The sequence below is a fragment of the Pempheris klunzingeri genome, chromosome 5 (genome assembly GCF_042242105.1).
Source record: "Pempheris klunzingeri isolate RE-2024b chromosome 5, fPemKlu1.hap1, whole genome shotgun sequence".
Taxonomy (NCBI): domain Eukaryota; kingdom Metazoa; phylum Chordata; class Actinopteri; order Acropomatiformes; family Pempheridae; genus Pempheris; species Pempheris klunzingeri.
In genome coordinates this window covers 24750029-24879758 of record NC_092016.1, presented here as the reverse complement: position 1 = coordinate 24879758, position 129730 = coordinate 24750029, and the positions used below count along the sequence as shown (strand labels likewise).

The following is a 129730-nucleotide window of genomic DNA, read 5'->3' as shown; positions in this document are numbered from 1 at the left end:
AACTCGTACTTCAAAACGTCACCTGTCACTGACAAAGGCCTTCGTATGTGGTTTTGCCCTGTGAAACTCTGACTTGTGTCAACAGAAAGTAAAACTGTGTTTTATTTCTTTTGATGTTGAAGCGTTGCACCTCAGCCTGAAACAAAATGGGGTAATGTAAAAAAAAAAAGTAAATATCTGCTTTTACTTTTGCGGTGTGCCACATGTTTGCATGTATGCCAAGAGTAGAACCATTTGACTTTGAGCCAATATTGGAGCCACCAATATAAAGTTACTGTGCACAACTTACATCACAACTAATCCAATACTTTTCTTGTCTGTTTTTTCCATTTTAGGGTTCCTGCTGTCCGACGTTGGGTTTCAGGCCAGCCAGCTGAGTTGTCTGCAGTCTACCAGCCATTTACAGTATTATTATTAGCATTCAGTAGTTGTCCACAACTAGCTGTCCCCTCTGGGAGTTCATTATTGCCTTAGTATTAGCATTAGCTTGAGTTTAGGCTTTTACCACATCACCGTCTTGGCTTCAAACCATTTGCATTAGGGCTGAGTACGCGTTGGCTAGTGAACGTCAGCTGCCAGTATGGAGCGAGGTAGCTGGAGCGGCAGTGAGAGTGCAGGGGAGGACATGGACAGACTGAGTGACTCGGGCGGGGATAAGACCATGGACGGGGACCCCGAGGGGGTGTGGAGCCCTGACATCGAGCAGAGCTTCCAGGAGGCCTTGGCCATCTACCCACCCTGTGGAAGGAGGAAGATTATTCTGTCAGACGAAGGAAAGATGTACGGTGAGTGATGCTGGAGAAGTCTTTACCCCCACCCTACCTCCTGACCTGAGTTCTTATTTCTTTTAAACCATAGAATTATTATCAGATCTTATATAGTTATTATTCCCCCCCCCCCCCTCTTTTCGGCATCCCTTTATATCAATACATTTCTGTAGTGATGAGCCATGGTTGGTGTGGATCATTCCGATTGGACAACGCTAATTCACGCAGTGTGTTGTGGTAGAATGTGACATCCCTGCACAGTGTTATAAACACATCCAGTGATTGGCTGGCCAAGTGTTTGCGGCGGAGTGTCAGACTGTGATAATTAGTGGACAGACGGCTGTGTGGGGGCCGTCTCTCAGGGCCTCGAGTGTCAGAGACACAGGAAATAAAGATGAACTGTAAGAGAGAGAAAATAGAGGCGTCCTATAGGTGCATCATGTGTGCGTCTCCGAGAATGAGCGTGACACAGAGAGAGAGAGTCTACGTATGTGTGTGTGTGTGTGTGTGTGTGTGTGTGTGTGTGTGTGAACTAATAGAGTGATGAACAGATGGTCCTCTGGCTGCCACCAGCTGCGCCTCCCTCCCTCTCTCTTTCACTCTGTCATTTTTTCCCCCTTTTCTCTCTCTCTCTCTCTCTCTCTCTCTGTATGTAGAGTGCACTCTAGTGATTTCTTTATGATACTGCTTTAGTTTTAGGCTTCTAAGAATTAAATTAAATCCCAGATATTATTTTGATAGTATCATATTTTTCTGAGTACATTCCATACATTTGCCTTACCTCATGGTCCTGATGGATTTAAAACCACACTAGATGACCAAAAGTATGTGGAGCCAAAGACATCAACTACATGTATTTGTTGAACATCTCGCCACTGTAGCGTGAGTAGTCTGACTCGCAGTCGTGATGTGTTGGGTTAAGGTCAAGGCCCTGTCCACAACAACCTCCGAAAACCAGCTCTTTAAAGCTGCGCTGATGTTTTCACATGAACAATGAGAAGAATTGATATGTGGAATGTGAGAGGTGTTGCTTGATGTGTTGAAGTGCTTTCTAACACATAACTTCATGAGATGATAATGTGTCAGTGTTGTTTACAGCTTGTTGCCCAGTCCCAAAGTGGCTAAAAACATTCCCTTCAAAAGATAGATTAATGCAGCTTTAATAAATTGTTCTTGTGCATGGGGGCATTTTAAAAAAGTGTTGGGTGAAAGATGCATGAAATAACATTGAAATAACACTTTCCCTTCATTTAAACAAAGGGTGCCAAAACAGTCTAAGGTCAAAAGTACACAACAGTATGCATGCACACTGGTGTCCATTTACTTTTGGCCACACGTAGTAGTGTGCTCATGTTGGGAAGCACAACGCCAACTGAAATGCTGACCTACAGAAGTCACACTGATGCTAAAACTCCTATTACAGCTCCCCCGTGTTATTGATCGGGCACCAATCAATGGGGCTCACTCTGTTCTCTGCCTCGGTGGCATGTCCAGCACTGATTGTTTACCTTGTTGACTTTGTGTCCAAGTTGTTGACACGTTTATCACTGTGACCTAATTGAGTTAGACGGTGTCTGTTTTCAGAGGCAGAGCAGGAAAGCTGAAATGGCGAGAAGGGATGAGCAGCATTTGGCAAAGAATCCACGAGGTTTTAATCGTTCCTAGAACATCTGTGCAAGCCAGAATTATGAAACTCTATCTAGTTTGTTTTTATTTTTGGCTCATGATGCACATGGAAAAGGACGGGCTCTCATTTTTATTCATGCATGCAGTCTTTTGCAAGAAAAAAAAACCACAGTTATGTTTTTCTACTTAAGCAAAACCAACACAGTGTAAGCACACAGTCTTGGGTGACTTTAAATACTTTAAACTACTTTCTTTGCTATTCAAACCTCAATGTCATTAATGGTGGTTTTGTGGTTTCCTTGAGCATAACATTAAAGGTCAAATGAGTGGCAGGTGAGTATTCCTACAGAAAAGAAAGAGGTAATATTTGATGGGCAGGAGACTTATGTGGGTCTAAAAAGACCCCCCCCCACACCCCCTGTGGCTTCAGGGAAATGCACTGAAATAGAAAAGAAGGAAAATGTGCAAAAGTGCTGGGATGAACTTAGTGGGAGGGAAGACTGGAAAAATCATAAATGGATGCGTATGAAAGGGAGAGAGAATGAAAAGGTGAATAATAGTGCTATTATCCTTGGCAAGGGTACACCAGAGGTACAATGTAATGGCTTTGTCCCACACAGAAACATCATATGGATCTACTGGGCGGATATGAAAGTCATTTAATTGGTATTGAACCTTGTCTGTCTCTTAATCTGTGGATCAGGAACATGACCAAAACAGATGTGTTGGAGAAGGCTACAACATACTGTGAATGCTAGTGGGGGAAGTATAGACCTCGGCGATGTCACAGACGGCAAATATCACTCCTAAATATCTTCATTACAGTTGAATTAAAATCCAGTGTTGTTGTATTGTATAAAACATTCCTGTATTCCCCGAGTTGAATTGAAAATTGAATTTCTGCTATATGGAAGTTAAGCATCACATCCTTCATCAGGGCTGAAAGGTCTGGTCTACATGCTGACATAATCTGAAGTAGTTACTCTGCTAAATATGTGACCCCCGTTGAAAAAACGAAAATGAAGTTAGACATGCTCTGAAACGAGAATGGAGAATGAAGGTGAACCAATTTTCATATCGCAGGCTGTTTACAGGTCTTACGGAGTACTGCTGCATGTGTAGGGGAAAAAGTTGTGGCCTTTGTCTGATAAATTGCCTCATATGACGTCACTTGAGTCAGTGTCTCAGAGGGGCTGAAGACTACGAGTCTGAAAAAATGAGAAAAAGGAAAGGAATGAGCTTACTGGGCCTCTGTAACCCGCTCCCCATCCCTGCTGGAGGCTAGGGTGCATTAGCCACTACTAGCATAACACATCCCAATCTCTGACTGAAATGTCGGTGGCCAGCTTGCATTGTGGGTAATGCAGGCGGCAGGTTTTGTCAAGAAAAGAATGCATGGAGTGTGTGTGTCTCTGTGACAATGCATATTATTTTAATTAGTACTGAGCCTCAATACTTTTTAAATACTGCCTGATAAGTGGGTTAACTTCAAACATCTGGCCCGATTTTTAATGTCCTTGCCCAAGCGTGTGCAACTTTACACTTAATTTAGGCAAATAAATTGCACATTTTAGCATATTTCGGGAAATATCAGGCTCCTGTTTCTCTGTCAAAACAAAAGCAGTGTTTTGGTGCTAGAAACAGGATTGATGAGGCCAAATAAGTCTGAACCAAAACAGTAAAGACGGCATGTTAATGTTGCTGCGTGTCTGCTGGGTGGCAAAAAAATAAAAATGAATAAAACAATGAGCTGAAAGACAATAAATCACTATGTGGAGCTAAAGGAAAGTGCAGAAGTGTGTGATAGTTCTTCTCAGTACCCATCTTACATTACAATCAGTCATTAGATCCATGGTTGGTATATGAACCATTAGAATATGAATGGTCGGTGCAGCTTTAAATAAAAAGGGGTTCAAAATGAATATCTATCTATATATAAAAATATTTATAGTTCCCAAATTAGTCGTAGAAAACATTCTTCAGGCATTTATAGGCAAAACTAAGCCTCTATACAGTCCCACATTATTAACCTCACAGGCCTAAAGACAGATGGATTACACCTGGTATCCTATGGAAACATCACATGAGTATGGTAGACTGTCACATAATGAAATGACCAACATGTAGCTCCACAATGATAGAAAAATGCTGATATAATGAAAACAAATTCTATTACTGACTATTATACTGTCCCAACAGGCACAATTTTAAAAAAGCGATTATTAAAAGAGTTTAGAATCTGTTCCTTCATATCTTCATTGTAACGGTCGGCCGACTGTGCAGGTGACGTCATGTGACAGAAACATGTCCAGTGTTTGGTTCCTGTTTAAAGGACCTGACAGCTGATTGTAATAAATGAAAGATTAACCGTGTGGTCAGCAGGAGCAGTGACGTTTGTACCTGAAATGACATTGTGAGAAACTCAAATTATGACATGTGCTGAGTGCTGTATGATTGACAGGTGGTTTTCGGGAGGTGCACCACTGTACCAGATGGAAACTAAAATGAATCGGGTCAAATCTCAGGCTCGCCTCTTTAAAACACTTAAATTGTGCGGGGGATGTTGGAGCGGGCACAAACTCCCATTGGGCCTGAGTGAAGCCAGGCTCTGGGCCAGAGCTCGGCCCCTGTGGTCTCTGAGGTCTTCCCAGAGTCCACAACAATACTCACCACTCCGCTGCAGCCTTGTTAGTGAGCGCAGTCAGCGAGGTGGGGAACTTATTCTGAAAGGGTTTTGAAGCTATTCTTTAAAGCAGCTGAGGCTCTTAATCAGTCTGTTAACTGAGAGACGGTAAGTGGCTGCAGTATTGCTTTTACAGGAGGCCGGAAAAGAAAAGTTTTCCAAAGTACAGCAAAACATACAGGAAGCTGCAGATGTGGATATATTACTCATTCTCACAGGTATTTCTGTGCCCAAATCAGTCTATAGTTTGTTTCTAGTGTTTCCATGGTTGCTGCCTTGTGGAAAGTACTGAGTTTCAGTCTCTTTGTCTGAATTTTGTCATTTCCTCATTTGGATTTCATCTTCACATTTTCTGTAATTTGAGTCACTTTTACATTTGATCTCATTATTACAAGTCTGCTTCTTGTTCCTTTTGTTTTTGTGGATCTCTCATGTTCTCGAATCTTTGCTGAATGAATCCAGAATCCCAGAACTGGCATGTTTGTTCTGTGCTTTTCGAGTGTGTCATCTCCCTCAATATCTGCTCGTACACAGAGTGGCTTCAGCCTGCAGATAGAGAGGGGGGGTGGTGGTGGTGGTGGTGGTGGTGGTGGTGGGGGGTGCTTCTGTTCGTCACGGTTAATGACCATCTGACTTTGGCCTTGAAGTCTTTCACTGAGCCATGAGAGGGAGAGGGAGAGAGGGAGAGAGGGAGAGGGAAGGAGGGAGGGAGCAGAAGGAAAGCCCATTCACTACAAGAGGGACAGAGGAGGGGAAAACAGGAATAGCCAGAACAGGGGTGGATGGATGGACGAAGCGGGTGTGTGTGAGCGTGTGTGTGTGTGTGTGTGTGTGCGCGCTAGAGTTTTTTTAAAAAGAGGGAGGGCGAGAGTGAGGGATGTGTGCCGCAGGGTTAGTGAAGGATGATAATTCACCGTTAAGCCTCCTAGAAAGACCAGCTGGCCCCTCTGGAGTCAGATGTCAGCCTCCGCAGCCAGGACTCACTCTGTGTGTGTGTATGTTGGCACTCATGCATGCATATATATGTGTGTGTGTGTATGTGTGTGTGTGTGTGTGTGTGTGTTTGCGTGTGTGTGCTGTCGTCAGTCGCAGCTTTTGACCGCTAGAAGGAAAACACCTGCATGGGGAGCTGTAGATTTTATCAGTCTAAGCTCCCTATCTCGGTGAGAGTGGGATTGGTCAGAACACACACACACACACACACACACACACACACACACACACACAAACACACATGCACACACACCATCTGCTAGTTAGTTAGGGCTATTGTTGCGAGCCATTTGGGTAGTGTGTAGAGGTTTGGCTTTGTGCTGATCTTGACCATCAGTTGGCCAGCTGGCCTGACTTTGGTTTTCCTCTTGGTCGGAACAGAAAACAGGCCAGGAGACGAACAGAGAGCCACGGAGCACCAAACATGCTCGTTAACAAGTAAAATAACAGACAAATTACATTATTTCATAAAATATTTAAAACTAACCATCGTCTTTGAATTTTTGAGGACTCTAAATTAGTAACCTGCTCAGACTGTGGAGGCCACTGTTGTACAACACTGCATCTATCAACTAATCTGTGTTATACATGAGCACACACACACACACAAACACACACACAAACACACACACACACACACACACACACACACACACACACACACACACACACACACTTCTCTGTCACAGGTTTTCTGGATGTAACGTTGCGGTTTTCTGCTTCTTTTCTCTCTCGGTCTCCCTCTCCCTCACTAATCTATACTAGCCAGGTCATGCTGAGTCTGCTGTGCTCCCTATTGAATGGGTTGAATTATTCAGCATTGTAAGCGTGCGTGTGTGTGTGCGTGTGTCTGTGTGTGTGCGTGTACGTGCACACACGTAAGCATGGGTACAGCTGGCCTGCTGGTTCCTTTAATCAGGGGACGGCCGGTCTGCATGAATGCCTGTATTGTTGGGTCATGTGTATTCAGGGCCATGGCGTGTGTGATTTTGTGTGTGTGTGTGTGTGTGTGTGTGTGTGTTTGGAGGGCTCAACAGGGGTATTCGGTGATTACAGCGCTACTGTGTGAAACTGCACGTCACAGGGTCGTTGGGTCAACAGCATTAAATCAGGCACTAAGTTGTTTGCCAGGGTCACTTTATTTCTGCATGTGATTGTCTGTGAGAAAGAAAGATAGTTCATATAGGGTTTAACGTGTGTGTGTGTGTGTGTGTGTGTGTGTGTGTGTGTGTTAGAGAGAAAACAGCGTGCATTTTTCATCTTGGTGTCCTGTGTCTTTTCCCTCTAGGTCGAAATGAGCTGATAGCCAGATACATCAAACTCCGAACAGGCAAGACGCGGACAAGGAAACAGGTAATAATGGGAGTGTGCATTAAATCCAATCACACTGTCTACAGTATGTATCACAGCATATCACATTAGACAGACATGATGAGGGAAACGGTGCTAACTGCAGGGATGAAAAGAATGGTAGAAAGGCTAAAGAGATGGTCAGTGGTTAAGTTCGGACGACGGATTGAAGCGATTTAAAGCTGCATTTTGCAAGATTTTATGTGTCCATTTTCCTCATTAGGAGAAACTTGGGAAAGCTGGTCTTCGTTACCCTGAAACAATACTTAACTGATATTATTTTACAGGATCTCTGAGCAGTGTTGATGCCACAGCAAATGTCCAAGGTGGGGCACGAAGCTTATAGCGGTGGGGGGGCACCAAATTAGTGTTGAGTGGCCTGAAAGTTCCCCAGGAACCGTCCAGAAAGAAATCACAGAAATAGTGCATTCTCCTCAATTCTCCAATAATCTGACTAAAAATACACAGTGAAATCTTAAGTTTAAAATAAATACAAGGACACACATGCGAGGACACAACTTTCTTTCATAATCATTTTTCTTTTAATTCGAGCCGTTGTTTCCCTGTTAATGATCTTTTGGTTTGATGCTACATTGCGGAGCCATTTTTAAAGTCTGTTTCAATAAGATCACTGATCATCCCTCCGGCGTGTAATAACGTGATGATGCTTTGCGGCTGCGTGAGGCGAATGAATGGTATGGCCGCCGTGCGTAATGGCGGCTCTTGCTGTGCTTTTGGAGCTGTGACATTGCACTAATTCAGCTTTTCTTCTCACTGACATGTCTAGTGAGTGTGGAGCAGGCGCAGGTAAACAGATGCTTAGGAGTGTTTCCACTTAGGGCTCGTTATCGTGCGTCCCGTCCCACAATGAGAGAGATTTACAGAACAGATTAGTGATGTGTGTATTGCAGTAACATCTAGCTGCAGTTTGCTCCGCGGATCGTTTGGGGTCTGGTAAAAAGAAACATCCTGATTGATAATGGATGGGTTGTGGGTGGGGTAAAGTAACTTGTACAATGTCACAGCGTTCCAAACTTTTAAGCGAGGGGCACAGTAACTGAAGTGTGGGGTGGGTGCACTGCTCCTTGGCGCCTCCTGGTGGCGTTGTGGTGCGAGCTTTGACAAATATGATATTACCTGTTTTCATATTACCAAAAACATGTCATGTCAACGTTTCTAAAGTTGACGAGAAATGTCACTTTCCTGCTTAAAGCAGGAATTAAACTGCTTTCAAATTAAGGCTAGACGTTAGCTCCAGGCTAGCTGTAGCACCATTAGCTTCGTCTAGTCTTCGTCTCAGTAAAAAATAGTAAAAGCAGGTTCCTGGGGTGTACTCAGGCCTTTGAAAGACGAAATCTTTTTAATTAAAGGATGGTCTGCTCATACACATTAAGTAGGGGAAATACTTCGGTTTATTGTTACAATACACAACAAATATGGCAGCTTCTCTGTGCTGCTAGCACGGGTCAGGCAAAACAATGAAGGTATTAGCCCTGTTTACTAGCTTCTGTTAGCAGCTATGCTGTTGTTGCAACGTTAGCAGCAAATATAAGCAAAGAAAATGACATATAATCACATTTCTGTCCAGGTAAACACAATTTTACTGAAACTGAAGTCAGTGTTATGGCTGCTAATGGAGCTTCAGCCCAACAGCTAACAGTATAGACGATGTCAAAAAAGGTAGAGGGGTACAATTTAGCCTCTGAAATACATTTGTTTAGATTTCTGAACAGGACATGAAGTGGCACCATCTGTATGTAGTATAATCATAGTATCTTAGTTCCTGGCCTGTTTTCCCAGGTGTCGCTCTCTCAAAAGATGTGCATAGATGGGTCTATTCACTGTTGTCAGGGTAGTATTGTGTGTGTGTGTGTGTGTGTGTGTGTGTGTGTGTGTGTGTACCCTTCTAGTGTGGCAATAGTCCTTTCATAACCATGGCAACTCACTGTTTGGTCCTCCGTTCTCTCTTTTCTACCCTCCAACCCCCCTCCGTTTTACCCTCTCCTCTCCTCTCCTCTCCTCTCCTCTCCTCTCCTCTCCTCTCCTCTCCTCCAGGTATCCAGTCATATTCAGGTCTTAGCCAGAAGAAAATCCAGGGAGTTTCAATCCAAACTAAAGGTAAGGGGATGAGGATGGTGTGAACAACCCTGTGTTGCGCAGGAAGGGATGTTTCCTGTTTGTTTTGTGTAAATGCAGCTGATTAGTGAGGATTTACACTGATGGCATGGATGAGCGGTGCAAGAAAAGTGCACCCTACAGAAACTTTAACATCTTACCAGAAGGAAGAAGACGTCACAGACATTCGCCCTGCTGATATTTAGATCATCGTTGTTTAAATTATCGACTTAAACCTTGTTGAATTAAGAAAACAGAGCTGTCCTGGAGCCTGTTGAGGCAATAAGACTCATCTTACCGTCTCTGCTTCACCACATAATGTACAACAGCAGTCTGGATTCAGTGTTTGTCCCTTGCTTGTTAACCTCACACTGTGGCTACGATGGATGCCTGTCACAGTGACTCCAGTATCCTAGGTGTCTAATTAGGCCCTTTAAGGTTTTCACCCCCCTCTTCCTCCTCCTCTTCCTGTCATTCTCTTATGTCCATACATTAATTCATTTGTTTCCTCTCCTCTTCCCTCCCTCTTCTTACACTCTCTCCACCCTCCTTTCAGTCTATTAATCTCTTACCCTCTGTGTCTCCTCCTCCTCCTTTTTTCCCTCTTTCTTTTCCTTCCTCGCTGTTGGTTGTAATTAACTTCATGTAAAGCAACAAAGGCGGGCTTGTTTTCCGCGAAGAGCAGTTGGAACTCCGAGTGGAAACAAAGCGGGGACTGAATTGATGTTTGCTGTCATAAAATAAATGACGGATGGAAAATTAAAATTGATAGTAAAGGTTATTTGAATCAATGTACATCTAACATTCAGTATATTAATGGGTTACAGATGATACAGTACATGTGCATAAGCTGTCTTAAACTGAAAAACAAATTCTGTTATAAAAATGGGAATCTACATTGGCAACAGTGCAATGTGGCAGAATCAATGTACTATTGCACACTATATTTCATGAAGAATATTATTGTGTAATGTGCCAAATTCTAAACTGTATATAAAATGGGGATCAAAGTTCGTCAGGCCGCAGGTTTTAAGGATATTAAGATTTGGCCATGTTAATATTGAACTGTTCTGTAACTGAATAAGACGGTAGCTGCTAATATAAGTGATATGGGCTGTGATATTAATCACAGCCTTTTATTATGGATACATCATTATGCCTGCAGCTAATTAATATTTTCATTATCTGTTAATCTGTGGATTATTTTTATGATCAGTTTTTTTACTACAGCCTGAGATTACATCCTAAAGCTCCAGGATATTCTATTTATATATCCAATTCTATAGAATAGAGAAAAACAGCCAAATGTCACATTGGAGAGGTTTAAAGTCGGAAGGAAATATTTTGGTTGAAAGATATGAACACACTGTCCTGCTGCTGGAAACAGAGCCCCAAATATATATTAATCCGCACCTGAAAATAGTCCCCAACAAATGGAACATTGGCAACCTGTTTTTTTTTTAAAGAAACAGAAATGTATACCCTCAGTGGGACCAAAGGGTTTAAGGGAGGAGTGGGGAAGTTGGAAAGTATTAACAGACAGAATAAAACGTTTTTGCTTTTGTTTTTTTCCCGCGATTTGTTGGCAATAAGGAAACCACAGAATAACTCCGAATGTATGTCACTGTAAATTACTGGCACAATTATTAGATTATACAAAAATATAATTAATAATATCTAATAATTAATCTAATAAATGAATGGTCTCAGCTGTAATAGCACAATCAAAATGCAGTATAGTCTTTCCGGCCGTTTGAACATGATGTAAGAGCTGTCCCTGCATTACAACCAAGACACATGGGTTGGTCATTTCAAAGAAATGAGTTTGGGTCAAGGATGTTATCAAACCCATATGTTTCCTGGTATTTAATATGAAAATCCAGCTTGATTCCCCTCTCAGTGCCTACTATAATGTTATTACCTCCCTTAGGAGGAGAGATTTCTCTCAGAGCCAATTAACTTGAGTGAAGCTGCCAATTAGTGATCCTCCAGCTATTCCAGCATCTCTAATTCCATTTCATTTATCTGTTTTCTGCCCCGAGTTTCATGTTGCTTTGAGTTCAGATGTTACAAATGAGCCCACAAGCTCAGACTTACTTTAAATCGTCTGTATGTAACTTTTTGCCCTGAGGTGGCAGCCTTAGCCAGTGGTGTTTTGTCTAAGGTACATTTAGCTCCGCTGCACTCTTTGTGCTCCATTCTCTCCCACTGTTGTTGCTATGACTCCCTTCCCCCCCGGGCCACGAGCCAGATCACCACACCCAAACTGTAAACGCAAAGGGGAAGGTATATTCCCTAAGTGCTCTGCAACATCACTGAGAGGCATTTTGAGGACAAACGGGGAATAAAGACATGAACGTACGTGGTCGGATACTGATTAGTGTTGGAGTTTGCTGCTAATTAGAAAGACAAAGTGAGTTCAAACTTAGTCAGGTCAGCTGCTTCCAGCAGGAAGCTCTGGTTTCTGAAAGGAAACAGTTTGCAGGACATTACCCCTTCTCTGCCTGGGGAGCTCTGACTGTCAAAAGCACTGAAACTGGAGTAAATAGTTAACTCTCCTGCCTCATAAGGAATAAATCATATTTAGTTATAAGCTCCATATTTGAAATGTCCCCCGGCATTTTCAATCAGGGATTTATTGTCTTTAAAGCAAGTTTTAGCTCTGAAGTACTAATAAAATATACAAAGAAAGCTTCCAATTTCTAAGTGTCTCTTCCACTTTCCACGATGTTTCGTACTGTTTGCAAGTGAGCCATTTCATATTGGGCAGTTGACTCAAATTGCTCTGTGGTCATTTGTGTAATCAGACAGTGGCAGTAGATCATTTTTAATTATCCTTTTAATTTTCTTTAGTATTGATAATTCAAATCATTATTCCCTGTATATGTAATTTCATGCTTTTCATGACTGGGTGTGGTGCCCTGGTGCTTGCTTTGGGTTTGGAGTGTGTTGCGGCACAATGTGAAGCATATTCAGCGTCACGACGACAACGACGAAGATTCTAACGTGTGTGTTTGTTGCCGCGCAGGACCAGAGTGCCAAGGAGAAGGCTCTGCAGAGCATCTCCTCCATGTCCTCGGCTCAGATCGTCTCAGCCACCGCCATACACAGCAAGCTCCTGCCTGGAATAGTGCGGGCCAGCTTCCCCGGCAACGCACCGGTAACACACACACACACACACACACACACTGTATTTATCTGAAGAGAATAAATAGAGTTTGGGTTTATGCTTTGTAAATGTGTGGTTTGAAGTCCTGGTACACATGTAACAACACACAGACCTCTTAAGTGTGTTATTGTGTGTGTGTGTGTGTGTGTGTGTGTGTTGCTTTTCAGCTGTGGCAGGGGATGATTCCTGGAGGACAGTCCAGTTCCGCCACAGAAGAGTAAGTCCCTCTCACCTTATACACTCGTGTCTAACATATAATTACTGATTTCAGTGTTGAACTGTGTCACTGCTTAGACGTGGGAACCACTGACCTGCATTTGTTAATGCATGACTGGTTGTATAGGTAAACTTATTGAATTCATCTTAAGGCAGTGTTAGGGCTCTTTTTTTTTTAATATGAGTAGCACATGCAGAGGGTCGTCACATTTGGTGGACTTGGATTTTAAATCCTGCTCCCCTGCTGTATCCATATCTCACATTAGTTTCTGTTCACAAGGCAAGTGGGGACCATTGTGCACCAAGTTCAAACCCCTCAGCTGCTGTTACATGATGATGATGATAATGGTAGTAAATGGTGCTGGTATAGCTTTTACTGAAATCAGAGACACTCTTGACCTCTGTTCTCCTGCCAGTGTTCATACAAGGCACAGGACAGAATTCCTTTCTGTATAATGTAGGTACAATGTGATTGGCTCGACTGCGTCTCTTCTTCTTTCAGCCTTTTTAATGCTGTCCTGTTTGTCCGTGGCTCTGTTTCTTTCAGTATCAAGCCGTTCTCCCAGCAAGCCTACTCGGTGCAGACAGCAGGGACCACCACAATCTCAGGTGAGAAGGACCACGGTGCAATTATCTCCTTTCTGCAAAGCGAACAGGCGGTCCTCACTCCTGCCATTTAGGCCACCGGCTCTCTACAGGGTGGTTTTTCACTTCTGAGCACCTGGGTCTCCACTGTGCCCTTGTGGTTTTCTTGTGGGGGTGGGGGAGGTCACAGAAGAGAAAAGGGTGTCACTATGACACAAAAATGAACAAAAAGTAATGTCTAGTGGGAATCAGTCCTACTGTTAGCAAGCTAGGCTAAACTAGTTATCTGATTTGGGGGAACATGTACTTATGTTAGTGAAATAGCTAACAGTGTGGACGCAGCGTCCAAAGGCCCTGCAGCAACATCCGTAGGGAAAGTTGACTGCTTGCTTCTAGCATAGCGGCCACCACGGGAAGCCCTCACAAACATATCCACAGCTTTTGAATATTTTAAAAATGTGGACAACAGCTCCGGTATCTGTATATAACCGGAGATATACATATATATATATATATATATATGTGTGTGTGTGTGTGTGTGTGTGTGTGTGTGTGTGTGTGTGTGTGTATATACATATATATATGTATATATACATATACATATATATATGTATATATATGTATATCTCTGGTATATGTGGTTTATCACATGCAGATGGCCCTCGGGCTCACAAGTGGGCTTATTCGGCCAGTTGACTTACTGCAGTATGGGTCTAGGAATGTAAGAAAGCAACTTTTCATCTGACCCATCTTTTGTTGTTTATTCCACAATACATTTTCAACAATTCATTGAGGTCCTTGCACGGTTGTGAATTTGACTCAGGGTGGGTGATGGCAGCTGTCAGTTACAATAGCAGGAAACTAAATGAGAAGAGAGAGCCTTTTTTTTTTTATTTCAAATGGAGCGTATGAGCTTTGAGATTTCGGCGTCCTCTCCGTTGTTACCCCCTTTTCACCTACTTTTGTCAACTGCTTTTTAGTGCTGCAGCCTGACCTGAGCCAGGCTTTGTCCATGAGACTCCAGTAATGGCATAAATTGTACACGTTCGTAGTGGAGAATAATGCTAGCATTACTGCTAACCCTGTTAAATAGCATGATTGTACACAATGGCAGTGGTGAAGTGAGGTTAAACAAACTGTGTGTGTGTGTGTGTGTGTGTGGCGCGTAGGCTACGAGCCTCCCACTGCAGCCCAAACACACAGAGAGCCAGCGTGGCAGGGTCGCTCCATCGGCACCACTAAACTACGACTGGTGGAGTTTTCATCTTTCCTGGAGACACAGAGGGACCAGGAGCCAGTGAGTACCTCACACACACACACACACACACTCACACACACACACTCACACTCACACACACACACACACACTCACACACACACACACACACACACTCACACTCACACACTCACACACGCACACACACTCACAGCGCCAGTCTACAATGAGCACTCCCTCTTGTCCCGTAAACAGATGACAGATAACCCCACAGCAGTGAACAGCGTTGAGGCCCTTTGTGTGCATCCTAGTATGAATAACCTTTGTAAAGCTCTATCTCTCTGTCTGCTCAGTCTATCTGTCATCCTGCCACGCTGTGGACTCACTGTCATTTTTCTGCCTCAGTCCCGCAGACAGCTGGCATTCATCTTGTTGCTTTCTGTTTGGACAGTTAAAAACCTCGAACTGTTCTGTGTTGACTTTGAAATAGACTCTGTTGTCAGAAGTTGTCACATTTACTGCATAATTTCTACATTATTGTAAATGACGGCCTCCCAGGTACAAACAATTCATCACAATGAACGTTTATTATTTAGGTAACATGTTAGACAAGGACAAACGTGACTACAGTTCCATGCATTGCTAAAGGAAACAGAGAATTATCACAAGTCTATCTAAGATTAAGAAGGATGTTGTTGTGTCTTGTTAAAAAAAGTCAAATCCTAAGTAATCTGACAGTTGCTTGAAACATTGTTCAAACTTTGCTTATTGTGGCATTGTTAATCTCTTTCAAATTGCATTTCCAACACGGGAAATGATAAACCAATCATTTTTCTAAACCAACACAGCTATGTGTGTTTAGTTATGAGAACACAGGTACTCTCAAGGCTTTAAAAACATATTGAATATATTTCCCTCTGAAATAAAACATTTACTATTTGTATCGTTATACTTTAAATGTACATTGCTCACATCAATGTTTACTCGCCAGCTTCTTCCCTGCCTTTGTGGGGCCTTTCTAATTATTTTTGTTTAGTATGTGGATCAGTTGACCAAGCGTACTTGTGTGCTAGTGTGAGACACAAACGAACCAGTGATAGCTCCCCTAGTTGCTGAGAAGTTAACACAACGCCTTTAATGTCTCAAGTCTGAGGACACTGCGCAGAATGTTCCATCGACCTGTTTCTCTAAATTAGATGCATTGTAAGAGAGACACGGAACAGTCCTGTAGAGGCCGCGGTGTTCACCTGAACATCAGAATGAAAAGAAAAGAGTCTCGTCTCTGTTTTTTCTGCCTCCGCGCTCGCCTATCTCAACCGTTTCCTCCCCCTCCCCCCCCCTCCCCCTGCAGCACCTGTTTGTGAACATCAGCCAGAACAGCCCGAGTTACAGCGACCCCATGCTGGAGTGCGTGGACATCAGGCAGATCTACGACAAGTTCCCCGAGAAGAAGGGCGGCCTCAAGGAGCTGTTCAGCAAGGGCCCGCAAAATGCTTTCTACCTGATCAAGTTCTGGGTGAGCAGACGAACACTCACCCACTTCCTGTGAGAGTTTGTTTTCATTCTATATCCTCTCTATGCCTGCGTCACATCCATCTGGGATATGAAGCCGTCAGATTGTGTCTGGTTATTTTGGAAAGAGTCTTTCTCACTTAGCACAATTGTTTTCCTTCATTTTGTTTTTGAAATTTCTTTGGTCATCAGAGGGCAGGGTTAGCAGTACCCCACTTTCTTCCTGTATTTTTCCACCCAGTGCCCTGCCTTTGTTTCTACTGACAGGTGTGTGTGTGTGTGTGTGTGTGTGTGTGTGTGTGTGTCTGCTGTATGTATGTATGTGTGTGTTCTTTCTTTTCACCTGGGATATGGAGGTGGTGGGTTGATGAAAGCACAGCCGCTTTGTTTGAACACCTGCTCACCTCCTGACTCACAGGCTGCTCTGTCTCCACCTGTGTGTCTGCGTACGCTTCGCACTTTACTCTTCTTTCAGTTGCAGTACGGCGAAACACTTCGCAACAGATCGCATCGCACGCTTTTCTTCATTTCTCTGTCCATCAGAGTAATGCTGCGCGTGACATGATTTGATTAAAGTCTTCCAATTGGTCCTGGCTTAGATTTTATTCTCACTGCAACTTTTCTTCCCCAAGTTACTGTTGCTAGGCCAACACTTTTAATGTTACAAGCAGAAAGGCGTGTAGGATGAGAACTTACCGCTGTGGTTGGCAAACATAGCACTATAATAGAGTTAGATTTGTTAGCAGGACAAGGTAACAGTTGCAGCTCATATTACATCAGACAAATCTGTATAATCCGTTCCTTACACTTTTGCTCGTGCGTTTTCGGTTCGCACACCCGTGTACACACCCCCAGCGTGTTGAGAAATCCAAAGCATGACAGGACTGCTGTGCCTAGTTACGGTTGCTAAGCTATGATTGGACAATTAATGGGGAATAATGAACGGTTAATTATCGAAGCACAGGACAGGATACATGGTAATGTAGCTGTGAGGTTGTGCAGTGGGTATACAGTAGGGTAGGAGTGATGAGATGTGATTGTAGCATGAAAACAAAGAGGGGGAGAGAGCGTGTGTCTTGTCGAGCGCCTCCCCTCTGAATTTAATTAAAAAGCTCTGTGATCTACCACAGTGGAGTGTGTTTCTGTTAATCTGCTGCTTTAATACAGCACAGTTTGATGCTTGTGTGTGCGTGCGTGAGTGAATGTATAAGTGGGTGACTTAGCATATGGTGTGTGTGTGTGTGTGTGTGTGTGTGTTCTCTGCGCTGAGACACACGGTGCTCCTTGGAGAACTCATTACAAATAGTACAAACCCTTCTTCACTCCTCCAGGTGCAGCACGTTCTCACTGCTCCTATTAAACAACTTCAACGACACGAAGTTACACAAGACTCTTGTTTTAGTCTCTTCCAGGATTTTTGGGAAGTGGATTTGTTTGTCACACATATTCATCAGCGCCAACGGTTTGGGTAGAAATTCCGCTATTTTAAAGGGCCGGTTCACCCAAATTACAACAAAACATTTGCTCCGTGCCTGAGATTTCAGCATCTGCTCAAATACAATGAAGGGGGAAAATAGGTTTCTCTGAAAAATCATTTAAACCCTTTTACAAGCAGCAGTGCACCAGGGGGTCAGACAGTCGTAGCTCATGCTGTGCAGGCAAACATTGTTTATTTTAAATTTAAACATTTTTAAAGCCACCAAAAATGCCAGGCTGAATTTGGTTAATTCAACCGATGCATGAGACATCTATTACAAGTCAAGTCAGTTTTATTAATATAAGCCAAAATGACAAATTTGCCTCAATGGGTTTTACTGTTTACTGGAGCATATGAGACCCTCTGGCCCGAGACACTCGACTCAGATAAAGAAAAACCTCCCTAAAAAAAAACCTTTGCTTGGGGAAGAAAGGGAGAGCAACAGATGATAGATGTGTGTTCAATGCAGAAAGACACGACAATAGTAAAATTCCATGATGGAGAAACAGAATGAGTGGAAATTAATTCCCATAAAAAACTGTCCATTCATGTGAGAAACTGTGCGCACTAGGTTTGAGTCTCAGACAGGCCAGACTGGCGCTCCACTCTGCGCTGGAAAATAACAGACTATTAGTATCCAGAGGGAAAATTACTGATTATTTTGTCCCTTTGCCTGATGGAAATTGAGCTACTACATAATTTCTTTCACACGTGCCCGATTCCAGATGGATGTAATGTTGATGAGTGGACGACCTTGTGATATCAGTTTCAGCCGTGTAATAAGGGGGTCCAGTCAGTCCTGCAGACTGAGCAGTGTGAGGACATGTTCAGCAGCCGAGCAACCAGCAGAGGGCACTGCTGGCCAACGTTTGGGTGGCAGAAGGCGGGATAATGCCTCTTCTCATGTTTGCTCTCGTGTTCCCGGTCGTGTAGATGGATCAGTGACATCTCCACTGTCATTAACTGCGCGATGTATTTGCTCTGTGGTTGCCAGGCGGACCTGAATCACAACATGCAGGACGACCCCGCCGCCTTCTACGGTGTCACCAGCCAATACGAGAGCTCAGAAAACATGACCATCACCTGCTCCACCAAGGTGTGCTCCTTCGGCAAGCAGGTGGTCGAGAAGGTGGAGGTGAGGATGGATTCAAATTGTTCTGGTGCTCTCTGGTTAATGGCAGTAATCCAGGATCGGATGGTAATTGATTTCTCTCTCTCAGACGGAGTACGCAAGGTTTGAAAACGGGCGCTTCATCTACAGAATCAGTCGCTCCCCGATGTGTGAATACATGATCAACTTCATCCACAAGCTCAAACACCTGCCTGAGAAATACATGATGAACAGTGTGCTGGAGAATTTCACTATTCTGCTGGTGAGGACGTCAGTTAATCTGTGTGTATAATTAAGTTATTCAAAATTTCCCTGTATTAACATTCACATTTAACACCTTTTTTTATCCTTTCTTTCCTCTGTGTGTGTGTGTGTGTGTGTCTGTGTGTGTGTGTGTGTGTGTGTGTCCAGGTTGTGAGCAACAGAGACACTCAGGAGACCTTGCTGTGTATGGCGTGTGTGTTTGAGGTGTCCAACAATGAGCACGGAGCACAGCACCACATCTATCGACTCATCAAGGAATAACACACTCACTTATACACACACACACACACTCTGACACGCACACACACACACACACAGACTCAAACACACACACATATAGCCTTTGCTTGGTGATTAATGGTGACATTGGAGGTAAAATGTCCAAAAAGAGAATTCTTCAAAAGTGTCTTCAGCCAAACAGCATCGACTCATTGAGGAAGGAAATGGCTGCACTCTCACTGCTGCTCACAGAACATCACAGCAATAATTAGCTAATTTTTAATTAACATCGGATAAAACACAGTATGCTGCAGAATCGCTCCCAACAGGAGCATTCCAACACATAAATATTAACTCCAACCATTTGGATGCTCATTAGCTGTAAAAGCACAGTGGCAGTGCAGCCATAGAAACACATGAGAATCGACCTGGGTTGTTTTCCCGGCAACATCCTGACTCTGATATCACCAGGAGATGTCACGGCTCCTGCTAATTGGTTTCTTCCGCTCTTTCTCATAGTAAATCTGTATTTTGCTGATGATGGAAACCAAAGTGGTATTTCTGTCATGTGTTTACGGGAAAGTCAACGCGAGGAGAAAAAAAACAACAAAATCTCACAATTTTGCCCCCTGTGACAAAAGTGTGTGTGCTATCTACCAAGATACTGACAGACACTGAAGGTCAGACCCTGTGTATCACCAATAACCAGAACTACTGCATTATCATATAGGACAGTATAGAGGTGGTTTTCTACAGATAGCCACTGCAAATTGTGTGAGCTGCATTCTTGCACAAAAAAGAGGTTTGTCCCAAAGAAATGAAATCAAATTTTTAACCTTTTTGTATGTTTTCTTTAAAAAAAAAAAAAACAGAATAGCTTCTAAACTTTGGGAAATTGTTTATTGATAGTAGCATATAGACTATATTTTAATTCCAGGAACACTATCTAAAATTTATGTTAATAAGAAAGTATAAGTGAAATTGAAAAATTCAGGTACCTTTTTGTGCAACGAGTGACTCTTCATCAAGATTGAATAAAAAAGCATGTTAAAGATTCTTAGATTTCAGTCCTGGCTGACTCGGTGATTGCCGCCGGCGCTAACCCTGGTTACAAACACACGATGCTTCCTGTGAGTGCTTCATAATAAAAGCCACTCTGTATTGTGTAAGTTTAATATTTTCAATATGAAGCAGCAGTAGAATTACCTTGATACAGCTCTGAGAAGGCTGTAGGAGCCTCACAGTAAACAATGAGGCTGATGGCAATTAGATACAATTTTGAACAGTAATGCTGAATCACATACATGGATTGTGAGGTAATTGAATCCAGCAGGAAGATGGCGGACTCCGCCACTAACGCCACAAAAAATGCTGCATTGAGAGGTAATTACAGCATTTAAAAAGATGATACATTGAATTGACAAATTGAGACCATAAAAAGTTTAATTTCATGAAAATCTTAAGGATTATAGCTGTAAATATCAAATATATTATGGTCAGTCCGTTGGGAAGCACTGTGAATCTTTAAAACTATAGACGCTGTCATTCATGGTGGGAAGGAAAGGTCTTAAGTAGTTAAAACAAACTTGTGATTTTCTGATCAGAAATGCTGAATAATTCAATATTCTTGCACCAGCTAACTTGAGCTTTAACATGTCCATCCTCAAAAAAGTTTAAAGCCTGAAATGTTATTACAGTACGTCCACATTTAAATTGAAGATTGCCCTGACCAGAGGCGTCGACACCTGTTTTTCATTTTTCCGTGTCAGGACAGCTCATTCAGTGCTCGTTTTCTACTCCCTTTAGTCAGTCCAGGACTGGTTTCTGCCAGTTAGATGATGTTATGTCAGAATTAAAGTCATTTATGAATCAAAAACCAAAAACTGTTGATGAAGTGTACTGTAGCAGGTGATGATCGGTGGTTCGTCTGTGTCATGCTCAGCAGAGTGAAGTGCCTTTGGTTGGGAACAGCAGTAAACATTTCTAAAATGTTTCACGCAAGTCCTGATAATTTGATGCTATCGACTGTGTACTGACAGGCATTTAAGGAACTCTTAATTAGATATCACATGCTCCAGTTTTCAGCGGGAGGGCTGGTTATCCAAATTCCATATTTAATGGATGTTTCTTGTTGTAATTTGTAGACAGTCGGCACTGAACCATCCTAAAGAATCTTTTTATTTCACACTAGATGTTAATGAGACACGTTGTTGTTCACTTGGTATCTGAGGCAGCCTTTACATGTATTTGCATTTGTGTGCTACATGCATGTGTGACAGGTTCTTGTAGAAACAGCTCGCCCACTACGTATCGTCTAGTGCCCTTTTTAGATAATGCAGCTTGGACTTGTTACCACTAGGGAGCACAAATTCTAATTTACGCATCATCACGTCCGTGCTGTAAAATCTGGTTGCTGCCATGTGCCCACTGTGGGAAGACACCCCCCCCCATTGGTAATGATGTGCTCTTCATAAACCCTAAAGGAATAGTTTGACATTTTGGGACGTACACTTGGACGAGCAGATTGATACGACTCTTGTGTCTGTATGTTAAGTGTGAGGTCAGAACCATGAGACCAGAAGTGGGGAAAAAGCAGGTCTGGTTCTGTCCAAAGATAACAAACTCCACCTACCAGCACCTCTAAAATGAACTCATGTTACATGTCATGTTTTGAATCCACACAAATACACGTAAAAAAAACAACAGTTTACCAGCGAGTTACCACTCCCTGCATTTAAATGTTCCTGTTACACTTTGGTTTTTGGATGGATTAGACAAACATGATTTAGAGGAGTTGGCAGATAGATTTCTTTACCTTTGAATGAAGCCGCTTCCCCATTTTCCAGTCTTTCTGCTAAGCTAAGCTAAGCGGGTTTCCCAAAACATTAAATTATTTCTTTAAAACTGAACTGAAAATAATTTCAGACATCACTATCTAACAATTACACATGGCCAAAAAACATGTCCGAACACGTGGTTTTAATCCAACAAGTAGTTATATCAGAGAAGTCATAACAAAGTTAGCCAGATAACTCAGTTAACCTGCGTCTTGGAACAGAGCCCAGACCTCCGTAAGGATGCTTGGTATTGTTCAGACTGCTGACAGACCCAGTGTCAGTGCCGTGTACACTAACAGACCAAAATCATGGTAACAAATGGGGTCCAAAGGTTCAACACATGGTAGTAATGAAGGATACAGCATGTGGATTAACTCAGTGCCAAGACTCAGGGCTTTGTTTGCTGTGTGACCAGCTGCGATGCTACGTGGTGTCCAGAATTCCCAGTCACATGAGAAATCTTAGGGCTACTTTTACCTTTTTACCAGATCTGGAATCAGTCGGCTGTCTAATATTTAGTCTTAAAAAGTAATGTCTCATGTCTGACTCAGATCTGCCAGGTGAGGGAAGCGTCAGTGTTTTACCTTTGTGCTGAAAACCGTTTAGATGTGCCATTGTCCAAAACCACTATGTTTTGACTCTATTTGTCTGTGGGTGTCTCTCAGGGTTGCAGCTACCTGTTGAACAAAACACAACCGTTTCGACACACTGGTGAATCATTGTGTCGGGACCCCCCCACCCACCACCCCCACCCTTTCAGCTTTCCCAGAGCTTTGTCTCACTCTACACTAGCTTGTTGTTTGCAGCCAGACTACTAGACCTTCACAGCACAGTACAAACATGTAACATGTACATGTTAACCTAACATGTGGCCTCAGAGGGGAAGATTTCGCAATAATGACCCTCTGTGTGGACAATATCTACCACCTGCTTACCAAAGACAGTCATCATGTGACATGAAAGACAGAGGAAAGGCGATTTATTACAAGCTGGAGTAACTTACAAGCTTCTGCCAAAAAATAGAGTTTCAAGGAAAAGGATTATCAGCAGAGAAACATTGTAGCTCACTGAAAAACTGTACTGATGAAGTAAGTAGAAAAGAAAATACACAAAGTTATGGAACCTGTTTTAGGAAAGTGTGCACTAACATGTTTTTGTCTTTTAAGACATTTTAATTTGACCTCGTACGGACACCTCTTATCATCTTGGTTGGCAGACTGAAGAAGCCCTGTATTGAAAGGCCACTGCAAACACATTTATTTAACTGCCCTAAACGTCTGGTAGACTTTACAAGGACGCAACTGTAGGACTTTACCGTTAAATGTCCATTCATCATAACCAACCAGAGGGTGTGCTCACACTACTAAAGCCACACAGAGCAGCGTATCCACGATGCCCAAAGGTCCTTCAAAGGTTTCACAGATGGGTTGACCTGCTGAGTTTCTGAATCATCGTCATCCGTGTTAATGTTAATGTCGTCTCGTGTGTACAAGTTGGATATTTATCTTCTTTTCCGAACCACGTGTGGCACAGAAATCCTGTCTGTAATCAATTCCAAAATGGCCTTGAATCTTTTCGCTCCGGTGCATGTGCAGCACACCTGCGTGTGCACTGAGGGTTTTTGATAAGGTGCTTTGTATAAAGGTGACAATAACATTTATTACAGATGTTGTGTATATCTTTGATATTCTAATGTTTATCCTATTTTGCGAAGAAGAGAGTACATTTAGGAAAATCCAAAAGCTAGTGATGTGTGTCTGTTGGTACTGCACAGGGTCTGATCTTTGCTTTGTAACTTTTTTTCCCTTCATGGCTAAAAGTATGTTAGATATTTTCTAGCTTTGTAGAGACTTTGTACGCATATGCTATTCAGTTTAAATAAATGGTCAGTTCCAAACTGTGCTCTGGGGTTTTGTCCTTACTGATTAGTCCTCATTAACAATCATATCCAGAGAACATGTATTTTTGTCAAATTTTATTAGAATTTAATACAATCTGTCATGCTGTAACCAGATTTTTACAATTAGGTCACATGATTATAACTCAGCCATCTCCATGACAACTGAGCCATCCACCGGTGAATGCTGTGAGCTGTGGTTAAAAGCAACAGAAAAAAGCTAGCAAGTGATCCTTCGGTTACAGTTTTTGTGAAATACCGGTAAAACCTGAAAAGTGCTTGATTTGTCCTGTCAGAACAGCTGACCTGTGTGTAAAGTGGCCTGGGCATCACATTGCCCCTCTGTTCCTGTCAGCTGTCGAGGTGGGCTTCAACACCGATGGCTCGCACAGGGTCAGTAAAGGGTGCGGAGAGGTGAGATCAACAAAAACGCAGCTCTTGAGAGCCTCTGGTGTTGTCTTACTGTTTGCTTATATACTGTGTATATGGTGAATTAAGTCAAACTGAAACTGACTGTTCTCTCTTTGCTTTTCTGCTCGCACTCATTCATCGGTTTTTACCCTCGGATCACATAAAACATGATTTGGGTGCGGTCCAGCTGTGCCCTACATGTCTCTCCGTCTGTCTCCTCTGTGTCCACCCGTCCTTCTGTCCACACTCACGTCCTCTCAGCAGTGACGGTCTCATCCCCTCTGTGTGCATAAGTGTGTTTGATGTCTGAGTAGAGGAGCTGGGTTTGACCTCTGAGTTACATGTTGTGTAACAAGTTACACTATAAAGTGAAGATGAACGTGCTGCTAAGTGAGTTTGTGGCCTGATGACACTCAGATTACTGAAAATATGAGACGATTAGACTTTTGAATTCTGTATAGAAGCAACAAGATAAGAGCAGATGAATGTAAGTCCAACAGTGGTGGAGGAAGTACTCAAGAACTTTTACTGCATTAAAAGTAGGAATACTGAGAATATTAGATAAAAAAACTGTTACAAGTAAAAGTCCTGCTCTGAAAATGTTACTTAAGTAAAAGCAAAAGATTTAGCATCAACTTATATGTAAAGTACCACAAGTAAAGTACTCATTATGCAGAATAGCCCATTTCTGAATGATATATATCATATTATTGGATTATTATCATTGATGAGTTAATAATGTGCTCAGCAGTTTAATGTTGCAGCTGGTAAATTTGGAGCCATACAGATAAAGTATCATGATTTTTTAGATAATTATATTTTGTATTGATAATCTGAATCTGCAAAGTAACTAAAGCTGTAGGATAAAATGTTTGGCCCCCAAACGCAGTGGAAGCAAAGTATAAAGCAGAAGAAGATAGACAAGTAAGGTACAAGCAGGTCAAATGTGTACATAAGTACAGTAATTAAATGTACATGTACTTAGTTTCTACCACTGGAGTTTCCTTTATGAACACCAGAGGGAGCTTTGCTCAAAGAGTTAAACCCACAGCTCCACGTCTCTATCAGTGACATGATTAACCTCAAACACCACTTTCTTGCATATGAACAGCCCCAATCGTTCGTATTCATTATGAAGTCAGGAGTCAGTGATACACCTCTGCATAATGTGAAAGGTGTTTTCAATCACAGAGGGGCTTCACACTCCAGCGTAGAGCTGCACAGTTTATCTGGGTGACAGTGGGCCTGTGATTTTCAGGAAGCCAAGCCTCTTCTTTTTGACACTTCATGTTTGGGTTAGCCGGACTTGCTTTTTCTTTTGCGGTCGCATGTATGGCGGTAACAGTGGAAGTACCAAACCCTTGACAACCAATAATAATAAGCAGGTCAGACGGACGTGATGACCTCACAGGAAATGAGATCAAAGATAAGACAAACATTCTGTTATCTGACATCCCAGACGCAGCTCCTGACAATCCTCTTTATCCAAATCTGGTGTGTTTGTAATGCATGCTCTGGATGTGCGTGCACATGCTGCTGGTGTTTGATGCGTCTGGATACGTGCATACACATTCTGTGTGTGCTTGTTCACATCCCCAGATGGTTTGCTAAACTCTTATTTTACCAACAAACCTGACCCGATGCATCACTCTGAGCCACGGACGGTCTAATGGCAGCCGCCGGGGATGAACACTTGCCATTAATGTGATGCTCACATACACCAAAACACCCCTAATGCAGATAAATCCTTTCATGAGTTCCATTGGCCACATCCTGGCCTGAAATAGTTGAAAGAGCAGATTACGGGGTCAGATGCTATAAGAGAAGCCCGCAGGGTGTAATAGATGGATTTCTTTATACTCAGTCCATCTGAGCTTTATCACAGTGAAACCTTCGGCTGTGTGGGGATTATGAAGATGAAGCAGCGTAACAATGCATGCTGCAGTGTAACAGTGCTGAGTAAGAGCTTCATCAGTCTTTTAGCTTCAGTGTGTGCTTCTTCTTGGCTTGTAACCTGGACTCATTATTTCTGGTTTTCCACTTCAACCATTCAGGGGGAAACACAAATATACAACAGTGATGGCGAGTCACACTGTCCTGAAACCCATAAAAGACATTTTTCCCCCCTCTTGTGCTGACTTAGGCACTAAAATCTGTCCCTTAAAGGCCCTAAAACCTGAGCGATTGATGATGAGTCCTGCTTGAACACAGATGTTACAACAGGTTTGGTTATTTCACGTTTATTTCAGTGAACTTTGTAAAGCACTATGAGACACTCTGTTGTGATATTGGGCTATACAAATAAAATTGAATTGAAATTGAAACCAAACGTGCGATACAGGCGCGTTTCTGTTTCGTCTGCCTCGTGTTGCTCGTGCTGACTTGGTGCTATATAGTCAGGTCTGATTAATATTGGATGTTCGAGAGAAGTCGTGAAGATTTGAAACAAAGTTTTTGGAGCAATCAAGTAAGAAGTTCTGTATTCTACATTTTTAGATGCCCTCAAACGTCATTATGTGACATTATGTTTACTGGCGTTATATTGTTACATATTGTTAGTGATGGAGGAGGCACACAGATCTTGACTTTAGTAAAAGTACACAATTAAGAGTAAAGGTCTTCCCTTCATAATCTTACTTCAGTAACGGTTCTTTCAAGTCTCATTAGTGTTTACAGTCGACCGGCCAAAAGGTCAAAGTAAAAACTTTCCTCTAATGTTTGCTGTTTGTTACATAATGGATATTTTTTACTTCTTTGAGCCTTATACAGTTATTTCAATGAATCATAGCAGGGTGAAGATCAAAACATGACAAAGGAGCCAGGAGCTTTTTTTTTTGTCTTCAACAATATCATGCGTGTTTTTATGCAGAGTTTTAATCTGCTGAGAAACTCAAGAAAGAAGAGTGTGTGTGTGTGTGTGTGTGTGGAGGGAGAGAGAGAGAGAGAGAGAGAGAGAGAGAGAGAGAGAGAGAGAGAGTGGCAGGGAGGCGTGTCCCAGCCGTTACAGCAGCCTCCTGTTCAGCCCCCCCCCCAAACACACACACACACACACACACACACACACACACACAGCAGAGCAGCCTGTCCGGACACGAGGACGCTCCTCTCCTGTGCGGAGCCGCGCGCAGGGCTCAGATCAGTCTGCCGGGGAGAGAGGGTGAGGTCCCGGCAGGCAGCCCGGGAACACACCGCTGGGGGAACATGAAGGGATGCTGCTGGACTGGAGAGCTCTTCACTGACGGTCCATCACGGCGGATCGACGTGACATGTTCGGACTTCTGAGGTGGGAACTGATCAGCAGCGACAGGAGCGCAGAGAATCTGTTTTTGGGTGAATGTTTTGCTTCTTATTTAGGCCAAACTAAGTTTAAAATTCAACTTGAAATGTGGTCAGAAATCTAAAGACTGCTTCGGTCTGCTTTGTTGTCTCAGTTGCCACAAGCAGACGCTCGGAGGACACGCTGTAGAAACTTTTTTGTGCGGGAGTTGCGGTGAGATGGAGGCGGAGGAGGGGAAGATCTCTGTGTGGGTCTGCCGGGAGGAGAAGCTGGTCTCCGGGCTGACGAAGCGCACCACCTGCGCCGACGTGGTCAAAGTGCTGCTGGAGGACCAGAACCTGCAGCAGGGCGCCTCGGCGGCGATGCTGTCCGGCTCCCCGCAGTCCTACTGCGTGGTGGAGAAATGGAGAGGCTTCGAGAGGATTTTACCCAACAAGACCAAGATCCTGCGGCTGTGGAGTGCGTGGGGGGACGAGCAGGAGAATGTCCGCTTCGTCCTGGTGAAGAACGAGGCTTCGCTGCCCAACAACGGGCCCCGCAGCGCCGAGGCCCGGGTGGTCCAGAGCCGGGACAGCGGCGGTCCGGGCGGGGTGCTCAAGGGCACCGCCAGGACCTGCTGGACCGCCGCTGCCGCTGCCGCTAATCTGTCCCAGGAGAAACAGAGGCGCATAGTCAGGAAGGCTTTCAGGAAGCTGGATAAGATTAACAAAAAGAAAGAGCAGGCTGTTTCTAAAGATAAAGGCTCGGTGGAGAAGATGGAGACGCTGGTTCACTTGGTGATCTCCCAGGACCACACCATCCGCCAGCAGATCCAGAGGATCAAGGAGCTGGACCGGGAGATCGAGCGGTACGAGGCCAAGGTGCACTTCGACCGCATCAAGAGACACGGGGTGAACTATGTGCAGGACACATACATGGTGGACTCCTCCGCGGAGGCGCCCGCTCCTTCGGACTGTAAGCGCAAAGCGGAGCGGCAGGACGCGCGGTGCACAGCGGAGGCGCTCGCGCAGTTCGAGGAGTACGCGCGCCGGTGTGAGGAGGTGGTGCGGCTGCAGGAGGAGCTGACGGAGCGCGAGGCGCTCGTGGAGAGCATCACCGGGGAGATCCAGGAGGAGCTCAACCGGCGGTGGATGAAGCGGCGGCGCGAGGAGAGAGGGGCGGAGGCGGCGAAGGACACAGACGGCGTCGCGGAGGAGATGAGCCTCGCCACGTCTGGCGCGCCAGCTGTGGAACCAGATGTGGAAAGTTTGTCCGAGAACGAGCTCGGGCTGGAGGAGGAGAGGATCAAAACGCAGCTGGACACCAGTCTGTACATCGGCCTGCGGCTGAAGACAGACCTGGACGCTATCAGGGGGGACTTGGACCTGAGTCTGGCACTCTGGGAGACCAAGGAGAGTGAACTTCTGGACCTACTGGCCAAAGTTGAGACCATGGAGCTAGAGCAGGTGAACAACCAAGCGACTGATGATGGTGAGGGAGAGCTGGGCGCAGTGAGCGCTGAGGCTGAGCCGGCGTCGGCAGAGAAGAGCAGCGGCTGGGTGGAGCAGGCCAGAGGTCTGTCCAAGGCCTGCAACACAAACGACGAGGACTCGGACACGGGCCTGAGCTCCATGCACAGCCAGGACTCCGACAACCCGCCTGTGTGCGAGTCACTGGTATAGAGCCACCCCTGGACTTTTATGCAAAATTCAAAGCCACAAACTCAGGGGCAGAAAATCAGTGTTGGCAATACTGGAAGACGGTCTTCCCTACCCAAAATGCACCTCAGTAGGGACACTGTAATTCTATAGCAATAATTCCTTTATGTAGTTGCACAATAAGCTAGGAGGGACAGCACGCTTGCAGAGGTTTGTTGGGCCATGCTGCTCCATAGCTGACCTTTGACCTCCACTAGGAGAGTCAACCAAGTACCACTTCTAAGAGAAATAGCCTAGAGGAGTATTATGATAAGCCACTTATAACCTGTAGTCTGCAATGAGGAACTAACTTTGAGGCGTAGTCGACCACAGGTTAACAAACAGTTAATAACAGCTTGCTTTAGCCAGGACAGTCGCAGAGGCGACTGGAACGTAAGGCGGAGTGTTTCAAAGTAGTTGTACGTAGGCCCAGTGGCCATAAACACACAGGTTTCCTTTAAAAGGTCATCATCTCGTGTACCTTAACGCATAGTAAAGTACAGTTAGGTCAGCTACAAACATACTGTGGAAGCTCGCTCAGTCACGCAAATGCACAATGGGATCTGAAATGAAAAGTTTGTGAATTGGAGTTGAAACACTGATCCGCATCCTATCTGCTGAGCAGAGTAGATCACGTCATATAGTCCCATCACTGTCTGTCTGGAAAGCACAAAAAGTCCTATTTATTTAACAGCGTGTTGGGCTGCTACCCTGTCCTGTCCTGATCAGCTTTCAAAGGTTGGATTTAAACATGAAGCTCTTTTGTGGCCATTTAACTGTCCACAGTTTAAAACAGTCGATCTTTGGCTTGTGACACGCAGTCAGCTTTCAGTTCTTCATCAGATGGTCTATATTTCAATGAGCTGTGAGCTTTTCACACAAGCAAAAATGGATTTTGCCTGCTCAGATTATTTCATTTGAATAATTACGGAGGCCTGAAGAGGTCAAAAAAGAAAGTCTGTCCTAAAAAAATAAAGGGCTTTAGTGTTTCCATTAATGTTGAAATGTGGAAAAACTGAAATATCCTGACTTTTTATTCTTAATATAGACCAAGCTCCAAAAAACACAGGATCCTACATTTCCTTTAACCCTATATTCCCACAATGCAATTTGATAGGGCCTTTAATTGGCCTGATGACATCACCAGGGTTACATTTTCAAATCTCCGTCCGGAGCAACAGAAAGCATGACTGTTCCTAGTGCTCAAACTGAATTTCATGTGTAAATGAATAAAGTGGAAATGAGTCGCCCTTTAAATGTGTGCAGAGGTTATTGTTCTGGCATTCGTTTGGCTGCTCTGACGGTGAAAAGAATTTCACTCAAGCGTGATCAACATAAGCAGAAAAAAAGCCTTGTGTTTATATCAAAGTCCAAGTAAAGGAATGATGTCCTCTATCAGAACGGCAGCTTTATCAGATAGTACAAGTTACTGTGTAACAAAAAACGGTCGCACCAGGAATACAAGCATGCACCTGGACAGTAAATATCTACAGTGTAGTAGACTGTGGCTCAGATTCAATGTTTTTTTTGTCTAAATAACACATTTGTACTAATAATGCGATAGAAAACCAGCTACATTACAAGTTATCTGAAGTTCCATTCAGATGTCATGAATTTTGGTCTCTTCGGCTTTCCATACATGATCCACGTAATGATGCAGTTATTCTCATTTCCACAGACGTAAATGTTCCACTTATTTAGGGCCTTTTATCGAGGTCTTTGCAGCGTTGTCAAGCCTGTGCTTTTGAGTCCATCTGTGACTTTAAACACCTGTACGATCGGATTTTAAGATGCTTTTGGAAGAAATGACCCCATTTGGCAATCCCAGAGCCCCTGCATCTCTGAACGCTGTGACATTAAGAAGAACTATTTTAAGCCTCAGTTCACTTTTTACATCCTGGAAATAGTTGCTGTAAAGCAGGTTTAGCTGCTCTCCTCCAGGAACTGCATAGACAGTCAGCAACAGAAAATACAGAACCAAGCAGAGCACATTATTTTGAAATAATCCATCACCTGAATCCCTCTGTATGTTTGTCAGGCTGTTGTGATGTCACATCTGTCATGGTTGACTTTGTGTAACTGTAAAATGGTGAGAACGAACAACCTTGTAACACCTAAAGAGACTGATGATACTGTTTCTGTGGAGTTAGCTGTTATCTGTATCCAAACACCAAAATGACCTGTGTGTCGCTACTTTCTGTCGCTTTGATCAGGGACGGTTTGGGCTTCTCGGTCCACAGCATTCAGCCCGCTTTGTCTACATAGATGGCTCTAGATCAACAACTCTGAGGCTACGGCTAAAGTACTCAGATGCACTGTGGCTGCATCGTAACGCCAGTCAGCACATTATTACACATGACTGTTAGTGTTGAAATAAACAGCAAAACCTATTTTGGCTCTTAGTGTGGTTTTCTTCCGTGTGACTGACAGCATTTCTACGTGTGAGCAGCTCAGACCGCTTCCCTCCTCGGCTACACGTCTTCCTCACACACAGGTTTGGGCTTTATTCATGGTTTTTGGGTGGTAAGATAGTTTGCACACCTCTAGGCCGCAGTGCTTGACAGAGAAAGGTGTGTGTGTGTGTGTGTGTGTGTGTGTGTGTTTATCTATAGTGTGTATCCTGTTATGCTGTCATACTCGTCATGCATAGTTATGTTTAATCGCTGCTTGCTGCTTGCTCTTGCGTGAACTCCTGCATTAATTATGACGGGATGAAACAGAGACCGGAGTGCACGGAGTAAAGCAGTCGAGCTAAAGTTACCATTCAGTAACACACACCTTCACATGTTCCTCAGGTGGTGTCTTAAAGGGTCGGTTCACCACACAAAACACATTTTCTCACTTCCGCCTACTGGAGTCTGACTTCATTGGTTGTATTTCTCATAGTTTTGTATTTCTTTAACCGTCCACATGACTCAGAGCTCACTGTGGACAGTTTTCAGGGGCCTTACAGCAACGTCTGTGGATTAGCAAGAGCAATGGTTCTGCTCCATTAACCTCCATTGTATTAGGGTTAAGAAGGGTTTGCATCCTACTATTAGAAACTTCCATATGTCAGTGTAATTATTTTACTGGCTGATTCCAGGCTGGATATACATTAGATTTGCTTTTAAGGGCCAAACTAGGCGCTAGAGAATTTCTCTAACTGTCTACATCACTGACAAGTCAAACCTACTTCAGTCATTGCGGCAAAGGCTATCATTTTTCCTTGTTGCTTCTCTCTGATGATTATGCACATGCTGAGCTACGTTCGGCAAGTGCAGCATTATCTACAGAGCCCGTGTCTACAGAATAAGCCTTGTATCTACATCCACAGGGGAAATGCTCTTATGGGAAGGGAGAATGAGGCTCCAACGCAGCGAGTGTTTACCCAACAGGCCATGAGGCATTATGAGCGCCGGTGGGGGAAATTCCTAAGAAATGTGTGCATGTCAGAAGAAACATACAAACAGGAGGATGAGTATTCTACTGAAAGACGCAGTCAGAAGCAGAGAAGTGTGTGTGTGTGTGTGCTCACTGCAGAAAATTTGCAGTTGAAACATTTGAAATAACCAAAACCCCCAAAATGAGCTGAGGTTAAGTTGAATGAGCCTAAAAGAAGCTGCTGAAATTCAGTCATTCAGCTGAAGCACTGAAAGGAGCTGAAGTAAAAAGTGAATGAAGATGGAAGTGGAAGTGGGGGGTTCTCAGGAGAGCTGAAGAAGCTTTTCTTTTTCTTGAAGGTGAAGATCTGCCACTCGAAAAGGGTTTGAAGTACCAGCTGACAAGTGTGAACGCTGAAAGGAGTTGAGGTGTCCGTTGAAGTGTTGTCCCTGAAAGCAGGTGAGCGCTCAGCTAAAGAAATGTTAGCTGAAGAGTAAGAGGTTAAAGCAGGGGAAGTGTTTACCCGACAGGACTTGAGCATTAAAGGCATCAGTGGGGGAATTCCAGCGAAGTGTGTGTAAGTAGAAAAATACAAATAGGAGGAGAAGCGTGTTCCCGAAAGAAGGCCGAACCCCTTCAGGATGAAGGATGACCTGCACCAGCCTATCAGGGTTCGCTTCGCAATAATGACGATTCACTGTATATTATCCCTTACATAACACACATTCTGCTTCTGTTTATGTAACATCGGAGACACATTTGTAGAATTCGAATCCAAAAATGATGCAAACTCAAACTCAAAAGATGAAATGAAGTAGGTGGATTTCACTGAAGTTATTTTAATAAACTTTGGGGAAAAGAGGGAGGAGTCACGGAGGGGAGGGGTATGAACAGAGTGAACGAAGGCTAATGTAGAAGGAAAGAGAGAGAGGGGGGGCACAGATCAGAGAGACAGAGGAGGAGATAGAAGTGTGGATCATTCTTCTGCAACATTTCACCTCATTCTCATGTAACATGACATTTATGCTTTGTACGATACTTTTGCTCTCCGAACATCTTAAAATGCATCAGGGAAAGCACAGTACCCCCCAACCCCCCGCCCCTGAGCACTTGAGTACCTGAGAGTCTACATCCAGCCAAGACTGACTCAGTACTTTACACTGCCATGTCGAGGTAAGACGTTTTCCCCGAGGGTCCGTCTCAGCTCAGGCGACCGTCAGCCTGCTGATCTGTGTCTCATGTAAATGTGTCACTCAGTAGGCCGACTGTCACCTGATACTATCCCTCTCATTCCTGCACTGGCTGCTTTTTAAGGTTCTCGTTCACTGGTTGTTGCATTCATCAGTGGCAGCGTCTGCTTCATTCATTTTGGCCCCATGTAAATGGATGAATGTTTGAGTGATCCACGCCGGCAGTTGACACCCACTTTCTCCTGTGTCTTCAGTGGCAGACTGCGGTTCAGTTACACCGTCGGGTTCATTTGATATCAACAGGCTCCTCAGTCTCCTCTCTGCTTTCCTTCTGCCTGCTGTCCTCTGTTCCTCTGATCAGCCTGCACATGCAACAGGATTTCAGGCCTGTAATGTCAAAAATCACCTTTAGTTACATAGTTTTTCTCTCTTTTCAAGAATTAGATGAGAGGATCCACACTAATCTTGTATAGTCTTGTTTAAATTATGGAGCTGGAGCCAGGATTTGGTTAGCTTAGATAATCTTAGCATTAAGACTGGAAGCAGGGAGAGACAGACAGTCCCACTGTTCCCAAAGAAGTTCAAAAATACACCCTCCAACTGTTTTTATACACTGCATCTAATGACACAATGGCACAGCCACTGTGTGCTGCCTGGAGTCTTGTTGTCACGATGATGTTGCCAGATTTGGTGCCATGGAGACCAAAACAAAAACTGCTGCCCAGTGACCACATCTGAAGACTTATACCACAGCCGGCGATGCTGCAGAAAGGTGCAGGAGGCAGGTGGGTAAGTTGTTGTTTGACGAGAAACTGTTCACACGTGTAAGTCGTCCTAAAACCACGAGGTGTTATTCCTGCAATTCTGTTTCTGCTCGGTTTGAATAAATGAGATACGTTGAGCAACTTTAGAGCTTCTGGTGGGTGCGTTTTCCCCTTTGGACCAAGCCAGGCTTGCTGTTTCCTCCCAGCTTCTCCTGCTTACGCTTAGCTAGGCTACATCCACAACTCTGTATGTAACACAGACCAAATAGGCAGATCTCCCAAACTGATGAAGGATGTGCTTTGTTTTTCTTTGCTCGGCTCTCACTACCACGCTGTATTTGAATTACTGCTGCTAAGGTTAGACTTTAGGGAAAACACCCTATAGGCCTGAATGGTGGATGTTAGGCGTTTGTAGTTTGATTGAGGGCTGTTGGCAGGTTAGAGTCACGTCACTTACAGTGGGTACCAACAGGGTTCAGTTTTCACTGAGGAAAAACACCCACAGAAACTGTTTAAACCACCATTACAGCATAACAGTGAAAACAGAATGACAAACCAAACAGACCACTGTACAAGCAGGTAAACTAAATGATTGAATGTAGAGGGCTCACTCTTCTTATATGGCCACTAGTCACGTGTGTGTGTGTGTGTGTGTGTGTGTGTGTGTGTGTGTGTGTGTGTTTGACCTCTTGCTGCTGTGCTTGGCATAGACAGTGTGCGACCATTCATTTTACACAAAACACCGTCATTTATATAACATCAAATTTAGGCTGCAGGGGATACTTTCAACAGTGTGTGTGTGTGACAAGATAAATAGAGATAAAGAGACAGGAAGAGAGAGCGATACGGTCATGTTATGCAACCCTGTTAGAGTATTGTGTGTGTGTGTGTGTGTGTGTGTGTGTGTGTGTGTGTGTTGGCCCCTCTGGTGTTATGTTTGGGAGAAACAGTGTGAGGTGGTATGAGGGCCAGTTAGCAGCAGATGCTCACATCTTTCTACCAAAAACAATGCAGTTTACATAACCAGACCTGGAAACACATGCTGCAGGGGAATCACGGCGGATGTGAGTGTGTGTGTGTGTGTGTGTGTGTGTCTGTGTGTGTGTTTGAACATCGGTTGAGTGGTAACATGTCTTAGCCAGCAGCTTATGTGAATGCATTTACTATATACAGTATATATGAGTGCATTCATGTGTGCTGTGTGCACTTCACACTGCGTACGTGCGTTAATCCTAAATGGTAATGATTCATTTGCAGCTTGTCTTCATGAGCTGCTAATGAGTCCAACACAGATTTGTCCAAGTCAGTGTGATTGTCAGGCTGATTCCTTCAGTTCAGAACCTGATCAGCTCTAACAGGTAACATGTGGTGATGACACGAATGATACAGAGGAAGTTATGTTTTCTAGACATTTTTACTAAAATGTTGCATGTGGGGGGTCAGCATTTTAAAGGAACCGTTCAACATTTTGATACCACTAATTATGAAACTACAGTAAGTGGTTAGCTTAAGTTTAGCAATAAAACTGGAAATGGGGAAAACAGCTAGTGCAGCTGCAGGAAGTCAGCGCTGTGAGCCAAGCAGTCTGGCATCTAATCCTCTTTGATCAATCTGTGTATGTAATCTTTAATATAATCTATAAATTATTTGTATTAATTGTCACGTCCATAAAATGTGAGAATAACAGTTTTTAAGTGACATCTTCAAATAAGTTGTTTTGCCTGAGCAACTCTATTTAAAATGAAAAGAGAGGAATGCAGCAAATCTGTCCATTTGAAAAACTGGAACCAGCATTTGTTTAAAACTTTGCTTGACAAATGAGTTGACTGATGACTAAAATATTGTGATTATAGTGTAATTATTTGAAGACTGATAATAATGTTGCTGGTAAATGGTCTGTATTTGTAAAGCGCCTTTCTGGTCATTTCGACCACTCACAGCGCTTTTACATCACATCCTCATGGAGGAGATTCTTTCACACACATTCACACACTGAGGCTATGCTATGGGGTTCAGTGTCTTGCCCAAGGACACTTGGACGCGCTGAGTTAGAGGAGCGGGGGGATCGAACCTCCGAGCCCCAGCTGCAACAGGAAACCGACTCTGACCTCTTAAAGGCAGATGACAAATCAAGTTAGGTGGATTTCAGTGCTCTTTTTGAACATCTGCACATCATCTACACCTGTGTGTGTGTGTGTGTGTGTGTGTGTGTGTGAGCGCACGTGCAGTTGTGTGTTGAGTTAATCCCTGACGAGAGCAGACAGACCACTATTTATGTATGTGTGCCTTTATGTGTCTGGATGATTGCAGAGGCAAGGAAGCGAAAGAATGATGCAACACTGTTACGTAAAATGAACTGAAAACTTCATTATGAAAAACTACAAAAAGAAGGACAACACAACACAAACACAACAAAGGCTTACACAGCCAACTAAATAAATGAGTTTCCCTGAGTGCTCCAGGCTGAGGAGATGACTGCACAAACAGCTGTCCAGCTCGGATAAAAGAGGATAGTGTGTGACTGTGTGTATGTGTGTATATGTGTGTGTGTGTGTGTGTGTGCACGTGCAGTTGTGTGTTGAGTTAATCCCTGACGAGAACTCGCAGACAGACCGGACTGTGTGTGTGTGTGTGTGTGTGTCCTCCAAATCACACACACAGCTGACGTCACTGGTGTTACTTATACAACAATATAACAATATAAGCATTTCATCATGGGGATGAATTGAAAAGTCAACATTCTGGAGGCTCGGCCTCCAGGTAAAGCTAGAACGATACAGCAGTGCCCCCATTTGCCCTTTTAAGCTGTAAGTGTGTGTGTGTGTGTGTGTGTGCATGTGTGTGCTACCAACAGTCAGGGACACCCGTCGGTCACACAGCCGGTGACAGATGTAGCTTAATTTTTGTTGTTGAATATTCAAAACACCTCATAAGGAGTTCATCCACAGTTGAAATGAAACCCAAAACGAAGGCTTTTACCAGGATGTATAATGATGACATCAGAGGAAGAGGAGATATATTCCAATTGTTTTCTCTTGCCTGGCTGACATTACGTGTTGTGTGTTTCAGCAGCTTTTGCCCAGCAGTGATCAGCCACTGTGATAAGAGTGAAACCCACACCTCACCTTCCTGCTCTGTCCTTAAATGGCTTCTCTCATCTTAAAGAAATACACCCCGGATGTAGGAGGTCGTCCTACCAAGTACACATCTGATCCAGCTACGGAAGTCCAGGACTGACAATATATTAACCTGAAATATAAAAATAAATATTACTAAGCTGAATTAAACTTAAAATAAATAACTTTTGTTTGAATTGAATTAAAATAAAAACTCAACTTTAAAAAGTTAGAACCCTAAGATATGAATGGTGCCAGTTTGACAAAGTGTGAAAAAATATTTTCTAGGCAAAGAAAGCATAGAAAAAGAATAAATACTACACACTCTACACATTTTAGATTTTTTTTTTTTATCATGAACACCACTTTTTTCAGTCCAGTGTGGGGATTTACATGGGTCATATAGTAAATAAGTTTCACACCCATTATTAAAGTAACTATGCACTTACTGACACTTACTGAGGCCTTAGATTATGGTAACATTTTATACCAGCGTGCTTTGGATGCTGTTTATGACTCTGCACTAAGATTTATTAGTAGTGATGATCATAAAACTCACCATTGGTAGCTGCTAAGGCTGGGTGGTCCTCTCTGTCTGTAAGGAACGTTAGACATTGGGTTTTATGTATTTATAAGAGCCTTTCTGGTTGCTGAAAAGACTGCATCGTTTTGTGATGCTTTTTTTCCGGAACTTGGAAACTCCAGCGTTTCTCATTTTGCATCTGCAACCTGGAATAATATGCAAAGCTTACCTCTTACCTCATTTTTATCCTTGGGGCAATTCAAATTAAAATTTTCTATTCTATTACTTCACATCCAGCTGTTCTTGTTCTTGTTGATTCATCTGCTTTACATTTTAATTGTTTTTTTTTCCCTTATATTTGATCAGTTTACTAATTTGCCGTTACTATTCTTATTTTATATAGCCATTTTTTTTAAGCTTCCTGTTGTGTTTCTTGGTGTCTACGATCTTTACACTTGGCTATATTGTAAATGTCTCTACCTCAATGTATTTGAGTTCAAATAAAGATTAAGAAAGGTCGATATTATCTGCACTGCCGATTTCCCACATGGAGAACTACAGTTAATAACATTTGCCAGTGTTTTTGTGGGTCATTTGGCATCTAACAAGCAATGGAAACACTAGTGTTACAAGAGTAGCATAGCCCCTGTATGAGAAGAGGGCAGTGTGGAGGGTTGTGGTTTATATTGGTTTACATTATATGGCTTGTACAAAGGACCAAAACAGAAATGTTTGTGAAAGTGTAAATCACTGCAGATGCCTGACAAGTTATCCCAGTAATTTACCAGGGCCTCTGTGTGAAAGAGGCTTATGGCTGACATGGCTAAAACAAATCCAGACAAAAGCTTCTGCAGGACCCCCATCACATGCTTCTGCAGCACTGTGCAGTGACCGTGGTATAAGAGACCCCCCCCTCCATCATTAACCTTTTATCATAGCTTATGTAGAGCGTTGACCCCTGAGTAACAGTTCACTTAGCTCATGATTTATAGAGCTTGTCAGTGATATTATTTATTTAGATGGGTTTTTACCCCAAGGCAGAATGTGTCTAAATCCACATCCTCTATAAAATCCACCAACACTGAAAACTGAGTAAGAGACTCAGAACATAAATAATGAAGTAGAGACAGCTTGTAGGGCCAGAGCTGCTGTTCTGCCATGTCAACCTGCATTAAGCCAGGGTCTGATGAGGCTAGCAAAGCTGGAATATAATCATACATTTTACAATGTGGTGACAACAGTTACAAGCACGTCAAAATGCATTAGCAGGCATGACCAGCAGAAAATAAGAAAGAAGGAGAGCTTTTAAGAATTTCTTAACAGCATGTGCCATTTGAGCAGTGTGTATGAATATCTTCACAGGTCCAAAATGAAGGACCAGAACCTTAAAGTACCAGGGAATTTGCTCCAAGATCTGACTGGACCTTAATTTTTAAATATATATATATAAACGCACCAGTTCTTTCCTGAGACATTACAGACCAGACCTGGTGGATGTCTGAGGGGACTATTTTGTATGATTTTCTCGTGATCAGCACTGATCATGGTTCTTCCCAGATCCACTCAGGTATTACACATAATGAGAGATGAGATGAGAAGGCATCTAGTGCAAATTTCAAAATAAGGACGTGGTTTCAAACCTCGTAAATTGCAAGTTTCCCTCCTGCTGAAGTGTCTCCGAGGAAGACACTGAATCCTCTGCAGCTCCAGGGCTGCTGTTGTGCAATCATCATGTAACAAATCCGACAGTGCTGCCGTGCTAGGACGTCTACTTAAAGAAATATTCTCTCAAGCAGCGTCTTCTATGATGAACACACCATGTCTGTTCTAAATCAGAACAGGTTTTGGTTATTTCACACGAGAGGTTTATGTTTTTGTCTTGTTTTCTCACTGGGCTGGCAGACAGGAATCCCTTTAAAAATCACTCAGGTTGGCTTTAAATCACAATGTTTTCTATTTCTACACATTTTGAATATTTAAAGGCACCTTTGATCTAGCAACAAGTCAACTAACTAATTTGGCTGTTGAGGAATTAGCAAAGTAATATAACTGATTACATATTTCATTGAATCAGTTTCTTCTCCAAAAGTAAGACAATCCCACTAATATTTTTAACTTCACTAACAAATAAAAATCCAGTATGTTGGCCTCAAATGTTTAGATAAGGATGGTAAACACCAAGCAGGTACAAAGATTTAAAGGACAACAAAGATCTCATTCCCCCTTACAGTCTGTCGCTACTTATTCATCAATGGCCAATCACACGGCTCGATTTAACTTTCCATTCCACTACATTCACCATTAACAACATTCAACAATTGGTACAATAAACTATCTCTGGGATAACAATTTACACACTGGAGTCAGCAAGAAATCTTGTAAATAGATACACCATGTGATAGCATAGCATAGGATAGCATAGCATAGCATAGCATAGCATAGCATAGCATAGCATAGCATAGCATAGCATAGCATAGACTCCAATCTGTAGCTATGAGCACCAAAACTGTCAGTAAAGTGGAGCTGCTGTCATCAACGCCAAGACTCTGAGTGTTTGCTCACATTGAGAAGGACATAATGTTTTTAAAAAATCCCAGAGAACAGGCGTGTACTGTCACTATTGCCAACTTAATTCTCAAATGCTCGGGGCAAATGGATGCCGGGGGCAATTCCATTACCTTTTTCTGATCAAAACAAGTGGCAACACTGAGTTTGATTAATGCAGGTGAAGAGAGCACGAAGTTAACAGGAACAAGCTTTTCCAGTTGTAAGAAAGTAAGCCGACATTTATGGGAAGACATTAAAGTGTGTTCCTTCAGCTCTGTAATGCTGGAGTCAACACATGTTGAGTGTCAGAAACAGAAACGCGTGATGGATTGAGGTAACTCTTGCCAACACAAAATCTGCCATGTCAGATTGTTGTTTTACATTTGTGATCCTGGTGTGACGGTGTTGCCTGCTGTCTGGAGACCAAAATAAATCAAGACTCCATTGTTTGGTCTGACTTTTAAATCTTTGATAAAGTCTCTGACTGTAACCCCCCCATTTCTTTCAAATGATGCATTAAAAAGAGCTTAAATACAATGAGAATAGTAATGAATATATTTGTATGATTACAGGTGGAGGAGGTTGGGAGATTAGGCATTGACCTCATTCATGATCCTAGTGGCCTGAGGGTAGGAGCTTGGGACGGGTGGTTTGGATCCTGGTGTAAATATCCTTTAGGCCATGCAGAGCACCGCCTACAATACGTTTAGCTCAACTAACCACTCTGACCACTAACTCACTCTCATAAAGACAGCAAATAAGAATATTTCACAAAATGTTCAACTGTGCGTCGTCACCTCCTGATTGAACAGCAAACCTCACTTGGGTAAAGAGTGGGGATGTGTCATGTGACTGTGGAACTTACTGCAGGTCAACGCTGTAATTCAGGCCGGTAAAATCTTTGCATAACCAATCTGCCCAGTGCGGCTTTAAAATACGCACACCCATCCAAATGATACAATTCAACACAATTGTGGATTGTCCCAGATTGTTGCCATGAAAATGCCCCGTCAGATTTAGTCTCTCATTACCCAGAAGGCTGAGATGGATGGAGTGAGATCAAAACAAGGGAGAAAGCCCAACCTGCAGAGAGAGAGCGAGGAGTGTGAGAGCAGATGATAAATAAGAGCAATGAGACACTGTGATTTACAGAGGAAGGGGGAGGGAGTGAGGCCTTGACGTTTATGAACTTGATGAGCCGGTTCTGTTCTTTCCTCCTCTCTGTTTTACTCTGTCACTTCAATCTCATCTCTCCGACTCTGTTCCTGCACTCGTCTGCCAGTCAATTAAGGCAAACGCCAGCAGGGAGGGTGGAGAGATGATCAATATTTCACGAAAGCAGCTCAGCCAGACAGACAGAGTGGTGATGATGACGTCAGAGACAGGAAAAACAAACAGGCACAAACTAAAAAGCTCCAGAGCTAAACAAAAAGTATCTTTTCCACTTCTGAGTTCTATTAGTCTGTGTGGATGCAAATGAGAGCATTTGAAAATCCATAGTTAGATTAGATTTAGTAGACTGCAGCTGCTGGTTCCTTGATGTCATTTATAATCTGAAGAGTTGTAATAAAGTTGTTGAGTCAGTAGTCATGACATGAATGTTGCTGTTTTACAGTCAGAGTAGAGCTGCCTCTGTAATTTTACTTAGCGTTAAAGAGTTCCTCCTGCTTCACAAGCTTTGATGTTTAATGTCGATTAAAAAGAAAAGTCAAATCTGGAATTTACATTATACAACCAAAGAGGAAGGAAATCTAATCACACTTATGACGTGACACATCTCTAAACTGTGGTTGATAATGACTCATTAATATATGATGAATGAATATATGGTTTTAGATTCAGGTCACAGCACAAAAGCAGTAGCAGTATCTGTACTTAATAACATTATTGGTGTTAGCACAGGTGTACCGCAAGGGTCCATTCTCGGTCCTCCTCACCATATTTATAAATAATATCATCTATGCCACTCCAAATATATGTAATATACATCTTTATGCAGATGACAATATTTTATATGCCACTGGCTCCTCCCTTGATCAGGCCATTGCAAATCCATGGTCCGCTTTTGATATATTTCAACTCTCTCTTATCAATATAAGCTTATTTTAAATCCTGGCATGGCAGCCATGCAGACCCAGTACTTTCATTAAAGACTCAGTACTCTCATAAAACTGTAGTTTTTAGCAAACACTGGAGTGCTGTAAACAGTTTTCAGCCATGGATTAATGTTATCTTTGTTCACTTGTGAGTATTCATGGCAGCAGGTCGATATTCATTACAGATGATTTGTAAGGCTAAGGCTTTGGCTACAAAGGCAACATTTGTTAGTACATTATAGGGTTGGGTAACGAATTCTGTAATTTTAAAAGTACTGACCGAATTATATCAGCACTACCAACCACTTAGAGTAAAAAAAAAATTGATTTGCACCTCATCTTCTCATCGGCACAGCTAAGCTCTTTAACAGCTGTCATAAATGTGTATTCTTTTGTCTGAGTACCACACAAAAACAGAGACAGAAAAATGGAAGTGTAGTTTGGACAACTGAGGACTCACTGATTTGGAACGGTCGGTCACATGTGTTGACCGAGGGACGGTCAGAGCTGGGGGGGGACACATTTGGATGAAACATTGTGCATCATCTGTTGGAAAAACAAGAGATGAAAGACAAAGAAGCGTATTGGAAAACTGGCATCAACCATCAGAACAGTTTATCTGGCGTTGCCCTTACATCACTACCATTACAGAGGAAGTGCACTCATCTATTTCTGTCATTAGTGTTTCCAGATGGGCAGGACCGGGTCAGACAGAGTGGAACAGTAGGCATCAGCATCAGGCTAATAGAAAGGAGCACATTTGTGATGCAAAAAAATCTAATCCTATAGAATGAATTAGACATATTTGGTTATCTCTGCATTTATCACTCTTTTAGCCGTTCGATCCAAAACATACTGATATCTGCTTTAAATTCTTCAGTCCATTTCCAGCCATGTTTACTATTTGCTAAGGTGATCCTGTGCTGGTGAGAGTTGTGTTGGCAAGTATGGGGGCCGAACTCCACCCAGTTCAGTAATGTAAACTCTGGATTAAACATCAACAAGGAGTCAACACACGCCGTCTGAAGCTGCCTTGACCTCACGTTCCTCACTCCTGCCGACGGCAAACAGACCCGCCAGTGTCAGGATTTTATAAACAGTGAAGGATGTGACATTTACCAGATCTGTGAGTGTCATAACATCCTTTTCTCACCAGACTTAAAATACGCCCAGACAGAGAAGTGCCGACGGGTCGCAGCATTGTGTGAGTGTGTGAGCACAAAAAAAAGAGTTCCCACAGGTGGGTGGTATCAGAGCTGAGTGCCAACAACTTATCAATCATCTTCCACAGGAATTAGAGACAGGTAATGATGCCTTACACTTACACACACTTACACACTCTTCTGTCTGGGAATGTTTTACGTCTGGAGAGAAAAAGATGTTATGGCCCTCACAGAGGAGCTGTTCACACTCGAGAGAAGAAAAACTGCTCTGGTGATTTTAAAATGTCATTTTACTGATATATTTCGAGAGGAGCTACCTTTACTTTGTATATTTCGGTGTGCAGATGTAATAAAACAGACCGCTCTAAACAACAAAACGAGCCCACCCATTTTACTGTCGCACTGACAGGGTGGGTCGGCATTATGCAGAGGGGTCAGGGTTGGGTGGTGTTACAACATAAACTGTAGCCTCAGACCATTTATTATTGAGAGGGACGAGGGACAAGCTGCTGTGGCGGTTTTACAACCACATTAGTGACACAAGCTCCGACTGTTACACACAGGCTTGTTCACATTTCAGAGAATACTTTCTAAAAACAATTCATATGAGCTGAACACAGTAAAAAACCAAAACTAGCAATGTCAGTCCATCTAGTTCATACAGTCTTTGCCTCTCAGCCCCAAACTGCCTACTGAAGACATTCACCTTTAAAAAGGGCTCACAAATATATAGTTTCATTTCTTTAAATGCTCAGTTACTTACTAACAAATCGGGGCACTGCAGTTTCTAGCAAACGTCACTAAAGCAACAGCAAAACGGTGCATTTCTGGGGACTGTTTTTCACTGCGGATTAATACACGTCAGTTTGGCTCACTGATTAGTTTTGAATAGGTTTTTGCACAACAATGGAGCTCTATGACCGGAGGAGGACTTTGGTTTTCTCAGGTTCACAGAAAGAACAACCGATTTAAGATAATAGTTTTTTTTTTTATCACTCTCATGTCTGTACAGTAAATACAGTAAAATAACCTCCAGCTAGCAGTTATTTATGTTAGCTTAGCACGTTAACTTTAAATTCTTACTTTTCGGTTTGTGTACAAATTAAATAAACAAGATATAACACGTCAATTGTGCGCTTTAGAAGAGCTGGAGGACAGATTATTTTACCTTTGGACATGACCAGAGTAGCTGTTTCCTGTATTTATGCTAAGCTAAGCTAACTGCCTACTCACAGTAGCTTCATGGTTAGCATACAGACATGACTGTGGTTGACTTTTCTTCTTAAAACCCACTGGATACTGTATAAATGAAGTTTATTATTATTTCTGACACAGTTTTGTACATTCTCCAATGTTTTTTTGTTCGGGATTTGCTTTTTCGTAGGAACAGAATGTACGTACACTCAAGAGCACAGCGGCCCCCGATGAGCTGGTCCAGCTCTGTAGCTCTGGGCGAGCCCGTCCCCGTCCAGTGGCCTCAGCTTTGAGATCAAACCAGTTTATTTAAACTTCATCGGTTGCAGGCCCTTATCTAGATACAGCAGTCACTGAACCCTGGAGCTCTGGATTTAACTTCAAGGTGCCAGAAGCCTTTATTCATACTGATTATTAGATACCTGTAGTCATCACACAGTAGCTGGAACAGTACGTGGGCTTCAGAACTGGCTCTTTTACGCATGGTGGCGCAGCAGAGGTAACTTCATGAATTATTTGCACCGTAATTGTTAATGATCTTGTCAGGACAGCAGGGTCATCAGGATCTAACGGTAAATGACATTCTGTTCTTTTGTACACATCAGACAGATACGCTAAGTTACTCACATTTCAAGTTTATCCAGCCAGATCTTTTGGAATAAAGCAGCAGAGTCCGGGCCTCCACTATTTTATTTTCCTGTGAGTAAAAACTTCCATACAGAGCCAACCTGTTCCACCAACCAGTGAATAAAACGTGATGACTGTGGTTGATAGTTTGACCCTCTTCTGGCCCACTTGCTGTTCACCTCCTCCGCAATATCTCCACATCAGGACTAATTTTATCTTACGTTTGGAGCGCGGTGCTTTACCGTCTTTAGGTTCTCATTTAGTCTGTTGATTTTTCTTTTTAATTACTGTATGTGATCTTTGTGTGCGACTTCTGTGTGCGCACATGGCTCTGCAGTCTCATGCCCTTATACGCCAACTGGCTGGGTGTTTACCTATGCTAATCAGAACATTTGGGATGTACATTTAACTTATTAGGACACAGGCGCAACACTTCTGTGGTTTAAGAACACGTAATGAATCTGAGTTTGAGAAAAAAAAAACAAAAAGATAAAGCCTAATCTGAATAACTAACTCTCTGCAAGAACACAAATAGGTGCAGAGTAGAAATGTGCAACTATTCATTTAACCTTTGAGCTCTGATTCGCGACAAAGAAAACCAACTGGTGCGTATGTGGCTCAAATACAGTGTTTTCAGTCACATGCTTGTTCCCACTGAACCGAACAGACATCCAGTTTCACTACATGGTGGTTTTCTCTGGAAAAATGTCACTCGGCACCACTGAGCGATTTAACGGATGATGCTAATTGGAGCAACAGCGAGGCAGCACATCTGGAGAGGAGCGATGTGTGTGCATGAGAGGGGGACCGGGCGATAGGGCGAGAGGCGTGCAGGATGTGCAGGATGACTCCGACCTCATCATCGTCACCAGCTGATGAATAGAGGGAAGCAGATGCTGTCCTTCGCTTTCCTGGCTGCCACTTCCTCTTACCCCTGCAGTTTGTATAAGACGTGTGTGAGTGTTTTCACTTTCCTCCTCTGCTCTGAGCAGAGAGGGAAAAAAAGAGTCATGATTTTTTTTTTCTTTTAATACATCGCCTGATTCAAAGCATCCATTTCTACCTTGCAGAACACTGGAGTTGTTAGCTACTGGATCACTGGACCAAAATTATGTAAACATAGGACCCAGGTTTAGAAATACAACAGTTATCCTTTAATAAATTGCTCCACATTCTTCGGGGAGCAACATTAGCATTCATTTAGAGTTTGTTTGTTCATTTAGAGTTGTGTTTCTGGCCATGTGGTGAGTTTAAGTAATAGTCACTCTCTCTTAGCTCTGTTTTGGTCTCCACCAATTCCTGAGGGGATATACCTGGCCCTTTAGCTACTAATTGGCTCTCTACGTTCACCAGCTGGCCTCCAACTATGTCTACATGCCATTTTCACATTGTCACATTGTTTTCATCTAGTTATTAATCGCATTGTTATGATAAAATATTGACTGTAGCTGTTGTAATTCTTAACGGTGAAACCCAAATTAGTAACCAACTAGGTTGAAACTACCAAGTGTAACTAAAAACTAGGACTTTACACAAAAACTTAATGAAGGAGGCACAAATACTAACTAGTGACCCATTCCAGAACAGAGAGTAGAAACAGCACTTACATTGAATCAATAATTTGGTCCAACATGGCCTGTTTCATATAGATAAAGCATCTTAACAGTGCACATGACTCGGTTATTGTGAGCCAGTTGATGATGTTTACATGCTTCGAATCTGAACAAAGTGACAATTATCCATACACACAACCTCATTTCTGTGGTGTCATGCCACCACTTGAACTAATTATCCATACATATTTGAAGTCATTATACAGCTGCAGTTCTTGCCTGGACTAAAACTCCCAGGTTAGACCACAATAGCGTTCATCCGTCATGGTGCAGGGATATCAGCTTCAGAGGAACCCTCCTCCTCTTTCCCCTTGAATGAAAGAATGTGATTGTAGATTAGCTCAACAGGGAGGATGTTGGGAAACAGGAGGCAATCATTAACCTCCGCTTCATACCCAGCTATGGATTTCAAACGCTCGTTGAATTCCCGTCACATAAATTTTCCTTAACTCTCATTTGAAACAGTTGTTCACTTTCTCCCATTTGCACGTTCCTACGTTGCCGTCTCTCTTTTTCTCTGATGCAGCACATATGGCATATTCTGCATGTACAGATTAACAGTGGTAGCTCATGATGCTGTAAATAATCATGTGAACAGTGCAGAGGGGCTGGAAGTTCATGTTAGGATGTTGTGTGAATATAATGTCCACAGTGCAAACTAGAAAACACACATGTGGAAGCAGAAAAAGGCTGTAAATATTTTCTAAACAGCTAATAATGAAACTTAACGCCGTACTGATCAAATTTTAACACAACCATCTTTCTTGGTCTGAACATAACCTGTCAGGACACAGGATTTTAGTGTTTGAATGCCACCATTGACATTAACTTGACTGTTTTGATCCAAAGATTTTGCACTTCAGTGAACTTAAAATACTTACTGGGAAATTTGATAAATTCAATTAGAAATTTAGCAAAAATCTTTCCGTTATAAATGTAACTATTAAGGAGATTTTATTATAGTATTATTTTACTATTGTATTTAGCCGTGATTTCATTTAACAATTAGGTGCTCAGCTGCTTCTATCACTCAAATACGTTTTTGTCTCCATGCACTCCACAAACCACCACGTTCACCAGTCCTCTCCTCACAAAGTGTCTAATTTAATGTTTCTCTTTTACATTTTTAATCCAGATTGGCTCATTGTACACATAGTAACGGGCAATAGCCGTATTTGGAGAACACCTACAGTAAATCACGGCAATGTGAGGGCCTGGAACGTTTCTATGAGGATTAATGATGCAAAATAAGACCAGACTCTGGTCCACTAACACGACCGCTCCTTAAATTTAACGATGGGTTCATGTGTCATTGAACATTAGTGGAACTTCATAATGAGATTAGGAATTATAACAATTCATAACAAGTAAGCGTGTCTATAGGCACATGGCAAGTGGTTGTAAGGAAAGAATCAAAATAATGGAATATCAGAAAACAAATCTCCTCCCCTCAAATATGTTCTGCGTCACATACTGTAAAGATTAGATGAAGATGAGTATTTTGGTAACTTTTCCACAAACATTCACTGAAATCCATTAAATACCTTTTTAGACCTCGAGACAAACATAGAAACAACTGGACATGAACAGGAACAAAAGCTAAACCTCCACGTTAGAGGTAATAATATGCTACATGCTTTATATCCCTCCGCTCCCACAACGTCCCAAATAGTAATTTCCTGGATTCCTCTGGTGAAACATTAAGAGGGCAAAACATTTCTCATGACGACAAGTTCTCCTGGAAAATAAACATCATGTACGACACTGGAAATATCTTTTTGTTAATCATTCAGAGTCTGGTGTGCTTGTGTAGTGTTAAGACCTGCTAAAATAAATACAAATCCTCAGAGCAGAATAACATTACTTTTTGGGACTTCTACATGTTAATGTTTGACTGGTTTGTTTCACAGTGAACGTCACATCCAAACACATTTGATTTCCTGTAAAGGTAATTACAAAGGCTGCACTTAGCAGGGCAGTAAAACACCACAATCTGTAAGCAAGCCGGTTGAGGCTTAATGTTTCTCGTACACGAGTGCTGATTTCACAATGTGACGTGCTGAAACTGTGCAGGCCAAGTGAACAGAGGTATGTGACCCCTCTGTCCACCCCCGCCTTTCTGGGCAGGTTGTGCAGGTTGTCTTTGATCCTGAACTACCGGGTCAAACCATTACAAGGTCAGAGGGTCCGCTCTGTGTACATTCCACAGCTTTTAATAGGTCACTACCAGAATACCTCACAGTGGAAAAGGAGAGACAGGAGAGGAATAGTATATATTGTTAATTACAGGAAGAAGAAACCTGTGGGAAGAGGGAGAAAGAGACCAAAACGTTCCCCATAATCTGTTCACTGCCTTTTTCTATCATCACCCTTTAGCAGCACAGGGCCAAGTATCAGCGGGTGCTTGTTTCAGCCCACATCCTTCATCCATCCACTGCCAATCCAGTGGACTCTGCGTCGTCTCTTGGTATGACAGATTAACAGTGGCACTGAGACGAGCTCTGCTGTCATGACACTGCACGGTGATAATGAACAGGGAGACACTTGGACGTCCTGGCAACCTCACGGTGACAAGACTCCAGTAAGTCACTGCACCTGGCCAAGCAATATATAACCCACACATTGTCCTGGAGCTTTTGATCGTCGTATGATCTTCCTCAGCCGATGACGTTGGATGTTCAAATCACAATGTTTGGATTGGAACTTTTAATACCAAACCAGTCTCAGAAAGTGGTGACCGGCGATGGACTTGACAATATGGACTCCTTTAGATCAGGGCAGGAATGTTGTGGACCACAGTGTCCATCAGAGTCACAGACTGGAAACTCAACTCTCCACTTAACAGTGATACATCATCATCCAGGTACTCCTGTCCTTGCCTCCTGTAGAGGACATGCAGTATGGACATGTTCGGAAGAGCACGCTTGTCCTTGACCGTCAGCATTGGAACCAAAGACGTAGAGAAGACAAACACACAAGTGATATTTGAATTTTAATTGCAAAAACATTTTCATTTCATTTTCCTCAATTAAAACGTAATAAACAAAATCCAAGAGACTGTGTGAACCGACAACTTCCTCACTGTGACAGATCTGTTATTAAATTCCAATCCTCAACTCAAGATTGATTGTGGTTTTTGAAGCCTGATGAAAAAACTGACTCATGAGCAGAGTCACGCACAGACAGACAGACTGACAGACACACACACACACACACACACACACACACACACACACACACACACACACACACACACACACACACACACACACACACACACACACACACACACACACACACACACACACACACACACACACACACACACACACACACACACACACACACTCCCAGCAGCCCTGCAGCCCAGGACAGACATCCTCTTAAATAAATAACAAGTCACAATTAAAAAGAATATCAATATTTTATTAGTGCCAACAATGTAAGACAATAAAAACAGTCATTTTAAGCATTCATGGGTCAACTGGGAAAAATAAAGAGCTCCAGTGCAGTGTAAAGTAGTATCAAAATAGATCTGAGCTACATGCATGCATGCACACACTCATAAGAGATATTCCCAACATAAGTATGAGGACACTGTTCACTGGGCTAAGACTCAGGTAGAAATCTGGTTTCACAGCTCTAGACAACAGACGTTCAGACGATCTGCAGTCATGCTGGTATGGACCCTGCTCAGAGGTCCTGTGCACTGTCAGTGTGACTGAGTTAGTTACATGAACACTTGAATTAACTAGTGTGGTTTCATGTAAATATTTAGTGAATTTCATCAGTTGTCGCATCATGTCGCTCTCCTTTTCTCCGGTGTCAGATGAGCTTGGACTCTCTGGCGTTCCTGAACGGGACGCTGGTCTGATGTCTGGAAGACAACTCTCTGGAAGAGACAGACAGGGCGAGCGCAAACAGATCAACAACTACAGGGAAGAAACAGGGAAATACGCTCTAGTTTAGATTTGATCTATTGTGACTCTTCAGCTTCAAGGTTCGTTTTCAACAAACAGAACATTTAAACAAAAAAAAGTCCAACTTATTCAGGTTCTTAGTTTGTTAAGAATCTGGATTCACTATCTGAGTAAAGGGGCAGATATCTTGTGATTAAACGGTCAAATAAAGAAGGTGCTGATATTACCTGACTGTGGAACGTTATCACTACATCTCTACACATCACACACTGCGTTCTTACAAACCAGGAAGGAATGCTGCTTTGTGCAAAGTCATTTTAAAACCACTGTAAATGTCCCTGGGTTCACCGCGTTAGTGGTTCTGGCTTCCTGTATGTGTGTCAGATTATTTCCTCGCTCTGGACCAAGACTCACATTCTCAGGAGCTCCAGTGACATTTTGCCAAAACCAACTAACTTGGTAAAATGCTTGGAAGTCGCAAAAAACCACAAACATTTGTGAACACACCCTGTTGTTTAGCCGAAACAGCGATGTGGAATCACAGACAAACATCCTGAAAGAAGGCGCGCACACACACACACACACACACACACACACACACACACACACACACACACACACACACACACACACACACACACACACACACACACACACACACACACACACACACACACACACACACAGAGTTTGGGCTAAAACAGGTGAAAGCTCTGAAATATTTCAGACGCCACCTGCTCTTCTCTTCCTCTTGCCTCCATGTGTCTGTTTCTCTTCCAATGGGACTTTAAATTTTTCACACAAACACACTGAACTGCCCATGTGCTTCTAGGGCGGAAAGCCCTGAACTATTACGTAAAAGCTCTATTCATGAAGCCAGTGAGCATGTGCTTGCAGACCTAAGAATCGGGTAATTTCACCACGTGACGGCTTCTTTTTTGGCATGTGACCTTATCTTTATTGTCAGAGGTGCTTTACTCTGCTCCGTCAGCCACTTATGGCCCAGCCTGCCTTGACGCCACTTCTGTTGCTTGGATTAAAATGTCTGACTGTGGTGTGAGGGTGTGTGAGGGAGCACATGTGCCTCAAAGACAGATACGAGTGTGTTCCATCTTGCGTGTGTGCTTGACTGAGTCAGTGTTGTTTGGCCTGATTTCCATTGTGTGCTTGAGTCGCTGCGAGCGTGCGGCGATTACCCTGAGCAGGTTAGCTACGGTGGCTTTAGCTGCATGTGGTTGGAGACAGACCCGACATGACGGTAAACAGCCATTCTCTGTGGCCAGCCCTCAGTCTGGCCCTCCTCCTATACGAGTCTATGGAGGTAATTCAACGGAAGAACTGACACTATGGTAATGGTGCTCCTTGACATTGTCAGTGAGCAGTGCAAGCCTATGGAGCGACCAGTGAGGTGGGTCCCACACGATTCAGTCCAAAGCTTTAAAAAGAACTTCAATAATCACATTTACACCCAAAGAAAGTCTGTGAGGAAACTAAGGTAACATAATGGTCATTATCTGAGGATTCGGAATGGCACTTAAGCATGACAACATATGGTTCAAACTAAAGGCCGACACAGAGCAGCTGGAGAATAATACACCTCCTGCCACGCACACACAGGCACTGCTAAATAAGAGCAAACAAAAGACACCTTTGTCACCGCCACACCGAGATGCTCTCACTCAATCACAGGAGCAGGACTTGCATGGGTAATGATCTGTTCAGTGTTTGTACTCAGATGCGAGCACATGTTGGCGTGATGCCGGTGCAGTTTCCTCCAGTTGAGGTGGGAAACCTAGACTTGTGAGAGCTATAACCATTCCTCCTCGCAGCCCCTCCATTCCTGCTATCTCATCCGCCGCGCTCACGTTACGTCCTACTAATGCATGAAAAGGGCACTTAACTGAAAAACAAAACTGGTTGTAATCTGACAGTGTTGCACGCATGAGAAGATTGACACCACTCTCATGCTCGTATGCTAAGCACGGAGCTGAGCGACAGTTAGCTTAGCTTAGCATAAAGAATGGAAGCGGAGAGAAACAGTCAGTCTGTTCAAAGTTCAAAAATCTGCCTACCAGCATCCTCTAAAGCTCACCAATAGTTTGTGTTTTTAGTCTGTATACAAAACTGTAAAACAAAAAAGTGACGATTTGTGATTTTAGAGGGAGTTGAGCGCTGCTACTATCCATCCTATCTATGTGCTTGCTGTTTTTAGCCACGCTAACTGCTCTAGAGATGGTTTATTTGGTCAGTCAGCGGGTAGGTCGGTCTGTCCACCACTTTGGTCTGAGATGAGTATCTATTGTACATCTTTACAACTACTGGATGGGTCTGGGCTAGAGGATGAATCCTACTATCCTAGGGTACAGATGGTGGCCAGAGAGGATGAACCCTGGTGACTTTTCCTGTAGCACCATGAGCAGGTCAAGCTTTTCACTTAAATGATCTCAATATCTACTAGATGGATTTGTTAAATATATGTACAGACGTTCATATACCACAGAGGATGAAGCCTACCGACTTTGGTGATCTCCTGGCTTTTTCTAGTGACAATAACAGGTTCACATGTGGTTTTGAGTGAAAAGGGTATCGTACTTGCTTTGGGCAGCTGATGTCCTGGGTTCAGATCGTGGATGAGGCCCCTGTTTGTCATGAACTTACCCAGAATCAGTGACAAAAGGGAACCACCGACGAAAAAGTTGCAAACAACTTAGATTTGCTGTAAACTTAAGCTGAGATAAAATACAGTGTTATTCAGGAGAGTAATGTATGTGTGTTAAGTATGATGAGTGACGCATGCCAACAGAACACAAACCCAACACCAAAACTGGCTGCTGGAGGAAGAGAAGAGAGACGACGTGCAAAAGATTAAGAGAAGCACTTGTTCACAGAAGATATTGTTCACTGATTAGTCTCTGGGCTGCGACAACATCTGATAACAATCCTACACCAGAGATATGGTTCAGCTTTAAAACTGCTGAGGTCAGAGTCACAGGTCGTGTCTGCTGTGCATCTGTTAAAAACATCCCACAAACCTGAGACCTTAAGAAAACAATGAGGATATCATTCATGTCTATCTGGGGATGGTGAACTAAAAGCAGCCATGATGAGCTCTCTTGACATGTTGAGGCCTGACAGACTGAGTCTTATGAGCCCAACTGGCCCGACGTTCGTCACTGATGTATAGCTCATTAAAGTTTGCTCCCTTTTCAAAGAAAATTACTGAGTTAATATAGTTTCCAGCCTTAAGGAACCACAGAACTGCTAAACAATTTACACAGAGTGTGAAGTTGGGGCCACGCTGCAGTGGACAAAGATGGAGTAACATAGTCAGGTGAACAGAGTTCTGTGTCATGCACGTGCACGCAGACGCACAGACGCACAGACACACAGACACACAGACACAGACACAGACACAGATGCACAGACGCACAGACACACAGACACACAGACACAGACACAGATGCACAGACGCACAGACGCACAGACACACAGACACACACACACGTAAAGTCTATTGTGTGCCTCGTACAGTAATGGGAAAGTGTTAGCCAGGTAACATCAGTCAGCTGAACTGAACTTAGGTTGCTTTGGTTTCTTAGACACTTTGTGAGACACACAAACACACAAACACACAGGCATATAAACGTAAACCGTTACACACACAAAGAATACTGTATATGCATATGAGCGTATAGTTAGGTGTGGCCAGTGCACACACACACACACACACACACACACACACACACACACACACACACACACACACACACCTGAACAAAGACACTGATTATTACCTCGCTGCTCCGCAGGCACACAGCATGCATAATTTAAATTCAATTACACTGTAAGGAGAAGAAGGAAACCGGAGAGAGACACGCAGGCAGCCATAATGTGCCGCACCAGTAAAACCATTTCCTTTGTGGTGACTCAGCAAGTCACACCAACTGGGCTCAGTTACTCAGCTCTTTCGGCCCTAACTGAGTTCTTAGCACAGAGATGCATCAGTGACACCTGAAACTGGTGGCCAGTTCACCTCGGAGAAGCACTGTGTGGCTGCAACACGGTGCTTTCCACTGTAAGCCTGTACGTGCCACACTGGTAAGACTGCAACTAATGATTATTTTAAGTATTGATTAATCAGCTGATTTTTCTTTCTAGGTTGTGCTACTAGAGTAATTGTTAAGTCTCTAAAATTGCCAAAAATAGTGACAACTAACCATAACAAGTCAAAAAGTGCATGTTCTGTCTGAACAATCCAAAACAATAAGATATTCACACTTGGCTAAAAGTAACATAGTGCTGTTTAGCAGGCTATGTTCACAATCTTAGTGTAGCGTGTTAGCCTGCTAACATCTGCTAAACTACATACAAAGCTGAGGCGGATGCATGTGGACATAAACCAAAATGTGGGACAAATTAAAATTTTGAACTGATGACTAAAACTGACCGTAGAGTCACACTGCTTGTGTTTCACATTTGTCTCAGTTGGTGCCACATGTTCGGCAGTTTTAAACAATAAATCAATTATCAAAATTGCTCCCGATTAATTTTCTGTCAATCAGCTAATCAATAAACCATGAAAATCATTTCAGCACCATTTGTTATATTTTCAGAGGAAATCTAATGGAGCCAACATGCTGTCCTAATACTTCACTACAAATGGCAATGCACACATTTTACTTGTGAAATGAAACTTCACAATGAATCTTATTTTTAATATACTGCACAAGCCATACTGTATATGTGAATGTACCATGAATTTACTGTAGATGGCTGCAGAAAATGTGAATATGAAAGCAGAGGCTAACTTCACCTCAGCTACTGCGAGAAGTGTCACAACAAACGACTGAAGAGAAAACGAGCCGAGGTGAGGGCTGAACCCAAACATCCTCTGTGAGGGGGGGGTTACTCGATAGGCAAACAGGTCCCAGTGACGCTGCATCTTTTTGATGTTCTCCAAGTGCTCTCCTACCTGGCCTGTCTCTTTTTATTTACCCTGGATATGTTCTCTTGACAACTCAGTGATGAGCTCTGCCCTTCACAAATAGAGACAACAGACTTGATGATTCACCACCAACCTTTACAGCCCCAGCCCCGTCCCCCCCATCCTGTCCCCAGTAGGTGATCACAGTGAGACACTGCAGATATCAGATACAATCTTAAATACGGGCTGTATGAAGTGCTAGGAGTTTCCTAAAGACTTTCAGCATGACAGTTCATTCATAGCAAGTGAAATATAAATCAGGGTGACCACATAGTAGATGTATATAGACTGGATGCATATGTAGGAGCTGTTCCCTTAACAGGATCCACGTGATGGTACGTCAGTTCTACCTTTACTACACTTCCAACATTACACCTTTATGCCTGTAGACCAAACCTTATTCATCATGTTTGTAAAAAGATACAGACATTACGAGTAAGTTCTTTTCCATCTTTCCCACTGCTGCCACAGTTGGAGCCTCGGGGCAGTCTAATGTCAGAGTCTTACATAAACATAAGGAGATGGGGGCATTACAAGCATTCACTTCGGTCTTTTCCCTCTTCCTTGACTGCATAAACTCCAGGTCTGAGGGGCAGACCTGCATCCCTGAAATGACATCTGAAAAACATCTCCTACATGGGGTTCACGTGTGACCGGTCGCAATGATCAGTATTCATGAACCAAGTACCATTTCAAGGAAGATGGCGGTACAGCTGTGCTGTGAATGAAAGCAGGAGCATTGTAGGGACAGGCACTTAAAGGATTACGTCCGTCTGATGAAAGATGCTTTCACGTGGCGCAAGCGAACCAATCACAAGACTTCACTGATGATGTATTTGAATCCACAACTCGTTTACAGCTGCCTTGCCAGGGCTTTCGCAAGTCATCTATACATAGATCTAATACATCATAAGAACACTGGTAAAGACAAAGACAGCTCCTCGCCCAACCTTTTCCTGAAAATTACAAGAGACGTCTTTCAGCGCGTAAAAGTACACCCTGCCATCTTCTTCTTCTGTTAAGTTTTATGTTCCTGAATCTTGCTGCCATGCTGCTAACTAAATATTAACAAGCCATGCTAACATGCTCACAATGACAGTTCTAAAACAGTGCCTTGTCATGGGTATATTAACCATGTTAAACAGCTGCAGCTGATAGGACTGTCTTTAGTTTTCTAGGTATTTGATCATAAAACAAAATGTTGGACAAATCAAAAATTTGATCTGATGATGGAGCTAGATGGGAAGTGCTCACAAGAATATCTGCTAGGTTCACTTATTAGTTTCTTCTAGAGCTTTTGACTGTATCCCATGGCCCACGGCCAACAAACAGAACTTGGTCAGGACCTAAGTTCCATAACATATCATATGATGACAGTTTAACAAGTTTGTTAAGTGTCAGTCTTTCTGGTCAGTTTGTTAAGTGACCAGAAAGGAAAAGGAGAAGCTGTCAAGCATCCATGTGAACAACAGGCACTGTAAACACAGTCTGTCTGCAAGTAGGAGATCATATGATGCAAAATAACAACCCTATCAGTTTTTTGGGCAAAGATCTTCGAGGTCACAATGTTGCTTTAGTAAAAATTCAAAAACATGCAAATTTCCTTTGCTTGTGTTTATTGTCCAGCAGCTGTACCTGACTGGGGTCCATGGATATGCACGGATATCCATATTTTTTTCTGTGAGTCGTCAAGCAAGTTTTATAATATCCAATCACAAAGTCAAGAACAAATCTGATGATGTCATGCCGTACAGCCTGCCTCCCCTGGGTGGCCGTGCTGCTGCTTACGATTCAGGACTAGCTGTCAGAGATGTGAAGGAAAACAAGGCGTCCTACAGGCTAAGACATGTAATCAAAGATGCTAGGTGGACTCTATTGTAATCATTATAACCACTGCATGCTGACCTTTCAGCAAGTTCTCTAGAGTACTTTCAATTCACTGCACATACTGAGAAATATGAGTATGTGACAAATCAATTCTTGAATCCTGAATGAATATCTACACACAAAGCATCTTAATTCCCTTCTCAAAGAGGAGTTGGATCACATTTTATCCAGGCTCTGTTCTCTTTATTCTTTTAACCTTGAATGCCTTTTCCCCCCAACACTCATTAACTTTGACCTTTTCCATTCACTGCAATGACTTGCATTCAAAACATGCTTTTCATTAAGATTGTAAATAGGCAACAATTTATGTTATGTAGCTTGGGGAGATCTCAAAATCGAAACTTTTTCCATTTTTCTATTAGGAGTGACAGTTTCCTTTGTTACACTGGAAGGAAAACAATGAGCGTACCTTGCAGAGCAATTTATTCTCAATCTATTCAATTTATCACTTCCCTTCACTGCAGACACGGGGGGAACCCTTTCCCATTCAGCGCTTAGAAAAACAGCGAGGTGCGGTCCATTCATGGTTCACTTGCTTTTACATTTATACCTGTTAGCTTTTGTTCACCTTTCTAGATAAACAGTAAGGCGTGGGCCAAAGCTGCCATTCACTTAAGCTGTACCTCTGCCTTGGGGCTGACCCCCTCGCTGTGCAAAACTTAACCCATTAAACACGGTTTACACACATACACGTTTTACTATAATTATGTGAAAAGCATAATGAGGGTTTCTCCCAAGTGGTCGTGTTTGAATTACAGTAAAAATACTAAGGTTTAAACTGTAACTGTAAACTACAAACTGCATTAGATAAGTTTTAACAGTTGATTCAACGGTGCTGTTGTATTTCTCTTGTGGCTAAGGGTCGATGTGTCTCAAACAAGTAGACTGTGTGTTTCTGTGAGGCTTCAGGCTGAGTCTTTGATCAGACAATCACCCCGGTGTGGGATATCAGTGGGAGTCTTGCTTTTTTCACTCGTGTGTGACCAAAAGAATGTTATCATTCACAAGGGCTCACAAGTCAGCTTAAACACACACACACACACACACACACCCAATAACAGCCAGGCATCGCTGGGAAAATCTGGTGTGATGTCATGAATGATTAAGATTAGAGAGGTGTAATGTGTCAACAGGTTCTCAACACAAAGTGGAGAACACACATGTATATTAACTGAAATCTGGAAAAAATAAACCAAACACCAAAATAGGGAAGTCATCAATTAAACCAGCAGCATTTCACAACAGCTGAGCAAGACATGATTAGTGCTTGTCTCAGGAATAACAAGCATGTTGAGACCAGACATTAGCTCGTTTTCTGAAGGTACATCGGCTGTGCCTGTCACATTACGTAATACATTTTAAAAAAGGGTGTACCATGTATCAGTGTTTTAGTATAATTAAATTGCCAGTGAGGTGGAAGCAATTATACCTTGCTTTCAAGAAGATATAAATACATGCTACGAAGAAAGTAGTAGCACCTGTTTCTGGACAAAAACAACCTTTCCACTCAGACCAAATCAACTTTATTCATTTTTTTATATTATGCTCTCATAATAAAGAGCCACGTGATCATTTCAGCTGAAAGGCAAGCTCAAACTACATATAAATGAAACAATAAGTAATCAATGTTTTTGAGTTCTGCCGGGGAATAGATTGTTTGCTGGTTGGCTAACCAAACCAAATAGGTTTGCCAGCTAGTTTCCTTGGAAGTAGAAATTTTACATAAATCATTTTAAATGCACAGTAATCTAATCTAGGAAGCTTTAGGAGGCTCTGCTTGCCCTGATAGACGTTGTTCAACTGGAGTTGTGTTTTCTGAATCTCTACAATAGAGGTGGTGATGGCAAAGTGGTTTATTATTGGGTTTGAAGTTTAATGACTGTACATGTAACAGAAGCCATGCTTGATTTGTTTGTGGTAGTCAGGGGACAGAAGGCGTCACCTGGCTGGTCTAAGCCCAAAACACTGCAGTAAGGCTTCCACTGTCCCTTTGTTTCTTTAAATAGGATGAGCTGTGTGTGTGTGTGTGTTTGATCACTCATCCGTCCAGTATCCTCAGTACACTGTTACATAACACCAATACACCTGCATCTTAACAATTCCCTTGACAATGACAGAGGTGGTGTGCTTGTGTGTGTGTGTGTGTGTGTGAGAGAGAGAGAAAGAGAGAGAGGGAGAGAGTGTGTGTGTGTGTGTTGTACATCCATGCATGTGCTTGAGTTTGCCTGATTTAGAATTTTTCATGCATATGGTCACAACCTCGATTTTTATTGCATCACATTAACATGCACGACTCAAAGGTGTATGTGCGCACATGAACAACCAGGCTAGCAAAACATACGACGGCACATTGAATGTATGGAATGCTACCGTGATACGGGATGATTATGGACGTGAAAACGCACCTACATGTATGTAAAAACATGTGTACACAAACATTTCCCCAGGGAGGTGAGATGAGAGGTGAGTACGGGACGTGAGAGTGGCTCCCACACTGCTGAACATGCAGCCAACAACACCAAAGGATCAGATGACAAGCTGCAGCCAGCACACACACGCATGCACACATGCACCCACACACCAGTGTATGAGTTGTTACACTTCTGGCAGGCTGCAGGGGTCACATATGTTCTGCTGCGCTAATGTGGGAAAAACTTTGGCGACATTTTTTCTGTAATTGTGCCAGTAACATTATCTTGGACACATACACTGTTAATCCATGCACAAATGCCTACAGTTACAAGTTGCAAACATATAATATAGAAAATACAATCAACATGGAACATCATATCAAAAATAGAGAATATCTATGTAATGACAGCGCAAATGTGTCTTCAAGTGTAAAAGACTGTGTGTGTGTGTGTGTGTGTGTGTGCCACTATGACTGTTAGAATACTGGTTGAACTAGTTACTTGGCACTGCGTCAGTCATAATAAGCACTGTGATTCTCACTTGGAAAGTGTGTTCTACTGCCTACTAACCTGTTTATCACAATGCTGTATAATGTGCACGTGTGGCTGTTTGGCAGGGCTGACAGAACAGAGAGAAAAGGGGACAAAGAGCCATAAATTCAGGGTGTAGGTTGAGCTGCAGGAGGCTTCAGCAGACAGTTTATGCTGCTTAAAACTAAATTCAATGCCAATTTAAAAGTCAGAGAAAAGAAACGAGCGTGTAAAAATGTTGTGGTTTTGAAATCGACCTTTGGTATGCCATCTTTTCTTTCCTCGTCTCTTATGTCTCTCTTTCTGCTTTGGTCTGTAAAACTTAAGGGAAGTTGCATTTAGTAGAGCAGACAGAGCACAGGCTCTACGACTGAGCAGCTTTTATATTAGTCCAGACATGCACAGTGAATGGTCACTGGTTATAGTAAAAAATAACTACAATTCTTATAAAAAATAAATGGCTACATTTATCTGCCGCTTTTATACAAAGCCCTTTCTAATCTGCCTCCCATTCACACACCAGTGGCACTGAGCTACCATGAATGGCACTGGCCTCACCATTGGGAGCAATTTGGGGGTCAGTGTCTTGCCCAAGGACACTTGCTCAAATGTGTTGCATTTAGTATGAAACCTAAATAGAATCATTAAAAAGCCATTATAGCGTCCAGCTTTTATCTGTGTGTGTTTTTGTTTTGTGTCCTTGACAGCAACAATTAAAGTCGCTAATGGAGAGGAGGATGTGTGGCATGAAGATTTTTCCTGTAAGTTGCCCAGGTTTACAGTACAACGAATTTATCTCGGTCACCCCTTCTTTTTTCCAATTCTGTCCCCTGATCTCACCTCCTGCACGAGGGAAGCCACAGAAAGTGGAAAAGTAATTTCAGTCTGGGTGTGTCGGGGCCTCCAGCAGGCAGATACTGTCTGTAATGTAATAATCAGTACTGTAGTGAAGATGGGACAGCTTAGCTCATCTTCCTGTGTCTGTCAGTAGTATTTCCTTGTTTCCCACACACAATGGGAACAAATGCACACTACTCACTATAATGTGCTTCCCCTAACAAGAAAGCATACATATTCACACACAGAAGAAAGTTGATATGTCAACAGTCAAGAGTACGTGGATCCTGTGAAATTCTTGGGAGGGACATACTGTATTGTACAGAAGGTGCGTAACCTACTGAACAGGAAACTACAGGTCTATTTTAGTGCTGTGGTGTCTCCACCCTGCCCTGCTGTGAAATGCAGGGGAAAACACAACTGGATGGGTCACTCTGTCTGTCTCCCAGTCAGTCACACATACTCATCTCATTTACCCATTTGAAAGACCATAAACACATCAGTGTGAGCCACTTACTACTGGTGTTTTCACCCAGACATGACACCAACCAATGACTCTGATAATCACCCCAGAAACTGGCTGTTGTTCTGTGCATGTGGGTGGCACACTGCAGTTTTTGTGGTTAAAATATGACATTACCAAACATGAAATATTCATCAGAGTTAAAATATTATGGCTAGACAACAAATATCAGTGGTAAATTATTTATCAGCCTTGTTCCAACAGCATTAATGTGAAGACAGATTACAAGGTTGCTTTTCAACTAAGCAAATGAATAAGGAATGGTTTGTGTTATGTGTGGTGCTACTTCAACACACTGTGTGTTTCCTATTAATACACACTGGCAAAAGGGTGATGGGTTTCAGTCCAGGGAACAATGTCTCTGTCAACCGAGGCACAGGGGGCACCTGAAACAGCCTTTTTAGGGAACGTTATCACAGTCTGTTGTCTAAGTAAAAGGTTTCCCCTCTTGGGCATGGCAGTTTAAAAAGTCAAAGTTCTCCATGCAAAACAAACGACTTACACAAAAATCTCTAACATGTCTAAGTTGACCTTGTCCTCATATGACCAGCTTACATCGACACACAGAAGCAGCAGTCACTCACTGAAACTCACCAACAAGAACATGGTGGACATGCTGTATCTTGGGATCATTCTGGACTGCTGGTATGTATTTGGTCATTTCACTTTTTTGCTTTTAATGACATGATCTCCAACCTGGACACAAAATAAAGTCATGACACCCATTTTCCCTGTGTGAGATATGTTTGCAGAGCTCTTACAGTGCATCATAGTACACAATGATGGAGTACTAGCAGTGTCTTGAGGGATGTCCAATGGGGATGGAACAAATAATCTGGGCAAACGAGTGAGTATTCGCAATCAGCTCACTTGGAACTTCATTGTTTTACAAAAGCTGGAAGGAAAATAAATTCTCTGGGAGCTTTTGGATTGATCAGTGAGAAAGTGTGTGATGTGGCTGTTGCTGTCAGCAAAAGAAGCACACCTCCTACAAGCAGCGCCTCTGACCAGATTAACACAGGCTTACAAGTTGCTCTTTGATAGTGTGAAACTTGATATGCAACGTTTTGCTCTGCTTACCACATCACTCACTTTGAGCTTGACCACAGCTTTCTTCTACATCCGTCATCTGTCATAAAGGGGTTTATTTGGTATGTTTGATCTTATTAATTACCACTTAGGTTCTCTCATCTTCCTACTATACTATACCTACTATGACAATTTAGTAACTCAACAACATGTTTTCATATTATCAAATAAAACTGATTTTGAACAGTTAGAACTAAATGCAACATCAAAGTGTTCATCCTCTAGCAATCAAACACTTCCTTCCCCATGTCAACTATTAGTGTTGGGATTATTCAGCTCAGATCTCTCCACTCATGAGGATGACAATAACACAGTTAGTCTGGCTAAGCTGCCAGCCTGTGGAATGGTAAAAGCAAACACAGGCGGGGTCAAATTACAGTCACTGGGATACGGGCTGAGCTACATTTGTTTCATGTGCTTTTACTCTCAAAAATTGTTATTTCACTGCTCTGATTGATGAAGAAGTATTAGCTATATTAATCAGAGCACTCTATGCACACATCAGTATGCAGCACAGTTACTTAATGTGATGCATGGAGTCAAAATCACTTCAGCTGAAAATATATTGTAGGATGAATAATTCAATCCCAGTGGGGGGACATTTATTTGATTTCATTTGTTGATGTTACTCCCTTTGGGCTGGGTGGGTGTAGCACTAAACATCCACCTCTGTCGCCACTTTTGAGGAACCCACGACTAGTTAAAATTATTTTTACACACACCAGATAAAAAATCACCTGGTATTCATACTTAGTCAGTAAAATACAAGAGGATCATGGGGGATGCAACAGTGAGTGATGCAAACAAGTAGCAGGTGAGGGTTTCATGCCAGACCTGCACTGTTCTGAACCTGTGACAGCCTGAATGGGGTTTTCTCCGTTTCACTCTGGGCTCATTCAGACCAGTAAAGATGACGCAGAGCAGCATGTACTTCTGATCCTCTGTGAAAAAGCTCTTACTTCTTCAAACTGTTTGACATGATAAAATTCACATGAGGTTCTTACTTGATGAGAGCTGCCCTGGGGGTGTCCTGCTGATCTCCACTTTGAGGAGTGCTGGATGATGGAGGTCTTGACGAAGATGGTGGGAGGGCAGAGGAACGGAGGGATGAGGGGAGGATAGACGAGGGGGGAGGGGTCTGGTTCAGCGGGTTCTTGCCGTTTCTTAGAAGACGGAGAGACTTGACTCTGATAGGCTGGACGAGGCTGTGGTTGCTACGACGATGGGCCACCTTGCCAACAGGTGCTGTGCCCGTCCTCTTGAACGTTTGCCCTGACCTGGAAACAAAAGAGTTACAGTAGGACTGAGCGACTTTCCCAATGGTCTTTCATTAATTGATATACAAGCAGGCAGTTAACAACATTTTTGCACATGAATGACTCCATCTATTATATTCATACAACCTATAAATACTTTCAGGAGACTCGGTTACCCAAATTATATTCACAACACAACTCTACAGTAAATATACATATTTGGATTCAACACATTACATTTAGTGTTGATTTTCCTATTATGTGGCACTTTGGGGATTTGTTCTGGCAAAAATCCAGTCCACTAAATGTAAATAAAAACTGTATTGGCTATTAAAGCAAGTTGCTCAAAGTGCATTCAAACTGTTAAGAAGACAGAAGGAAAGTTTTGGTCATTTTTAAAGTTTCTAAAAGTTAACAAAGCTTAACAATGAAAACACAACATAACAGTAGCGCCAACAACAAAACAAAAATGTGCTCTCCATCGTCCCCGCCCTCCACTCTCACATGGGATTACGATGTTGTTTCCAGTGTTATGATATGCCCTTCATCCTCAGGTACAGGCCTGCAGCATCAATATACCACAGGAAACACCTGCATAGAGGCGGTCTCATTACAGAGGAGGGCTGGGGGGTGGGGGTGGGGGGTGATGCTGGGAGGGAGCATTGTTAATTCTGGAAGCATCTGAAACGTGATGAATGTGCACTGACACTGCATGTATTTTGAATATGAGGATGCAATGTACTTTACTGTATGTATAAGATTGTGCCTTGTCAGCTGATCCTTGTTAGGTGCCTTACTGAGCTTACTACAACAAGCAGCTACACCGAGGTCCAAAGATGTGTGGGAAGGTGGACGAGGGACTCAAAGATCGTCAGTGGGGATATATTTCATGTCCCATCACTTGGCAACAAGTAAGCAATGTATAATGTCATGGCTGAGTTTGTAACCTAATATCTGGTAAAACATACAGCATACAACAAAGAGTCATACAGCTCTTTCTGTAGCAATGATGCTGATCCTGGGAGTTCAAAGCCATACAACATAAAGGAAATCCTAAGACAGATTTTGGGTCATGACCTGAAGACACAAGCTATCAACTGTCAAACTATCAAAGAGTATAGGATCCATATTAACCTGCTGAGGCAGGCAGGAGAGCAGGGGGAATTCTGAGAGGCAAATGCCACAGAGGAACGTGGAGCATTCCTACTATTGTTTGAATGTTCCCCTCCTGCAGCTCCCTTCATGTTTTGTCTACCGGTTTCTTCACAAATTCAACACAATAATTCCAACAGGAGACAAAGACATAGAGATGAGCGAGATGCTCAGACAATACAGTACGGCAAGAGATATGTCACATGGTCATGGTATAATGTCAAGTGACCGTGGTATTCAAGCAGTGTGACCCTTAAGGCTAAGTAAGGGCACCAACCCTTGAACTTTGACCCCTCCGAAGAAGGATCCACTTAAGCAAAGTGTGATATGATGTGAGGCCTTAGCGGATGATTTCGTTCTTTGATGTCTGGCGTGGCAGCCATGTTAGCACATACAGTTAGCACTCAAGTCCTGCTGTACCTTAGGTATGCTGAGCAATGCAGATCAAGGGAAGCAAGCATTTCTTCATTTCCAAGTAAAAACGCTTCCACTGATGATATAACAATAAATAACTTAAGTATCTAGTTGACTTGCCTAAATACAAGCTCTGCCTAGTCGAGCTCAGGGTAATTCTTTCTGTCTACCAGAAAAGCTACATGTATTAGTAATGTAAAACAAGACCAACGATTAAATGTTAGACGCCCAAGCCGAGGACTCTCCCAACACAACAGCCAAATCACCTATTTGATCATGGGAACAACACTCCATACCTGCTGCTAGCTTATTTATGTTAGTATGTATCAGAGGTTAAAAATGACTTAGCTGACAAACACTGATCCTCGCTGTGCTTGTTTGGTTGCGCTTGGGAGAACAGAGCAGTGTTCACTGTCTCAGTGATTCAAACCCTGTTCATACGAATGCCCAGATTGTAGAAAAAAACTAAAATATGGTCAAAACTGGATCAGGCTTAAATTATGCAAATTTCTGCAGTGAGTGTAGTCTGCAGGGCATTTTCCCCACCATCTTCCTTCCTGAACATTTTCATTTCACATTGGGACGCTGTGAAATGGCCTCAAGTCCATCTCACTGACCCACTGAGCAGAAATCATCTATGAGTCAAGCCCCTTCCAGACATGTTCCTTCTAACAGAAACAGGGCAATCTTACAAGTTGTTAGTAAGCCCTCAAAAAACATTTACATAAAAGTCATGACAGAAATCTCACTAGGTCAAACCAAGTGACATTTCTGCAAAGCATTTAACATGACACATTAACATGAGAACGTTAGAAGCACAAGGTTACAGGCAGAGAGATTTAGTCTTGTCCAGGCTCCCAAAATCACTGTAATACATGGATTATGTAATTATTTTCCCTTATGCACAAAGAAAAGAAAATAATTTTGACTTTGATAAAACACAGAATGAGCAGATTTTAAGTTGTCAAGTAGATTCTTCTCATATCAATAATGAAAAAAAAAAAAAAATCCATTCCATGGTGCTAAAGACTCTCACAGCAGCCATTAAAAGTAGAAGGACTTTAACTGTAACATACATTTTAAAATTGATCCAGTGAAGGAAAAGAAAACATTCTTTTCTTAAAAGGCATTTACATAGAAGACATTTACAGACAAGATCGATCATAAAAGCCGTCAGTTTAACAGATAGTTAAAGGCAGCAGTGTTTCATATCCCATATTGTGAAAAGAGTGTTGGTGTTTGACCCCTGGGAAGATTACACGTTCTCTGTTTTCACCTCAGACGTATTTCTCCTTCTCCGTTACATCATCGTTCCACCTCGCGCTCAACTTGTCTTGATGACCGTCTTGTTCGGTATTATCCCTGTTAAGATGACGTGTGTTTTCAACACCTGGCAGGGAGCATTGTCCGGTTCCATCGTCCACTGCTAATTTGCCACTCAATTACAATAATCCCTCTGGTGACCCCCGGCGACCCCTGCTGACCCCCAGCCCGGTTAAAACAACCTGAACCGCTGAGCACAAAGACTAAATCTGAGAGGAATGACAAGTATGCTGGAAACACGAGTGCATACACGTGCATCAGACACACTGAGGACAGGGTACACACACATACACATGCGCGTGCACGTGTGCACACACACACAACTAACACAAGAGTGATAGCCTTTTGTTTTGAGCAGTTTGTCTGTCAGAGGAAAAAAACAACATTACAACGAGAGGATTAGGAGACTATTGTGAAATTCTAAGTGCTGCTGAAGGACCAGCTGGTTTTATTACGAAGAAACAAAACCTGAAGACATGCTGGAATAGTACAACTTTCAATTGGGAAATAACTAAACGGAGTCCATCAAATATATAGATATCACACACTGAGTATTTAGCTGGCCGTACACACACTCTGGCACACAAGAGGGCAAACAAAGGGAGACAAACAGCATGTGAAGAAATAGCTTATTTATCTTTCTTATGCACATTTACATGAAGATTAACAAGCTAAAACAGGCACTTTTGAAGACCCATTTTCAAAGGTGTGCGTGGCATGATTTAAATATTTTTTACAGGGTACAAGCTTAAAGTATGTGTGGGAAAATCTCTGATACGCTAGCAGGAAAATTCCCTAAACAAAGAAAGAAAAGTTTATTGAATAGACCTAATAAAATGAAGAGGAATATAAGCCTGTGCACATCTAGCTATAAAAATGTCTCACGCTCTGACACAGGGACTGATGATCAGTAGCCTGCTGATTGTAAAAAAAACTCTCCGGGCAAAATAGTAATCTCAGTTTCCAAATTGTTACTGAATTATGCACATACAAAGGGTAACTATCGCTGCAGGGGGAAATATTAAGGGACCAGATGATTGTGGGTATTAAAGATCTCATCAAATGGTTTTGTGTGTTTTATTGGAGAGCAAGCATAAAGAAAAGGTGAAGATGAAAACAGAGGGTCCTACTTTAATCACACAAGTGCAACGAAAAGTGCCTAGGGGCAGGTTTTGGGCACATGGACTGTGTGGGCATCTGTGTGGGTACAGTATGTCTATCTGATCACATCAGTCCAGCTACTACAGCCATTGATACACTGTGGTTATTCTGTAGCAGCCTGGTGTTGCTTGCATGTCCTTTAATGAAACACAGTGGACGGCTGTGCATAATGCACCCTTTTCGTAAGGCTTTTCATAAAGTGTATAGCAGCTGAGGGTATATTACACATTATTTAGATAATGTAACACATATCCACTTGATGGGGAGTGTTTAATTGAATTTGTGTATTTAGTTTCTTTTTTCTCTTGTTGCTATGCAATTGCTTTAAGTATTTTGTTTGCTGTTGTTGATAAAAGCATCACGTTGGCAGCAGAATGACGTTTAAATGAACTTCCCACCTGTTTGAGCCTCTACAACCGCCTGTGCACTCTGCACCAAAATACCAGACTGGTAAAGCAAGGTCAAAATTTCAAGGTCTGAAAAAGATCAGACTTTGAGAGTGCTGATTGTTGCACCGCCATAAATATGAAGCCATGGGACTTCACAACTTGGGCATCAAATAAAATAAGAAAGGAAGAAAGTAAAAAGAGAAAAAGATTGTTAAGTGAGATATGCATGAGATTAGCACAAAGAGTTAATGAATGACGGCGTCCTCAGAAAGCCTGTGGGGCTACTGTATCTGATTGCAGTACATCTTACAGGTGTTCACTCTAAAAAGATCCTAATGTCACACTACAAACACTTCAGGGACGAGCCGGCATCCATGAGTGCAGACATGCCATGTTTTGTTTGTAATGTTTAACCTTGGTCCTCACCTGTCAGTTTTACCGGTTGTATCTGTCACAGTGACATCACCACTGCTGCCCTGCACTACTGGCTGCTGTGCTCCGCCTCTCTGCTGGCTCCGTCTCCTGGATCTGATCTGAAAGAGGACACAAGGTGAAGGAGCTGGAACAAGAGTGAGGCTGAGGGAGATATCTATACACCAGAGTCCAGGTGATTGGGTGCTCCATCACAGAGAGGGACATCTCTTCTTGGCTCCTGAGTCATTACTCCTTGTACTCAACCAGCAACAAAAGCTGTCAGTGTTTCCTGTGGAACAAGAGGTCCCCTCACCTCTACGCTTTCCTCTCCTCCTGTCTTCTCTCTCCTCATCTGTCCCTCCCTGAGTTCTCCTGTTCTCTTCCATCCCTTTGTTCAATCCATGCTCCATCTCTGTCTATCAAGGTTGACAAACACTTAATAATTACATGCATCTATAAAGTTAAAGTTAAATGTCAGTGACAGTAATAACTACAAGCTAGGCTCGCATCCCCACAGCCTGAATGCACCTGTGTTACCTGTGTATGTGCCTCAGTCTAGCCTGTTTGCTGTGAGAAGTAAGTCTCTCCTGGTGTGTGTAAGAAGCACCAGCGCGTTGCTGCAGCCACAGACAAGTGTGTGCCATTAGCGGTCGTCGTGTTACTTTAGCCATGAAGTGAGTTGACAAACTGCAGCTGCAGTGTAATACTTCCTGAAAGGCAGTGTGTGGCGTTCGCTGCCACAGAAAATAACCTGTGAAAAGTTAAGATCTCCCATCACTGCAAGCTGTGTGCATCCAATTGTCCTCCATACAACCAAGAGCAGCATCGAAGCTTTAAGCAGGCTTCTCATTTCAACTTAGATTTTAAAAACAATAACATAACATTTTTTGAGTAACAATCTCGTGTAATGACAGTTGTTCTGGTGCTGCACCAATGTGAGACAAATTGGTTAAATTGTATTTCCTTGTTCTTCTCATTGACAGGTATCATGAGTGTGGAGCAGGCATAAGTTTTGATATGCAAACCTATAACCTACATCCATTTAAGATGAAGTGTGGGAGTGGAAATTAAGTTCCTACACGTGCACCCAGCTCCAAAATGATTTGAATTGAACAGTTGAACAGATTTGAAATGACAGTTTACAGAACATTATAGTTTATCAGTGTGGATTCATCGTTACCATTACAGTTATAGTTATCTTTCTTGGACAGCTCTTAACATTTGCAAATTAGGACTTAACACCAAGTAGAGCTGAGGCTGTGGTGGGAACAGAAATGAAGGAGATAAGTCAGAATGGGATGATGACAGGAAGAAGAGTTGTGTAAGAAAGGGAAAAGGATGAGACAGGAGAAAATAATTAGACTAAAATGTGGACCATCTCTAGCCAAATCTAAACCCCACAGGCTGTCAAACAGCGCTAGCTCTTGTCACTGTGACAAGATGCTACAAGATGTATTCCTATCCTACAAAGAAATCCCCTGGGAAATGTTGCAAACACATCTTCCAATCATTTGTAACTGACAGTCCTTGGAGCTGTATATCACTGTGACGCAACAGATGGCAAGATAGGAAAAACTATTTTCTCTCTATTCAATATAACCAGGACTACTCTGGGTCACAGGAGAAACTGAGAACAAACCACAAATTATCTCCTAATAAAAGGGTGAAGATGTACAAATACTAAAATATATATATGGAAATAGTCTGCTGTACCTCTAAACTATCTAAACTATCTCGTGAGCCCGCTGTAATCCTCAGTTCTGAGTGAACAAATAAGCCAACCAATTCCTGTAGCTGGGATTTTAAAGCATGGTTTCACTGGACCTCACAGAGCAGCCACTTCCATCCTCCATCACCTTTATAAGGAAGTAGTATAGACAGCTATCCAGTGGTACTTTTCTAGAGGTGTTGTGGACCATATTCACACGTTATTCTTTTACCTATTTTGATACTAATTTAAGAGTTTATGGAGTAGTTATTGTTGTGAAAGAGTGAAGTCAGTGAAACCAGTAAAAAAATGTTAAAAACACTAGAAATAGGGTAATCAAGTCCAGACATTTGTTCGATCGGGGTTTAGCTGACACATATTTGAATTAGTATTTTCCTTGAAGCAAACTTCTCCAAACTTAAATTCATCTTTACCTAGAAAACTAAATCAATCTACAGTAGCTGACACTTAGTGATACAAACAACATTTCTGAGATACTCTAATGTTCAAAAGTGAACAGTATATTTAGTGGCGAATGCTGACAACCAATATGATCTAAATTCATCTGTTAAAGCTCTCAGTCTTCCCTTTGGGTGTTATGCTTCGTTCCATTAGGTACTGTTATAATTTCAAAGATTGACAGGATGAGCTGCTGCGGACATGACATGCGTGATTAAGATATTGATCTTCTTCAAAGTGTAACTGGGGGATTCCAACCATTATCTACTGTGTGCTAATGATAGCTACCGGGGAGGTCTTGGCTGCTCTTCAGCTGTAATGCATGGAACTGGTAAGTAGTGTATGCAGGCAGCTAGCACAAGCTTGTTTGTGCCAAAAAAAAAAAAGAATCCTAGCCAACTTCATAAAAATCTAAATCACTATTGAGGGCAGGGCATCCTCCCACCATCTGAGGAGGTGAGGACCAGCATATTTACTGTATTTTGGATGAGCAGGGTTTCCAAAGCATATTTACTAGGTGACTGCCAAAAGCTTCTTGCTTGGCTTACTCACAAAATAACTGGTACTGCTTTTAAAATCTAAATTGAATGAGAAGCCTGCCTCAAGCATTGATGCTGCTCTTGGGTTTTATGGAGGACAACTAGACGCACAGAGCTCGTACTGATGGGACATCTTATGTCTTAAAGGGGTTTTATTGTGCAAAATGCACAACATAATGTCAAACGTGTGTGTCCCCGGGGCATCTGTAGACATCCAAACTATGGAAAAGGGCCTTCTTCTTTTTCTCCTGCTCCATCTTTCAGTAAATGTGTATGAAAATACTCAGCAATGACCACCTCTAAACAAACGCTAGCTCTGGTTATAAGTTGCTGAAGGTACGATGAAAATACACAAATTGTCCTGCTGCAAAAACCCAGGCTACATTCTTCATGTCCTTCCACCATCTGAGGCAGTGAAGACCCAACAGATTTACTTTATTTTGGCTTAAAGAGAGGAGCTAAAACGGAGAGCAATATTCAGTATACATAGTATGAGAAGAATCATGTGTTTTTTCCAACATTACAGCATGTAAACATATTCTAGTTGGACCCCCAAACACAAGTATGAACATGAAAATAAGCAGAAAATGTATGCTTTAAGGGGGACATTGTCGCAATGGTGTGCACTGGCTCTAACATAGCTGGGTTATGATCTAACATATCCCTCTGTCAAACTAACCTCTACCTTCTGAGGGAGCTGCTACTGTGCTGGCAGTAAGAACAAAAACACCTCATTACTAAATATTATGAAAACTCAACACAGCAAGAATAGAGATAAGCCCTTTTGTGTCAAAAGTGTTTTACATCAGATGCCAACCTTGCTGCCCAGTCTGGTTTAAGCAGAAGGATTTGGCATCTAAATAAGCTGCTGAAACTGGTAGTCAGACACTTGGTCCTTTGTTCGAGGCTTTCAGACCGCTGGCTCTCAGTGGACCCTGATCTTTTTCATGGCTGAAGAAAACCCCATACTGTTTGGGCCGAGAGTTTGAGAGTCTCCAGATGGCAGGCAGCAGAGACCAGTGTTCCTGAGAATTGCAGTAAAGTAAAAAGCCACACTACACGGTGTCTATATTCCATGCATACACCGTTAAACTTTGAATCGACATTAGGAGCCTTATTGTCCTGGCAATCCAAACAAGGGCAGTGAGTTTCTGTCACACACACACACACCTGCTATTTTTGTTCTTACAACCACGGTGTATGGGCACAAGTGTTGGGCTAAGTGGAAGAGAATTTAGTGGGTATGATGATGAATCATTATCCTCTCAGCCAAGAACCACTGTGCCAATCATAGTGGTGAATGACTAAAGTGCCTCCAAAATGAAGAGGTGAGAGCAAACAAGATCAAAACCATGTGGCAGGCAAGTAATACTGTTTAGTGGTTGTATAAAGAAATACTTCAACATTTTGGGAAATGAGAAGACTGATACCACTGTTTGTGTTCGTCTGTGTGGTAAATATAAGGTCACAGCCAGCAGCTGTTCAGCTTGGCTTAGCATTAAAACCAGAAAAAGGGGAAATAACTAGCCAAGCTCTGTCCAAAATTAACAACACGTTGTCTCTCATTTGTTTCATGCGTACAAAGAACTAAGTCTAAAAACAGGTAGCAGTTTTATAGGGTGTTACGGGGCAGACTATTTCATGGCCCTAAGGAGAACCTCACAGTGATGACAAAACCTAGGCTAGGAAATAGGCATCTGGCACCAGTCTTTATGCTTAGAAAAGCTAACTGCTGTTTGCTGTAACCTACATACAAACCAGTTGGACAAAGTTTTCCCAAAGAGAGGAATGGAGCAATAGAATCAGTCACTTTAGACACTGAGTTATGGTGTCCAGTTGTACTTTTCAAAGATTCAGAGTAAAATCCATCCACCTATTGTCTATACTGCTTATTCTTAAGGGTCGCCGGGGGGTCTAGAGCCAATCCCAACTGTCATTGGGCAAGAGGCGGGGTACACCCTGGACTGGTCGCCAGTCAATCACAAGGCCAACACACACACAGACACAGAGACAGATGACACATAGAGATAGAACCTGGACCCACCTTGCTGTGAGGCAACAGTGCTAACCACGGCACCACCATGCTGCCCTCAGAGTAAAATGGGCAGAGAAAATTATTATGGGATGCACAATGAGTACTGCTGTACTAACAAAGCTTTACCTGAGCCTGTGTTAGTGAAGCTGAGGTCCGACCCCTGAAAACTCGTCCAGGTGCAGGACTGCGATGTCTGGGCTTGTCCTGTGTTTGAGAACCCTTCTCCTCAACCGTCTGTCTACCCATTGGGTCCAACAGGTACCGCTGAGCCAGACGCATCACCCGAGTCAGGACGCTCTTGGGCCCGGTAACTGAGTCTTTGGGTACAAAACAATGAGTCAATCACACAGATCCTCTTTGGACTGAATTCTGTGATTTCTGGTCCTGGTTCAGAAATCATCTTTGTTGTGGTGTTACAAGGGCCTATAAAATAGAAAATGTAATTCAAGGTGGTATAAAAATGCAAAAACTCCATTTTATTATGGTCACACTCATGTTCTGCAGACATCAAGAGTCTGAGCACCACACTGTTTAATAATCCTGGGGACAACCCTGTGACGCTACTGTAAGCAGTGTGTGTCGGAGTAATAAAATAAGTTATCATTACATTGCAGGCATACCCCTACTGAGCTGCCTTTGTGTGTGTGTGTGTGTGTGTGTTTTGGTGAATGTGTCCTTGTTATACACAAATGAATGTTATCAGTGGCTCACCATATTTACTCAGGGGGCAGAATCTGCCTGCTTAGGCAAGCACTGAACACAAATACCCACTTATACAATGTACTCTCTGTGTTTGTGTGTAAGCACACTCATGCATTCAATCACAGACTCACACACTGGAGCTGTATCTACTGTTTAAAAACACAAGGAGAGATTAAGACAGCATGTGATCATTTATACTGTGCATTGTGTGTTGAAAAGAAAACCTGATGTGCCTTACCATCTTACAATCAGGGGTAAAGTCTAAGTTCAATGTCTGCTATGTTCTCGATAGGGCCCACGCTTAAAGGCAGAGTCTGCAACGCGGGAGAAACTAGCAAGAGTAGCTAGATTTAAAAAAAGTATGTCCAACCCTTTTAGATAAGTGTATATACAGAGAGCCCATGCCACTAGTGGTTTGGTGGCATTTGCTGATCCCTGCACTGGTGAGCTGCTCATGTTCCACCAGCACATCCTGTTTCCAGCTGGTGCTGCCTGAAAGTGGTGGGTCACTGTCACACCGTAAATGAAGATCAAACATTCTATCATATAAAACTCCACATCAAAGAACATTAAGCAGACATGCATATAACAATTATTTATCATTCTCCATAATTAGAAATGATCGGCACAGCTGTCAGAGTACTATCTCACTATAATGTGTGTATTGATTACTGCGGCTATATGCCAATCATGTGTGCATGTAATTGCTGTCTCGATATACAATTTTTTCTCTCTATGGTCACTCTCCGGCTCCATAGTATACTATTATAGTATAAATATGATACATTTAACTCTTTTTATTCATTTGATTAGTAGACAAAGAGTCAAGAGTGCTTCTACCTAAACGTGGTCCTGGAGCCATGGTTCCCTGGGACATGTAGAGAGCTTACTCTATAATATTTAGCTAAAATAATACAAGCGTCCATTAGAACAAAATAATACATTCGTCTAATAATAACATTAGAACACATTTGCTTTGTGTTTTCTGTGTTCCAAAATCACAAGCACATCCATTTGCTTAAAACATTTACCTTCCCTTTTCATAGTGCTGTTATTATTATCCTTTAAGGTTCATCTGTGTAGGCACAGGTATATATAATATATAATATATATAATAAATAAATCAATGCCACATACCACATCAGTGGCCTCATTTTGAACAGACCTTTTAAATACACAAAACTCGGCAAAACAGCATCAGAATTCTATTTTCTACATTATGAACAAAGTCTAAAAACAATATCATGGCAACCATGGCAAAACCAAAATGTTTTTTACAAATAAAAAGTGACTTACCTGGTATAAATATGTACTATTGGACATACTTTGTTCATGTGACAGAGATTTATTGAACTATCCCTCTTGACATAACTGTGCAGAGAGTTTACAGTATGTTTAGTCATGGGTGATTTAATGTTGTGGCAAAACTGGAAATGTGCGCTTGAAATACAATAGAGCAGCTCTAGCCTCCGGTTCACGTTTTGTTTAAGGTCTTACGTCTTCAAGGTATCCGATGACAAGCAGTTAAGTTAAAATATTACCAAGGATTGTCTTATAACAGAATTGTGATTTAATGCACCATTATGCAGGCTTGTACTTGTAAACCTTTTGCATGCAACTCTGCCCCATGTTGAACCTGCTGAATTGATGGTGATTTAGTACCACTGACATCTTTTTTCCTGTATTAGCTGGACCATTCGTCAGTCAGGCTGAGATATATGGATGTGTGGTGTCTAGACCTGTCGCTTAGATTAATAGTACAAATAGTACACACACAAAAAACAGATTGAGACAAATGTTAAAAAGGCACAGGTACACATGTAGAGGCACAGGACACACACACACACCTTTCTGAGTTGACTTTTCTCCTTCTGATGGTGTTGACACATTTTCGTTCCTTCCACTGATTTGTGTTGGCAGTGCAGCCTTCTGCTTTTCAAACTCTTCTGAAAAACAGACCACAAATTTCGAATACATAAGGCTACATTACCCACTGCTAACATAACACACATCTCCTACTGAACTCTCAGAGGTCAGATTGTATTGTGGGTAATGTAGGGGCCAGGTTTTGACAAGGAAGAAGTAGTCATAGAATAAAAAAGACAAAATCACTAGATCTGACCATTTCAGCAATACTATAAAAAGGATTTTAGTGTTCTGTGGATCAATATTTTGTTTTTCTGACAACTCTTATCGACCTTGTTTCCAGCCAAAACAAGAAGTACCAAATCCTAAGCTACCTGCCCAGAGCCAATCGGCAGGCATAGTGAATAGCTGGTGATCACAGAGGAGCATTTAGTAAATTATGTTTGGTGGGGGTAGGCAACTGGACACCTGGACAACAGGCTTAAAAATTTAATGTGTTATATATTCAAATGTTTCAGCTTGTTCCACTGCTCCATGGGACATAAAACAGTATCAATAAATGCAGCTAACTTCAATCAATTTGTTAACTGAGCTAGGAACACTTTCTAAAGCAGCAGACGCTGTCAACTACTTTTGGACTTACAGTTAATAATTTTCTTCTTTTGTCAAAGTAAGTTATTAAGTCTTTGCCATATTTGTTTGGCAAGTAGAGTCAATAGCAGCATGAATGATTTTGGAAAAGCCCAGTAGTTTTTCCCATTGGATCAGAGTGAGGCTGCAATGTACAAACAGTGTTGGTTTGTGTCATATGGGAGGCCAGGGGTTATGTTAACTTCTAATTTGTAACAGTGTGCATCAGTGTTTTAACTGGAGCTTCAAGGATAAGGCTTCTGCCAAACAGGAAGAGCCAATGATAAAGTGCAGTGTCTGCTGGTCTAATGCGAGGTCTTTGCAGAGTCCTGAGTAGGGTTATCTTTGATGTTAAAACAACTCCATCTCCCAGACACACCTTTCCCCCCTCCTATCGCCCATGGCTCTCTCCATTGGCCTCATGTCTCTGTACTTCCCCCCTCCCCTCCCTCCGATCTATCTCAATCACTGTCAGACATCGCTTAAGGAGGGGCTCTCTTCCACAGCCAACTTCAAAACACTGGCGTGTCACAGCATGTCTCCTGTTAGCCACCCAAAGACTAACTAGATAAGAACATGTGGTATTTTTAAATGATTCAAGTATTGTAAGTCTGACCTCGGTTGACTGTTCACATGTCCAAATTTAAATCTTTTTTGCAATTCCACTCTTGATCTCTTGAGCTAAAAGTCAATTAGCATAATTTATCATTTTCATTTAATAGCTATAAATATGTTTTCATAGAGCCAAAACAGTCAGACGTGCTCACACAAAAATACTATGGATGCATTAACACCAGTGAGCTCACCTGCAGTTTCTGTGTGACTCAGTTGTAATGAAAAGGTCTGAATGACTGTGTGTGTGTGTGTGTGTGTGTGTGTGTGTGTGTGTGTGTGCGTGTGCGTGATTTATAGCTGGTGGAACTCAACCCTGTGCAGGTTCTCCTACCCCTTCTGCTGCCAGTCAGCAGACAGTTTCATTCTCAGTCCAAATGTTTCTTTCAAAAAAAAGAAACACTGCACGGTCTCAGGGGGTCATTAGGCATGAGGTGGATACAACTTGGAGCCGGTGGATTTGGACCCACATCCTGGCTATGATGTCACAGTGCTTTGCTCAGACAGAACTAGTTAGTATCATGTGTTGTCCAACCGGTTGTGTGATAAATGGAGAAGGAGAGCTAGACAGAGAAGTTCAAACGCTGGCTTCTTTCTCACCTTTGCACAACTGGTCAATCACAGCACAAAATGAGTGTGAATGTTGGATTGTTTTGTTTTCAAAAGAAATCATTGGACACAGGCCCTTCTAATCTGACACTGGATAGGTGTGTATATGTGTGTGTGGGTTCCAAAGCTGTTCGACCATCCAACATGTACTCTGACAGGCCCTCTCTTAGAGAATCAAGGAAGGGTTCTGATCTGGAGTGGACAACAATAGAGACAATTCCATCCCAAGTAAAAAAAAAAATACAAATAATAAAAAACTTTATGTAGCCAAGGAGTTTGAAGAAATGCTGTAGGTTTAGGTCTAATGGGAATGTGGCTTTTAGACCACTGAGACTGTGCAGATGAAGCAGAGTTAAGAGAAAATTTGCAGGTAGGACACTGAAAAAGCTACTATACAATAATACGTTCTTTAAACTCATTATAATCTAACTTAAATTGGCTTGAGATCAAAGCAACTGTTCCAAAATGAATGAATCTTGGATCCTGTTTAGCCTTAATTGCTATCATTGTAACATAAGCAGCCTGCCCTTTAACTGCTGCTGCAAAACAAACAGTAGCTTGTTGTAGCACAGGTTGTTCTGTCACACTGAACTTACCACTGAAAATACTGAGTGCAAGGTGTTTTCTCCAAGTCAAAGGGCAAAACATAACTATCTTTCTTTTTAAAATTACAGGCTTTTACATTACAAGTTTTACATTACAGGCCAAAGAGCTAAAATAACCAGTATGAGAGCTTTAGTCCTAATGCTGTCTGTGGAATTATCAGCAGAGCAACATATCGTTAGCTAACTTTTGAAAACTGTCAGGCAATCAAATAAGTCCACCAAAGAAGATCCTCAGCCACTCACTTTATACAGATGATGCCAAAATAAAGGTTTAGACTAATGCTATAATGACAGATGCCAAAACACACATATATAGTACCGACACACATACGATTCTAATGCAGTAATGGCAGGGCGGAAGACAAGCTGGCAAAGCCACTGACAGCACAACTTCACATGGAGTATCAGATATTTTAGCCAAGTTAGCGAAAGGCAATGCTGGTGAGCAAGTCCAACACTTTGGACAAGAATTAAATATCTCCATGATAACAGGCAGTTTTTTTTTTACAGGTCCTAATGACATTTTCTCTTGTGCCAACAGCAGGTGAAAGTTTCCAATTAACCGCTGAAATATGTCATCATCTGCCAGATTGATTGATTGAAAAAAAAAAACTGCAGACATAATGGCTCCCAGATGACTCTTCCTTTGGTGCCAGCAGTCGGCTGACATTTTGAGTGTATAAATGAAGAGCTTTATAACTGTGGGGATATCCTGACTTTGTGTTTTGCAACAATATCCTTATACTTCAATAGATAGATCAAATATCAAATATCTGCAAAACATTCCCATCAGCGTCAGCTATGATTTGGGTTAAGCTCTAATTAATGGCAAATGTTAGCACGCTAAGAATTGACATCTGACAAAATTCCATTTGCTAAAGTTAGCCATGGCGATGACATACATAGAGCAGCTAGCATGACTGTAGGCTCTTAGACTTAACATTAAGTCACTTAAGGTAAGAGCTAAGAGTTGGTGAATAACATGTACAGTTACTTTATCACACTATCTATTGATCCCGATCTCAGACTTTAGTGTTGCGTTTAAAAAAATGAATAAAAAATAATAATTTTGCCCTCAAGACCCCTAACAGTCTGTGAAAAATGTATGATGTTCACTGGAATGCTCTGCCCTGAATAACAAAGTGAGGCCCATTCAGCCCCCACACACACCACCACAGCACCACAAATTCAGTCAACCAACCATATCACAGCATGGACAATACGGGGTATGGAAAGACTACTAGCTTATTACAACTAGTATGAACCCAGAACTCACTGACACTGCTTTTAAAGTTGGCAGGTAAAAAAAAAAAAAAAAAAAAAGACACTTCAGACATGGAAGTGAATTACGAGCTGCAAATGGCTGCTACACATGCTGAATCTCAGGTTACATAGGTAACCATGGTTTTGTGAAATCTTGGTAATGATCACGAAGCTTTAACATATTGCAAGCACAACACAGTACAGATAAGTGTAGAGAGGGTCATGGTCGGGTCTCAGTTGTTATTATTACTATTACTATTATTATTATTATTGGTACAACTCTTGGCTTCAAGGTCTGTTTTCAGACACTGCCAGCAAGCATATCCATGTACAGTATATTCACAAACAGACACGTAAAATATATGAAAACAAATTACATAACACAAAACATGGTGACGTGGTAACAAGCTATTAAATCAAAACATATGGTCAAAATCACAACTCACCCAGCCACCCACACACACACAAACACCCACCCACACACACACACACACACAAAGAGTTGAGAATGTCAGTGAGCTCAGCTCCGGGGTTTCTCTATGACTCAGGGCTATAATGAGAAGGTATGAATGACACTGTGTGTTTTACTGCCCACTCTCTCTCCCTCTCTGCCTGTCTCTGTCTCTTTCTCCCTCAGAGTCAGTTTCAGATGACAGAGTACTCTGCTGATTCCTCAGTGTCCAGGAATTAATGCTGATGACACGCAGCCTTTTGAAGGTTGTGTTTTGGTGTGTTTGAAGCGCCTGCTGTCCTCTGGGAGTTGGCTGGGCGGCACACCTGTAGCTGGGATTGAATAAGCTGTAATGTAAGGCTAGCCTCAGCAGATCCTGTAGCCTGGGCGCACACTGATACTGCACAATGGCAGCTTAAGAGTGCTGATCATTTATGGAGGGGGGGTGTGGAAGGGGAAGAGAAAGATAGAGACAAATTGAAATATTCCACTCCTGCTTTACCTGAACACCAAGCCATCAGGAAAAAAGAAAATAAGACATAGGTTCCAATCATACCAGATGTGTCTGATTAAATGTGACACCTGAAAATGATGACCTGTAGCACAGAAACTGTAGGATAGTGTAAATAGAATGGAGATCTAATCTGAGCTCAATACGAGAGACAAGCCTCAAAACATGAGGTTATATTGGAGTAAGGAGAAAAGAGGTTAGCTAGCAGTTCTCAAGATTGAAAAAACCTGGTTAACAAAATGGCCTAAGGGTGAACCACACTTTGGACTGATTTCTGTATTAAGCATTTTTTGATGTGTTCCTCCCTGTAATGAACACCAGGGAAGAGTCTGTCATGCTGAGCTTAGGTAATGTGGACTGGAATCACATTTGTTTTGTCAGGACTGCTACCAGCATGGCCTTGGAAAAGATGACTCCAACTATGCGAGCTGAAAAGAATGATATGGCTGTATATGATAAGTCATTATTTAGATTAGAGATCATTATTTAATTTATTGCTCAAATACCGAATGCGCTTGGATTTTATGGCAATTATGGACCAGACCAGGTCTATCAGTCTATTATGGAAAAAGTGCACTTTAAGCATATTTTTTAACGATTAATGAAGGAATGCCAATTCATCTAGTAACTAGTAACTCATATCTAGTTGGGACCAGTCTGATTCAGTGAGTGACTGATCAGTCACATCATATGTTCACACCAGTAATTAATCAAAGCAATATGTCGGCATGTCTGGAAAAAAGCGTTTATGTGTTTCCATAGAAGAGATGAAGTTAGTTTAAAGTTTGTATTCAGTGGCTGGATTTGTATCATTAATGACTATGATGAAAAACTAATTACATATTTACCTTAATTAAAAATAACATTGACTGTACTAAATCCTCATTTATTGATAAAATCTGCTAAATCAGTGTTTCCAGTGTCATGATTCTCAAATCATTTTTTTCCCCAGCAACTGTGGATTATAGATAGTGTCCATTACATTTCCATTTTATTGTTTTTCAGCTCATTGTTTTGATTTTATGGCCCAAACTTTTTCTTGGTTTACTTTAACAGCTCTCATCCACATTGTTTCCAGAAGCAGTAGACAGCTGAAACTGGTGACTGAGACCATAAACTCAGGAAAACAAGTGAGAAGTAGGGTCATTCTCTCATCAACTTACAATCACACTTCATTTTGCAACCAGTAGAGTTCCCCCCCGCCTGGCCAGTAGAATGAACACAGGTATTAGTAATTTCTGCTGTGGCCTCACTTTTCCAACCCAAAAAATACACTACTCAAAAATATTAAGCTGATGCTTAAATCACACATTGAATCTCCATGACCTAAATATTCAACTTCAAAACCTTTACTGTACATTGTGTCATTCGTTGAGAACAAAATGACGTGACAACAGTCAATGGAAACGTCATCCAGGAACTGCCTACACACTCCAGGGCCCACTGCACCTGTGTGACCCTCCAAGGATATGCCTGCCCAGACCATCACTGACCCACTGTCAAACTGGTCATGCTGGATGATGTTGCAGGCAGCATAACGTTCACCACGGCGTCTCCAGACTCTTTTACGTCTGTCACATGTGCTCAGTGTGAACCTGCTCTCATCTGTGAGGAGAGCAGTGCGTCAATGGCGGACCTGCCAATTCTGGTGTTCTCTGGCGAATGTCAATCAAGCTGCACAGTGCTGGGCTGTGAGCACAGGTCCCACTAGAGGGAGTCAGGCCCTCATGCCACCCTCATGGAGTCTGTGTCTGACAGTTTGGTCAGAAACATGCACACCTGTAGCCTGCTGCAGGTCATTTAGTAGGGCTCTAGCAGCGCTCCTCCTGTTCCCCCTCCCACAAAGGAGCAGATACCGGTCCTGCTGCTGGGTTGATGCCCTTCTATGGCTCTGTCCAGCTGTCCTCGTGTAACGGCCCGTCTCCTGGTATCTCCTCCATGCTCTTGAGACTGTGCTGGGAGACACAGCAAACCTTCTTGCCATGGCACGAATGGATGTGCCATCCTGGTGGAGCTGGACTCCCTGAGCAACCTGAATGGGCTGTAGGCCAGTAGTGAAAAGGACACTAGCAAAACGCAAAACTAGAGGAGAATCAGTCTGGAAGGATAAGGAGCAATTGTGGCCACGACCTGTAAAACCATTCCCTTTTTGGGGTTTGTCTGGCTGTTGCCTCTCCAGAGCACCTGTTGTCACTTTCATTTGCACCAAATGCACAGGTGAAATTGATTCACAATCGCTTGTGCTTCTTAACTGGACAAATTTAACTGACTGTCATACTGTGATGATTAAGTCTTCCCTTGATTTTTTGAGCAGTGTATGTCCTCTTCTTTTACGGTCTCTGGCAAAAATGCTCTGATTAAACAACTGTACACTAAATGTCAAACACCAAGCAGCAGACCAAGAGACAGACAATTCCCAGAGAAGCTGGTGGAGACTAAGGGTGCAAATCCCAAGTTTCATTATGATAACATATTATATCGATATATCATATTATCTTTGGACAACGAGGTCTGCCACAATACGATTTTGACTTGATTCATTTCAGGGGCCTGCAATCAATACGACACAATGTCATATGTCCATTTAACACAGTTAGATTCACTGTATTTCCATTGCTGCAGTTTACCTCCATTACAACAGAGGCATAAATCTTTTGGCTGGTTCTTATCACTGAAAAATGGACGACAATGAGAGCTAGTCGAGTTATTTGTTATTTCAGTCTACCGCACATGACTCTGATCAACCTCCTGTCATCCGTATCATTCCTCTGCACACTGTTCGGTCACACAGCACAAAGGACTGTTTGACCTTTTGCTACTGGGTACCGACTGCATAGAGATAAAGAGCAGAGAGGAGAAACACAGGGGAAAAGAGAGAATTACAGAAAAGTAGAAGGTGAGAGAAAAATAGACGAGAGAGACATGAAGGAGGGAAGGAAGGAAGGAGAACAGTATGAAAAGAAAAAATGGATGCAATAATAGCCAGGTAGCCTGTGTAGTTGAAGATAAGCTGATAACTTGACAAAAGGGAAAACTAGTATTAGTAGGACTGCTCTCTTTGAGATGATATGAAAAACAACGGCCACACACTTTAGCTCATAGGCACTCTCACGTGTTAGCGCCAGTGTATTAGACAAATGAATGCTGTCACACTACTGGCTTTTAATGGCTTAATTTAATGGAGTTAAATCAGTCAGCACTTAAATTCATAGTCTCTGTTTCATCAGAAACTCAGTGTTAGGTGGAGCCAAAGCTATGAAAAAAACATATCACCAAATACTCATTCTTGTCTGGTCTATCATTCTACTTTTTCCCTATGTGTGGAATCTGAGAGAAACTAAATATTGGCGACAGTACAATGCAGTCGCTGCAACTTTTGTATTAGAAAATGTAGGTAAGCAAGTGGAATTGGATGCTGAATCACTGAACAAAGGTATTTGTTTCTTATTCCGTTGGGTTCATCCAAGCACTAACAGATGCAGGCCAGAGGTGTGGACATGTAGTTATTTTATCAGTCTAGCTCATCGCCAACATCAAAGCTGTTTATGTTCAAAGCCCTCAGCACCCGTCCTACGAATCCTCCAAACTCACAGAGGTTAAATTGAGGGTATCACATTGGAGAATGAACAAGCCCAGAGCAGTTGATCTAACTGGCCAGAGAGAACAATTTACTCTTCTCTATTCTTAAAGTTTAATAAGATTTAAACATTGAATTTTGCTTTATTGCAGATTAGGCTTCACATGTACTTATCAGGGTGTATTATACTACGCAGTAGAAACTTAACTACAACAGAAAGAGTGAGCATGGGGAAAAAAGTGCGTAGGATTGAGGACAAAAGATGAGAAAGAAAATAAAAAGGGAAACATTATGAGTTAGAGGAAGGGGTTTTCCACAGAGAGGCTGTAGTCCACTTCAAAGGAAAAAGCATAAAAAATAAGCCACAATAGAAAACACTAATGTCATGTGATGTGTTTTTCACACGTGTTTGCGTGTCCTCGCGTCCACACGTGTCTATGCATACAGTTAAAGTAGAAGTAGAAATTAGCATTGGGCCAGAAATGTGTGAGAGGCCACCAGATGGAGGAAAGTAGATAAAGAGGTTAAAGAAACATTAACAACAATACAACACTGCCAGGGACAGAGCCAAGGAGGTTGCTTGCAAAACACACGCACGCTCGCACGCGCAAAAGCACAAGGTTAACTAAGAAACATGACGTCAGCTTTAGAAAGAGCAATGTTAGCGTGGGCTGAGGTTAATGTCTACCAGCAGTTTTCAGACAGAATATATTCTTAGACAAGTGGTGCTGACCACCATCCTGCTCTTTTGAAGTCTAATCAGGCCAATTCATGATAATACTGTCTGATCCAACTTGGTATTAAACAAAGTATTATTTTGAAAAGACTAAAGCTGGTGTTCAATATTTTTCTTATTGTCAACAAATCCAAGAAAAAAACTGAAACTAACGTTGCCAATACTGATACCTTCAGTAACATGACAGCTCCAAGCCCACTGACAAAAACCTTTAAAAACAAGCTCATGGGACACTGTATAATGACACAAATAATGTTGGGGACTATTTTCAGCTGTGGATTAATACATATTTGGTGTTCTAGTGAGTATTTCCAGCGGCAGGAAGGAGTGAGACTGGCTTAACTGCGAGGGGTCGTTAGCATACGAGCATGAATGTACATAAAAATATTAGGCTGAGCCACAGACAGAGATACACACACACACACACACACACACACACACACACACACACACAACAATCTCAGCCTGTAAAAAGCAAAAACAAGCACTTTTTGTACCAATCAGTTTCCCCAAAGGATTACACTGAAGCCACTGCAGCCCGTTTTGCAGCTGCAGCGATCTTCTGGACCAGTTCAAAAACGTACCACGTAAAAATACCAGAGATCTCCTTTAATCCAAAGCAAGGCCTCAACCTGTTTAGTTCCCACCAGGAGTTTAGCTTTAAGTCACTAGAATGCAGCAGGTGTTTACAATATCTAATCTAGCCAAATGAGCATCAGACCATCAAAGTGCTGAATAATCTTTTCTTATTGTGATAAAGAATTCAAAAGTATTTTGTTCAATCTGCTTGGAAATATCCACGTCCTCAGGCTGTCTTTCAGAGCAAACCACATAAACCGAATTACGGTCAAACATTAACAAACACACTCAGATTTGTCACCACAGTCTGGGTTTCTTATAATACTTTAGGGGATCAACATCTCATCTCACAGACTGGATGTCCTCATTAATCAGACTGCAGACAGCAGCTAAATGACTCCTGCTGTCTGTTTTTGTGTGTTTGCTGCTTTGCATGTGTGTGTGAAGCTGACAGACAGGAAAAGCTCCCTAAGGAGTGTGTATTAACACTCACTCACTCACTCACTCACTCACTCACTCACTCACTCACTCACTCACTCACTCACTCACTCACTCACTCACTCACTCACTCACTCACTCACTCACTCACTCACTCACTCACTCACTCACTCACTCACCCACTCACCCACTCACTCACCCACCCACCCACCCACCCACCCACCCACTCACCCACCCACCCACCCACTCACTCACTCACTCACTCACTCACTCACTCACTCACTCACTCACTCACTCACTCACTCACTCGAGAATAGAAGGAGCAGGGAGGGAGTGTGGGAAGACGAAGGGAGGAGGGGAAAAAAAAATTAACAGCAAAGAAAAGACAGAGGAGGCAGGGAGGGGGAGCAGTAGGGGGAGGACAGAGGTGGGTAACTTAGAAATGCAAATTTAAGTCTGACCATAAATACAGCTTAATTAATGCTAATTAACTAATAAAATATGGAGGAAAAATAATCATTTTAGGACACAAAAAGAAACTTGTAGCTATGCCATCAGCCATGTAGTCAAACATAAAATTGCACTTATTTATGTTTGCAGCAGATTTTCAGATAGCCAAATGTATTTTATCGTTTTATTTATTTTTCCAACGATTGCCATTCAATATATTCACAGTAATTCCTTTATTGTTGAGTTTATTGTGATCAAATCAGCTGTCATTTTCTGCATTTTTTGGAGAGCAGATCAGACTTAAGTGTTTAAAGGAGTGATGGAACAAGGAGAAGCAGCCACAGTGCTGCAGGCGACAGGCTCCTCACCTCCAGCTCCTCAGCAAGATAACCAGCTCCTTTTACTGTGCGCTGTTGTTGTGTGGAAAACTACTCACACCGTGTGCAGCATGAAATAGGATCGGCCAATTATTGACTGACTTCATCGTCAAAATGTGACTTCGTTTGGAGCATGTAGTATTACCACGAGTCACCAGTGGCCAAATCAACCAGCTGTAAAATCCTGATTGGTGTATTTTTAAACAAATGCATAGAAAGTTGGGAGATAGAAGTGCAAACACATAAAAAACAGTAACGATAAAGGGGTGACAGGCAAGAAGAAAGGGTCAGAGAAAAGGAATCAAGTGAAGGAAAGAAAATAGGATGGAGAGAGAGATGTGGGAGAAAGACAAGACACACAGGAGAAAGGCATAATGGAAGAGAGTGGGCCTGTGGGCCCCCGATCCTCACTGACCTGTGAGGTTTGACCCCTACCACACCCTGTCATTCACAATCCGACTCTTAATGCGCCTTACGGCCTACTGCAAGGTCAGAGTTCATTCCCACAGGGCAAAGGTCCAACAAGGACTCTAGAGGCTGGGTACGTGAAATTGGGCGGTGAGCAACAAGCAACACATAACACAAGACATGTTCTGGTGGAGGGTGGCACAGCCACAGATTTAAATATCTCAAGATAATCAGAGAGGGAAAAAATACTGAGGGATGAATAGAGAGATTGAGGGAGGGAGGACGAGAAAGGAACTAAAATAGCCAGATCTCTACTTTCTAACCTGTAATTACAGCTGCCAAAACCAGAGTGATGAGCAACCTAAACAGAGTCTGGGGCCTCTAATTTAGACTCCATTTTCATATTTTATTGTGGCATTTTATGATGAAGGCTAAACACAGTTAAATGAAGTTAAGCTCTTTGCCTCTGTGATCAAGTGTCAGACCAGCCCTCCAATTTCTCCATGGGTCAGAGTGTGTGTGTGTGTGTGTGTGTGTGTTAAATGTATGTTGTTATTTGTAGAGATGATGTGCATTTGACTACGAGAGCTTAATAAACTACAATGCAATAGAATATGTTTATTATTATCATAGTGACAAGATCCTTTTCCTCATTATGTTTTGAATTTATTTTATTTTCATTTCACTCTAAATCTCAAACTAAGTATTCTCAAACATTGTGCCCATCTGTCCCTCCTTACTGTCTTTCCTGTCCTCAGTTGTACTTTCACAAACGTTTAATATTGCGTCTTCCTTCTTATCCGCTCTTGCCTTTTCATTTCCTCAGTATTTTAGATTTAGAAGGTACAGCAGAGAGCAGTTCTTTCTACCTTGTTTGGCAAGAAAAAGGACGACCCAAATTTAAGTGTATGCAAATCATCATTACCTCTTCAACAAATTATGCCCCAGATTTTACCAGAAGTAAACATAATTAAGAAAAACTATGAATTATTAAGATCACACCTCCCCTGCTTGAGATTGAGAGCTGAGTTCTACTTCAGAATACAAACAAAGTTGCTTGAGTCCCACGCATGAACAGAAAACAGTTACCTTCTGTGTTACGCGCGCACACACACACACACACAAACAAATACCCAGCACACACATATATAGCGTCTCCTTTTCCTGTGTTACTGTATATAGCAATACACACACACTGTGGGATAGCTACAGGGGCTCCACAGGGGGCAACAGTCAAAAAGAAACAAGGGAAGAGACGTTAGTGCCACACACACACACACACACACACACACACACACACACACACACACACACACACACACACACACACACACACACACACACACACACACACACACACACACACACACACACACACACACACACACACACACACACACACACACACACACACACACACACACACACACAGGAAAGCAAGTGGGCAGGAAAGCCTTAAGGGTCCATTCCCGGAGGGAAGTCTTCGGGGGCTTGGTAGGATCCCAGCTTTCCTTTCTCTTCCTTTAAAAAGATTAGTTTTTCTCTTCTCTCATCTCCTATCCTACCTGAGGCCTCTAATCTCATCATCTAACACACTTCTACACAAATCACAAATTATTCATTCTTCTCCTAATTTTACCCAATTAAGGACCATATGCAAACAAGCACAGAGTCCCTAACCAGCTGCCTTGTTCTAACTTAATGAGGGGAGTTAAGGACATGCAAACCATTGTTCTCTTGCCTTTCATGAAGTAATTCTCTTGCCAAAAGTCCCAGTTTTTTGTTACTCCCTGACAACTCAATTTACACAGAAAAGCTACTTTAATGGAAACATCTACATAAAGCCAACCATCAAAATACATAAGCTTCATAAAAAAAGTGAATTACAAAACAATTTACAAATGACAAAAATGATGCTCGTTTGAGAGGGAAAAAAACAGAGCTGAGACACTGAGCTGATGAAATGTGAACTGTAACTATATTTCAAGAACAAATGCCAAACAGTCTGTTTCCAGCTCCTCCACTGTGAGGACTTGAATTTCTAGTGTGAATTTCTTGTGTCTTCATGTGTGACAGTGAAGGAGTTTTAGACGGTTAGTTGGACAAAATAAGCAACTTCAAGATGTCGCTGTGGGTCCTAAGAAACTGTGATGGCCATTTTATGAACATTGTTCGGAGCTGCCTTCATTTATAGTATTTATGCATCATGAAAATGTGACAAATATTACCTGATACAAAAAAAAACAATACAAAAGTGACAGGTAAAAAGCTGATAGAAAAAAAATAATTTAGTCATCGTTTAAATATTACACGTACCAATACCAGCAGCATTAGTGCTCCTCCTACCATTGCTTCATTTAACACCTTATCTCCATGCTTAATGAGGTGCTTTATCGTGCTTTCCATATTCCCAGATTTTCCTGCGATAATCCTTTTGCATTTAATGCATTTATTTTTAGGGATGTAGTAGTTTTAGTGGCATCTCAGCATGATGAACACATACACTGCTCTCTGGGCAGTAGCTGCTGCGGTAGTGGGCTAATCACATGTCACATTGAACTGAAGAATGCTTGTGGAGATTGGCTGAGAGCAAACCATCCAAACAGTAATCTTTTTTTTAAAATCTGTATATAAAAGGATTGAATGCCGGTATAGTTTGACTGGAGAAGTTTAAATACTAGTTGGTGCAGGATTATTTTGGTCACTATCTTAAAAAGGTATTGAGCACCAATACCCAGCGCTACAACTCAGTCAATATTAGTAGCTAGACATGCCTCCAGGACATTGTCCACTTAGTGCAATATGCTAGAAAACTTGACGTTGCAACAAAACAATCTGGTATAACATCAAGGTCATTGTTGGTGGATACACTCAAATAACCTTTACTTATGGCCCTCTGTCTCACAGAAGTTAAAGAGAGCTACCAAGTAATTCCTGCTTACACAGAGTGGGGTGGAGATGCTTGTATGGTGCTGTGTATGTGACAAAAATGGAATTTGTTTAAGGCCTCCTTGTGCTTCAGTATGTGGTCAAGTGATATTAGTCACATGAGAGGTGTCTAACAAAGGGGAGAAGGTTAGCCTAGGGCTCATCATTCCAGTTCAACCATCAAAAACGAATGGAGGTGGAGGAGGAGGGGGATTACAACAAACCTTTACAAAGACAAAGCTTACTAGAAAGTGGACCCAGCAAGGGGTCATGGGTAGGCTAAGTGCCCATGGCTAAGAAGCCTTGTCCAGGTTAGAAAGGTGACATTCTTTGTGGGGTAATAGGTGTGACCCAAGCCCATCAGACCACAAGACCATAAAAAAACGACCCAGATTTCTTTCTACCGCCTCTGTTTAACCTCTACTTGGTCAGGACATACTAGCGAAAGATGCCATTTCTGCCACTTTTCTAACATTTTTTATCAACAAAAAATATTTGTACCACTGCAAAGTCTGCAGATACTACTTTTGTTAGAAAAACAATCTGTTATGCAAACACAGGACCATCTTACATTACATGAACTACATTATAGTGCGTCATCAGCATAGTATTATCCAAGGTGACTTACGCTATCTGATCAATAGTTCAGATCTATTGGAACAAGTCAAGGTTGGCTGAAGAATTAAATTAATCTAATATTAGAATCAAAGAGTATGGTTCTGAAGCTCCTGAGTATAAGTACAAAAGAGATTATGTAATTATTGAGTTGTAACTCAAAAACAACTGTAGGAAAGGTTGGTTATTTCATTAAGCGTTTTACTTCACTGACTACAAAGCTCTGTGTTCCAAATTACACTTTGATGTTGAAGCCATCGATTAAGAGCCTCCTATGAAGCTCTGACAGGCGTAGCATGCACCAGAGGTGTATAACTCTAGTTGAACTTAAAAGAACTTCTCATTTTGGATACTCTGTATTTGTCTCAGTCACCTGTGACCTGGGTGTTTGTGTGTGTTCATGACCCCTTGGATCAACCCTTAGGGGGCCAACAGCAGTGTTGCAAGGAGAACACGTCTTTGTTTCTGTAGGTCATAAACTCCACATTGTGACCCTTGAAACACCCTTCATCGCCTCTCTTGTAATCTGTTTGTTTGTGTGTGCGTCATCACTCCAGCTCTGAACCGTGTCCAATTTATTTTGACCCAACTTCATTTTAACATGACTTCGCTCGCTTCAACATGGACTACCTGCTGCATTTTCACATGCCTCTACCTTCAGTGCATGGTCTCATTTGTCTTTATCCTTTTTGTGCAAGAAACAAGCGTTTTCGATGATAATATCTACCTCTGTTGTTATGCTTATCTGGAATAGACGTGGAAGCAAAAACATAAAAGATGCAAAACACCAAGTCTGTGCATGGTGATAAGCTAAGGAAGTGGAGGGGGAAAATGGTGTTACAAAGTACAAAGTATTGAATGGATTCTGATGCAGTCCTGCCACACACACACACACACACACACACACACACACACACACACACACCTTCCTACACACACTAATATACATAAAATACTGCAGTGAGTCTGCTGGAGCCAAATAACAGATGGACAGTGGGGTCAAAAATGGTGTGAACAAGCGGATAAAACAGAGAGATTTAGGGAACAGATGGGCATAGATGGGAAGAGTAAAGAAGCACAAGCATACAGATCGTCAAGCAAAACACCAAATACAACGAGAGAATTTCTGTTAAAACGTCACTGAGCATATGTATAATATTACATCATAAACCATCGTAACATTACAATCTAAAATATGAAAGCAGCACTGGCTGTAGGAGGCTGTTTGGGGGCAGTGGATAAAATGAGTGCTGAGTCACTGCACTAAGGCTGGAGCAGCAGGCAGGCAGGAAGTAGGTAAGTATCATGGGACAAGCCTGCTGAGGAGAACAGGACTCTGGCATCTGCTATGACACCAGAATCATGGAAAAAAGGAGAATTAAGAGGGCAGGAGAGGAGAGAATAAAAGGAGGAAACAATAGAGGGCAGCAAAGGAGGAAAAGAAAGGTGAAGAGAGGCAAAAAGAGAGGTGAATAAAAAGGAGAATAATGTATGAGTGTGAGGGGGGGGGGGGTGTGTTGAGAGAGGGGGGAAAGAGAAGGAGGGAACGGGAGAGGAATGCAGGAGGAATACAATCGGAAAGTAGCCGGTAGAAGGACAGAAGGACACGTCTACCAGCTCTCAGAGCTTCTCAGCCTGACTCAGCATAACCTGAAGTCACTTCAACTCCGTCCTTTAACGCTGACTCAGCTGGCTGTTGGATGGGCCCCAGGGACCCTACTGTCACAGCTGAAACCCTCCACAAAAATATCGTTCACACCTACACCTACTCTCACTAGGGCAATGCACCACATGGAGCCTTTTCAGTCGCCTATAGTAGCTTTATGTTCAAAATATCATGCATGGACAAAAATATGTTGTCACAGAGCAATGCTTTCTGAACTATCACATTTTTTTTTTTTATGAGCCCACATAGACTGAACAATCAAATAACGGGGAAATGTGCTTCAGGTCAGGAATTCACGATACAGTAACTTCTGTGAGCAGCAACAAACTCTTTGGAGTTTGACGTTTCAAACCCACAGATGGTGAGTAATTGGGCTTCAAAGGAGATTTCACTGGAATGCCCCTTAAAACGATAAGATATTGCAATATGTTTGTATATACTGTCAGAAGATAGAGATTTGTCACCCATTTGGGTGTATGCCATACCCAGGCACAGTCTCTGTACTTTTTAAATACAGTATCTCTGCTTTGTATCTGGGTCAAATCACTGAGCAGGACTGATTTATGGTATGACGTGTGGCATTTGCAGCACTTTTGTATTAATGTGATGAAGTAGAAGACTGTCAGGTACCTCACTTGATCAACCACAGAGACGTTCCTAAGTGGTTATTTCATCTGTCAAACATTCCTCAATAGCATTTTGTCACAGTAGACATTTAGACATGTGGTAGTAGGAAAAACACTTTATTACTTATAACATCAACAATGGCTCTGTTCTGTTTAAGACAACAAGGCCAGCAAAGCCAATTCACCAATTCAGCATCGCACTCCTATAACATCAACATGTCAACACCCAGCACATGTAGGTGCTTGACCATGCAGGTGCTTGATGATGCAGCTTGATCACCAACAGCTCAGTGAGAGGTTTGGGTTATGGCTAATGGAGTCTCAGGTCAGTAGCCTCTGGCAGAGATGAGGAGCGGGCTACAGAGGTCTGGTAAGCTCACTTGTTTCTAACTCTATTTTTCAGACTTGTAGTCTCTGGCTCCAACTGCAGCTGCTTTAAGTGACATCCCTCGAGGCAATTCAGCCTAAAATCACAAATTAGACTCAAAGGACTTCATGGTCTTTACAGCATACGACTTCCTCTGCCTTTAGACCCAGTCATCTATGAGCTTGACTAAATGCCGCATTTAGTGAAGCTCAGAATGCCACAGCAATGTTTTCCTGCAGCAGCTCTTACAGTGAACAGCGCTCCAGTTAGCTGCTAACACCATGCATTTGGTTTCAGGCGTAGAGGTCCTGATCTGTTAATGGGAGTGTGGAACACATGCCATAAGATTTGGGACAATAGCATGACGGTGCTGGGTGCCAGTGACGGAGAGACTGAGTGAGTGAAAGTGTGAGAGAGAAAATACAGGAATGCTGGATTGTGTTGGAGAGGCAGCAAATGAATCAGCTCGTTTCCGCTGCTGCCTTGAGGGCTAGACAGTCTGACAGGCCAGCAAATAAGGATGACTCATCCTGACTCACACACAGCCATGAACACGCACGCACACACACACACACACACACACAGGTAAGCACGCATACACAAACATAAGGTGATGGATTATCCTCACCGTAAAACATGCTTTTGTGGCTTCCAATTGCCCTGAAAGGAAACCTTTCATGCTCTCTTAGAGTCTTTTGCCCTTTTTCGCAAATACTCTTGCACATACCCATCTCTCTCTCTCTCTCTCTCTCTCTCTCTCTCTCTCTCTCGCTCTCCATTAAACACAGCCCTGCAGCCACCAACCTTGTGACTCATCCTTTCAGCCTTTTTGAGACTGTCAGGTTGCATGCACAGACTCAAGGATATGTGCACACAAACACACACACAGCAGGTTTGCATTCCAATCTGTCTTTTGTGAAGAAGAGACTGCAGTGGTGAGGGGTTTCCAGATCTTGTGGAACTGATATCTGAACAAGCTTCAAAAGATAAAAGCTCCTTTGATCTGTCAAGTTATAGTCGGTACGGACACACACAGACACAGAGACACACACGCACGCACGCGCATGCATGCAGGCAGGCAGGCAGGCAGCCTGTTACATGAACTTTGTCATCCGTGCAGAGTGACAGCCTTTAGGAGATTGTCAACTGATGCTAATCCATCTGTTGTTGTTGAGCCAGAATAAAATAAAACTAACTCAACCTGTTTGACACGCTAAAGTATAGGCTTTAAAGTGTCCGGCTCCCTTAAATATCTCCTGATGAAACATTTCTTTTGTTTCCCTATTTGAAAAATGGCAAAATAATGAAATAAAAATGCTTGCAGAAGCCTAAAAAGCAAGTAAATGTAAAAGCAAGAACACCAGCACGCAGTTTAACATTTAGCAGGTTGTGGCCAGAAGAATCCAAGGCAAGGAGGCGAACAAGGAGTGGCTGTTTCCTTCTTTTGTAACAGTATTCTCAGGAGCAAGCTGAAGAAGTTTTCCCAAAGGTCCAACCACCATACACATTGACATTAAGACCAGAGAACAAAACTGTGTGTGTGTGTGTGTGTGTGTGTGTGTGTGTGTGTGTGTGTGTGTGTGTAACAGGGTCATGTGTGCCACTGAGGGTTAAGTGATGTAGACTGAATAAGTTACCAGAGTTTGAACGACTGTGCGCTGAGTGGTCCCCAGTGTCTGCCTTGTTACCCTGTGCTCAAGAACAACTGCTTTGTGTGTGTGTGTGTGTGGGGCTCTTGACAGTGACCAGTGAGTGAGCGACAAAACATTTCACGAAGTCACTTCGGGGCGAGTGCATGATGATATGCCGGCAGTTGATGCCATCCACACAGTGTGTGATGTGCATGTATGTAGCGGTGTTAAACATGAGAATCAATTAAGCAGTTACCAAATTCAAAATCGGTCTATAGTTGATTATATAAAACACACAATGAGGAGAAAGAGGAGGAGGCTGGTGGAAGGGAGACAATGAGAGGTTCGACTCAAATGCCAGTGATAAAAGAAAGTGCAGGCAGGGAGAGACTGAGACTGAAAGTTGTGCTTTTCCTTCTTCAGTGGTCACAATTACTAACACACAGGGGTGAGAGAAGTACTTCGATCTGTTTCTAGAGTACCACACTAATACCACACTATGCAAATAGCATTTAAGTCCTGCATTAAAAATGTACAAAAATATTCAAAATATACTTAAAGTACCAAAAGTACACATACTTATTATGCAGCATTTTATTCATTTCTATCTATTCATTTCATTTTAGAATAATAGTTTGTGTTAATTTGATTCTGCAAAGTAACTAAACCTGTCAGATAAATGTAGTGCAATAGTGAAGTACAAGTACAGTACTTTACTAGATGTACCACTACTGCAGTGTCCATGGTTGCTGTTTTCTTTAGAATTAATAACAGATAACCTATAATCTTTAAAAAAAAAAAGAAAAAAAAAAGGGGGGGGGGGGGGGGGGTTTACCTGCTTCGTGTCCATGGTGGCTCTCGTCCAACACCAGGCTGTTCATACATTTGAGCTCCCAGTCTTGGATCTCAGTACTCCACAGAGCAGGGACCAACACGGTGTACTGGGCCCTGCAGATAGAGGTGGGAGGTGGAGGACAAGCAGAATGTCACACTGGGTGCTGATTTCACAACATAAACATGAGGGCTGAAGAACCTATTAATAATACCTGGAACTGCATTCAGCATACAACAAAAAGAGGGTAGGAGCATGAACAGACTGGGTCACTGAACAGACAAGTACAATATGTAAATATCTGATACAATTCTTTGTTGTTAACAAAACTGCCCTTGAAATGTATTAATTATTTGGGGGATGATGTACTCATTGAATCCCGAAAAATAATTTGGGCATATTATTTCAGAGGTCACGCCCACATGCAAATAAAATTGCAATTCACAATGAAAGCTTCACAACTTTTCAAGTCCTTTACCCTCTGTCTCTGTATGAATCAAAGTGTGGACATTTAATTCACCAATAATGTGAAAATGATGATGGAGGATCAGAGGAACTGATGAGGAGGAGAAGACAGAGACAGAGGAGGGAGAGACGGTGATGAAGGAGTGATGGATAATTGGGATGAATCACATAGTTGAGCTATCCATCCTGGTATATAATGATAAATGGTTGTAGACAGTAATAGATGGAGTGCTTTGGAGAGAATGAAAAGAGCGATCATGAAGGAAGAAGAATGAAGTGTACATTCATGCTACGTTCATGCTTATAATTATATATATATATATATATATATTTATTTATTATCTCTTCACTCTTTACGCCTTAGTGCTCAAACACAAGCTTAAACTAAACTTGCAAAACTAAAACTAAAATATCAGTTTGTTATGACTCAAGTCAGCAAGTTAGTTCTACTGAATGACCTAGTTTTAAGCTGTGTGACAGAATCCATCGGCCCTGTTTATGAGCCCTAAAGCCCTGAATCCGCTGCACTGCTGCTGCTCTGTAGCTGCTCTGTAGCTGCCCCAGACCTCTGACCTCTTCACACGCTGCTGCAGGTGATCACACGAAAACACACATGGGACATCTTTGTCCTGATAGGAGGCTAGAATAAGGTAGGTCCATCCCAGAGCTGCAGTCTTATCGTAGTTTTGGTAGGTGCGTCTTCGTGCAACAGAGTTATGATGCTGGAAGGATGCCAAACGAATACTGTGTCTTAAAATCAAGAGCCATCACAGCTGATGTGTGACTAGTGCTGATCAGTCAGATGAACAATTCATAAAACATCAGGTTAATAGATGGCAATACATCAGAAGTAAACAGGCAGTAGTCTGTGGAGATTTAACTGTGTCCAGAAAGTGAGCTGACTAGAGTACGCTTTCACATATAAGGCTTCATGTATACAAGTCCGTAAGGAGCTTAACCTGAGGAACATAAAATACTATTATGCATACTACTATACTTGAGGGACATGTAGACTATTTTACTGTATCTGAATATAAACAGTCTGACATTTTGATTTGAGTGCCATTTAGAAAACTGTGCTTGGCCAGTTCAAGCTGCCTTAAAATGTGCTGCTTGTTGTTTCGCAGTAAGAATCAATAAGACATTTTAAATCCCAATAGCACCAAAGCCAACAAGCTGTGTAAATCTATCCAGGTCAGGAGAAAACAACACATGGTATGATGTATATGTGTATGTGTCTTTCAGGGAAACTCACAGAAGGTTTCTGAACTGGATGTGTAAAGCTTTAATGTGGTTTGTGCAGCTTGGATGTAGGTTCATCCAAGATGTTAGAAGAGGTGAGGTTCCAGCTCTGACCATCTCAAACCCATTTTCTCTGTCAGATATGGGCTTGTACTCAAGACAACTGCATGAGAATAAAAAAATCTAAAATGCATATCATGTCAAAAGAGTGATCAGCACAAGCAAGAGGGACCCACTGTGTAATCCTCATTGTGAATGCATTTGGGAATTTTTAAATGGTTGAAAGAGGAGAGAAAAAAAACTAAAGCAGAGACTTTATTGAAGCGAGCCTTGTCAGTGTGAAGTAAACAAATGATGTGTCAGCCCTCGAGCTGAGCGAGGGTGTCACTGTGTCAATGAGGATAAATGAATGAATGAAAAGGGGCATATAGGAGGAGAGGAGGCACAGAAAACAAAATGAGAAGACAGGGGAGGAGGGACAGCCCAGCGAGGTTGATGGGAATTGGCTATTGCACAGGAGGGGGACAACAAAAGAGAAAGAGATAGGGCCGGTGGAGGGCACTAAGAAAAACAGCGTGTATGGGAAGTGAGTAGGAGAGGGTACAGAGGGGGGGGACAGAGAGAGGCAGGACTGGGAACAGGAGATATGGACACTGAAGGAGAGACGATGAAAAGCATATGCTGACAGAGAGAGGAAAGTAAGTAAGAGGGGTTGTGGGGTAGTGTATTGTCAGTTTTAGTCTAAATCACCTTTAAAACATATGGTGGGATTATCAGCATTACAATCTTAATTGGCTTCTAAAAAAACAGAATATCTGGAAAACAAAATAAATTCTATTGTAGGATTTGAATTTCACGACTTAGATGATTGATTAACGTCAAAGACAAAGTTCACCAGATTCAATCGCCACAAACATTTGGCTCAGGCCAGATGGCAAACTGGCACATATTAATAGCTAGTGCACAGTTATGAGAAATTAAAGTGTTTTAGTTTTGTTCATGACTTCATTCTTTATTTTTATGTATTACAATTTAAAAAAAAAAGGGACTTTATAGGCAGGTAAAGAGGCATGATAACTTAGTAGCTTGAATTAGCTTTAAGAAAAGAGAGGGGATGAGAGGCCAGAGATCCTGCAGGTGTAAAGGTACTCAGTATTAAAGTGAGTCAACCAAATGTGAAACACCAACACTAAGAGCCTACTGCCATGCTAGCAGCCCTGTGAGGGACAGGTGCTCTGTGAGCAAAGTGCTAATGTGAACATGGCAACAGGCCACATCAGATTAAACATTAAGGGATCACCAGAGCGATTACAATTCACTTTGAGTGGAACATGAATGTTTCTAACACATTTTATAGTTGTCAAGAAATGTCACTCAAAAACAATAATGCCTGGAGTCACCAAAGTCCTTATAATATATCCTCTGGGCACTGTGGATATCTGCAACTGTCAACAACCTTTGAATGGCAATCCATCTAATAGCTGTTGAGATGTTTTAGTGTAGACATTACTAAGAAGCAGTGGTCACCGGGTCCATACTGACACCAAAAGTTTAAACAAGGAGCAGGGAAAGAAAGATCAGTGTAAGAAAAGCAGAGAGACGGACAGGACCTGAATGAATCCATCCAGAGTGAGAGGCTGCTCTTTGACTGGTGACGTAGGGTCTGCTGGGAGTCATTGTTACAACCTATGACTGAGGTGACAGCTGATTGACAGCCCAGTGAGGACGGACAGACACATGAGATGGATGAGCCTCTCAACCAACCATTAATCAGAATGGCCTATATGGGTGTATGACAACTCCTATTTATACCATTCACACAGAGTAAAGGGGCAGAGATCTTTAAGGAAGATTAAGAGAGGTTGAAGATCTTGCCTCGCTGCCCTCCTTCATTTCTCTCCCTCTCTCTCTCTCGTTCTTACCCCCCTCCCCAATTAGTGTACCCTGCTTTCTTTCCGCATCTCTCACTGACCCTCCATTCATCTTCCTTTCTCTCTTTTACCCCACCATCTCCCTTCCCCTCTTTCTTCAAAAGTATCTTCCCAGTGTAAGGGGATCCTGCCCTGGGAGACAGTCGGACCACTTAGTGTTGACTTCTGACCAGGCTTTCATAATGATGCCAAGCAGGCAACAAGGACTTCTCAATGTGACGTGATGGCAGGCTGCCCAGTGAACGCCAGAGCTAGAACAAAATGGGACTGTCAGTGCTGCCCTTGATGCATGCATATACAAGCAGCAGAAGTCCACACACGGATCAAAATATGCTGTGTGCTTCCTTGTAGCACTTTAAGCATTGCTTACTGTGGGAGCCCATCTGTGCTACTGAGTGGTCATCAGAGCTGCCAAGAAAATGTTGCAAATAAAGCATTAAAAAAATCAAATGGTCAGTTAAACCATTGTTTAGCTGCTCTCTACAATAATCCCAAATTTGTCCTTCATAATCCACTTTGTAAGTCATTGGTGTGTACCAAGCACCCCCCCCCCCCACCCCCCCCGCTCATGATAAAGTGCTTTATCACTGCCTGTGACACAGCTACGTTTATGGAAACTACTTGGCTGTGTAGCCTCCATCTATCTAGAGTTTGCTACACAGATCTTTGTCCAAGGTAAACAAACTTTGGTCCAAACACTGGGACCGTTTCTACAATGAGACGCACACACGAGTGCGACATTTAAGTAGTTGGAGGGAGCTTATCCATTAAAACAAATATGATCATTTTAATAATCGCTGTGCACCAGTCTGTCTCACACACACATACATACACACACACACACACACACACACACACACACACACACACACACACAGAGGCTGTATACACAAACCCAGTGACCCTGCTGAGTTGCCATAACTACAGCTCCATGTCAACAAAACACGTCCGTCGGCATGTGACGTTTATATTCAATGTAGTGAGAGCCGGACAGAGGGGTCCGACTGAAAGCAGCATGGGCTGCCACTGCAGAAACTAATTTAGCATAAAGGATGTTTAATCCAAACATGTACAAAAACAACCACAGCAAAACAAAGACACTGTGCTTTTCCTGGAATGCTTGGTGTCAAAACATGTCCAGCCCTGATGAGCTGATTGATATTCATGAGCTGCCTGGGGTTTCATTTAGGACCAAGACTAAAAACTGAGCTCTCAGCTCTGAGAACTGTGCTGCACATTCTTCAGGACCCATCGCTTTCAACACATTCATGAGGGTGGTCTGGGACAACATTCATGGATGTGTGTCTCAGACAACATTAGAATGGTATTTTGTGCTGAACAAATTGTGGATTATGTACAGCCACCCAAACATGTGAGGACTAAAATGATAAATTGAAAACATAACGTATATAAATGACTGTCAGCACAGAGCCAAACAGCAGGTAGTGTAAGCTGTCCCATGTTCAATACTTTACTTACACATCAACAGGTACCCTCAACAGCAGGGGTAACACCGCTGCCTCGTCATTCAGGCCCATCAGCCGAGGCTCCATGAGCTCAATGATGGTCAGAGCAGTGCGGAACACAGCCGGCAGGCCTGAGGAGAGACAGCAGGATATCCAGACGTGACTGCTGTGACTTACATTAATGCTTTGGTAATACAAAGTGAAAAGAGATAGCATAGAGAAGATGAAAATTTAAAAAAAAAACATTAGTAGACTCACTTAGTGGGTAGTAGAATTGTTTAAATGAAAGACTTTTTACTAAATCAATTTCATTGCCTCCTCCCCACTGAGTATATGTGAGCAAATGTTAAATCTACAATAATGTCACATTTCATTGCTTTTCATGTGCTTGTGTGAGTGCATACCATGCAGAATGATGAGGTCCCAGACAGCGAGGACAGAGTCCCAGCAGGGCAGGGAAGTGAAGAGAGTGAGGAACCATGGCATCACAAAGTGGACTGATAAGACTCCCACTGACTCCTGCAGGGAGGGTGGGAATGCAGGCAGGGTTGATTTGGCATAACCAGGCAATGTATTCAAGACTGTTTCTCTGCCAATTTCTGTCAGCTATACTCCTTTACTGCCCTCCGCACTGAGGCATTCATCCAAGACGTATGCAATCTAGTTATGTGAAACTTTAATGTTAGTTTAATGAATTTCTTGAATAGTGTTACACACTCACAGACCAATATTAGCTTCCCAACGTCTGACAAACAATGCATTTCTCATTTTGACTAATCTTCATGTTAAAGCCGGGCATGCAAAATGCATGAGGTCTCTGTTTGCTGGTCTGGTGGGTACAGCACAAGTACAGAAATCTGTTTACAGCTCGCTTGTCTAAACTCTGCTGAACAGCTCTATTACAAAGGAAATGCTGACCACTGATCTCTAATAGGCTTTTCTGTAAAGGGGTAAAACTATTGTGCCTACAATAAGCCCATGTGGTGTGTGCGTTGGCTCGAGAAGGGCAGCTTTCCTCCCAGACCTGCTGAGTCGACGTGAGGTATAACAATCCCTTCAAAGACACTCGAGCACCACAAATGGTAGCTGTGAATGCGTCAGTGTGTGCAACATCACAGCTAAGAAGAATTCTTGGAAGAAGGCTCACTCATTTCCAAAACCATTATAGAGAAAATCTAACAAGCACTTGAAGCACACTGGCGCCTTAACAGTCTACAGCCATGCTGGTGGCTCTGTGAGGCTGACGTCACCACGCCAACACGCTCACAACGACAATGCGAACACGTTGATGTTTAGCAAGTATAATGTTTATCATCTTAGGTGAGCATGGTAGCATCCTAGCGTGGACACAAAGCACAGCTGATGGAAATGTTATCAGTTTAGCATGCATTTGGTCTTAAACTGAAGTATTAGATAAATTAAAACTTTGACCTGATGATGGCACTGAGTGAGAAGTTAAGAGATCAACTCGGATGTCTGTGCCAAACTGTGTCAACAGTTGCGGAGATATTTCAGTCTGGAACAGAGTGGTGGATCATGCAACCAACAGACAGACAACTAAGTGGCATTGCCGTCCATGGAGCCACTAGCATCGCTAAAACAGCTACACTAGTGCTAACTATTCTATTTGTTCTTATTACGTTTGAGAAATAATCTGCAAATCAGTTGTTTCTTCAGCACTTCATTTTCTGGGCAAACCTCATCACAACATCTTGCTTTCTACAAATGTTATGAACAGTTCTCAGAGCAAAACAACTTTTGGAAGGAACCTAACAATAAGCTTTGCCATACTGGGAAAGTTTTCAGACCTGTGTGATTTTCTCAGAGCATAAACTACTGATGTTGTTTGTTATGTTTAATCTTTCCCAAGGTTTTTCTCTCCTCCAATTCTATGTTTTACAAATATATTCAGAAAACACAAACACATTATCGAAACAGATTCAATTAAAGCTGCATCCTAAAGTCTGATCAAATCTAAAACTGGAACATTAACTTTTGCGAACAATGTTTTTTGAAAATGATGGTATAAAAGACAGCAGAGAATTAAATTAATTTTCATTCAGATACACAATATTCTTTCTCCTTCAGTATCTTCACTTTCATTATGTGATGGTGATATACCACAATATCTTTCCACTGCATACAGCCATCTCTTACTGTTAAACAAATTAAACAGAACAGATTTTTCCCATTTATCCCATAATCTTTCTTAAATATATAATAAGTCCAAAGGAGCCTCTGCCTGATTTCTTCTGATCATGTTTGTTTACATTTAGTGCTCATGTGGTGTTTGAACTCCTCCGTTGTGATCACATCTCCTTGTCCTTAAGATAGCAATCATTTGCAGTCCACTGCTGTGAGGTTCACTAAATGCAAAATGGTTCAATAATAGGAATGGGGGGGGAAAACACTGCACAGCTGTAGATTTGTTCCGCCCTGCGCAGTTAGTTAGTTACTGCTCAACATGACAAGCCTGGAGCTGAACACAGTGAGTGACTGAAGAGGCCCACCTGCTGATGGACACATTACAGTGGCCTCTCCCTCACAGATGAACTACTCATCACTTGGCCATATCTTGCTGCACACACGCACGCACACACACACTCACATAGTGTTTTTTAGGAGTGTTCTAAAAAAATTCCAGTATACAGAGAAACATCAGTTTTCAGTGTCTGCTCATGATCTCTAGCATGCTGATTCATATGTGTGCTTTCTCTTTCAGCATGTCAGTTTACTGAGAATTAAAGTACTGTCAGACCTTCCTCGTACATACAAACCCAGCGAGTGATGATCTGAGCTGAAATGAAGCACTCACCATGTGCTGAGAGAGCTGTGGCTTCCTGTGTTTCAGGAACTGGTCAAACACCCTCACCTGGTGCTGGACTCTGATCAGACCACAAATAACAGCAGTGGTTAGTCTGGTGTAGCTGTGCCACTGATCGCTAATTCCAACAGACATTTTTACACACACAATTTTCTTCCAGACACAGATTTAAGTGCATCCAGTTTCCAGATGCAATTTCATGAAGCCAGTGTCATATGACCATACACTAATGGAAGTATGTTTGTAGTACTCTTTAAAACATATGTGTCAGTTTAGAGTTCTTATTTTTTTTTTTAATGTATTATGCAGGCAGTTTAGAGTTCTTTTCTATATGTATGTTTTTTATGTGCGATACACTTTAAGCCAATCCTTACTTGGTAAGGCTGAGGTCGAACACTTCGGCCAGGTATTTGGGTTTATCTAACAAGGCTGTCAGAGCCCAAAACGCCTCCTCCTCTCCCAACTGCATCAGCAGCACCGCAGCTATGTAGGACATCCCTGTGACACACACACACACACACACACACACACACACACACACACACACACACACACACACACACACACACACACACACACACACACACACACACACACACACACACACACACACACACACACACACACACAGATTTTTCCTAAAAGAAATACATAAATGCAGCACTTTCCAAAGTAGGAGTTTCGGATGTTTGATACACTACTTCAAAAACATTTCAGATGGGACGAACATGTTTTATCAAATGGCTGAGTAATGAAAATAGCTCTGCAGTAGGAGCAGGATGGTTCACTGCTGAGCAGGATGGCAGAGCAGAACCTCACCTCAATATGCTTTGTACTTTATAGCAAACTCTGCATATCTGACGGGGGAGGACAGACTGTAACACAGACAGGTTCCTCTGGAAAGTGGAAACTGTAAACCATGAGTGGGAAATTCACCAAGGAGAGACAGAAAAATAATTTGAGTTTTTTCCACCTACTGCTGTCACCTATTGCCACAATTAATGACGCTATTCCAGACACTAGTCTGGTAACGTTAAGCAAAAACCACAAAAGATGCAATCCTTTGGCAAATATGTCAAATATCGTGTTCATTTGTATGCAGTGATGATTCTACACCCTAAAATCAAACCTCCTCCGCCAAAAGGACAACTGTTCACTGCAGTTTACAAAAAACAGCTAAGAATTTGTTTCTGATCCAATTCTAATACTTTAAGGGGCAACTGGAAATAAACACAAGAGCTGCTGATCACCCAGAGCTCCATCAAAAACAGAACAGCTGCAATAAATACTTTTTCCTTAATTACATATCTAAAAAAATAAATAATAAAATTTTAAAACACATATATATATATATATATATATATATCAAAATAAAGAGGCACTCAAAATGTGTAGTCACTTTGGTGAACAACACATTTGATTTCAGTGAGACTTCCTGAGCAGAGAAGCGAGTGATGCAGTGACTTAGTATTAATTGTCCTCTGCTTCCATCAAGTGGTCACATCATGTACTGCAGATCTCTTCATGCAATGACGTCATAGTAAGGAAGCGTGAGGGAGCACTATGTTGAGCTCAAATGGCAATAAATGCAATCTATGACTAAATGACTAAATTAAATGAAAGCATAGAGGGACAAAGAAAGAGGGGGCACTCAATACAGTTTTAAAATCATATTCTTAGAATGCCACATGTAATATAATTGAATGCAGTAAAATCATTTAACAGCCCAGTCATTCAGTTCATTACCTTGGCTGTATCCAACCTGGGGGCTGTATCTGGCGTAGGCGATGAGAACCCTGAAGAGTTTCGCCTGACCCTCAATGGCCTCTGGGCTGTCCCCCATCAGAGAGCGGTGGGTCGGGAAGGAGCGTTCTATGGAATAGTAAAACAGTCCGTTTGTACCTGGTGTTACCAGATGTTCTCTGTCTCCTTTTCATTTACATCCACTTTCTAAGCTGTGCTCTGGTCACTGTAGTAACACATGCAATACTAAAAGTCAGTATTAACCCATTTCTACAACATTCTGAGGACTGAATAATCCCTTTTATTTCAGGGCTGAAAACCAGTCAAAACATTGTCACTTAAAATAAACAGAGGCTATGTTCTCAGCAGGAAACTAACACACTAAAACAAGTCCATTTCCCTGTTTGAGCTCACGTAGGTCCAGGGCGATCTGTCTGAAGAGTGTGATGTCATCCACAGAGTATCTGGGCTCGGGGCAGCCGGAGGGCTGCTCATGGTTCACACCCAGACCGTTTTGGGTCTCACTCAGTGTGGCGATTGCGGACAGGATCCCGTATTCACTGACTCCCAGGTCCACCAGGGGTCCTCGCACCTCTGACAGGCACTTCTGTTGGCGACAGCCCGACACATCCCTTTGTCACAAGTCACTCAGTAACATTTCTGCTATGTATGAGTGACAGAGTAGGGGGAGGAATCATCACTCATAACCAGGTTTGGACAGGGGTGAATTAATATGTAGCCAACACAGACTAGTTAAACTACAATCAATTCATGGCCACGGGTAGTGATGGGGGAATTAAGCTTTCTGAAACACTGAGCCAAAATGGCGACATCTGTTTGCCAACCCTTGGTGTTGCATTTATAGGAAGGATTAAATCCAAGATGTGATGTAATCATTTGTTTCAAGTGCAATATAAGTGGTTTGGGGAATTTCATTCTGTATTACTTTCTCTTTACTTTGATTATACATGTCAATTGAAACCACGGCTGCGACCAGCTATCAGTTTCATTACTGAGTAAATCTGCAGATTCATTTCTTCATTCAAATCAATCATTTTGTCCATAATAGTGAAAAATGCCCATTACTAACCTCACATGTTTGTGTTTAGCTTTTTTCCTTAAAAAGTGACTTTTCTGTCCATTGAACATCACAACAGCTGATAGTGACATGATTTGATATTTTTCTGCAATATTTATTCAAGTCACTAGTTCTTATATTAAAGAATTAATGCTGCAACCAACAAGTGTTTTCATTATCGATTATCTGTTATTTTTTTCAATGATTTCAAACAAAATTTTGAAAAGTAGCAAAAAACTGCAAAGTGACGTTTTCAAATGTCTTGTTTTGTCCAACCAACTGTCTAACATCCCCAAAATATTCTGTTCACAATACCACAACACAATAATACAACAAGGATGACACACGGCGCTCTTTGCAGTGCATGCGCCCTTGTATTTTACCTGGTAGTTGAAGTCACTGGTTTCTCTCAGACTGTCAATACTGAGAAGACACTTCCACACTCTACCTCGCAGGCTTGGAGGAATACCCATCCTGATAAATCGCTCAATCTAAAAACACAGAAAGAGTGTGAGCAAAACATGTTGTAAGTGTGGTGAAATCACGATCACAGATTATGTTTTGATATTTTGGTAGATTTTAGATTGGAGGAGTCTCACCTGGCTCCTGCAGATAAAGCTGGCTCCATTCCAGTAGCTGAGGAGCTCACACAGCTCCTTCACCCTCACGGAGCTGAGCTGGGGGGAGCTGGCAAAGAGGACACAACATGGTGAACTTGGACTGATTCATCACTTTTAGCCTGATAGCGGCATTTTCTGTAAAATGTGCTCATCGTCTGATTCAAAGCAGGGGGATCGCGGATGATCACACGTAGTATGAGCTGATGGGTCTGTCCCAGTGCTTCCCAGTATTGATCCACTTTGTTTTGCTTTTGTTTTTAAATCACACATGATCGCTGACATCATTCCAGTGTGGTATGGATTAGGATTAACAGTACATACAACCTACAGTTAGAGGTGCTGCAGCCAATCTATGCCATTTAAAAGAGAGTTATCAGTGAATAAATGTATATTAGCCCAGACAACTGAATGCCTTCCTATAGGATTGTCCACTCTGACAATAATACAGCATCGTTTTATCATTCATTTAGTCTGTTTTTGGTCACAAAGTGGTTGAACTTAACACTGAAGAAAACTGGAGCAGTAGTGTTTCATGAGCTAAACATACTGTTGTAACCAGAATTGGTCCCATGCTGTTAACTTACTGTAACGTCAGACTTCAGACACTTTGAACGACACAGCAGTCTAGCATTAACTTTCTGTTTTTCTAAAAGTTTTAACTTAACCTGTCTGTGAAGTTTCTACAGAGAGCACTAGCACATTACTAACTCCACCACTAACAACATTTCATTCATTTTTTTCTGGAATTAACGAAGATTAATGACCGAATGAAAAGAGGAAATGAAGAATACTATGAGTGCAACCCTACCACAACCTTAAGAAGTGAATACTAGCGTTACTTTAACTTTCCACAGCAACTTTTAATTCCCTCCAAGTTCGGTCCTGCTAATTTGCCTCCAGACAACATGCGGCTAACACAGCTAGCTTAGTGTGACTGGTGTCCCGGCGCTAACGTGACCCTGTCCCGCACCTGTAGTCATGACATCGGTGATGAAGTTTTTGGTCCTTTCGTTTAGTCACAGCAAAGCCGAATTCATCAAAACGCAAGTTCTCGCTGCGTCTTCTAATTGTTGAGCTTCTCCTGCTGACATTGCTGCTGCTTCTCCTCCTCATTGTTTCAGAAAAGGACGGTTGTTTGAGCACAATTCCGTCCGTGTTAAACTCTCCCAGCATTGGACAAACAAAGCCCTGCTGGACAGCCGCTGCTGTCAAACTCAACGGTCGCCGAGGCCCCGCCCCCCGTGACGTCACCGCCAAATGAAAATGGGCGGGCTGAGTCAGAGTTGGTCCAGCTGACAGTGTGTGTTACACTCAGTGTGTGTTACACTCAGTGTGTGTTACACTCAGTTTGTGTTACACACACAATCTGTATCTGTATTTCATATGAGAGAGAGACTGACGTGTAGTGTGTTATGCTTGATCACTGATGACTCGTTTCTTACACATCATCACTGCTTTCTGTTTCATAATGCAGTGTGTGATAATCAGGAATGGTCATCCCATAATATTCATCTATAGTGCAAAGAAATGTTGAAGCTTCCAGACAACCTCACGGCTCTGATCTCACTTAAATCCTCTAACGCGCAGAGCTCAGGAGGAACACATCTTTTAGAGGGAATGAACTACAAACAACTCTCAAGCTAGATTTTTAAAGAATTTTTTTGTACAGTATGTTTTCTTGAACTCTACCCGTAAAATGTACTGCATGCACTGTATGTCCACATGTGAAGAATGCAAAGTGTAAATACTGTGTGTGTGTTTAAATGGGTGCAGCTAAATATGTGTACATGCATATATGTGTATTATAGGCCATAAACATGGGAGTCATCCAGATGGTGATGTAACGTCATAAACTACAGCTTGTCTCATAAATGTGCTCTAAAAACAGTTTATCTGATGAGCCCGCTTTTCATAAAAATCTGGACCAGCAAATCATATAAACTTTAAAAGGCTCATTAAGGACAACTTAAAGAAAATAAACATGATACCTCAATGTTCTTTTATTATAGTGATACAAAGTGAAAAGCCTACATAATGTATAAAATGTCTTTGGTTGGACATGACCTAGAATGATTAACAGTGATAGAGGCAGCATCCATTGCCAGCAAAGGATCACTATACTGACCAACAGTGGGTTACAAGAAACTCATCAACGGCCTTCCTTAACTGATGCTTTTCTAAGTGATGTGATATTGCATAATTAAGATTCTGTTTAAAGTGATGACACAAGCGTTTTAGATCATCGTCATTCTGCAGGGACTCTGTCGTTTCTGCGTGTCTCCACTTTGTAGATTGTCTGGTAGCCGTCGTCCCAGGCGTACAGCTGCTTGTCTCCGGGGTGGTAGTGGATGCTGCTGTGGCTGGTGTAGCGCTTCGGGAAGAACATCACAGGGCTCTCATCACTGCAGATGGATGGCAAAGAAAAGAGGAAATGCCGAACCGCATAAAGTGATGGCTTCAGTAGTGAAACTGTGATGATGTAGATGCAAAATGAGCTCGCGTGAAATAGGGTAAAATGGTGGGATTAGTAGCATTTCATTTCACCGCTTCTCTGTGTGTATGCACATGTGGATGGTTAATTATGGCTGTACTGTATCTCTGTGTATAATCCAACCTGTGGATGGTGTCGTGGATGTCGTAGAGACACTGTATGGTGGAGCGTCCTCCGTAGCGTGTGTTGTAGACCACGTAGAGGGTCCCACATATCAGGAAGGCTCCTTCAGCATCACGGCTTTTACATTGTGTATCCCAGGTATATTCTACTGCTAAAGTTCCTGTGATAGACACAAAAAAAACGATAGACCGGGTTACACTGCTTCTATCTTTATATATAATGCTTAGGGGCCGTGGGCTCTACCTTTATCCAGTTTGGTAATGACCAGGTTTCCTCCGTATTCAGGGTCAGCATGGATGACCCAGAGGCCCAGCTCATCCACAGCCAGGTCCAGATAGGTGTTGGGGTTGAGACTGTAAACTGGTAGACGACCTGCTCCCGGCAGCAGTGTACTGTCAACCACTGTACCATTCGTCAGGTCTACCTTTATGTGATGGAAACAGACAAATGCAGAAACCATGAAATTTTTGAGTTGTTTTCAGTGGGGTCAGAAATGTGAGCATGATAACATGTCATCATTAGCACTAAACACAAAGTATAGAATGGCTTTAGTTTTTGCAGATATTTCGTGCAATTAAAAGTTTGACCAGGTGATGGCACCATTTGAAAAGATAAGGGATCATCGAAGTTGTTGGAATTTAACTTGCGGGAGACATGATCTGTCTGTAGCACCTTGCTTTGCAAACCATACAATACTTTCCAATATTTCACTCAAAACCAGACATGCCGACATCGTGGTGGCGCTAGTGGAAAGGTCAGCATGGCCAAAGTCAGAAGGATACATCACGTAGTAACTATAAAAGTCTGTACACTACTTCATGGCAACAGTTGATGAGACATTTCAGACAATCCTGATATCATAGTTGGAATGAGTGGATATGGGTCTATTCTGTGCTCTCAGTATCACAAGTTATTGTTCTACAGTATTTTATTTTATTTTTTGGAAATACTTTTTCCCAGTAAAACTTTCTGTAGCAGTTACATCTGCTCCCAAACACTTGAAGTATACTGAGAAAAGTCAGCCCACTTTACTGGAACAAAACTGTTTCTTTTGGCATTGTTAGCTCACTGACCTCAGCTAACACAGAGCAGCACAGGAAATAGGACAAAAAGCTATGCCCCACAATGAATAAGCTTCTTTGGAGTGATCTGAAGTCAGTCTCCAGCCAAAAGCTGCACAACAGTTCCACTTCAACATTGTCATGAAGTCAAAGTCCCAAATCAGTGAAGTGCAATTAGCAGTCAGTCAGCACCAGCAAAGAAATGCCTCGATGGGAATAATGAGAGACACGCATATTCAATATTAGGTCTCACTTCAGCAACACACCTTCAGTATCTGGTTGGGCGTGTCTGCCTTGTGGTGGTAGAGAAATCCATTGTAGACCACATGGCCTGTCCCCTGCCAGTGGAAAGGCAGCTGCACCACCTTAGCCGGAGGCGTGATGGTCCTCTCTGTGAAACTTTGCAGAGAAATGTACTCCAGCAGAGTGCTGTTATGAATTCCACTGAGCAGGTAGACCTGAAAGTTGTGAACCGCTTAGAAGTGAGCGAAAATGATACTTTCTTGGTTTAAATGTGATTATATTATACAGCTTTTACATTCGGTTTCTCCCTTGCACATCAATTTCATGCCAATCAGTCATTCCCATTTAAATAGAGTGACCGTTGAAGAGCGTATGTACTGATCCAAGGTGAATTAGCTGAAAAGGTACCATTAATTTGATTGCTATGAGAAAGAGGCCTGTCATCATCCATCAGCAGCCTCATGCTGAGGGGAAAATAAGCACAGCCTGCTGCCCAGAGAGAAACACAGCTGTGTCCCAATGTAAACAGTCACTTATTACTGTTATTACATCATAGTTAATAAGAACAGACCTTGGCCGATCCCTCAGAGGGGTCCCTGAACCAGGAACCGTAGGTGTCTCCCGTCTTCCTCACAATCTTGAGAGACTTGATTTGACTCAGGGCTGTGCTGCAGTCTGGAGATGATGGACAGAACACGATGAGTAACTGGGTTTTATGGAGTGCAGTGTCCAGTGCAGTGGTTTTGATTAGCTGGCTCTCCACTTTTAATCCCATTCTCCTCCTCAAATACGTACACCTTGATCACTAGGCACTCATATGAGTCCCCCCTCCCCCCCCACACACACACACTTCCTACCATTCTCCATTTTGATCTTGGCTTTCTTTTTCAGCTGCTCCAGCTCTGCAGCCTTTATCTGCTGTTCTAGCAGTGCCTCCTCGATCTCGATGTCGGACTGGGTGGGAATCTTGTTTTCGAGATACTCCAACTCTCTCTCCACGCGGTCTACACGGGCAGACACGCTGTCCATCTGGCTCCTCACCTCAGATCTACGGAGCCAAACAGTTGTTGCGTGCCTTAATCATCTTCATTTAGTCATACTATTTCATTCATTCATTCTTGGTCACTTAAGGGAATATGTTCTAGAGTAGTAGGCCTACCTCACAACACTGAGCGTGGACAGATAACCCCTGATCTCAGAGGAGAGGTCATAGGTCTTCTGGGTGACGCCCATGGTGTTTTGCTCACATTGAGTCAGACGCTCCTGGTGTCATTGACACAGAGGGGTGTTATAAATGCAGAATTAAAGCCTTCTGAGAAGGGAAATACATTCTTCCTGTTTGTAATGAATAAAACACAGCCTTGAGTATTTCAGTACACTCAGGTGTTTAGCTGCTCAAGCCTTACTTGTCATGGTGGCATGGTGGCTGTTAGATGTTTTTGCAGCATTGTCTATCTGTCTGTGCTGCAGCTCAGCCTGTAGTCTCATTTTAAGTGTTGAAAATTATAGAGCTATTTGTTAAAGTGAACTTTTGAGAACATTCATCCACATACAAATGAGAAGTTAAGCTCATATAAGCGATAAAACACGCCACTGCTGAATCCATACACTCGTACACATTTTAGCTAATGTTTGCAGAACCAGAATTATTCTCTCCTTGTGCTACTCTTACATTATGTCACATTATCTTCATCTGTGGCCACAATGTCTGCTGTCCAGCAAAAGTTACATTGGCTCACTTTCACCGTAACTTTTGCTACTACATCCTCCCTTAGTCTGGTATAACTTACGGTGGCTACTCTTAGCAAACCTCAGTTAGATCTCACTGTGTAACTGACATCACAGTTCACTGACTTTATGACTTTTCACTTTGTGAGCATGAGCATGAACCACTGCTGATGTACCCATTAGCACTCTGAATAAGGTATAAGTTCACTGAGAGACACAGTATGCTGTATTACTATACAGATATTATAGATAGATTCAGCCAGATATCCAGAGCAGGAAGTCAATGGAATTACAGGGATGCTTACCTCCATCTGAGCCAGTCTCCTCTCCAGGTACTGGATTATAAAGGTATCCTGGGAGGAACCCTGGCTCTGGACTGAACCCACGGTCAGACACAGAGACAGGAGAAGAACAGGAACCACTGACATAACTACTGTTTCTGCCAATGTCTCAGCTATCTAAACTACTGCTGTGGCAGTAACAACTCCAAATGCCTTGAAAGTGATAATGAGATGTCCTCCTGTACTTCTGAAGCTCTCCTACAGTCCACTAAAACAGTCTTCCACACTGACAAGCCAAAGAAAGAAAAGATCTATCCATCCGGTCACAGCTTACAACGGTCTTGCTGTGTTAAAAAGAATCCTTGATGGTCCTTAAATGGCTGGATATTCTTTTCCTACTGCTGTGCTTCGTACGTGTTGTAGCTCCAGAACTTTCTTTCTAATCAGTTGTTGCCCCAGTGGATTTGAATCCAAGTGAACCTCACCCACAGTCCCTCCCAGCCCCTCTCTCTCCCAGTCTCTCTCTCTGTCTCTCTCTGTCTCTGTCCCACCCCTCCCCTCTCAGGAGTTTGTGTATTTGAGGTATGAGAGAGAAAACCAAAAGAGAAGGGGGAGATAGACAGTCAGAGCTGCAAACAGCCAAGACATTTCATACCCTATTGGTCAATCCAGCAGTTTTTTTTTATTGTAATACTCTCCAGATGGCTCGCTGACACGTCCTCAGTTCTCAGACGGAGCAGAAAAGAATAAAAAAGTACACACAGAAAAGGTCTTTCGTTAAGACATAAAGGGTGTTTCCACGGGCAGGATCCCGGTTTCATTCTGATATTATATTATAAAGCCACAAAGCAAATATTATATAGTTGCCTTGTAATTTCTTTGCTCCTAATTGTAGACTATGATGTAAAAGACATGCTGTTAACTGATATCACCATATCCTCCCAAAACAGTGGTTACTGTGACTGAGGAGGCTGAAGTCCTGATAAATAAGCACATCCACAACTACTTTGAAAATCAGAATTTGTATATTTTTGCCAGTGTGGTTTCTGACCTTAACACATCTTCTGGTGATCCAGATGTTATTCTGACTGATTTGGGTCCAAAAGTTGTCACTGCCGTTGTGGATAAGTCCTGGTTTGCTGCTGTTGGTTGATGACTTTTATCTCCAGCTGGTGCTTTTTAGAGCCACCTGGGCCTGTTTCCTGTGCTTTCTGTTATGACAGACAACATCTGGTTGACAGCTACCAACACTGTACCAGATCTGGTGGACATTAAACAAAGAGCATCGCTTGAAGTAGCAACTGTATGGTAATAAGACAAGAGGATAAGACTCTAACACGCCAACAGAGCGACAGACATCTTCTCACCAGATCTCCAGTGTTTCATCTGTTCTCGTGGCAGGTTTCTACCAAGAGATGGCGCCACATTCCATGAAGAACACTGCAACGCACTGTGGTCTGATAGTAGCAGGGGTTACCATGACGCCCCCACCTGTGGTCTGTTGTTACAGACTGCTGTGGTAATAATAATGCTGCAGGAGAACAAGAAGGAACAGAGAGCAACCATGTTCATGTTCATCACTCTGCTGCTATGGCATCCCTTTAAAACACAGTCCATGTACGACTCCACATCATCAGTCTATGACCACATGTTTATGGTTGTCTCAAGAAAGACTGCAGCTTTGGAAGTTTATCCACTGGACTGGACTAACTCAGACTGCTGAGGGTTAAGACAGACTTCTGAATATATGACTGGATTTGTGCCTCTCCTGTCTGAACAGGGGGAATGATAACAGACAGCAAAACATGTTTCAGTGCTCATATGGGCACCCGACTATTGTTTTAGGACAGACTTTTTATAATTATGAACCTATCCGTTAAATAAAAGTAGCAATACCACACTTTAGTAACAATGATTAGAATAACAATCTATAAACCAATAACTTTTATTTATAATGTGTATAACTTAATGTGAAAACTAACTATAAACTAGAACTATGAAATAACTGTAGCAGAGTAATAAGTACAGTATTTCCCTCTAAATTGACAGGAAGTAGAACAATCAGAATTAGAATCAGATTTATTGGCCAAACATGTGACCAGTATGTTCTTCTTGTTCTTGTTGTTTTCAGGGAGCAGGTACCTGGGGAGAGGCAAGGTAAGCTCTAAACTGATCAGGTTACTCTTAACCTGTATTTTGTAATTTTCTAGCTGCATGCTACATGCACACACACATACACACACACACACAGGCACACCCCTGCCCAGATAACTGTCCCCCCCCCCAACTAGACATACACACAATGAGATGTAACCTCATGAAAGATTCATTACAATTTGTGGAGGAGACCTATAAAATATCCATAGAGTCTCAGCAGGACATCCGACTGAATTCACATCCAGGACTGACAGGAGTGGTCCTTGGAGCTTTGTGTGTGTGTGTGTGTGTGTTTGGGCTTGATTCTACATTTATGAATATGTTTACAGTATGTTTTCCTGCTAGCTCATATTTACTGTATGCCTATATGTCTTTCTGTGTTTGTTTGTGTATCTGTGTGTGTGTGTGTGTGCCCATACTGTACGTAGCCTGTGCATTTATATGGGTGGGATTGTGGGTAATATATGTGTTTCCATACACACTTTATATATTCATCTGTAATGATGAGGCCAAGGCTGTACACGTGTTTACATTTGCATTCTGTGTCCGTTTGTTTTTGCGAGCGTGTTAATGTACATATGGGCATGAATGTGTATAGGTGAATATGCATTATTGCATTATGTGATTGAATGTGTGTGCGATCGAATGAGTGTTGTCAGCTTCCTGCCACCCTGGGGAAGCTGACATCATCACTGACCTTTCCTACCAGTCTTTGTGTTTGGCAGATGATGAGGTTTTAATAGCAGCCAGAGCAGACAGTATCCGCCTGGAGACAGCTTACTCTGTGGAGGCTGAACAAGGACAGAAAATGGACAAAAGACATGTGTCCGTCACATCACACTGACGTTCCTTAAAGAACAACTGAAACTGTTAACTGGCAGCGAACAACCACATTTCCAAATCACCTCATCTCTGCCATTGCAAACGGCTACATGTACAGTATCTGCTGTGTGCCAAAGTGCTCCCTTGTTCAAACGTTGTTTCAGAAGTGCTCTCTGACCTTCCCTCTCTGTTCTCGCTCTCACTCTTTCACTCCACCCGTCTCTCTCTCTCTCTCTCTGTCTCACTCACTCTGCAGGCAGGCTGACCTCCCGTGGTTCTACTCTTAAAAATTTAATTACCAGGGCGCTCCCTGGTGCAGCAAGCCAAGGTGAATGCCAAGTCAACCCCAGGTATAGAAATTAATTAGCTTTTAATTCAAATAAAACGTATTCTTACTTCACTGTGGCATTTTCATTGTCAAGAGCCCTCACCCTTTCCACTGCCTACATTTCAAAGCGTGTTAGTCATGTCCACATTTGCATTTTTGCATTTGCATTTGCTAGTTAGGATGTGTTTTATGAAGATGTAATTGGAGCAAACATAATAAGACAACAACTAGGTTAATTCTTCAAAGAGAGACCCTTTCTCAGCATGCAACAATATCATGAGTGTAACTTTGTCAACACAGGTTGAAGATGCAACACACACCATCTCCTCCATCTCCCACCTTCCTGATTGCTCTTCATGTTTGTATGTCATCCCGCAAATCCTGTTTTTACTGACAATTAATACATGCAAATGAGAAAAGACACTTTTGCTTCATTTCGCGGTGAAACTGCTGGAAAACGACATTGCTTTTTCTCTGTTCTTCACTCTCCTCCTGCTTCTTGCATAGAGTCTGGTTCTTTCTGACAAGCAGTCTACAGAGAGATTGGATTATGCCACACAGTTAGAAATGTCAGTGCAGAATGATTTCTAGTAGTTTGGTGGTTTTGTACTAAATTTTCAACAGCAAAGAGCCTTGAACACATCTGTGTTTTCATATTCAAATCTGTGCTTGTAGATACTTTTGGGTCTTCTTTTGTAACAAACAAGCCCTAAAACTTCTCAAATAGTTTATACCGTTTCAAATTTTTAAAGCCACACTGACAAATTGTTTCGATTATTTTTACATAATGAAATACATAACTAGTCTTAGCATCTGTACAGTCACTACTTTGCTTCTACGGCCCGTAAATGTCCTGTTTAGTTTCATTTTCAAAGTTCTCTTTCACTTTTGTTTCCAGCTTTTGTTCCCTCTGATTTTTTTCATTGGAAAAGCTGTAAAAACCCAGTGTAAGCTACAGGCGCAGCACCAAACAGCAGACAGACACAGTCAGTGGCAAACCACTGGCTAAAAGTCAAACGATGTTGCCTTCAGGATTCGTTGGGGGCCGAAATAGTGCAGAAAGGACAGTAAATATTGAACTCATTGTTGTGTTAAAATGCTTGTAGCCTCCAAAACATAATGACTTACATGCATAATGCAGTATAACCTAGGAATGTGATGATAATCCTACTATTCAGCTTCGTCTGCGTAAAAGTATCCAACTGTTGCTAGGCACAAACAGGGAGGAGGAGATGGGCAGACAGTGAAAGAATGTTACAACAAGCACAGGCTGTAACCTGGGTTCTGACCTTGTTGATGAAAATGCTCTTGTTCGTCACAAAAAGTGATTCAAGCATGAAAAGCTGCAATGTAACCCGCCTTTCTTCAGTCTCATATTCGTCTTCCCTCGGTGTACACAGAAGCTATGAACAATAAGTAAGCCTTTGGAATGAGAGACAAGGACAGATATTGTGTTTGAGTGTTTAATTGCTCTTCATCTCACCCTAACTACACGCAACAGGTTTTCTGTTTGCCACAACAAAAGATGCACAGCTCCATATGAATACTAATGTTGCTCTGTGTCTGCTGGATGTGTAAATGAGCAACCATTTGTTTGCAGAGGTGATAACATGTCCGTGTTGTCTTTACAGCTTGTGGCTCTGCCTGCAAGTGGTAAAAAGAATCTATTAATGCAGATAAATAAAAATCTTACGTTTCACAGAGACACACTATTACCTTTGAGCAATAAGGTGCCACACGCTAAAACGGCTGTTATGAGTAAGCTCCTTATCTCCATAATAATTAGTGCCCAGGGCATTTCAACTGACTCAGAAATACACAAACGCTTTCTCAGACAGGAAATGTAGTTTTCCAATCCAGGCAGGGCAGAGAGCGATGGCAGGCCATGTTTCAAATGCAAGTCATTTGCTGCTTTTTTAGTCACCGATAGGATAATTTGTCATTGCAGTGTAATACTTCCATGCAATCATTGGTTACGCCCGACACAGAGACAGAGTAAATAATGGTACAGGTTTTTAATCACCTGTCACCTAACTTCATTATACATTACCCATGCAAAAATCTGTTGTTGTGTCTAAAAGTGGGCGCCATGCGTACAAAGACTGAGCCTGCCTGCAAGGCCGAATTCAGGGTGAAAAGAATCTCTCATTTACAGCTCACAATCAGAAGTCGTTAATCACTATTCCACTGACCTGTTATTTGCATATTTGTGGCCCACCTCATGTGAACCATTTTCCACATCAACAGGGCATTCTCTCACTACAGGCCGCCGCTGATGTGTTTGGCTTACAGCTCCATTCGTGTAAACTCTTCACAATGTGGTGCTAAAAGCACTGGGAATTCTGGGACATTAGCGGTGTCATCTGGCACCAGTGGTCACATCATCTTCACTGTAGCTTTACACATTGTTTAAACTGTCCAAAGGTGGTGAGAGCAGCTTGTGTAAATTAAAGACTATTCCTCAAAAAGTGGAGACAGTGCAGACAGACTGATTATAACAAGGTCACTTTCATCAGGTCTTCTTCTGTCAGTTTTCCTAAGCAATGTTACTATGCCTCTCTCTTTATCCCACTCTTGTTTTCCCCACCCGTGCTCTCCATTTCCCCAAATGTGAGATGGTTTGAAGCAACACCTCATTCACCTCAGTCATGGGCTCCACAGAGAGCAGGCTCTAAAAGCACAGGAGACATCAGACATGCATTAGGAGTGGACAGGATTATGTCACACAGCTATTAATATTACAAACCTCTGGCACAGTGCAGTCTGTCGAGAATAAGTTGTGCAGAAGGAAGTGATGTCTAATCACCAAGTGGAGCGCCAGAAATACTGATGGACGTTGCTTTTAATCCGATTAGATACACATCTAAAAGGAATATGATGGAGCACTGAATAACTGGGACTAGATGGTGAGTTCTCACATGATGAGTAGTATTTGTGTTCTGCAGTGGAGGGGCTCTGAGGTCCACTGGTCCTGCCATGATGAAGGACAATAGTTGCTATAGAGACTAGAGTGAGGTGTATAGGTGTGCAGGTGAAGGAATGTAATGGAAAGGTCACGCCACGCTTCACACTCACACCGACATACAACCCGGAGCGCTATCAGAAGGCCTTTTCAATGCTTCCACAAGCAAAACACACTGTGAGAGACACAATTCCGTCTTTTGCAGAGGGAAATGATGCTTCCAAGACTTGACCACTAAATGACGACCAGGTAGAGCGCCTCCTACTTCCAATCTATTACAACTTGTGTCTTACTTTGATACTTTTGGCCATTGTCCCTCTCAGTACTAATAGAATTGTACATCACTATAAACAATCTGGTGGGTCAAGAAACACAAGTGGTCACATGATCACATTTAGAAGAAAAAACCAAGGCAAATGTAAAACAGTTACTCAAACTGTCGGTTGTAAACGTCAAATCCGAACTTCCTGATTCAAATGAACCTCCCATTCCAATGTCGTGCACACATACTGTGCAGATGGTTGTACATATAGTCCTCTGGTGCAGTCACAATAACCCAGAGCTTAACTCACTCCAAACCGCCCCCCCAGCCCCCCAGTGTGATAAAAACACATGAGAAAAAAGGGGCAGAATTACTGTTTCTATTGTTTAGAGCTACTGAAAACAATAAAGTTGAAAACATTAAAGTCGATTTAGTTTTCCTGTAAAATAAAGATTTTCATTGGCATTTGGGGTGTTTCTGCCTACAATAAAGCAGGTTTGAGAAACAGGGAAAACTAACTTGTTTACTCCCAGACTGACTGTCTCCTTGTAAGAACATCACCATGTTCCCAGACCTTAGTATTGACTACAGTGTTAACATAATCCCTGGAAATGATGGTTGTTATGACCCTTAAGCTTTCCTTTAACTTTTCTGAGACACAGATGCACACAGAAATACAGTTGTAAGTGTTATTCTGGGCAAACAATGTCTGAGTGTATATAAAATAGACTTTGTCTTCCCTGCAGTCCTAGCTTAAACTAATTAAAGCAACAATCTATCAGGGAATATGTTTCCCTGAGCTAATACACTGTATATTCATAATTACATTATGTGCTGGGGCAGATATGCACTATACACGCTCAACATGCCCGTGTACTTGCATGCACTTGATTTAAGAGCTTGCACATTATATTAGAATGTAGATAATCAACTTATACAACAACTTTTCTCGGTACAAGTTCCAGTCCCTTATGGTGAGGTGAAATCCTGCAGCTAGACTCTGCTGGCTCCTGGCTTAATTGGCTGGCTACATTATAAATAGCAAAGAGAGCCACATACTGACATCTCTTGATTGTATAGCCTCCATGAGGTTCTGCTATCTTGGCTATCACTGCACTCCCAGTAAAGTATTACTGTTAGGAGCTCATTTCCACAGTGGATATGCAGGAAACCACACCCTGCTAATGAGCAAATGCTCTTATTCTTTGAAGGACAAACAAACACACATTCACCAGGGACTGCAGCTCACTGAAGTGTGCTGTGCATCCAGGTGTATCCATTGAGAATTTCAGTGGGAGAATATCTCACAACAGATGTTCTTTTAGTTTGTAGGTGAATCAAACAACAAACAAACGCAGATTTGAAATGTGCACCTAAGTTCTCTTGTATTATTTGTCTGCAGCTAATGGGCAATACACAAGAACAACTGTTCCATGAAACAGTATGTTGGGATGTATGAAAAACAAATGTGAAATGGAAGAAATGGGGAAAGCTTCTCAGAAGAGCAGTGATAGGAGTATCAGGAGCCAGGGGATTTGTTGAGCTCCACTCCTTAATGGGTGAGCTGCATCCTCTCGTCTAATCTGCTCTGAAATGGAAAAGTGAAAGGCGGCCTATTAATTTCGCTTGTATTCTAACTGACTTTCATTATTCCTTTCAGTTTACGTTTGCTTAACAGCCCCCTCTCATCTCTCTAACCTTAGAACTGGATCTTATATGACTTTTGTCACAGTAAAACTACATTCTTTCATCCCCTCTTTCATTACACCTCCTGCATGCTGTATATTTGATACCTTACCTGCTCTTATGTGTCAAATGTGTGTGTTGTGTTCATCTTTTTGACAAGTTCCGTCCCAAACATTCGACATTCACAAGCTACCTTAAGTAAGATATACAGAAATATCTATTAGAAATATTAAAAACATCCATGCTCGGGTCTCAGACTGAAATGTCCCTGAATCTGGCCACTGAACATCTCTGCATGTCATCTCTGTCTTGTATTCTGTTTTCACAGATTCTTATTTTGGGTTAGTTGCATTAAAACTGGAGGTAGACAGTCCATAGAGCTGAAGACAGAGAGCTGGCACTATTAGCAGTGATGCTATAGAAGCTTTCACATTTGTGACATGACTAATGACTAAAATCCAGCTTTAAAACAGAGGCTCGCTTCATGTGTGGACGTATACTCAGTGGCAATAGATGCAGAAACAGCCGTGCTGTAGAGGATGCTCGTGTGTCCTGGAATATGGGAAGTAAAACCTCAGGATCACGTTTCCAATGAAGGAGGTGCTGAAAGATAGATCGCGGGGATTAACAGAAGCCACCGGAACAGAGCTGAGCCCAGGTGGGACGTCATGACTCTTGACAGTTTCCAGACAGGATCAAACCAACAGTGATTATATCTCCACATATATTGTCTGTGTTGATAATTCCACTACGCCACAGAACTCCATCGTTGTCTAAAGCCAATTAAGAACAAACAAACATACATATCCACTTGGGTGACACTTTCCCTCCTTCGGCTTGTTCATTTAAAACTCTGCAGCATTGTTATTGATGTGGGGAGAGCAGCTCCATGTGTACATCTGGCAAATGAGTCTGTACGCGGTCCCATATGCAGTTCCTGGTTTAACAAGCTGAGAGGGATAAACTATGTTAGATCTGCTCACAGTGAGGGAGGACGTGGCCAAAGTTCAAAAGTATGGCTCTTTAAAGAGCTCTTAATTGGTTTTGGGTGACAGTGGACAGCTGAGTTGTAAAGTTTTTTGAAGCCACAGCTACAGAGACAATATGAGTTTGCTGGGGGGGGAAAAAAAATCAATATGGGTCTCAGTCTCGTAATAGGATTTGTTGTCACTAATAAAAAGTGAGATGAAACGACTTATGCCTTATCCTTTAACACAACAAAATAATCCCCTCCCCCAACCAGAAACCAGCTCACATGAACACAATGCCAGGTTGAATTAACTAAGTGAAACAAAATTGGAAACTCAGTCTGATTATAGAGGTTCTAAAAAAACAGAAAGCTAAGTCCACGCGTGTGGTAAGACTGAGCTTATTCTGATCATGTTCATCCCAGGAGTCTCTTAAGAAAGTGTAAGCGTAATGGAATGATCAGATTTGGTTATTATTGCACAAATACACATTCCACCGCCTCACACTCATGTTTGTTGTGAAAAACAGACATAAAAAGCTGCCGTGAGAGAAATGTATGAATGTAATTTAAATCTGAATCCACTATTCAATTCTATAGTCACAGTGAGTGTGTAAAGAGGAGTTCTGGTATTATTTTAGAGTGTCTGTAAATGAGGGTATCACTGGTGTCTCAGTCATGCTTCTCAAATCATTATTAACTTCAGAAAGTTCTCTCCACGTAACTGAAGTCTCCACACTGAACGTGTACATGCTATAAGAGAAGCCCCAATATTCTTGTGTGCATGCGCAGTCTGTTGAATGTTTAAACATTTAAGTGGTTTAAAAGCCCTTGGCTTGCAGTCTCACATGTTTCTACATGAGAGGAATATCATTAATGGCAGGAAATATACCCGTCTAAACTCAACCATGAAATATACATGTTAAGGGAAGAAACGGTTCATATTTTGAATTTAGCAAAGGAAGAATATATTTAAGAAGGAACACATTTCTTCAGCACGAGAGAGAGAGAGAGAGAGAGAGAGAGGCAGAGAGTAAATCCTGTCAGTGCCCTTGTTGATCCTTGACCAGATCAATTGACAGATGAAGTAAGTGCTGAACCCAGTGGCTACTGTCATGTCAAATTGGCTATAGTAGCCTACACTGTCAAGACTTTGAGAAGAGAAATGCAGACAGGAGGAGGACGAGTGGACAATCATGACGGAGAGCTGGGCTTGAGAGAAAGACAGGAAGACATCGACTGAACAAGACTCAGAGATAATTCTATTGTATTAGGCGAGATTCAAAGCAGATGTCTTGGTTCAGTCAGGGAATAGCTAATAGGGAAATCTAATTCAAATCCTCCACAGATTACATTATAAATTCACTCCAGGCCATAAAAAAGAACCTTTCAATTCTCGGGGTGTGTCAGACAGTGGAGATAATGTCTGGATGAGCCTGAGCTTTTCCCAGAAATGCTAAAATTATAAAAAGCATGGCATCTTATTCTACCAAACGCTGTGATATTGGTTGCTTGGGTTGAATTATGAATGATAATAAAAGGATTTTAATGCATATTTACATCGCAATTATGCAAGAATATATTCTTCCTCTCTCTCGCTCTCTCTCTCTCTCTCTCACACACACACACACACACACACACACAGAAATGCACACACAAGACATAAGCAGAGAGATGGTTCAATAGCTATTGAATGGACAAACTCTGGCTATTGTCCAAATCAGTCTACAGGCTGAGGGGATAAAAGGAGGCATTAATGGCTTTTGATCGCATTGAAGGTCATCTCATATGGACAGGATGGCTATCTGCCTCATGGAGGATAACTCTGAAAGATTTGTAAAGGTAACAGTTTCTGACTTATTACATTCTCCACAGGAGTGTGTGCCGTGTTGAGCCAGAAAGTGTTGCCATACAAGTGATTTTCAGTGGAATCTGGCGACACGAATCTACAAGCTGACGTCCGACACTTGTCGCTGCATGATGTGATACAAATAAAGTTGAGCTGGCCACAACTTTTTTCAGCCCTCCAATGACGCAGTGAAGCGTCAACCAATCATATGTTTTTGTTTCACCCTGCGTGACAGAGCAGGCAGCCTGCTGTGGGAGTGACATTCATGTAAACATGTATGTAACATATGTTTTTGAATCACAATGGCAAGCTATACTTAATGTGTTATTGCTAACTCATCATTTTTACTAGCTATTAAAGATAATCACTTCAATGGCATCTCTGCGTCCATGTAGAGACACATTGCCGTTTGTCCTTAGTCACGTGAACGCAGCATCAGTCAGAGGTTTTCTACCAGAAACTGAAGCCACAGGTGCCCCTCAGTTCTAAGTGAAGAACGACTTCTTTTAAAGCAGTTTAAATGGTAAAAATAGACTTTTTCAAAATGGAAGTCTGTCACAGGAAGTAAAAGCAATATAAAGAAATTAATACGGATAAAATAAAATAGGAACCGTATAAATAAAAACATATATCAAACATTACCAAAAGGAGAACAAAAAAGGAGAAATGTTTTAGTTTGAAAAGAAAAAAGTTCCGAAGGAGGAGAGGTCCATAGTGTGGGGGCTCTAATAGCACAAGCCGAACCTCAGTTTGTCACAAACTCATGTAAACTTGAAATATTTAAAGTAGCTAATATTAAAGCTGCACTGATCAATATTACCAATGGGTTGAATTACTATACAGAACCTACAGAGAACTGTCATCCACAGTTCACCTCAGCTCTACCAAGCCAGCCTGATCTCCAGCTGCGGCAGATGTTTTCACACATGAAGCTTCGACAGGCCCACTGCACACCACCTGCAGTTCAGGCGGATTAGCGACTAGCTGATGAACATTGAGGACCATTTAGCCATATACTTCTCTTAGGAGATGGTGGAAATCAAAACAGAGTGATGAGGAGATGAAATATTGGATTTACATTTGTTGGGTGGCCAAACACTGCTTCAAATTAATGCTAATGTTGGTTCATTTCTACTGGATGTGTAAACAGACAGACCAAGCAATTACTGCTGCTTTAAACGAGCTAACAGCTAGGGATCTAATCTATACAAGTGAAATGATGAATTTAATGATCGTTCCTATTGAATGTAACAGAATGAATTCCACACTGTCTAGTCTGCGTAGTGAAAGCAGCCTGTTAGCAGAGCAGTGAGGGAGAAGTTTACCTTCAGGGCTTTCTGCCAGAAATCTGCTATTGGTGTTCTGGGTGAAACTTATTATTTCAACCTAATCCATGATAGTTTCCCAAAGTAGAAACCAAGTTAAAGCATAAAACTGTACATCAGTCTGCAGAAATGTAACATTTATTTGCAGTTAAAGAGACAGCACATATACTATGTACTCTTTCTTAATTGCTGATGTTCCTTTGCTCTGCTTCTAAGGAAGGATGGGCCGAGCTCAGATGTTCCCACATGGCAATAATCACGTTGAGGGACACGGTGATGTCTGTACTTTGTCTTTGTAGATAATGATTCAAGCTAAATCTCTGTTAGAGGTCAGAAGAGGTCAAAACAGACTACTTAGCCATCAGCTTATCTTCCCAGACTCCAGTAGAGACCCAAAGTCCCCTCATGGCTTGAAGCGATACAATACAACCCTCTAGACTCTACTTGTTTCATTTAAATACGGCCTCAGGAGGTCTCTGCTTACTTTTTTTCGTCTTTCACCCTCCAACCAGTGATCCAAACATGCTAAAAAGTCTTGATCTTCATGTAACAGCGCAACAGATTTCTCTTATTTGTCATTTGCGGTTGGTTTAACATCTAATAATGTAATGCGTCATTGCTGACCAACAGCGTAAATGTGGTACACAGCACTTTACTGTAATATTAACCCAGGATGGGAAGAGGAGGATGGCAGCAGTGAGTGTGTATTGTCAATGTATTGACTATCTGTTTCAGTATGGGAGGAGTGCGTTTGGCTGCTGCACTGTGATTCATGTTGAGTCCAAAGCTTCATGAGGAGGAGCGGGCCGATCAATCTGCTAACGTATGGTCTGCAGTAAAAACTCCACCTACTGTGGTCAGAGAAAAAAAACACGTCCTAACAGCTGAACAGTTCTGTGAGAGTCACAAAACAAGCAACTCAAGTGAGCACTCAATTCACCATGATCTTGAAAGGCCTTTAATTTGTGAAGTTCTAAGACCATTTATACTGCAGCAATCACCCACAGGTAGAGGAAATTACCACTTGACATTTAGATGATTGTCTGAACAAAAGTTCATCCCAGACTTCACACACACAGTTCGTATCATTCACTAAATGCCAGTATTCTCATACAGAGGCCCTCCCGCCGACTTACAATAGGTTTGTAAGAAGGAGGTTTTTGCAAATACAATACAAAGCTCATTCTGTGCTGCTTTAATCAAGACTTTTACGTGAGCTGTGGATGAAATGATGTCTAATGTTGCACGCAGTGACGGCGGTGATGGAGCGTTTTAGCATCTGTCAGCTCACAGCTTCACTCTCATCGACCATAACAGCTAAAAAAAGCGATAATATGTCACTGTTTTATTTACATTGTATACATCGGTGAAAAAAAAACAAAACACTGGAGCAGTTTGCATTGATTTGAGGTTGATTAATGATTTGTTTCAGCCTCTGTAGCTGCATTACAAGTCTCAACACCAAAATGTCTTTCCACCTGACATTTGGCTGAGCACAAATAATGCATCTGCTCATCTGCTGGAGATCTGGATCAGGAGTCCCCATGTCTAAATGATAAAACAGGTCATTTCAGTTTCATTCCAAAACAACATATATGAGTGTTTCACCGATCTGGTGCTTCCACCAGTCCGGGACAAAGACACACCAACAGGACTTCTTTCACATTTTCAGCAAGTAGAACTGCTTCAATAACAGCTGACATATAGTACCGCATGCTACTCCATTGTGTTCTGTGGCTCCTCAGTGAATAACACCATAAAGAGATGCACTTTACGGGACTTAAAAGCAAATGCTTTCTTTTGGCTCTCGCAGTTTAGCGAAGCTTTGTTCTAAAATTACTGCAGTTTCAAAGATGTTGGTGTGAAGATCAAACCACGTTTTTAAAATAGCTGATAGCATTTTTATCCGTTTCCACAGAACGAGACAGAAAACAAGAAAGAGCGCTAAGAGGCTCATTAAAACCTCTGTTGTGCTCGGCCTCCGCATGCCTGCTTTCACGCTCATGTCAAGGTGCATGACGACACAACTGGCGCTGGAACTTATTTAGACAAGCAGGCACTCCCATGTAGGGATGAAAAAACCTAACAAGCAGCTCTGTCTCGGTTCATCTGAGCTCCTGCGAGAAGCTGTCCCGCCAAGTTATGTTTAATAGACGACAACACAGCCTGCCGGATGGTCACGAGGACACCCCATCTCTCTGATGCAGCCGTTCAAACTTTTAGCAATCCAGATGCTATTGTAAGGATTTGGAGATATGTGCTGTTGTTCATCAAGTTATAAAAAGATTTTTTGATTTGATATTGCTCAGATATTTTGTTTAGCTTTTGTTAAGTCTTTGGCTTCTTTGCTGAGAAGTTTGTGTAGTCGTACTGTAGGCAGAGTTGTATTCATGCATTCATTTTTGGCTACTGTTGCCGCAAATGCCAACTTCTTCCCAGTTCTTTTGTTTGTTCCAACTAAATGGCCGTTGCTGCTCTTCTCAAGAGTTCCTAATGTAATATAAAACTCATTACTCCTTACACAGCGAAGACATTTCCCAGGAAAGAGCCACCAGACGCTAGCAGGAATACCACCCCAGTGTCTCGAGGCATTTTTCCTGTTACCACAAAGCAGGTTGAGGTTGGGGTGGATGGATGGTCAAACACAAACACAAAAACAGAAGTCAATGTTGAATTAGTTTAATGTCTCTTTTATAACTTAGGTCATGTAATTTCACTTCCATCTCTAACATACGTATTTTAACCCAAACCATAATCTTGCCAGCGTCACCTAAAATGTGCAAGCTTTATTTTGAAAGATCTGGATGTTGCATATTTCCTCATCATTCCTTTTTTTTTCTTTTTTCAAGCTTAAAATGCTTTGGCATGATGTGCAAAATGTCCTTAAAAGTAGCGTGCTATTTATATGCCATCCCATGAGATCACATTAGAGGAGCAGCCTCTCAAAAAGCTTGACCCTTTTCTCTTA

The 129730-nt window shown here is 42.2% G+C and overlaps 4 protein-coding genes across 6 annotated transcripts; 2 read left to right on the top strand and 2 right to left on the bottom strand.

Moving 5' to 3' along the window:
- The first annotated feature begins 553 nt into the window (after nt 1-553).
- tead1a (TEA domain family member 1a) lies at nt 554-19824 on the top strand. Its single transcript, XM_070830505.1, has 11 exons — nt 554-785; nt 7358-7422; nt 9475-9537; nt 12563-12694; nt 12871-12920; nt 13467-13528; nt 14674-14801; nt 16072-16236; nt 18704-18844; nt 18930-19082; nt 19232-19824. The coding sequence occupies exons 1-11, from the start codon at nt 581-583 to the stop codon at nt 19343-19345; spliced, it is 1278 nt and encodes a 425-aa protein (XP_070686606.1). The 5' UTR covers nt 554-580; the 3' UTR covers nt 19346-19824.
- Nucleotides 19825-27725: 7901 nt separating this feature from the next.
- rassf10a (Ras association domain family member 10a) lies at nt 27726-30405 on the top strand. The gene has a single exon (XM_070830750.1). It carries the CDS (start codon nt 27944-27946, stop codon nt 29384-29386), a length of 1443 nt encoding a protein of 480 aa, XP_070686851.1. The 5' UTR covers nt 27726-27943; the 3' UTR covers nt 29387-30405.
- A 20631-nt stretch (nt 30406-51036) lies between these two features.
- Nucleotides 51037-109640, bottom strand: LOC139201068 (carabin). 2 transcript variants are annotated; one of them, XM_070830286.1, is made up of 15 exons: nt 109448-109640; nt 108457-108544; nt 108241-108348; nt 107194-107386; nt 106783-106908; nt 105411-105534; nt 105028-105097; nt 102617-102731; nt 102226-102343; nt 97112-97224; nt 77179-77277; nt 74756-74946; nt 69901-70007; nt 64784-65056; nt 51037-51489 (listed from the first exon to the last, which is right to left on the bottom strand). In XM_070830286.1, exons 1-15 carry the CDS (start codon nt 109588-109590, stop codon nt 51423-51425), a joined length of 1935 nt encoding a protein of 644 aa, XP_070686387.1. In that variant the 5' UTR covers nt 109591-109640; the 3' UTR covers nt 51037-51422. The 2 variants fall into 2 exon arrangements, with proteins under 2 accessions (XP_070686387.1, XP_070686388.1); XM_070830287.1 differs by lacking the exon at nt 51037-51489 and having other exon boundaries at nt 64921-65056; nt 69901-70002.
- Nucleotides 109641-110462: 822 nt separating this feature from the next.
- Nucleotides 110463-115586, bottom strand: olfml1 (olfactomedin-like 1). 2 transcript variants are annotated; one of them, XM_070830872.1, is made up of 9 exons: nt 114650-114859; nt 114429-114592; nt 113555-113658; nt 113253-113443; nt 112967-113070; nt 112419-112610; nt 111335-111515; nt 111092-111251; nt 110463-110879 (listed from the first exon to the last, which is right to left on the bottom strand). In XM_070830872.1, exons 2-9 carry the CDS (start codon nt 114549-114551, stop codon nt 110723-110725), a joined length of 1212 nt encoding a protein of 403 aa, XP_070686973.1. In that variant the 5' UTR covers nt 114552-114592; nt 114650-114859; the 3' UTR covers nt 110463-110722. The 2 variants fall into 2 exon arrangements, with proteins under 2 accessions (XP_070686973.1, XP_070686974.1); XM_070830873.1 differs by lacking the exons at nt 114429-114592; nt 114650-114859 and adding an exon at nt 115456-115586.
- Nucleotides 115587-129730: the final 14144 nt, after the last annotated feature.

Coding starts and splice junctions, on each gene's coding strand:
- olfml1 (XM_070830872.1), bottom strand. CDS start 114,551: ATGTCAGTGGTTCCTGTTCTTCTCCTGTCTCTGTGTCTGACCGTGGGT. Junction 113,659..114,428: donor GGAGACTGGCTCAGATGGAG/GTAAGCATCCCT, acceptor CAATGACACCAG/GAGCGTCTGACTCAATGTGA. Junction 111,252..111,334: donor CATTACCAAACTGGATAAAG/GTAGAGCCCACG, acceptor TGTCTATCACAG/GAACTTTAGCAGTAGAATAT.
- rassf10a (XM_070830750.1), top strand. CDS start 27,944: ATGGAGGCGGAGGAGGGGAAGATCTCTGTGTGGGTCTGCCGGGAGGAG.
- tead1a (XM_070830505.1), top strand. CDS start 581: ATGGAGCGAGGTAGCTGGAGCGGCAGTGAGAGTGCAGGGGAGGACATG. Junction 16,237..18,703: donor TCTACCTGATCAAGTTCTGG/GTGAGCAGACGA, acceptor TGTGGTTGCCAG/GCGGACCTGAATCACAACAT. Junction 18,845..18,929: donor AGGTGGTCGAGAAGGTGGAG/GTGAGGATGGAT, acceptor TCTCTCTCTCAG/ACGGAGTACGCAAGGTTTGA.
- LOC139201068 (XM_070830286.1), bottom strand. CDS start 109,590: ATGAGGAGGAGAAGCAGCAGCAATGTCAGCAGGAGAAGCTCAACAATT. Junction 107,387..108,240: donor CCAGTGACTTCAACTACCAG/GTAAAATACAAG, acceptor TGTCGCCAACAG/AAGTGCCTGTCAGAGGTGCG. Junction 77,278..97,111: donor CCACCATGGACACGAAGCAG/GTAAACCCCCCC, acceptor TCTGTTTTTCAG/AAGAGTTTGAAAAGCAGAAG.